The sequence below is a fragment of the Anser anser genome (assembly GCF_964211835.1).
Source record: "Anser anser genome assembly, chromosome: Z".
NCBI lineage: Eukaryota > Metazoa > Chordata > Aves > Anseriformes > Anatidae > Anser > Anser anser.
This window is the reverse complement of record NC_139723.1, coordinates 42,224,821-42,368,999: the sequence shown is the minus strand read 5'-3', so window position 1 is coordinate 42,368,999 and position 144,179 is coordinate 42,224,821. Positions and strand designations below refer to the sequence as shown.

Below are 144,179 nucleotides of genomic sequence, written 5' to 3'. Positions count from 1 at the left end.
CTCCATTACAGACTTGCAAAATAAAATGGCTTGTGATCAGGCAGCTATGCGCACTATTATATTTCATTTTTTTCCCTCCTTTTGCAAGTATAACCTGCACTGGTTAACACTGTACTCTGAAATGCAAGTATTTTGATACACCACTTTTTCACAAGTGTTTAATACCTACAGTTTCTACTGCTTACGTGACAGAGCTTGCAGGTCATCTTTAAGGAACTGACAATGGGAAGTGCCCAGTTTGAAAGCAGTGTAGAGAAGATGCAAAGATAGGCAAATACTTAGTATTAGCAGAAAAGACATGAAGAACAACATTTAAAGTGAGTAGTCAGGTAACACTTTTTACTAGAATTGCTGAGGACTGTACAACAGAAGTTTAGAGAAGGAAAGATGTTTCCTGCCAGTTCTGAGGATTAAATGATAATGGATCAAGCCTCAAAAATTCATGAGACTGCCTTAAATACACATTTTAAATATAAATATAATAACAAAAGTCATGTTTTTTATATTTTTCTTTCTTTCTTTGATGCTTGCTTATGCCTTGCTTTGTCATGCAAACAGTCCTTCAGGCTTGTTCACAGAAGCCAGGCAGGGGGCTGGGGCTGCTCTTGTATTTATTTAACATAGCTGTAGCGCACGCAGGTTGCTGAGGAGCATGGGGAGCCCGTGCGTCTTCTCTGCTGCACAGCCTGGAAGGGCACAGACAAGTGTGCGAGGAGCAGATCAGCTGGATCAGGGGCCGCATCTTTTGGCCACCAATGTGATGCCCAGGAGCTGTGTGTATCCTGCTCTGCCTTTCCATGGCCACGCGTGCACAGGATGGACTCTGTGGCTACTGCAAAGACTGGTTGTGCCAGCAGAAATGAGTGCACTTTGGGATACATGCCCCCCAAATCCTTCAGTTCCCTGTCCCTGGAAGGAGAGTTTCAGTTTTCAGGCTTCAGTTAGGGAGTCTAGACACTAGCCACACATTAAAAAAAAAAAATAATAATAATAATAAAAAAAACCACTTGATTCAGCAGTTCAGGTGCTTAAGACTTTAAGAAAGAAGCTCCAAATATTCTGAACTATGCTTCAGCAACTCTAAAAAACAAAAGCAGCCTTTAAAATACCTGAAAATGCATCAGTGACTCAATCAATTAGATAACAATTATCTATGCAGTCTCTCTGTGATTACACATATATGTATAAAAGATGGAGTGTCTGTTCTTTCCAGTCTTTATGCTTGATCCAACACCTATTAAATCATTGGTAAAACAACAGAATGATTTCCATCAGCCTCAGAGCAGGCTTTGAATAAAGTCTTCGGTAAAGAGGATGGGAAGAGGAGTCACAGCCAGAGAAGCTGGAGAACATGAGGATCTACAGGGCTGTTAGGGAAATTTCTGTGTCTGTTTTTCCTTCCTATTCACCATGCAACTGATGCACAGATGGTGTTCAGCTACAGAAATGAGATTTCAGTCCAGATTTGGGACCATTGAGAATTTGCACTTTCAATTGTCTTTTATTCAGGGGCAGAGTAAGAGTTCAAAGGACTTGGGATTAGCTTGATTTCAAACACTACGTACAAAATAAGGGCTTGTAAAATGCACGTACAGCTGAAGAACTAGATCCTGACTGAAAATTAATATGATCAGGATTTAAAATCTGTCACTGCAGAGTCAGTATATGATTGGAAACAAACAGGAATTTCAGTATCCATTAATTGCTTCTATATGATGAAGGCCCAATGACAGTTTAACTCTAGAAATTCCAGTCTGATTGATTACCAGTGGGCTTTCATGCTTCTTTGTGCCAAAACAGGCGTTAAAGATTCTTCATAAGCAAAAGGATTTTCCTGAATTTACAACTTACTGCACTGCTCCCCGTCACTGACACACTGCATAGGACACAATTTATATTGTGGCCTGTTGATGGTTCTGTGTCTGTGGTGGTTTTACCCAGATAGGCAGTTGAACTCTACCTGAGCCACTCTCTCACACTCCCTCTACAAAGGAAGAGAGGAAGAAAATACGATGGAAAGGGCTCAAGGGCTGAGGTAAGGACAGGGAGATCACTCAAGAACTATTGTCATGGGCAAAACAGACTCAGTGTAGGGAGATTAAGGTAATTTATTGCCTATTGCTAGCAGACTAGAACAGTGAGAAACTAAAAGCAAACTAAAAATACCTTCCCCCCATCCACCCTCTTCTACCTCCTCCCTCCAAACAGGGAATGGGGGCTGCGGTCAGTCCCTGTCGCTTCGTATCCACCGCTCCCTCACGGTCCCTCCCTGCCCCTGCTCCCCGTGGGGTCCCTCCCACGGGATGCCGTCCTTCCCGAACTGAGCCTGCGGGGGCTGCCCATAGGCAGCAGCTCCTCAAGACCTGCTCCCACACGGCTCCGTACCACGGGGTCCATCCATCCCCCAGGAGCAAACTGCTCCAACCTGGATCCCCCACGGGTGGGCGGCAGCTCCCCCCAGACCCCCTGCTCCTGCGTGGGCTCCTCTCCACGGGCTGCAGCTCCGGCCCGGGGCCTGCTCCTGCGGGGGCTCTCCATGGGCCGCAGCCTCCTCCAGGCCACCTCCACCTGCTCCACCGGGGGCTCCTCCACGGGCTGCAGCGTGGAGATCTGCTCCGTGTGGGACCCACGGGCTGCAGGGGGACAGCCTGCTCCACCAGGGGCCTCTCCCTGCACAGGCCGCAGGGGAACTGCTGCTGCCTGCCTGGAGCACCTCCTGCCCTCCTGCTGCGCTGACCTTGGTATCTGCAAGGTTGTTTCTCACACCTCACTCTCCCAGCTGCTGTTGCCCTGCAGTTCTTTCCCCCTTTCTTCAATCAGCCCTCCCAGAGGCCCAACCAGAGTTGCTCACTGGCTCAGCTCTGGCCAGCAGTGGGTCCCTTTTGGAGCCGGCTGGAGCTGGCTCTGGTCTGACATGGGGCAGCTGTGGGGATCTGCTCACAGAGGCCAACCCCACAGCTCCCCTGCTACAAAGCCCTTGCCATGAAAACCCAATACAATGTCATTATCCTTTCATTTGAACCAGCTCTGGCCCCCTCAATAAACTGGTCATACGTGCCTCTCCATTTTCTCCTAAATGTGCACATCTAAATCTAACCAGCACCCAGAGTTGTTACTTCACCTGAGCTACAGCCCATAAACTTGTTTCCAGCTGTCATGTACTCAAGGGACACTTGAAAAAAAAAATAAGAAGAATGGTGAGGAGATTAGTGGGCAACTTGTAGTGGGACCTGGAGGCTGTATCTTGGCCCCTTGCAGAACAGCAGCTTTCCCATATTCTGCATATCTTAGGAAGGTGATAAACTAGAGAAGAAGATAATGCCCTTCAGTACTTTCCACTAAATGAGGAGAGAGATGCTAGAGGGAAAATGCATGACTGATTAAGGGGCACCACATACCAATCCAGTTTGCTTGCAAGCCTGCCAGGTGAGAAAATATGAACTGAATGGTAAACGTACCTGCTTTGAGCTTTGTATTGTTAAAAATTCATGGTCTGAAAGAATGTGCTTCTCCAGTCAGCTCTGTAATTGCAGTACTAGATAATAAACTGTATGTACTCAAGCAATAGTATGCTAGGTGATCTGTTTCTGCCTTGATTCAATCTTTGCCTGTTAATACTGGAGAGAGAATTATTTCTCTTCTCTCTTTAGCAGTCATTTTGAGTCTATCTTTCAAACAATAATAGAAAGACAGGCTTTATTCTAAACTATTATAATTTTTCAGTAATCACTGAAAACAGCATAACTGGTATAGTCTGAGAAGCAAATAACAAAGCGTATTTATTACACTATCCACCCTTTCCTTCATAAAGTCTTGTTAGTTCTGTAAGGTGCTGTTAGCTCATGTTCAACACTACTGTTCACATGCTTCTATTTACACTTGTCCATTTTCTTTGCAAGTGAGTACAGACCTTTCAAGAAATATCTTCCCGAGTTCCTTCCTCTTCCTGAATCAAAACACACATTAGATTCTGAAAATTTGCCCAAGAACAGAGCACAAGTTGCATTAGTCTCTATTTTAGGTAAGACTGCAATAATTTATTTATTTATTTTCAGAAATTGTCTTAGTTCAGGAGCTTGCTAACCATTTTGCCCTTACTTTAAATGTTTTCTTTTTTAATGCAATTATTAGTATTCCTACATTATATGATGAAAATTTCCATGTTTCATATAACTATTAGTGTGTTGGAATGTCCATATTTGAGTCAGCTTCTAGTCAAAATACCAGGCAGATCCACTTCTGCCTGCAGTGTGTCAAAGAAAAAGTTGCTGTAGAATCCACTTACACAACATTTTCTCCATCACAAGATGTTTCTTCCTGGTCTCAGGCATTTAATGACTGGCTTTCTTTCAATAAATGACTCTCTCAGTGGAGCCTGTGAGCATAACTCATGTAGTGAGCATGCCACTGGGGCTTGTATGATGAAAGTCTTGCTTCTTCACTGCACCAAGTGCATTTGAGCTTGCTTCAAAGTCAACAGAAGTAAAGGGTATACAGAGTTTCGGTTCAAAGTATAGAGAGGTTTGTGAGCGTAGATCTGGCCTGTGTTACTATCACTTTGGTCCCCATAAGTGTCAGTATTACAGCACTAGGCTTGGATGTCCACAGAGAGTGAGCATTCTGCATAAGGGCTTTACATAGAGCACTGGCAGAACCAAGAAAAATAGGCAAAGTTATCAGTAACTTCTCTCCTCATTGTGACCCCAGTACTCTGTGCCTTCTAGTTATTCCTTGCAGACCTTCCAGGTAAAACAACCACCATAAAAATTAGGCCTCTTAAGTGACAGGAAAGATCACAGGCTTGGATTCTTTCTTCAGCTTGCCCAACAACAGCCACCATCTGGCTAACCATCACAGTGCAATAAGTAACTCAGATCAAAAAGCTAGCCTTATTTACTGTCTTCTCACATAAATGCAGACTAAGAGGAGCTATATATATACAACAAAAGCTAAAGCCATACAAAGATAATTTAATCTAACATTAGAAAAAAAGAAAAAAAAAATCTGTCAGAAATTCCACTCTCAGGAATGGCTATTATCGTTATGCCTAGTTCAAAGTCCAGGAACACTAATGTATTTCAGCAGCTAATAAAATTACTCTTTGGGATTTTTTAAATTTGCAATCCACTGGGCTTATACATTCCAGGGATAAAAAGGAAAAATACATCAATGCTTTGAAGAAATGCTGTCTAAAATGGAGTCATTCCATCTGAAAACAAATCAACTGTAATATTACAAATACCTAGCTGTGATACAGTAGACATTGAAGTCCTTCACAAAGAGTTCATTGTACAGGTGGGGAAATTGCAACACAGCCTGGGGAAGCAGCTTCTGAAGGCTATTCAGAGCAGAGCTGCTTTCAGAAGTTTGCTCAGCACTACATGCACTTACTAGGTTAGTTTAGGTGAATGACTTTTCTTGCACAAGTGGAGGAAGGAAAGACGAACACAGAGCAACACCTGGGCCTCTAAGCAGGCTTTCTAAGACTGACTGTGCTGGGCCAATGAACGTGTAAGATTAAAATCTGAGTACTGAGCCTGTCACATCCACCAGTGTATAATGCACACACTTATTCTCATTCAGTAAGTCCACTAATAATGAAGTAGAAAAGGGCACTGGTTTTTTACTTTGCAAGGAAAATGTGATTGAACTTTTGAGATACTTTATGACCTTTGGGTGTGAAACTCTTGCTAAAATGGTAAAAGAATTTTGGCATGCTAGAGAGAGAACAGGAAGAGGTACATTGAAACAGAGGAAGGCAGTACACCAAGGTGATCTTTCTGCACTAGATACCTTCTGAAAATCTTGGGGAAATTGGGGTGTGCCTGCCTTCTTCTTACACTTCAGCTTCCTAACTTACGCAGATGACAATTAGTGTGACACTACTTGGGTCAGAGGAAGACAAGTACACCTTCTTGCTCCATTGCTTCTCATTTCTTTTTGTGCATCTAATTTGAGGTTTCCAGTTGCTGTGGCTCAGGGACTTCAGTAACTTCAGTCCCACCTGCGCAGGAGTATGGAAATAGTGAGGAGCCTTCCTTTCAGCTGCAGTCTTCTCAGTAAGATCAGCTCCTTTCTATATTTAATTCCTGCTTGCCCCTGTTAAATACAGGTCTTTCACTCCTACATTTGTCCATGTTGGGACACGATAATATTCGGAGAGATAGGGACTCACCTTACAGAAAATCTGCTTCACCATCACACTTACGATTGCTCCTGCAGCTGTTATTGCCTCTACTTTCTGCTGTACTGAATAACAAATAATATGCACTAGGGAGTGGAAAGGGCCTTTCTACAGCTACATATTTTGGTCTTGCTGTAATGAGATGAACAGGAGAAATGTCTGACTACTGACCACCCCAGGTGCTAGGCAGGAGGGTGGCTGCTGTTGTTTCTCTTGGTGTTGCTACAGCTGTTTTTCCCCAGCAGGGATGCACTGCCAGTATTTTAACTCCATCAGTTCACAAGTCTCACTTCCTCCGCAAAATGCATGTATGTGTATGTACATATATACATATAGTTGCCATAGTTCTTCTTTTCTCCTGCCCAAATCCGATGTTACTTCTCCCATTTCCTTTCCTCTTCTCCCAGCTGAAGCTCATTTTGTTGGTCCCCAACTTAGAAATAGCATTGGTGAGGGACAGGTTTCTGGCTTTCTGGGTGGATATCTTCCCCTCAAGGAAGACTGCATGTTCACAAAGATAAACTGGTCTTACTGCCTGCTTGTTCAGAGAGCTGGGAACCAGACTTCACGCTGTGCCCGTTCTCCAGGTTAGTGTTGGTTCACCTGTGAAAGGGAGAGGAAAGCAGCAAAGAAGATGGTGAAGACTGAGCAGTATAAGTGGCAGTTTTAGGTGTAGTCAATGAAATACTAAGATTCAAATATTAGCATGGAAAGGTAGTGTGTGTGTAGCATGAATGTAGTGTGAACGAATCAAGTGCACACATGCATAGACGTGACTTTGAGAGGAGGAGATATCGCTGAAGTTTCCTTCACACACCAAACAGTTCTTTTTGCTTAACTGCATTATGTTTTGCAATCTTTTGTAGAAAACTTCAAAGTTGATTGTCTACGTGGATCATTGTCAGAGTGAGAATAACAGTGCTTTTGCAATTGTCAAAAGACTAGTTGAAGAAGTGACTTGACTTACTCATGTGCTTTTATTTCTTTGCTTTGTATGAGTAGCAATAAACAAATACGCAGGTACCAGACTGGTGGGAGTTGTAATGTGCTAAGAAATTGAATGTAAAAATCATTTTCAAATTGATAGAAATATCTCCCTCCTTTTAGCTCAGCTCTGCATGATCGCTGGAATTTTGCTTTGACTGCAGACGAAAGTTTGATGAAAAATTCTTCACTTCTCATGTTTGTATCCTGCAAATGTTATGTCTTAAATCCCTCTTTTTTCCACATGACTTCATGTGCTAGCAATTTGACTTAATGAGTAGCTACAATAAATGTACAGTATGGAAATATTGTTATAAGTCTGCTAGAACGTTCCCATGCTCAAACAAAGTGTTGTGTTGAAAGAGATGTAAAATATATAATTACACTGAGGCCTTGAACAAAATCCCGCTTCTAAGTTCATTCTTATCCTTTTTTGGACAATGTGAGTAGGCCTTGATTATCCCTTCTTTTTAAACAGTATTGCTGAGCTTCTAAGCATCTGAGCTTTACTTTCCCTATCATCATCCATGGTTGCATTCAGACTATTAAAATGAATAGATTTCCTTGTGTGTTGTTTATTTTATCTGAACCTTGGCCAGATTCCTTATGCAGTGATGTCATAAAAAAAAATCTCACATATGCCCATTGGTAATTTTATCTGGAAATTTAATTTACTGGAGGCAACAAACAAGCAAAGCCTGGAATTAAATGCAATGAGATTTCCTCTCCACTATATTTACAAATATTAGACAAGTTAAATCTGCCTTCCGCTCTGCTTCAATGCCAGCTTGCTCCCAGTTTGTTTTTCCTTACATACAAGAGCATAAGTCATGGCTGCAAATACAGATTCCACAGATGGGGACTGTGATTTTATTTTATTTTTTCCTTCTTTTGCAACCAAGACTTTTCAAAGATTAAGGAGACAAGTTAGTGCTAACTTAAAAACCGAAGAGCTCCAGGCTGTCCTGTCCCATCCTCCAGACTTTGGAGAAGAGCATGTGCTTGATGTGTTTTGGGGGTACCTGTATACCATTAGCAGGGCTCTCCCTGGGTAATCAATGTGTTGACATGCACATATTTTGCATTTTCCATTGACGTGCTGGTGCTGGCAAGGAGTTCTCACCTGGACACAGGCTCCCTCTGGGAACTGCCTTCTTCCTCCTGCATCCTGGCCTTCCTTCTCATGAAATGTCTGTGTCCTGGTCTGCAAGGAGGAGAAAGAGCTGACAACCAAGGGGAAGGGCTGGCAGGCCGCAGGCCGGCGCCAGCCCGGCTCTCCATAGGGCTGGTGTGCGGTTGTGCTAGGCCCGATCTATGGTAGCTTGCACAGAGAGCACAAGCTCTGCTCTGCTTTCTTCACTCTGTGCCTCTGACGCTGTCACCTGACCAGCTTCTGAGAATATTTTGAAAAATTTATTCAAAACTCTAAGCAGTCTGTAGCCCCAGCGCAATAATAGCACTGTCACACTGTTTTACAAGGCTGTAATTGGGTTCCCTTGCTGGCATAAACCAGGAGAACTTCAGCCTGGTGGTTTCTCCACTTGGTGACTGGCTTACTGCCTTGTAAAACAGCACGACAGGACTGTTACTACTGAAGGAAGGGACAGGCATCAGGAGGTCTGATTGGTTGACACCTCTTTTTCATTTGGCATAATATTTTTCTTCTTGGAAGTAACGTATAAAACAAAATGTTTGCAACTGTAACACCTCATAACTTACTTTTCCCCCCCGCAAAGCAAAATCAATTTTAATATAGTTTGCTTAATTTATAACCAACCTACCAATACCGCTACGTGTGGTTTACACAGCGCCACTAGCAAGGGGGATGCAGGCGCCATGCCGAGGTGGGCAGAGGAGGTGGCCATGACGCCCCACCACGAGCAGCAGCACCTGCGCCAGCCTGAGCCGTGGCTGACGGGAGGCCTGCGGCCCCTTGGCTTCTCCCTGTTGGTCCACACCAGCTGGAAAGGCATGGGACATCTCATAACGCTTACGGTGTTTTCCTAAGTACTCTCGTGGCTCCTTCTGAAAAAGAACAGTTGTGCACTTGCAAGGCTTCTGTGTGGTCGGGAAGTACTTTCTGCCCCAGCTTTCACCATCAGCACTGGTATGGACCCTGAGGTCCAGCCCCCTGCCACTTGTCTTTGGGATCAAACTAGCATGGTCCCAGTCCCAGTGCAGCATGCTGTTTCCCCCTGGGTGATTCCCCTACAGACAGAGGAAGTCCAGGATCCTGCAAGGAGATCTGAGCGTGCAGCAACCCAGGCTGCAACAGCCCCTGAGGCCCAAATGCTGACATTGCTTTGTTTTCCATGACTTCTAAAGGAAAGAAAAGGGATTCTCATCAAATCATCTCACTCATTCAGATGAGCCCCAGGTTATTGTAAACCACTGCAAGAGAGAAAATTGCGCTGTGGAAAAGCTCTTGAAAGAGCTTGTACTGCTGAAAGAGCAATTAGGCGATTCTTCCTCCCTCCCTCATGCCCAAGGCTAAAGAACAAATACCAATTATCTGGCACTTGCCAGGGGCTGAGATGTGTGTGCACACTTACTCATGGTCAGGTGAGGTTTAGCAACTTCTTGCCTGTCTAAGTCTGTGGTAATAGGCACTGGCAACGCATGAACTAGCGGATAACAGGGCATGACCATGGGCTTATCTCCATCTGTCTCACTGCACTTAGATGGCCATCATTACTGACGCCTATTGTCTTAGACAATCAAGCAGCTACAAGCTAAAAATACACTTTGGGTCAACCCAAGAAGAAAAAGATTTTCTTTGAAAACAACAACAACAACAAAAACGACATAACTGTTTTTAGTTCATTGAGGCCCAATGCTATGTACCTCTTGAGGACTGTTTGTCTTCGCTGCCTCTAAAACCAGGTATAGTCTTTTGACATAAAACGCCTCTTCGAAAAAAATAATCTTTCACTTTCAGAGTCTCAGAATGAGTGTTTTTGTGTGTGTGTGAAATTTCTCATTATTCTCTTCGGCTTTGGCACATTTTAACATATTCAGCTTGGAGCAGTGAATTGTCAAACCAAAGCTGAATTATGTGTAAGTAAAAGAAGTCCTCCCCTGAAATAACATCCCCTGGCCTTAGTTATGATCTAACATGGTCCTGGTTGACTTTGCCTCTTAGGGCCATGGTTGTTCATGCTGGATCAGATTCATTATCTGTAGAGGATGTAAGGAATGGCACAGTTACAATTCCAACTTATGCAACTGGTGAAAACAATGAGTTCAGACTACCACTTACCATTCTTTTCTTTCAATTTTTATCCTAAATGAGTTTGATTTGGACCAAATTCTAAAAGCATCTGCCCAGTGTGAGGTTATGGTACAGCAGCTCCAAAGCCTGGGTAGTGGCATCATTTTTCAAGACGTTTTGTGAGGAGATGGCTGGTATTGAGATCCACTGAAGCCATGGAAGTTTCTTATTAAGATTCACCTCATTCTTCCCGCTGAAGCAGGAGATCACACAATCACAGAATCATCTAGGTTGGAAGAGACCTCCAAGATCATTGAGTCCAACCTCTGACCTAACACTAACAAGTCCCCCACTAAACCATATCACTAAGCTGTACATCTAAATGGCTTTTAAAGACTTCCAGGGATGGTGACGGAACCACTTCCCTGGGCAGCCCATTCCAATGCCTAACAACCCTTTCAGTAAAGAAGTTTTTCCTAACATCCAACCTAAACCTCCCCTGGCACAACTTTAGCCCACTCCCCCTCGTCCTGTCACCAGGCACATGGGAGAACAGACCAACCCCCACCTCGCTACAGCCTCCTTTAAGGTACCTGTAGAGTGCGATAAGGTCGCCCCTGAACCTCCTCTTTTCCAGGCTGAACAATCCGAGCTCCCTCAGCCACTCCTTGTAAGACTTGTGTGGGGGTCAAGTGTGGCATACTTCAGCTACACCTGGCTAATATGGAGCCCTGATGGCCACAGTGAGCCATAAAAAAAAAAAAAAAAAAAAAAGAAGTCCTCAGGCTGCACCAGGTTTTGCAAGTTCTGGGTCAGGCAATTCAGCCAATTAGCTTTTTTTTCACCTTTGGTCTTGTACAATTAAAAAACATTGCTAAGCAACATACTGCCAGATGAACATTTGCCCTTCTGACCAGGCAATTGCACCTCTCCTTGCAAACTTGCCATATTTATTCTACGTCCATACTTGCCAGGTGCACTTGCTCTCTGAACTGCTACCAAATGATGGATTTCAGATTCCTTTACTACAGGATGACCTTGAGCTGCCTCGGAGTTGCCTTGAAGCCAAGTTCGGTCCCACATATAAAATCTTGCCACTTGAGTGGGACTCATCTTATTTCTCTTTTCTGCACTCACAGTTCCAGCCTGAATGTCTCAGGAGCACTGTTTCACCGGCGATGGCCATTGCAGCTCTCCTCTGCAGATACCTGCCGCACCCTGGCTCGTGCTCCTTTGCCTGATTTCGCAGTGGCAGGATACGGCCCAGCTGACAGCCTGTGCCTCAGCTGGCCTCTGCTAGTCCTGCTGCAAACCAGCAGAGCAACCTGTGTGAACCACCACGGGTCACAGCCCACTGTGTCCCTGTGAACCCAATTAACAAGCTTACTGCAGAGCAGGCTAATAGCTGACCTGTGAATGAAAGCAGCTGAGAGGCAGGTTAGATCATCCAGTCCACCACAACCTGCAAGGCTGGCAACCTGCAGCTAAGAGAGGTAACCAGAGTTAATTCCAATACACACTTGAGTCAGGTCCCTTTGGGGAGCAGCGTGCTAATGCATTTCAGGCAAACTGAGACAAGTGTATCAGTAAAAGCTATGTGTATGCACTCCGTCCAGAAAATACCCTGGTAGCTCCACAACGCTTATTTAAATTATTTTCAGACTTCACCAGTATGTTTTCCTGTTAAACCTGATTAGCTAAATGTTTCTTCAGTGTGAGTCTGCTCACGTGACTTCTTCACGAGTCCAACCGTGCATCTCCTGGGGGTCCCTGTGGTCCCTGCCGCGGGGGTGCCCATGCCAGCAGCCATGCAGCTGCCACACGGCCGAGCAGCCCAGGGGAGGACAAGGGAGGCAAGTGTGAGGATTCTGGGATATGTTGTCAATGTCAATATTTTTGCAAGAAAAGGGAACTTCTTTACTTAAATTGTGGAACCTGTTTCTCTGAGGGGAAGCATGGAAAAAATGACATAAGCTCGGAGATCCAAATCTAACAAGTTTATTCAAATCCCAGACCACTCTTTTTTTTTTTTTTCTTTCTCTCTCTCTCTTATTTATGTATTTATTTATTTATTTATTTAATTGAAGAAAACATTCTGTACTGAAAGTAAAGAGTCTAGTTCCCACTTAGTAACATTCCCAATGTGCTGCCTGCATTTTGGCTGTTTTTCAGACAGACTCTTCAGAGTGCTGCTGACAGAATTTAAAGCTCACCAGTGGTGCTGGGCTAAGTTAAAAGCCCAAAGCTAACAGCCGTGGGGGCTGTCTGTGTTTGCATGCATAGTTAATCAGACATTGATTAACATCTTCAGAACAACAAATCCCAGTGGACTGAGATTTAATGGATACCTCCTTGGTCCTACAAAGAAAATGCTACATGGTGCAGTCTGAGTGAGCTTGCAGAAAACCAGCTTCTGACTGTGAAGTGGGAACAATTTTTTGTCAGGTCATCAACATTTTAGATAAGTTTATTGTCCCTGTATACACACTTAAAGGTGGGACCTCCTATTTATCAACCAACCTTCCTCCCTCCCTTCTCCTAAAACCCCCAAACATTAGTTTATTCACTACCAAGCTTTTATTATTTATTTATTTATTTATTTATTTATTTATTTATTTATTACTTCAAGTCCTTCAATTAAAACCAAAACTGATCATTTTATTGCCCCAATGTTTCTTCTCTGAGAGACTGCACACCTGGAGGTTTTTACAGGAGTTTAGTTTTGGTCTAATTCCTATGGGCTTTTGTCCCCTTCTCTTAACAAGAATCAGAGTAGCTTACATTCCTGCACCATGCCTTTCCTCCCAAAGGATCCTAAAACCATTTACAAACTATAAAAGCTGCTTTTTCTGTAAACAGAAATCACTTTACCCATCAGTGAAGTGCAGCCACCTGGAGGGGAGGGAGAGTGGAGTGTAACAGCTGTTTAAAAGCACACTGCATTTTTACATTTTAAGCTAGAAAGTGGTAAGTACTGTATCCAGTTGAATGTATGGCTGGAATTTAAGAAGGTAGGATGTAATTTTTCAAACTGTAATTTGACCAAGAGAACATCCCCTATTCTTTCCCCAAGCGTGAAGAGGCATTTAATGTTAGTATGCAGTCAGTACACCAGGTTTATGACTTATCAGAAAGAAAATCAGGCAGGAAATTATCCTAAAGCTATGTAGAACGGAAGTTAAAAACCAAGTGGATAATCAGCTCCCAAACAAAACTTTGTAATATTATTTCATGAAGGATTAAGTGCTGAGGGATCTTGGGGAATCTCAAAAAAATTACAGCCCAGTAGGATATGACTGCAACAATTCTCTTGGTGGTCCTCACAAAAACTCATCTTTTTCAATGTCACAATAATAATAATAACAACAACAATAATAATAACAGCAACAACTAGTGACTATACAAGTAAAATGAAATTCATGTGAACATAGTCAAGTCTGGCTTTGTTTGTTTACAAAGAGATTTCTTTTTGATTACTCAGAATAGATACTAAGCTCTGTTATGGCAAGCTGTGTAGTTGGCAAACTGAAGTACATAAAAGGTACAGTAAAATCAACACAAGTTGGGAGTTATCATATGAATCTTACCATTAGGGAGAATGTGCCAAGGAAAAAATCCACACACACTTTGAAAGACTAAAGCAAGAATAAAGATTTGAAGTGAGCACCTTACTGAAATGGAGTTTCGGAGAAGATGTTAACAGCTACTGAGACTGCACTTGTTATATGGTCCTTATGGCACTACATAGCACAGTAATTACCGCTGATTTAGCACTCCCCATCCAGGGATCTCACAACAGTCCTGAGGGACATCGTGAGAGACAGAAAGGGCTGCTACCCTGACCAAAGCAATAAAAAGGCACCATTCTTTTCCTAATTAATAGTTTCTCTCTTAATAAATAAGTAAAATATTTTTTCAAGTCAGAAGAGTCTGTTAAAGCCCCTATACTGCCTCCAGGTTATCTCTGACTGGGGAATTCCTGAGAGTCGCTCTTGTGGTGAGCGTGGTGCTTGGATGTGTCCTAGAATGAGGCACATCTTTCTTCAAAGACAGGAGGCAAAGGAGTGTGCCCTGCTTTCCTTGTTAATACTTTTTTTTGTGTATTTTCCTAAACCAAAATGGTGCTAAAGCACTATCATCCAGTGAATGACCTAACAAAAGGAAAGCAGAAAGGGAAGAGCTGAAAAAGAACTGAGTGGTTTAAGGTGGAATATAGAAAAAAGGGAGTGACCTAAGCCTTAAACGGCAAAAATTAATTTGTGCTATTCACACTGGTTTTACCCTAGAAGCATCCAGACTCCTGTATTCACATACATCTCACTGCCCCAAAACAAATCTATGTCTTCTCTCCTCTCCTACACACCTCTATACTAATGTGAATTGCCAATGTCAGTGCACTTGAAACTGTGTGCTCATCATTGTTCTAAGTGCTCTTGGTGCACTATAAAGGAGATAACACATGGAAAAAAAAAAAAAAAGGACGGAAGAGACAGAAGTTCACTGAAGGAGAAATCTATAGAAATGGGATAACTTTTCCTGAATTTCTAAATATATCATAGATAACAGAAATTAAAATATGTGTTAAAATAGTAAGCTCCCTGTGCAGCTTATTTTTTTTTTCATTTCTTCTCATCTCTCCAATGAAAATAATCCATTTTCCCTTTACTCTCAGGCCAGTGAAATCCATGCTGAGGTCACAGCAGCACCATCACAGCTGAACACCTATATCCAAACATCACGTAAGGATGTTTTCTGCAGTTTGATGATTCTTCTTCTTAATCTAGATTTTCGTGGCTCAGCTAACATATTCTCTATGTATTTGTACTTTCACTCAAAGAGAAAATAGATTTTTCTACTACAATGACTTCTTCAAAAAAAGGCATGTTAGATGGTCAAGTCAGAGTTAAGGTAGGTTTGTAAACCAGGATGAAGCAGTTGGTACCTCTAATTTATTTTCTTTTATTAACATTAATTGAAGATAACCCTTTTAATTCCATTTGCTACCCACATGCTGTTTCCATGTTAGAAGGTCATTCACAAAGTATAAGTCATAACCGGGTTCACTCCATGGAAAGACAGAGCATGTAATTCTTGCAAGGAGATCAACTGATATTTCATCCCTCAACGATAAGGGTCTATAACAGGATGAAGATAACATCAGAGCCATTGAGGAAAAGAGTAACTGTACCTGAAAAATACATCATGATCAAACCTGTAAAGTATGTCTGCAGGAAACCTTAGAAGGCCTCTATGTTTTTATCAACTCTATCTTTTTTAAGTACTAAAGTGATATAAAAGCAGGGGGAAATGATTATAGAATTTCAGTTCCTTTACAGTATTTCTTTCAAGGCCATGGGTCAAGTAGAAATACAGCAGAAAAATACCTTGGCCAACTTAATTTGAAAAATATAAATGCAACAAAAGCTGTAGAGGAACACTTTATTTTAAAGTGTGAAGTTCCTTATCCAACAAACATTTACACAACCTCTTTACTGATACTGAGAGTATTAACTTCAATGGTACAAAATTTTAAACCCTTTTGAGTGTTTAAAAATGGTTTTTGTCTCTACTACACCTTTGTTCAGCAGTAAGCATATAAATAGAAGCCAGTTATGCCATAATAAGTCTGTCTAAAAGCTGTGCTAACTTCTGTAAGGGACAAAAAAGATTTTGTACCTTGGCCACAGGAATGAAATATGCTCATAAAGGTGTGCTGTAATATGAAGATAATCACATTCTTGTAACGGAGGAATTAAAGTGCTGTAATGAATTTCCATGTTAGCCTGAAAGCTTTTTGAACTCGGTAGAAGAGACTTTACAGCAGTTACTGTCCCTATTAGCAAGGCTGTATAGTGAATATATTTGAAAAAAAATTGGCAGCCATATAACTCTGATTAAGTTACAATATTAGCATAGATAATTCTGGCATAGATAAAGTATGGCAATGGATAGAGTTTGTCAATGTGTATCTAAGTGTTATGGCTTGGGGGTAAAAACAGAGCCAAGGAGAACTGTTTTTCTAGGAAGAGATCTCTGGCATCTGCCATTTATTTATTTTCCTGCTAAATATGAAAGAAAGTTTGTGGGTATGAGAACTGAAAAGACCTTGGCTGTGCTAGAAAGCTTGCTCAAAGAGTAATAATAAAGAGTATTTAATTTATACTTTTTGTAAACAGTATTTATTTTGCAGGTATATAATATCTTCTGTAATAACTTTAATATGTCCATGTGATTGTTCAGTAGGATGTACCTAATGAAAGGGATATTTAACAGGCCTATTTTTATCACTACTTCTACCTAACGATCTACCACATATGCATACCATGTGGAAGACATGGGGCCCAAACAGGCAGACTTGGAGTAGGTTCAAGACAATATTTGAGGCAAAATTGGAGCTTGGAATCAGAGGTAGATTCAAGGCCGGCCTTAAATCACCTTATCTGATTTTGTAGGACTTAATGTCATCATAACAGGCAGAAGACATGAGAGGACTGTTCTTGTAAATTATTAATAATGGAAACCTCACTTTTTAAAGGTAATCCTTGTAAGTCTTCACTGCTTGTCCCCAAAAATTTCAGATGTAAAGCTATCTTCAAGAAATTCTAATTCCATTTCTGACCCATACAGAAAAAGAAACGCTTTCAGATTTCAGATGTGATCAAATACATTTCAGATGTGATCTGAGAAACCACCCAACCCTTCCAACTAATCCACCATGATGGAAATGATCTGCTGTGCTGATCAGGACCTTGTTCTGCAGCAGTGTGAGGTGACTATAGAGCAAGAGGCAAGAACCCTTCATAAATCTCCTGAATCTTCCCATTCTGTAATAAGGATATAATCCCCTATTACTAGGGGATGTCAGTAAGGCCTCCATTACATTTTATGGGAGCTTTTAAGGTATGTTCTCTTTCTGCCATCCCCCTGTATAAATTACATATGAATCCAGATTAACTCCATCCCTAACAGCATGCAAACTTTTTAAAATTAACTGGTTGAGCTGAATGACCTGCAGTGGTCTACAATACCTTTGTTTAAATCTGATCTAAAATCCAGTTTTAGATATTAGGAAGATATATAGGACGATATTCCCAAAATGCAATCTTTTCAGGGGTTGGAACCAGATGATCTTTAAGGTCTCTTCCAACCCAAGCCACTCTATGATTCCATGAATCTCAAAGTCGTCACAGGGCTTCTAAATGTTTTAAGCCCACATCACAGGATCATAGAATCATATTGTCATACTATCATTTACACTGGAAAACACCTTCAAGATCAAGTCCAAACATCCACCTAACACTACAAGTCCACCAGTCTCTAAGTGCCACATCCACATGTCCCTTAAATACCTCCAGGGACAGCAACGCCACCACCTCAATGAGCAGCCTGTTCCAATGCCTAACCACCCTTTCTGTGAAGAGGTTCTTCCTGATACCCAATCTACACCTCCCCTGGTGCAAACTGAGGTCATTTCCCCATATCCTATAAGATGTCACCTGAGAATCATAGAATCACAGAATGGTTTGGGTTGGAAGGGGCCTTAAAGATCAATTCTAATGCCTCTGCCATGGGCAAGGATACCTTTCACTAGTTGGTTGTCCAAAGCCCCAGCCAACTTTGCCTTAAACACTTCCAGGGATGGAGCATCCACATCTTCTCTAGGCAACCAGTTTGAGTGTCTCACTGCCCTCCAATTAAAGAACTTCTTCCTAATATCTTATGAAAAATTATCTCTTTTTAGATTAAAACCATTTGCCCTTCCCTACAATTCTTGATAGAGTCCATCCCCAGCTTTCCTGGAGGCACAATTTAGGTACTGGGAGCCACTATAATGTCTCCCTGGAGCCTTCCCTTCTCCAGGCTGAACAATTCTAATTCCCTCAGCCTCTCTTCATAGGAGAGCTGCTCCAGCCCTCTGATCATCCTTGTTGCCCTCCTCTGGACTTGGACAGGTCCATGCCTTTCTTATGCTGGGAGCCCTAAAGTTGAACACAGTACTCCAGGTGGGTTCTCCTGAGAGCACAGGAGAGGTGGGGAATCACCTCCCTCGACCTGTTGGCCATGCAGCTCTTGATGCAGCCCAGGATGAGGTTGGCTTTCTGGGCTGCAAGCACACATTGCCGGCTCATGTTCAGCTTCTCATCATCCAGCACCCCCATGTCCTTCTCATCAGGGCTGCTCTCAATCCATTCTCCATCCAGCCTGGATTTCTGCTTGGGACTGCCCCAGCCAGGTGCAGGATCTTGCACTTGGTCTTGCTAAACTTCATAAGGTTCACACAGGCCCACCTCTCAAGCCTGACCAGGTCCCTCTTGATGGCATCCCTTCCCTCCAGTGTCATCTGTTATTATGCTATGGATGGAGCATGTTGAGGGAAGTGAACCTTCCTCTCTACTGAGTGCTGGTGAAGCCACACCTGGAGTTCTGTGTACAGTTCTGGGTCACCCAGTGTAAGAGAGACATGGACAAACTGGATAGAGTCTGAGGAAGGACCACAAAAATCCCTAAGGGAATGGAACAACTCTCCTATGAGGACCAGCTGAGAGACTTGGGACTGTTTAGAACAGAGAAGAGAAGGCCTTGGGGTGGAGGGGGGGTTGGGAGGGAAAGTGTCTTGTCGGTGTATATATCTGAAGGGAGAGTACATAGCCAGGCTGTTTTCAGAGGAGCCCAGTGCAGGACAAGAGGCAATAGGCACAAACTGGAAGACAGGAGGTACTGTCAGAACATGAGGAAACACCTCTTTACTCTGCAGGTGACATGTTACCAAGAGAGGTTGTGGGGTCTCCCACCTTGAAGTTATTCGAAAGCTGCCTGGATATGATTCTGGGCAACCTACTCTGGGTGGCTCTGACTGAGCAGGGGGCATTAGACCAAATGACCTCCAGAAGACCCTTCCAACCTAAACCATTCTGTGATCAGAATAGCCAGCAGAACACTGTGAAACAGTGTATCCACCAGAAATAGAAAAAGAAAAAAAAAAAAAAAAAAAAAAGAGGAACTGATGAAAAAGAACTGGAGGAATGATGGAAAAATCCTATTTAGGACTTACTTTATGTCCACAGATGAGTAAGCTTCACGAAATCTAGTAGCCATAAGTTATTTAGTTATCCAAAAATGGTAGACAACTTGCTGAAGATTCTGCACTCCCTGGTACCTTGTTCAAGGGAGATAAAGAGTTACCTAGAGCTGATCCACCAGTGAATTAGTGTATCTGATTTGCACAGAGGCAGAAAGAATAATTGGAGTGTTGAATGCAAATGTTTAGCACTGAGTCTCCTAACTCCTCACTTGTAACCTCATGCAAGGAACAGATCATAAATTGGTCTGTCGATAGACCACAAGTAATTTGTTGATTTTTTTTTTTTCAATTTTCTAACATATGCAACATCTGATTTAACTTTGATACTGTAAATGCAATATTGTTACTGATTTTCCTCTCTCTCTTTACATTAGAGAACAAAGATATTAGTTCCAGGGGAACTCCTTGCTGTTTCTTCTTCTAAAGGACCCAAGTATGTCTTTAGGCATATTTTTCATATTTCATGCTTTATTGGCACTTTGCACCATTTTAAATAGATGTGAACTCACAGAATTCTGCTGGACTCTGAACCAGATTTTATGATGCTTGATGGAAAGGTATCAGGCCAAATTCTCCTATGGACTGTGGTCGTCACCATCCAAATCCAAAGCTCAGAATGGAATATGCAGCCCTAGAAAGATTGATTGAATGCCAGGGAGGTTTACAGGTGGTATTGAATTGGCTTGGAGGCTTTTGTAGGATTCTATTTCCCTGCTGCCTGCAGCAGGAGAAAAAGGGCCAGGTTAAAACTGTCTTTTATCAGTCTGTGTGTAAGGGTTTAATTCCTTGGGGCTGAGAGCTGGAATTGGCATTAAGTTGCTCTGACTAAGTATAGGAAATCAGAACATAACTGAAACAGGAAAGGGATTTGAAGGATGGAAAAAAGGGAAGGGAACAACCACAACCCCAAAACAGTTCCTACTGCATACAATTCAACCCACGCCTATTGTGCTTAGCTCCCTTTTCCCATGGACTTGTTTTTGATCTACAGCGCACGCGACGGTGGTAACTACTAAAACCAAGGAAACATTTGCAAGCTATCAAAGGAGGTGGAGTCACTCGGGCAACTGGAAAGGGAAACTCTGCTATTTCTCAGGATATTTATAGAAGGGTACCCCACTGCCATTTGTGCTTCAGGGAGGTCCTTCCCTTGATTACTGATAGTGTGTACTTTAGCCATGTGTGGTGCAGCAGATTGGGCTCAGCACTGTGAGCCACAGTTCCCCTTTCCCAGAGCTTCCTTTGAACTTTGCAGCCCTACGCAATAAAGTTATGTGTGGTGCGGGGCTGGCCCACCCAGAGAGCAAGATATTTCTTGGAAGCTGTCTTCCACTTCCCTATGGTAAGCTACTGTGAAAAAGCTATGGTAGAGGATCTATGTGTCAACACTGCTTTCCTTCCTCTCCTCGCTCCTGGCTGCCCACTGGAGGCGGACTTGGACTGTGCCAGCCTGCACGCTTTGCTCGGTGTTGTCTCCAATTTTGGACCTTTCATTACTGTCCCACTCTGCGTGGACTGTTTGTAAAGCAGGATGTGCGGTGACAACATCACAGTTGCCCAAAGCCATTGTTTCAGCTTTTATTTTTAATTGCAGTGTTCTCAATAGCTGGCCTTTTCTTCCTTTTCTTTGATTATGAGAGAAACAGGGCTGTGTTCTGTGTGTTTCATTAGTGACAGTGGCTTTTAAATCTCTACCACATTCTCGAAACAACAGTTGGAAAATTGTTGTCAGGTCCTACTCCCCAACAACAGCTGGTGTATTTTCAAGGACTTTTGGTTTAAGATGAGAGAAGGGAAGGGCACACCAGAAGGGGAGAGCAAGCCCGTCAGCTCTCTTATCCAAACACCCTGTCATTCCCATGATTGATGGGGTCCTTGGCCAAACTCTGGAAGGCTTTCAAACACTCTGTTCAGGGGTGGTGTGAGTTTCAGAGGGTCATTCTGGCAGGTGTGACTGTACACAAATTAAGTGCTAGCTCCCCAAATAAGTACTGACTCCAGGAAGATAACAAGTAAAATTTTCACAACTCACTACCTTTGAGCAAAGCAAATTGTCTTAGAGCTTAGAGATATTCAGAAAAGTCTCTGAGAAGTTTGCACTTCGCTAGGCACTGAGCATTAAGTTTAGTCATTTAGTACCTCTGCCAACAAATACATGCTCCACACCCAAGACTGTGAATGTACACTTCTATGCTGTGGCTTAAAAAACAACTGTACATTTGAGGTAAGATTTTAGTGTAGTATGCAGGAAAATATCGTGTTTACTCAGAAGCATCTTCTAGGAGTAGCTTATCAGCAGGAAAAGGCCTACGATATAGCTATCATTCCACTGAGGAAACAAACAAACAAACAAGCAAATGAAGGAAAAAAAAAAAGAAGAAAAAAAAAAAAAAGACTTTAAGAGAGTCCCAAACTTGAAGAGATGCAGCCTTATGTCCACAGTTGGTACAAGACAAACATCTGGTTCAGTACAAAGCTAAATGCAGATGTGACTGAACTTGAGAATTTCAAATACACTATCTAAATGGAAAGGACAAATAACTACTTGCACCTTTTAAATTGTACTCTCAATTTTGATGTCTGTAAATTAGAAAAACATGTTATTTTAGTGTTTTCTTCTACTGTGAACTGTGACTAAAAGTGTGTATCAGGCTATAAATGCAATGCCTGGACACCTGTTTCAGTGTCAAACAAAAGCACTTCCTTCTGCTCCCAGAAACTGAATCACCATCTTTTTTCTTTTAGAAACACTACTTTGCACACACAACACCTTCTACTCAGATTTGCAGAAGTGGGAAAAGTCTCCCTATACCTCTGGGAGACTGAAAAGTGTGAAGTGAGGAAGAGAGAAGGTGTTAGGTTCCTAACAACCAGGGGAAAGTCAGAGCAGATGTAAAGAATCAGTTCCAGTTCATCTCTCTGTTAACGTGTTGCTGTAACTATTAAACGTTTACTCTTCTCATATTAATAACAGTAATTCAGTGGAGAGTTACTTACCCAGCTAGTGGATCTACTTAGAAATATGCTTTTACTGTGTTTTCCCAGGGTTTTCTAGAGAACAATAGACTCATAGGTTTTCTCTGGAATTGGCATAGGCAGATTAAAAGAAGAAACCTCAAGTGCTGTGTGATATTCGTGGGTCTATACATTTGGTGGGGTTCTCAGTTTTGCCAGCAGGCAGATGGGTTGAAATCAAAGACTGTATTTAGTCACTGTATGAGCTTTGTGGCTGCTTCCAGATGAAATACTCTGGGAATTTGCTGTTATACTGGAAAATGCTGGAATTAATTTTGCTTTTACAATTGCACTAACCATGGTCAGTTCTTCATCCCCTGTCACCAAAGGACAAGAGAAATTTTATGCCATGGATGAGTCAGATTTGTCATGCGCAAAAATCTCGCTCTTGGCAGATCTTCATGATCAAGCCCATTTCTTGTTAACGTGGATGCTGCAGTATTGTTTCCTCTATTTCTTTGACTGCCTAGGCTCCCTGTCTATTTAAAAGTCCCAAATAAGTTGTTGCAGGGGATGAAACTCCTGCACGTGTCAAAGACTGGAACATTTTAGTACAGCTGACTCAAATTGGATCATTGTGCATGCGCATCCTTTCTACCCTGGCACATGAATCACTCTCTAAATGAGAACTCTTATTTACCATTATACCACTTTAATGGTATAAAGACAACTAGATGTTTCATTTACAACTGGGTTCTGAATCCTGGACTTGAGGAATTCATTCTGGTTTTAATTTCTTGAATACTCTTGTTTTGAATATAATGTCAGTGATTGAAAGCGTATATGGGGTGGGAAGGGAAAGACAGCAGAAGAGTCACCACATTGCATAGCTTGTGAAAGGCTGGAACAAGACGGCTGCTGTTGAACAATGCACATTAGTAAGGCACAGAGCCTGTGTTGGCAACTTTAGGGAGCTTTAAAGTGATGCGAATATAATATGTCCCCAGTGTGAGGCTGCAATGCTCTGCCAGCCTTGTCCTGCAATGGCAAAGTACTGCCAAAGGGTAAATGCAGAAAAGTTCCCAACGTCTCATTGAACATAGCGGCTATGAAAAGCAGTCATAGAGGATGCTTTATTGTTGCAAATACAGGCACAGTAGGGCTGATGAAGGGAGAGAACTGCTCTCTTCCTCCACTCCTATCCCGAAGAATTTTTAATGTGTGGTCTCTATGGTCCTTTTACAAATGATGGAAAGAAATCAGCCCTCTGTGGGCTGATATCAGACTATTCCAGAATCTACTTTTTAAAAGCACAATTTTTTCTCTAATCCGCACTGTATATTGACTTGATAGCTGCTGCGTATGAAAACACTCAGAAATAACTAGCTCATTAGCAGATGTCTACTTTGTAGACAATATCTGACCGTAGTTAGCCAGATTCCACCCAAAATAACTCTGAACTGCAAGGACAACTTCCAGTGTTGCTTCATATATCCCTTGACCTCACCAGGTCTTTTCATAGGGCGAGTCTTTGATGCCAGCATGGCACATTTTACCTTTGTACTGCTTGGGGTCCTTGGACTATAGCTTGTCCATAGCGTTGCATGAACAGACACTCAAGTAGCAGAAATTGAAAGAAAAAATAGACATAATAGACATAAACGTACGTTTTTGTAAAATACACGCACAAAGGTATATGCACAGATGTGTAGATGAAAAGTCAGACTTTTGTTCTGAGTTTGGAAAAATGGTTGGAAAAGAGTAGACAGCTGATTAATAAGAGGTTGTTTATCCCTTACTAGCCCTTATTGGTATCGTTATGTCAGGGAAGACATCACAGTATTAGTACTGCATTTTTACACACGGGCCTAGAGTGAGACAGGGATTACAAAAAGCAAGAGCAGATTCACACTGAGTGTCATGTATGTAAAACTAATAAAACTAAAGTGCTGTTTCTTGTCACTTTACATACATGACTACCAAATTTCTGCTAAACTAGTTCCTTATGTAGGTCATATTCTTTCCTGAAACAGAATATAGTCTGATCATGAGTTACCATGCCAGAGTTCCTAACGTTGTAATCACTTTTTTATTTGCTGTAAAGCTTTAATTATGCTTTACTCAGTTTGTTTGTTAAAACAAACAGAGAAAAAATAGAAATGTTCAAATTTAATTGATTAGATACAAAAAATCAATTTAGTGGTAGCAGCAGTATGGATATTCTTTTCTTCCTTGTTGGGCAGTTGGCTAATAGATTGCTATGAAGGGCATTCCCAAATATTGGTTTTGACCTATGGCAGGAATCCAAACCAAACTTACATGTGTTTCTAGTAATCGAGTAGTACAGTGATTACTAAAATAAGGGAAATAAGTTACCTAAACTTGTTATGCACTTCTAAACTGTGCTGAAGCATGCAGGAGATGATGGGAAAGCCTCCATTAATTTCTCTTCACACACAGTTTCACTCTCTTCATTTGTGCAGGCTCTTGGTGTACTGGGGTTTTGGGGTTCTGTTGTGTTCTTGTTGGTTTACTTGTTTGTTTTGATTGTATTTATTTGTTTATTGGCAAAAGGGAATGTTATATTAGTGTCTTTATTCAACCTAGTGAAGGTGGAAGGGGAGGTAAAGCAACTAACATTTTCTGAAGAGGAAATTCTACAGAGATTTAACCTTAGAAATAATGAAGTTAGATGGACAGCATTCCCATAGTAGCCCAAAATATCTGAGCCTCAAGGAAAGGTGTGAGGTGCAAAGGGGACACAGAGGAAGGAAAACACACAAGCTGGGGAAATGTGGGGAAATGGGCTGTTTGGAAGGTTGTTACTTTAAAATGATCTCGTTACTATGCTTCAAAGAACAATTCGGTATTACTATTAAAAGAAAGGAATAAGGACAGGCAAAGAGCAAGAAATTAGAGTGAGAGCAGTTTCTTCTTGTCTTATTCCTGTTATCTCTACTTCTGCGAAAATACCTACTTTCTTATATTTAAATATGAACATCTACCTTCAAAAGCAAGTAACAATGACTTTGCTCATATGCCTAGGCAAAGACTTTAATAGATGTTAATGATTTATGTGGCTTTAGTGAAATCTGTTATTGTTTAGATCCCATATAAACAAAAAGCATTGCTATCACCTGTCATAATACCCTATATTGTTGTAGGTTAAGATAAAAGTCCGTTAGAGCGATTGACTGACTCACTGCAAGAATTCAAAGGCTGTTTATCTCGATTAGTTAAAGACCTGTAATTACAGCAGTTTGACCTCAAGGAAGGTAATTACTCCACAAAAGCTCTCTACAGGAAACCAGACATTAGCCTTGGCTAATTAGCTTGACATTCACAAGCTGCCCGTATCAGAATGCAGATGGTTTGGCAACACCAGCATGAAACAGCATCTACAAATGCTGCAGGAGCTCCCTCCAGAAAAGCAACTGCCTGTCAATGGCGGCTAAGAGTGAAATGATTTTCTTGATGGCTTTTATAACTCGCTTTAAGAAATATCCCTTTCCCAGAGACAATTTCCCATGGAGAAAGATAGAAGAAGTGGATGGCAGCCTGGGAGACTGACTCAATTTATTATGGGAAAAAGTAGACAGGGCTGTTCTGTAAGCTTTTCTGTTATTCCTGGTCCTTCTGACAGTGATTAGTCTTCTCATGCCTATTGGCACATTCTTCAATCCTGCCTCTTCGCAGCATCTATAGGGTTTATATTTAGGATGCAGCAGGCTCCCTACATATGGTCCAAATACATCTGAGCAACAATCAAAGAAAAAAATGGCATTTAATTTATGCTAGAAGTTGCATCATTTGCACACAAAATAAAACGGAGTTTTGGTTTGGATTTACAGTTCCAACATCCATAGACATCTAAATAATGATTCAATTAGCCCTGTAGAGTTGTTTTAGCATATACTCAGCATGTAGCTCAAAATAAGCTCTCTGTAGAGTTTACACTTTTTAAGAAAAGAGAATTTAGTGTTTGTTTATTTAGTATACTTTCCAAATGACAACCGAATTTTAACCTATATTTGATCTTTCTTTTTAAACTCAGTTTCACACTGTGCATCTTATATGACGTTATTTGGATGAGCGTCATATAATGAGAGGAAAAAATGTAATTTGGCAGTATGGCAATGCATGGTGGGCCTAGATACTGAAATGCCAAACTACCTTGTATTTCTCTAATAACAACTAAGAAACAAGGGGTTCATCTGTTACAAATTAGTATTTCCATAAATGATCAGCTTGAGAATTTGGTTGGTAGCCCAATAACGCACATCAGCAACCAAAATGCCTTGGCCCTGCTCTGAAGGTATGATCTTGAGAGATAATAGAATTGCTTATTCCTCTGCATTTCTTTGGTGTTCCACCACACTGCTGAGATGTCAGTGGCAAAACATCCCACCAAGAAGGGCTGATGTGACTCAAGCAGTTTGCTATCTTCTTATTAAGTGATAGACTCTGATCTGTCTGGATCAAACAGCAGTTTTGCCCAGGCCTTACTAAGATCCCAAATAAGTGAGGTCTCTTTTGTGCCTCTAACCTACTTCCTAATATCTTTGTGAAGCTAGACCTCATCTTCACACATCTCTGCTCTGAAGGTTGCATTCAAGATGCAAGTGGTCTGGTGAAAACAGAGCAACCAAACTGCTTCATACTGAAACTTGGTAAAATTACTCTCGGAACCTCAGTGGAAAAAGTGCATGAGAAGACCTAAACTTGAACTTGTCCTAAACCAACCATTCTTCTTCGCACATTTACACCTGTGTCACATAAATAAATGGCATTAAGATCAGGTCGTATGTCAAAATTGTGTATTACCAGTGAAAGAGCAGACTTTTGGAAAATTCATCTGTACACTTCTGGTTAAGGTTTGTTACAGCCAAGAATTATTTATCTGCTAATTTAAAAAATGTTCAAATTACTTAAAAAATTTTATATTAAAAATTACAACAATTTCAGAGGACCTTACTAATAAAAATGTATGCATTGAAATCTGAGGCATATTAAGACATTCTTACAGAATGGATAAACTTATAAAATGGTAGAGATCCTGTTGAGAAGCAAAATAATTACTACATATAACTAATAGAGACACACCTTTTCCTTTGTTTGTATTAAAAGCATTTTATTGAATGTCAAAACTTAGTATTTTTATTATTTATGTTATTTATTTATTATTTTATTATCTTATATGCAATTTTTAAAGCGAAATGTTACAGTGTTACATCACTTTATTCTTCCCACCACATATATTTTTAGTGAAGGGAGACATGTTTTACAAATGAAGAAACTATCCAAGAGAAAGATGAGCCAAAAAAAGTGGTGAAATATTAAAGTGTTAGTAAATGAGTGTTCATGCCTGTTGCTGGGCAACGTTCCCTCCTGCTTCCTCTGTCTGTGTATGAACATTACAGTGTTTAGCTTTCCATCAGCTAAACCACTTTTGCTATGACTTCTGCAATTGTCCATAAATTCAATAGAAGAAAGGACTAGATTATCTTGCAACTTTTATGAGATACAGATGAAAAAGGCAACAGGGAAGAAGAAATACCCCCTGTGGAGTTAAATATGTTCTGTAGTCCTTTCTTTTAACTAACTTTTTTCCTCTCTGCAAGATGTGATATGGATGAAGAATGTTGAAATAAATATTAACAAATGTGCTTCTTCTGTGTTTATTTGACATTCACTTATTTTCCAGTCTCGGCACAAGCAAAGTTTTATTTCTTAACTGACAGAATAATATCTACATCAGTTCAGTGTTGTTTGAATATTCTTTAAAAAAAAAAAAAGGACAGAAAATATGTATAAAAGCAAGACTTTTTTGCACTGAAAAATGTCAACTAGCCCCACAGAAGAATGTGCTTAACTAAAGAAGGTTTCCCAACATGTAGGGAATCGTTCAACAGATAAAATGAATTTTCTTCCTTTCACCATTCCCAACACCTGCTTTTTCTCCAGATTTGCATCTCTGTTACACTAAAGAGTCATTAGAAATGTTATGAAATTGTCCATTATATTCACAGGCATTCAGACCATGTTTTGAATTTGACACTTTTGCAGGTCCAGAATCTGCAGAGACACATTTACTTTGCTCATAGAAAGTCTATGGAAATGCAGGAAAGGACCGGGTCCATGGCTTGGGCATCTGCAGTTTTCTGCTGAAATGATTCAGCATCACTCAACATGATTCTGCAGGTGTATCAATCTCAGAGAAAATGCAAGTATTGTAAGATAAGTAAATTTTACCAAAAATAAATAAATCAGAAAATAAAACCAGCCTATGCTCAATCCCTCTAAAAGTCTCCTCCCAAAGATTTCTGGTCTGTTGGCCTGTCAAATATACCTCCTTCCGTGGCCATACACACAGGGTCTACCTGCTGGGGTATACACAAGATAAATACTTAAGTGCTATCACAGGACATTCTGTCAGTGTAGACAGAAAATGGATATATATATATTAAAAAAAAAAAAAAAAAGGAAAAAGAAAAACACTATTTTCCCCTTGTCTGCTCTTAATTCTACGTCTTGCCTTAATTCTGACTTGCTCTTGCCTTAATTATGACTCATGGCAACTCCCCTCAAAGTAAGAAGACCCTAAAACTAAATGCTCCTATAGCTGCTTGATATTTCTGTGGGGAGGCCAAAAGGTAATTGTGGCCTTCATGCACAAAGTGGTGAATTCCACATAGCATGAAGGATTTCAGAAAAGTGAAAGGATAAGAGAAGCTATGGAGTCTCAGGACTACAAGGAAGGACCTTGTGTGAATTCCTGACTTTCTAGGTAGCATTTCCACCTCTCACAGTTCCTTCACTTGCCCCCCAAATCCCATGCTTCCTGACACATCCGACGTCTTACATGACATATCCTTTCAAACACACAGACATCCATCCAGTCTTTCTGCCTGGCACTGAAAATCCACAGAGCAAGACTTGCAGCACGTACCAAAACTGGAAACGGATACACTGGTGAAAGTGCTTTTTCTAATTTCCCAGTTCTTTTCCATGTCACAGAGTTTCACAGAGCTGAGCACTTCCCAAGCTGCCTCCAAAACATTCGTGCCAGTATCAGAGTGAACTGGGGAAAGGATGTGTATCTACCTTCCTGATCCATGTAGCCATGAAGTTAGAGCCTATCTGCTTTCTAGATGACCCAGACCATGCAAAAGGGTAGGAGAAAGCAGCTGCAGTTTTCCAAACCCTTCCAGTCCTTGTTATTGACAGTCTTTGCTGATGAGACTATCAAATATAGTGGTGGAGTGTGAGCAGCTTGGGTGGGTGGGGAGAGAAGACGGATATGCTGTTTTTCCTTCAGGAAAAAAGGCTAAATCACAACAAAGTTCCACTGGAACAAAACTAGTAACCCTGAGCGTGATGCCCCACAAGTCTGATTTTGGAAAGGTATCTTGGTATGCGTACGGGATGAAAAACTCTATCCTGGAAAAGCACAAAAAGTAAATATTTAAAGAAAAAGAAACACAATGAAACAAATGCCTTGTGTTTATATTTCCATGGGCCACTGCCAAGTATCTCTCAGCCTATTACCCATCTAATGTTTAGTGTACCATATGTTTTTTAAACCAGTGGATTAAACTCCTCCATGGTTGTGAAAAACATCAGTGCATTTGTTCTGGACTTCCTCTCCCTGCATTTGTTGTTAATTTACAAGTTTCTCACATCCCTCTGACAATTTCTGTCTGTCTGTTTACATGTTTCAGATTTCTGATGGAATGTATATATTGCTCTTACTGCCACCCAGGATCTGTTGCCCATTATCCCCAGGAACACTGGATGTCTCTCAGCCATATTTTAGTGGACATTTGAAAACACAGACCAGGAGTATCTGTGGTATCTTTTCAGTCGCAAGCTCCTTGATGTCTGCCTTTTAATGCTAGGAGCACTATCTCCCTTCAAAAAGGGGAAGAGCATCAGGTCCCAACTTCTGTTCAAAAGTCAGGAAAAGTCTGAATATGATTTTTTTTTTTGAGTGAAAAAGAAAGAGAAACATGCTCTTAAATGTAACCTAGCTTCTATCACAGCTGTTTTAGTCACATGCTTCATTTTGTGATGTTTGGTGGTCAAGCATCATCTCCAAAGCCAGCTAGGGAGCTGGTTTTGCACATCTCAGCATAGCTGGAGGTAGGCACAACTTCTCAGACTCAGAAGCTCAGTCTTCAAAGAGACAATAACCAGTGCCACCCATGTTTGCTCTTCTCAACTCTCTGATCTGCACAATGGGGAAAGGGTTTCTCTTAACTGCCACTCACATGAGCCAAAAAATTGTATGACAACATTAATACGACGCACACTTTTAAAACTCTTTAATGTTTCTGATATCTCTGCTGAGGTTTAGGGAACTTGGTTGGAACATAAACATTCTCCTATGTGGGTTCTAATTTCTCTAGAAGCAGAAAATGTGAAGCACAAACAGAACTGGAGTAAAGACTGCCAGAACTGCTACCCTCCTTCCGAATGTACAAGCAATTGGTGGTGCATTTATAATGACTTGCAGTAAATATTTTGGAGACTGGGTTTGTTAGTGGAAACCTGATTGGAGGAACAACTATTAACAGTTGACACACTTTGATTTGTAAATGTGACTGTTCTCTGCAGGAATCCCCTCATTAGAGGGGCAGTCACCCTCACTGAAGAAATATGTATATGCCACATGCAACACGCATGTCAGACATCCCATGGTACTGGGCTCTGGGTTCTGGCATGGGAGGGAGCCAGTTGAGAGCGGTCACCTCCACCCCTGAGCAAACAGCCTTGCTCACACATTTCCTGTGCAGTCGTAGGTACAGCACTGGAAGACGGATGTTTGCTCACCTCCTCTCTTGAAAGTGTCTCTACAGCTTGCTTCCATATGGTGTCCCAGCCAGTCCAAGGGATGCCGGGAGCTTGCTTATTCGGGTGGGAGAAATGACGATGCTGTCACTTTAAACCACAAAAGTAATCTTTTTTCAGTGTTTCATCGTGGGCGAGAGCTCATTTCTGACATGAGGGCAAGCAGTGAGCTGTGTCTAAATATTCTGAAAATGCATTCGTTTACTTGAAAGGAAAAGCTCTGACTCAGCTTATGCAATGTGATAAATATTTGGTTGTCGCATTACCTAACCTGGAAAAGTCCAAATTGCTTTCTGGGAACCAAGGCAATGGGAAAAATGTCAAAAATTCATTGTTTTAAGTAGGAAAACAAAATAAAAACCTTCTCACTGAGACTGTGGCTGGGAAGAATATTAACTGGTACTCAGCTATTCATAAGTGCTTAGTACCAAATTCCCGTTGATTTCAATGACGTCTGGTTTCTGTGGGAATTAGACTCTTGAATTTTTTTTTTGAAGAGCTGGCCTATCTTTCTTATAGCCTTAGCCTTTGACAGAATATGAGGCATTGAAAACCATTTTGACATAAGGACTTTGTTTTGGCTTTATTAATGCTGCCTCCAAGCACGGACTGTGAGTGTTCCTGCAACTGTTGGTCAAAATCTAGAGCCAAGACTGACTGAAAAATCTCAAACATACATAACTGCCTAGTTCGCATTGCTTTCCAAAGCAATGACCTGCTCTGTTCACCTGCAACCGTTGCTCTCCATCAGATGGTTGAGAAACATGGAGAAAGCCATCTTGTTCAGACCACATCACTCTCAAAGCCTACCACTGTCTGTTTTAGGCATTCCTACCTCCCCCCACCCCACCTTTTTTTTTTTTTTTTGACTGTTTTCATGCCTTCTGTAAGGAAAAGATATAGCAGCACAGCTCCTTTTTGGGAAGAAAGTCTGAACACAAGACCAACTCTTACTGTGAACTCCAGAGTTGCAGAGGAAGTTCTTGTCAGTTCCTTGATACGAGAGTTACACAGCAGACGCAGTGCGGCTGCACTTAGCAGGGCAGGGTTTCCATCCCACTTTACATCTGTCTTTTAAGTAATCTCCTCTCAGCGTCCAGGAGAGATAGGACACAAATGGGTATAAATCATAAGAAGAGAGATTCATACCTCATTTTAAGAAAGCATTTCTTACAGTAAGTTTGTCTCCGGCATGGATCATCAGGCAAGTCCAGGAATTCCTGGCACTGAAGGGTTTTAAGAAGTGTTTTAGGCAAATATCAGTCAGGAGTAACATAACTCTGAGATATTTGGGCCTTACCAAACCCTGCTGCCAACTTCTGAGCTTTTCAAAAGTAAGCCAAGTAAAAATCTCCTTTACTCTGTACAACTCGGTCGTGAAAGGCTAGAGGTGTGGGGGTGGAAGAGTAATTTCCAGACACCAGACAACACCTCTGTTCGGCCTGGTGCCAGCCTGCAGCATGGTGAGAGCACGGGGGCACCGCTGCAACCTGGGCAGCACCCAGGGAGCCAGCCCTGACGGTGCCCCCCTGCTGTCACTGGTGCACGTAGGTACATTTAAGAAACAAAAAGGCATCTTCCTCACCATGCCTGTAACATGTTCCCTGACCAACCTTCATCTAGACAGCCCCTCACCTCCCTAACGGCCTCCCCCTCCGCTGGGCCTGGGCTTAATCCTACTACCCTCTGGAGAAGGCAGAGAGATGGGTGGACAGCCTGGGGGGCGCCCATCTCAGACCAAAGGCATTTGTTCAAGGGAAGCTTGCAGCAGGAATATTAGACTCTCCCTATCTCCAAGGCTACGTCGTGGGTTCTCCATGCAAGAAAACTGCTGTTGCAGGTGGAGAGCATTTTTGTGGCATGATGGGAAGGGAAAGTGCATTGCATGCTTCCATACTGAAGGACAGGCTATGTCCTGAGAAAGCAAGTGTTGGCACCTTCCTGACAAAACAGCCTCAGAAATATAAAAGTTGTTTCAAAACTACATAGGCAGTGTCTGGTCAAAGAGCTGCCGAAGAAGTGACAGGTGTTTGTTCTCATGGGCCCTCTTCATGTCACAGCTCGTCTGAATATTAAAAGGGATCGTTTGTGTGTGCAGGGGTAAAGAAGGGTCAGGGTCACATTGTTCTTTGCTCTCTTTGTTCTGTTAGAACAAAGCAAGGAGTCAAACTTGAATCCACAGAGTGGAGGGGCAGCCAAACAGCCTGCTTGGGAACCTGTTTGCATTTGTAACTAGCACAGTGTTAATTAAATTGAAATGGATTCACAGACATACTTTCTGTGCTGGTTTGCTTTTCTATAAAACTTTGTTTCAGGGTTAGGAGGAAAAGAGGAGAGACATTCCTTTTGTGTGCCTGTGTGACAATTTAAGCACAGTTACTTAACACTCCAGCCTCCTCTGCATGCATGGTGCAAATCACAAAAAGATCATTAACAGTCCAGAATATTACGATACTTCTTATAGTAGCCTCCTGAGTTGCTTTGCTTTTTCATTCAAAATGGTAAAAGTAAAATAAAGTATTTACACTGTCAGTACAATTTGGGGTTTAGCTAAATGAAAATGATTATTCTGACAAACAGCAGCTCCAAAATTCAGCTGGGATTAAATTACATGTTATCTCATTAGTATTCAACATCACTACTGCAGCCTTCAATTGCAGCTTTGCCCTATTAAGTGTCTGTGTGAACACAGCCTTGAACAGTCTATGTGTTTCTAAACCACTCTATATCAAGTTTGTTCGGTGATATACACAGAGAATAGGCTTTCTGCCTGGTGCCCCACTGCCAGTCTGTGCTTGCCAGGCCAGGGGATCCACGCAGTACATTTGACTTGGATCTGCGAGACACACATTTCCATTCTACAGTCATTCTCCAGAGTAGAGCTGTACCTGAAGAAAAACACTATATTTGCTGAAAAAAAATAGCAAAGGGAAAAGATAAGAGGGAAAAGAAATAAAAGAGAAAAGAAATGCATTGCTCAAGTAGGGAGCAAGAAGACATTTAGATAGGCCATGAGATGGCTAGCACTGCTGTGTTTCTAATAACTTGCGTGGGTTGGCTGTGAGGAAGGCCATATAGACAGTCGTAGGACTTATCCTGCTCTGAATTGTCTGCAGCCAAAACCAAGGCTCCCAGTGAGCAGGCCGGAGTGGCTAGCTCTGGGCCACTGTCCTGCCTGTCACCAGAGTAAGATGCTACCTAGGTCACTCTACAGCTCCCACTGCACCTTGAGCTGGGAGATGCTGCAGGATCTGGCCTCTGGGAAGGGACGGGGTCCTCAGCCTCCTGGTGAGCTATCGAATCAGAGCAAGGAAAGGGATGTTTCCATGCTTGATCAGGAGAGGAAGTCCCCAGTGCCACCAAGACAGGAACTTGGCAGGGGACCAGAAGCCCTCAAGATTTCCACAGTCAGGATGTCACCACTGGGAACAGCAGTATCTCCCTGCTCTGAAGGGGGTGAAGAGCAAGTGAATGAACCACCCGCGGTACCCTGCTATTCCCAGGCTGACTGTCAGCTGAAGTACAGAACAGGAAACAATCAAAAGGAAGGACTGTAGATACCTTGACACCAAATCGATGACTTGCATCTTGCTATGAGAGGGATGTTTATTCCAGTGAATCATAATCAGAGCTGTGGAAGCTTGACTCCAAAAGGCAGCATGATTCCAAAGAGTGCTTTGGACCATACTATTTTATACTCTTTCACTTACTTACTCTCCTTCATTTATTCCAGTAGTGGCTTAACCTACCACTTGTGGACTTTTTTTGTGCCTGAGGAAACCTGAGAGCTGAGATTTACTTTGTGCGTTTTATTAGAGTTCAGTATTGAATGAAACATTTTGTCTGTGTGTGGATCCCTTTTTTGTTTGTTTGCTTGCTTGCTTGCTTGTTTGTTTCAGTCAAAGTGAATGCAATCAAGGAGTAAGTTGTGGGAAAGTAAAGAAGTTAAGTGGAAGGGTAGAATATGTCTTATTCTAAGGCATATTCCTAAAGGCAATGTTTATGTTGTGGATTGTTTGCTTGTTTGTTTTTATTTTTGTAAGAGTTTCAGCTTCAGACTGATAGAGTTCACTTAATGCCAAACACAATTGAACTCAGGTGAAACTCCTGTCTAAGAATCTACCTCTACATTTTGGACCATGGGCCTTTTGGGAACTGGAGATGGATGTGGTATGTTGAGGCATAGTGTCATTTGCATGGGCCTGGGGGTCAGAGACAAAGCTTCCAGTAACCTGCTTGTGCTTGTTCTTCTGAAAAATTCGAGGGGCTGAGCCTTTTGAGCCCGTGGGCTTAGCTTTGTTGGCCTGCTCTATTGGAGAGAGGCGCTGATCACTGTGAGAAATGTCTTTTTCAGTGTATTAATCGTATCGTGAGTCGAGGGAAAGCAATGAACCATCACCGTCACTTGCATTGGCTATTTCATGTTTTATGACATCTTTACTGAATCAAACACTTCTGGAAGCCAGTTTTGCTAGGCACTCAACAAAGTGTTCAGTTTAGCCTTCATCTTCACCTGCATGATATATCTGGTGACAGAATTCATCTATACCTTTTCTCCCACTGTGGTTGAAGTTCATTAATCCACTCTCAAAATAGGTGAATATGTCTGGGGAGGGACGTGATGGAGCAAAACTTTGTGATCCCTGACACCTTTCTGTATTTTTCCCTTAACAAACCCTGTGCAATGAAGGCACAAATTCCTTCAGAGCAGTGTTTCAGCTAGAAACTCTGTTCCCAGGTAGCAGATATACGCAAAGACTGATAGGTGAAGAGGTCATTTGATTTGTTAAATCACTTGCACTTTGTAGGTCCTGTTAGCTTACGCAGGCTCCCAGTACAGGCAGTGGAGACAGGTAGGGAGGAGAAAAGGAGAGAGAGGCAAAATCACAGAGATGGTGAGTTTGAAGAGGAGTTACTGGAAGCTGATTTTTTCTCACTGACTACTTATGGAGTTAAGGGTGGCTAGTCAGCCAATTTAGTTACACTGGTGTCTACATTTGGGTGAAGAGAATACCCATGGATTTGTCAAACAAAAGTACATGAAAAACCATGTGCTGTTCCAGCTGATATAAAAACTTCCTATTAGCTCTGGAGAGAATCTCAGTTGTGTCAGACATTGTTTTTCCTGATGTAGCTTAACATCGACAGAGGGAAATGAGGCAGAGGGGATGCAGTAAAACAGAAAATACACTGTTTTGTACTCTTATTTGTGTACCCTTGACAAAACAGGTGCAGATTCATGATTTTGCATCTCACTTCTGCACAAACACGACCTCTAGTCCAGGAAAGAGGCAGGCTGACAACAGGGCTTCAGAAAATATTCTTCCAGTTTTGCTGAGGTTGACCACTGACTTGGACCATGAAAGGTTCATTTGGTAAGGAAGAAACAAACAAGACAAAACAAAAAACAAAAAACACACACACACACACACACACACACAAAAAAAAGGAAAACCAAAGTGTCCCGTGATGGCTGTTTCTCAGAATCTTCTTCTCGAAAGAGATAGGAAAGATGGTTTCAAAATCACCTCCGCCATGGACTTCCCATCGGAAGACTGAGTGCTGACAGGATGTTGGGGCCCCTAATGACACCATTTGGTCACCGATTATTTGTAGGTTGTGACTTAGTGGGTGGCATTGGAGCTCTCTGTGAACTTTTTCATCTTGTTGTTGCTTTTGGCTGTTTTTTTTTTCTTTCTTTTTTTTTTTTTTTTTTTCCCTCCTGTTTCCCGGAGTGGCCGGGAAAGGGTGGTGGTGGGAGGATGCAGCATTCACAGCTAGCCCGAGACACCGGTCGGTTTATTTACTTAAACAACAAACATCCAGCGTGCCAGGAGTGCAGTGACAGAGGGCAGTTCCTGAATGGGATGAGACAGTGTGTCTTCTAAAGCGCCCACCCACGTTGCCTGAAAGGGTTTAGCAGTGCTGACTCCTTGTGAGGAAATGACAGCTTGTGTGTTCAGAAACGTCACAGGCTACCCAACAATGTGTGTGATGTGAGGATCTCACAAGCTGTTTGCAAATGGCCAGAGGCAAAACTCTGTTTATTTTCCCTTTATTTCCTTCACCCCTCTGTCCCCCGCCCCTCAGCCCCCTTTTGGGGTCTGTCATTCTTCTCACCATCCTGTGTGCAGCTGGCATTAAGCAGCAGAGCTCATTCTTCATCAGATGGAGGGAGAAGGGGGTTATATAAACAAACAGAACAACAAGAACATTTCTAGGAGCAACATCAAACCTGACCTTTTGTTTTATGGCAAAAAGTAACAAAGATGTTCTTGGGAAAACAGCTTAGCTGGGAGGGGAATAAACACGAACCCTTGAACTGTTGTGCCTGCATGGAGCTGACCAAGCAGTGCTTTGCTTTCTTACCAGGGCTCTGAACTCTGCTGGACTATAAAAATGTACATTGCCGTCGTCGTTCTGTGAAGGCTGGTAACCTCAGAACCCAGCTGAAATGAAGCAAAACAAACCTTTTACTATCTGCTGTTTTTTCTAGCAAGCCCTGAGCTGGATTTCTGCTGACAGCTCCTCAGCGTGGCAACGTGTGACACCAGTGCTCTGTGATCTCTGCTGCTCGCCTGCTGCGTTTCCAGATTGAAGCAAAGGTGTTGACTTTGACCTACAAAGCCCTGAATGGCTTCAGACTTTCTCCTTCTGCTAGCTGTGACCTGCAGAGTTGCCCCAGATGCTGTGTTTAAAAGAAGAGAGAGGGGAGAGCGCTTTCTCACCACAGATCCCTAGTGGGTAGCTTCAGTTCCTCTGTGCCCACTCCAAAATATTCCCCTGATCTCCAGGCGTGCTGGGAAAAAAGAAAGCCATTCCCTCTGAGCCCTGTCACGAGCCTGAGGCACGCTTGAAAGAGGACTGGGGAACCAGGGAGTTTAGTCCTGGGTCTTCTAGGCACCAACTCAGCAGCTCTGTTAGAGGGGTTTTTAACCACTCGGGCATTGGCAATGCAGTACGAAATGCAATTCAGTTTCAGGTGCCTCAGAAACAGGGAAGGGAATGAAATTAATTTCATCTAAGATTAGGTGCATTAAATTTAGACATCAATATTTATTTTCTAACTCATGAGTACTTATCATTTAGTACTGCTGCAATTGGACATGGATTGAGATGAACTACCAGATGGGGCTTCATCAGCAGTCATGCAGAGGAATTTTTGTGACCTATCTAGACATCTTGTCATGGGATGAGAGGAGCCATGCCCTAGAGCTTCCTTCTTCTTTTTGCTATTTACAGAAAGTGTCAGTGAAAATTGATATGCATTTGAAATGGAATTATCTACATAAACATGAAGAGAGAAATCTCAGGAAGTAGGTCACATCAAAATGATTTATTTATTTTTTTTACTATTCTCTTTTAGATAAAATACCTTTCTGTTGTCCTTATTCTTTATTAAAAGGTTAGTGATTTCTTGCCAACACTGTGATCTTTTCGTCCTCAACTGTTGAGATCAATAGGAATGGTTAGTTCTCTTATGCCAACAAGGCACTTAAATAGCTTTCTGCACCTGAGCTTTACTACCCTAGGTACTGTCTATCTAATCCACTCTTCCCTGCTCAGCCCTGGTGTTTTACAAAACCACACACAGTCATCCCCTTCTCTTCCTTATTCTTGTGAGAAGTCAACAAACTAAGGCTTGTTCTCAAAGCACACATCCTTGGGTGGTTTTGAAATATACGGGAGCAGAAGCAGCACCTGGCTCGCATCCTGTATTGTCAGGGGAGCAGCGAAAACATGTCCTGAGCGTGGCATCAAAGCACAACCGACCAGCCTTCTCTGAGAAGGGCGCTCCTTGCTTCTCTTTCCCACAAAACACTGCCGCAAGCTAGTAAATACTGATTATATATGCAGTGAGCTTCACAGGTTATTCTTGTAATGCTCACTTTCACAGTTTAACAGGCGGGTCCTGGCCTACAGAGAATGATGCATTTGGAGCCAGGAAGGTGCACGTATTTCTTTACGCATGAGGACCACGACTCTAAAAGAAATAAATGGATTCCATTTGATTAAATGGAAAAAATAAGTTCCAGAAGAGGGGACAGCAAGAACTGATTATCTTCACTCTGCCCAGGCCATGAAATCATGTAGAAATATGATTATTGATAAAATAGACCTACCTACTTCAAAGGTATGCTGTCTGCCTGACAGCACTTCACTTCTACTGTTTCACAGTATCAAGCAGAAAGAGATGAATCCATATGGATCCTCTCCAGACTCCGTGAGGGCTCTTTTCACCACAGGCAGCCATGGCATGAAGAAGATACAGTGAGTCTGATACCTCTATGGAACAGTCCAGCAAAAATGCTGAAAGTATACAAATACCAGCACTTACACACACAGCTTAACCACGCATTTACAGAATGATAGTGGGTGAACGAAGTTGATAAAAAAGGCACTCTACAATTTCTTGCATCTGTCTCTAGATTATTACCTTCTGACAGGTGGTGCCTGTATCTGATGTCAGCTGTCTCACCTATTCTCTAGTCTCCAGGCTGGCCATATGCATAACTCGAGCGTCTGCCTGAAAGATGTAACCCTGCATCCAATCCTGCACATAACTTTTAGCCCTATCTCCTAATAACACATTTTGAGCCTGGTGCCACTACTCCAGTCTGTGTTTCTTCAGTCACTGCTTGCTGAGCGTGGATACTGACTGACATAGAGTCAGTGAAAAACCAAGATACTGATACGTGCTCACGGGGCGGGAGGGGGAAGGCAACCTACAGCAACAACCAAGGGGCATTTATAAACATTGCTACCTTGTTTTGTATCCCTGGAAAAGATTTGGCCTGAATATTGCACCATGCAGACAGTCTTAATGGTCAGACGCCTGAACTACAGTAAAGTGCTCCCATGTTTTGTTAATGAATCATAGCACAATCTTTTCATGTTATAATTTTAATCTGAGTATCAGACTATCCCTGGGGAAGGGAGGAGAGACTAGTCCGGATTTTTAAATAGACATTTGTACTGGCCTGTACCCCAGGGAGAATACACTTGTATTACCTGACAAGTAGTGATTGAATCTGAGCAATTAGCTTTTGCACATTTGTTGACAAATTTTGGCTCATTACAAAGTGATTCACAAAGTTCTTTTTTTTTTCTTTTCTTTTACAAGCCTCAAATGAAAAACAAACTTCTAAGTACAGCCACTGGAACACATTTCACTTGTGCCAAGAGTATAAACACTTTACCAATATCTGTCCCAAGGAGGAAAGAGGTGAGAAACCAACACTCAAGCTTTGCACTCCAGTAAGGTATCACCTTCTGCCCACACCGTGATCATATATCCAGGAGTGACAGAGCACTCGAGAAAGTGTTATTTGCAAACAAGCATGTGTCTCCAAAATATCACAGCATGCTTCTTAGTGCAGCTCCAGCCGTGGACTTCTGCAGACAGTGTTTTGACTGCTGTGCTTCTCTGGATTTGTCAGATATCATGCGATCCAAAGTATCCAACCCAGACTACTTGTTGTGGAGGTAGAGTGGAAAATCTGACTAAGAAACAGTAGAGCAGATACAGACGTAGATGATGAACAGCTCTCCTATGTAATAAAAAGACACTTAATGCCTTAATCCTAAACTATTTAGAACAAAATGAAGCTACATCATATTAATACACAAACTGCCACGCAAGCATGAGAGTATGTGATTGTAAAAATGAGCTGTCAGCTCCCATTCTGAAGACTTTAATGTTGTGGAAAGTCTGCTGAAATCTATGTGGAATGCAGATAAATTCCAATTGTCCAAGTAGCTCTAGGACAAACCAAGGGCCGTGATTTCAAATAAATTCAAACGCCACATGATTTTTAGAACTGAAGGACATGTATGATATCTGGGTAATCTGAAATTTGGTTACATTTAATCTGAAACATCTGAGCTGACCACAATGCTGTACTATTGATATCTCTATTATGGATTTACAGTATTATCAAGTGAGTACTTTTTTTTTTTTTTTTTTTTTTTCAGGCTCCTACAGTCTGAGCTCCACCCCAGCTATCTGCCAAACTACAAAACAGCTGTTTTCTGCTAAAAGATCTGCCAAACATACCTTGCCATTCTGTATTGCAAATTTTTGGCAGAGACTGGGCATCATCAGCTTTGCTAAAGTTCTCAGCAATTTCAACGTGTGAAAACTCTCCAAATGGGGAAACAGAGTTTTGGAAGTGATACAGGATTTTTTTCTGGAGAATCATATTGCCTCAGTAACATAGAAAGTCAAAATTAATGGTAATAATGGTCTCTCGTGGCCTTAAAATCCTTCAAATAAATTTAGAAGCAAATGCAGATAAAGAGATGAGATATTTTTAGTAAAGTTATTTTTTGCTAATGTTTACTTTGTAACATGTAAAATGGAATTCACCTTGAACTCATTAGTCTGTTTTGGCCACACAGAGAAAAGCAAAAATCCTTTTCGATGTCCTAAATCAAAATTCAAAAAGCTTGTTTTGTCATTTTGAAGTGACATTCTGTTTAGAAATTTATCTCATTTTATTTTATAAGACAGAAACATTTCTGAATGAAATTTTGCATTTTGGGGTTAAGCATTTTGCAATTTCCCTGTCTGGTTGTGACTGAATGCCCAGCTCATCCTACAGGTGGACTACAGGAAAACGCAGTTTTTTAATGAAATCCTAAATTTGTTTTCAAGAGCAAATCCTGACAGAACACAGCAGTACAGATGTGTACGCAGCAGTTTGCCAGTGAATGTCTGATGGTACTTAGTAAGAGATGAGACAAATGTACAGTACCCTATCCACTGCACACACCCATTTGATGTGAGAAAGCAAGGCTACTGATGAGATTAGACTGCATGAAATGGAAATACATTTAATCTCAAATATATTTCTACTTTACTGATCCTCTTATAGAGGATAACAGGACTGAAAATGTAATCATTTATTATTTATTTGTCTTTTCTGAAGAAAAATCACGGGAGCACACCACTTCTGTAGAAAAGCTTGGCCTACATTTTTTGAATTCAGCATGGTTTCCATTAGGTAAATAAATAATGCTGACATTAGTCATCATATGGGACTGCAAGTCACTTGTCTGCTTCAGGAAGCTCAGATAGTCCTCTTTTAAATTGCTACCCTATGGAGAGACCATTTACAGCCTTCGTAAGTGGCACTCCTGTCTACATCCCAATGAAAAAAAAAAAAAAAGAGAGAGAGATAGGCAATGCCTCCCCCTCACACATGCCATTTAAAAATTGATCTCTTCTGTGTCATGTCTGATAGACACAATAATGGAAGTCAGTGAAAAACATGACAAAGTTGCACACAGATAGACAGACCCACAACAGAGCACGTTGAACAGCTGCTAAACCTATAGAAGTCACACTGCTTCCTGCACTGATTGTGTGAGGGTCTGAGCTTATTGAAGCCAGGGTGATTTGGAACTGCTTAGAGAGGAACTACAGACTGAAGAGCCCTTTTGTATGGAAAACTATTGTTCGGTAAAATTTTATGACTTCACAGCTTTTTAACAGGAGGAATTTTAACAAGGAAAGTTTCCTTCGAAACTTTCTGTATGGAGTGGGTGAGCTGAGTTCCCCATTTCTCCACAGATTAAGCTGTGTTCTATGGAGCTTTCTCAACTTCCACCTACTGGAAAAAAAAAAAAAAAAAAAACTTTTTTTTAGCAGTGCAAATCCCATATAATACTTTTCAGCATAGTTTTTATTAATATTGTAATGCTTTTTAGAGGATCTGCTGGTGGTGACCAGGATATCTTCTCTGCTCAGCAGTTAAAATAGCAGGAATCCCCTCTCTGCTGTCCTGGACATTTGCCAACAAGAAAGGCTTCAAAGTCCTTTTCCCCACAGTGTCACTGCAACTGTGGGGCAGTATGGGCAACTAAATCTTTCACTGCCACATTACATTGCCTGGGGTCTTGTCCTGTGTGGCTTTCAGTGATCCAGAGATAAAGGATCTTTCACCAGATGCAAAAGGTGAGGAGACTTGGGCTACCAAAATGTTATTAAATACACCCTGGGTGCCTCTGTGCTGTCTTGACTCATCCCATTGCTGTAGGATGGAGGCTATGCTCTTCTTTGTAGCAGGCATTCCTTCAGTGGCATGTTCCTGGGGTGCAATCTCATAGTGATAGCAGCGCAACATCATGTGCATAGTAGCAGCCATTCAGCATGTTGAACGCTGAAGTGTTAGCCCTGGAACTCCTGGAAGGAGAAACAGATACCAAAATATGTAGATATCAAAAGCACCCTCATTACATTCCACAGTCATATTAAAACCCACTGTAATCCTCCTTGCCAGGACCTTTCTGCCAGACTACCACTTTATAACCCACGGTCATAAATCTGAAGAACTACGTTTCACCTCACATTAGATTTTAAATGACTTTTCTAAAAAGCTGTACTGTGTCAGGACCTATACCAGATATCATCTGATGAGCAACCAGTGTAAATTTTTAATATACCTTCAAAATATGTATCTAAATGGGTGCCAAAAGACTTTTCTGCTTCTACAAACATAAATATATTGTGACCTACTATGATCAAACGGCACATATTTTTCTTAATGTTGTCCTTCCTCCCCTGACACCAGAGACAGTATTTTCCTAATCATGTGTCCTATACACATCACTCTGATTTTCCCCCTAAAGGCAAAAAAACTTCAAGTCAATTAGCATAAGCCAAGGTCAAAAAGCAGTGGATAGGAGCAGACTGAACAAAGTGAAGACCCTTTTCAATATATCTTAATATCCTAGAGCTTCACGCTTTGTAAATTGCATCATAGTGGGATTTATTCTCCCCATTTTTTCCAGTGTTTGGACTTGATAGGAAAGGCTAATGGTCTCAAAAGAAAAGAAAGCTGCATCTTGAAAGGCAACAATTGCTCCCTATGTGGTAGTGAACTCCCACAACTACAAATTGATGTCAGTGCACCACACAGCCAGTGGGGGGGGATGGGGGTGCAGCAGAAACACACCCCAAGGACAAATGGCATTTATCCATCATTTTGCTAGCGGAGCACCACACAGAAAGTTGTGCCAACTGAGCAGTGAAATGGCAGGTCTACTAGCACTCTATTGGCTTTTTGTTTTGTTTTGTTTTGGTAAATCTTGCACATATTTAGAAAGCACAGTGGAAAAAAAGATATTTAAAAACAACAACAGCTTTTTTCTCTTCCCTCTTGTCTGGAGCCCTGTGTGCTGCCAGCAGAGAGGAAACCCTGGAGGAAACCACCTGCATCTCCCTGTGCCGTGGCCGTGCTCTGTGGAGAGGCTCCTCAGCCCTGCTGCACGGGGAGCAGGGGAAGCTACAGCAGCTTCCCCGTATGCTTGCACCAGACCTGCAGCTGCAGCTCAAGTCGTTCTGAATGCTGGGTTTGATAAGCGCCGCTGTGGTTACTGTGCTCTATGTGTGGTCTTGGAGGGAAGAGGCTCTTCTCTGGGAGACAGCAGCACAAGTGCTGGGCTCTTCTAACAAAACAACTCGGGGCTGCTGTCGTGTCATCTCATTATTGCAAGGGGGGGAGCAGCCTCATTTGGGCCAGTGCTACCTTTATTCTTGCCAGAATTTTACTTTAAGAAACTTTCTCCCCTTATAAAGTCCGTGCCGTGACAGCCTTTAAGAATGGGTATGAGTTTTATGACTTAAAGAGCGCCAGGAATGTGAATGGTGCCACAGAAATAAAAGAGTTATGTGGTCCCGGCTACTTATTGCCAAATCAAAGGGTATGGTTACAGTCAAAGCAACAAAGAGCTGGGTTCCAAAGATCAGCAACCCAACCGGTTCTTTAATATTGCTATCTCTGAGCTCAAGGCATATTTTACAACCATGTATTTTACTCATCGGCCTCTCTTTATTTTCTTATAGCAGAGTAAAATAATTGTCATGCTTCTGAAACCTTACAGGCCAACATTGTACTTCTAAAGGAAATTATTGGAGAAAGGCAAATGGGATATGTAAGAATTGCAGTGCCATTATGGCCAGGTGCATGAGAATATTTATTACTTTATAACAGCTGAAAATAATTTGTGAATATGCAAGATGTGTACATGAATAATTTTGTGTCTGCTTAGCAATAAAAACCAAACAGCATTATAAATGACCTGACAGTCTCAGAGCATTCACTTCATGCATGTGTGTGTGGGGGGGAGACATGACATATGTTTCACACATACTTTATTCCTGTGAATGCTAAAAGGTCTAGTCCCCCAGTAACACATGTGCCTATATGCATGTTCAGAAGTGGAAAAGAGCTTGCATGGCCCTGAGACTGCTTGGGCTTAGCCAGGTGTTACACTTGACCTCCAGGCTGAGGTGCAGCTTTCCCTACATCAACGCAATGTGTGGTGCTGCTGGACCCAGCAGGACAGTCACACAGCTGGGGGAAAGCAACTCCATGCATCCCAGCACCCAGGGAAACTCTGCCTTCCTTCCTCCATGGTCATCAGAGAAAGTACTTTCTGAGAGGGACATAAACTGAATCCCACTACTGCATACACAATCTCTCTCTCTGTGTCTCTCTCCAGCTGTGCCCAGCCAGTTCAGATTGATCCATGCTGGAGCTAGAGGGAACACCTCATCCCCAGCGTGACTGCTCTGTTGCCCTACAGGGCTCAGCTGTACGTCACTCAGAGCCAGGGACAGCTGCACAATTTCTGAGCCCCGGCACCCAAGAGTAGTTCTGTGAGAGAGGAATGCCAGCTGGTGCCAGCTCCAGGTGCAACAAGCAAAGTTGAACATGCCAGGTGAGAGGATGTGCTGCCTCTCTGCACTTCTTCCCTGGGGATTGTACATCCCACAATGGAAATTAAGGTCTCAGAAGGAAGTGGGTGGTGATGAAAGAGCAGAAGGGCAAATCCATGTGCAGGAACAGCTTTGGAGAAGTCAGCCACCTTCACCACAGGCACCACTGGCACCATAGTTTGGACATCCATAGTTTGGATGTCCACAGCAAATGAAGGGTGTAAAAATGCACTGACAGAGAAGTTAACAGAATCACAGAATCATCTAGGTTGGAAGAGACCTCCAAGATCACCTAGTCCAACCTCTGACCTAACACTAACAAGTCCCCCACTAAACCATATCACTAAGCTGTACATCTAAACGGCTTTTAAAGACTTCCAGGGATGGTGACTGAACCACTTCCCTGGGCAGCCCATTCCAATGCCTAACAACCCTTTCAGTAAAGAAGCTCTTCCTAACATGCAATCTAAACCTCCCCTGGCGCAACTTTAGCCCATTCCCTCTCATCCATCAGAAAGAAAGAAAGAAAGAAAGAGAGAGAGAGAGAGAGAGAGAGAAAGAAAGAAAGAGAAAGAAGGAAGGAAGGAAGGAAGGAAGGAAGGAAGGAAGGAAGGAAGGAAGGAAGGAAGGAAGGAAGGAAGGAAGGAAGGAAGGAAGGAAGGAAGGAAGGAAGGGAGAAAGGAAGGAAGGAAGGAAGGGAGGGAGGGAGGGAGGGAGGGAGGAAGGAAGGAAGGAAGGAAGGAAGGAAGGAAGGAAGGAAGGAAGGAAGGAAGGAAGGAAGGAAGGAAGGAAGGAAGGAAGGAAGGAAGGAAGGAAGGAAGGAAGGAAGGAAGGAAGGAAGGGAGAAAGGAAGGAAGGAAGGAAGGAAGGAAGATGTGTCTGACAGTGTATCTTTAGAAACACCAGAAGTAAATTCTGAACTTTTCAACTAATGAACAAGTACCTGTGGAGGTTTTCCACAAGCACATGAATTCATTGTACTAATAGCTGTGTTGACGTAGCTGTGATGGTACAAGGATTAAAGGAGTCAAGGTTTGTCAGGAGAGGCAATATCTTTTATTACATAAAGACATGAAGAAGGGCATATGTGCTTGTAAGATTGCCATTTTTTTGCAAGTATAACCGTCAATCTCATAAAGGGCATTATCTATCCTAGCAAACTTTGCTTCATTTTCATTACACCATGTAGCTTTCTTTCTTTCTGCCAGACTTGCTTGTACTAAAAAAAATGTTGTGTACAACATTTATTTAAAATTGCTTTAATGTTATCCTAAAAGGCAGGGGGGTGGGGTAGTTGCTCCTCTACTATAACATCTTTCACTCCCAACAAACCATCACAACTCATTTATTAGCAATGGATTTGTCTGGACTGAAACCGCTGGAAACAAACTTAAACAATAGATTCAGAGTACAATATGTTGTGCATGTGCTTGCCATATGCTGATGTTGCAAGCACTGCCAGGTCTACACAGAGTTATTCAATATTAAAAGAATATTATTCAACTTTTACTGAAATCCTCTGTGATTTCATCAGCAAGACGGGTTTCTGTAATCCAGATGGGATCAGTGACATGGCTTAATAACGGAGGCAGCTCTGGAAATCAAGGTGATTATCAACATACAAGCCACCCCCTCTCTGCCATTCATTTGGATCTGCCAAACAGAATAGGAAGAGAAACTGGCATCTACTGTGTATCAGCAGCAGAGGCATTTTGTCACTTTATTTATTGATCTATTTATTGATTTATGATGTGGGTGGAGCTTTCAGGGAAGAAAGCTGCCTTCTAAAGCCTGGATCTATAAAATCAGCATGTGAGGATAGTTAGACACTGTTTTGTGAACATTTGTGTCACACACCAAGAGCTTCTGCTGTTTCTTTGTGCAGAATACGTCATTAAACATCCTCCTTTTCAAAACTGTTGCTACTCTGGAAATAAAGCAGAATGTGCTTTGTTTGCTCGTTCTGAGTGACTTACATATTGTATTTGGGTGCAAGTGGTTAAGAGTGATACATATAAAATATCTTCAGAAGTTTTAGTCATTAGAGTCTGGAGAACTTCCTTACTAAAAAAAATATCAAGTGTTAATTAAAACTGAGGGCTGTGGGCTGTGCTACGTTGTCCTGGAAGAAAACAGCCCCAGAAGACTGATTAGAAGAAATGCATTTAGAAGCAAAGTTACTGTAAACTATCAAAATTAGGAGACAGAAACATGAAACTGCCCTAATGTTATCAGAGCTGTACGCCCAAACAGCTCATTTCAGTGTCTCAGATGAACAGATTTATTTCAAAAGGAAAAAGCTCACATCTCAAAGCAGTATTTCTCAAAAGCACAGAACTACAGCAGTTGTCATGCCATGGGAGAACCTGCTGAGTGGGGCAGGCCACACAGCTTCTTGCAGAGAGCAGCAAAGGACCACATAACCACCAGCCCTTTCCCACCATGTGACTGAAGCCTTGTTTGCAACATATGCAAACTGCAGAGAAGGAGAAAGAAGAAATGGGATGGATCTGGGTTTTGGTCACATATGGACACATACTTCAAGCCATGCAACAGGGAGGAGTCTCAGGACACTTAGGAATAAGAATGACCAGGACTGAGCTTCTACAGCAACTCCACAGGCTTGCTCTGTGCCACGCTTGCATGTCTGTGTACAAGCCTGATTTTGAAAAATGAGAGATTTTGATTGCCTTTAAAACACAGGGGCCAGAAATAAATGATCTTACCTGTTGTTTCTTCAGTTACCCCTGTACATAAATTCCATCCTCATGTCCTTGGGCATTTCGTATTTACCTCACAAGTGAGTTTCAATCTTCATGCCTATTGCTTTTGCTTTCTTAGCTCCTTGTTCTAGCACTTCAACTGCGACAAATTCCCCATATTTTTGTCTGCAGCCCTCTTCCTTATGTTGTCACACTACAGGTTATGTCCAGAGCTCACATCTTCCAAGCAGCTCTCCAAGCCTCTTTTTCACTCAGGTCCACTTCTTCTCCCTCTTCTAAGTCTCTCCTTCCTCTCCCCAGCCATCTCTTCTCTCTCACCTCATCCACTCTACTGGATGTTTCCCTATTATGCAGGCCTTTCGTCGGTGGAAGGCTCTGACCAAGGTGACAGGTGACCAAGACATGTGGTCCCCGAAAAACGGGAGAGAAGAGAGAAACTAGATAAAGACAGAATTTTGATCAAAGTTGTGAAGCATTGGACTCATGATTGGAAAAATGATTTTGTGTATGTTTAAAGGGGCTTTAATTTTTCCATATGGTGGTCCCACCCAAAGACCAAAAACAAATTAAGGAGTTCATGAAGCCATTTCCCAGAATGATCTACCCCGGTGCCTGAGATCAAGGGAACACTGGAGATGAAGTGAACATATCACTAGCTGCAGCAAACCTTCCCTGCCTGTAGTCCACTGGAATGAACTCCTTCAGATGGATAAGCTGGCCTGTATGCTTTACAACAAAATAATAGGAAATCCCAACTTACATGTATACAGTAGATACTATGCCATCAGGTGACTTAAATTGGCTCAAGTTGCAAGTGTTGCTTGTCTTGTAACCATCGCATCAACTCAGAACCCCTTTTACGTTTTCATAAAGTCAGCCCTAGATTTTTCAATTTAGGGTGATTCAGGACACAGTGTGCTCAAAAATTGTGGAAAAGAGGTGTGTGTGTGACTGCCTGGCTATGCTGCTGAGGATAGCATGAAGCTTTGCAACTCTGCCTTTGCCTCCAGGCCAGTTGCAGTTGCACAGGGAACTCTCTTTTGCTGTTAATGTTGAAAATCATTCCTTTCTCAGCCTACTTCTCCCAACTTTTCTTTATCGCATGTGCAGTCAGGAGTCCCAGGTGCTCTCTGCCTGTGCACGAGGGAGGATGCCATTCTGGCAGCATTTGAGAGGTTTCCTTTCTGTTTCAAGTGAAATGTTCAGTATGATTTTACGTCACCAGTGCTGCTGAGCCAATACATGTAGGCTGAAGAGTGAGAAGTGGAGTGGATTAGAAAGGAGGTGCAGGTGAAAAAACAGACTAGAATAAAAAGGCAGCGTTAATACTCAGTGGCACTTTCACACTAAGTGTTACTGGTCAAGGAAAGATAAAACCAAAGCTGAACAAACCAGAAAATGAGTGACAGATTAAAGCAGCCTTACATGTTGTAGATGTTAAACGAATACAACAGCAAATCTGTATCTGTACCAAAATGGGCAATATAACAATCTTTGATCAGCAAGAACATATACCACATTTTCATGTTTTTCAAAGGCAAACAGGTATTTTACTTACTTAATGTCACTTATACCATTATTTGCTCTCCCAGAGCAAGATCTAGAAGTATTTCGGTTTGTGTGAAGCACAGTGAAAGATAAGAGCCTGTAAAACAGTCAGATGATCTGACTCCTAGCCATATGTTAGCCTGTGGATAGGAACAGAACAACATAGGGGATTTAGACCGAAGTCTGCAGGCAGAGCAGACATAAACCAGAACCAGGTGTGCTCCTACAGGCTCTTCTCCTGTAGCATTGAACCTTCTTCAATGCTGTGTTGACTTCAGTGGGTTTTTGGTGTGAGCATGCCCGGTTGGCTCTTTTGGAAGTTATTAATGGGGATGGCACGCTGTTAAGAGATGTATGAAAGGCAAGATTTTGTGCTGGATTGCCAGACTTTGCAGCTCAGCGTGGAGCTGAAATGTGCTGGGGTCTGCGTACAGCTGGGTTCAGAGCAAAGATTGCAAGCTCTGATGTCTTTACTTGGATTTCGCTGAGCTCTTGCTCAAGAAAAACACCCTTGAAACCAGCATTTGCTTTGGCTCCGACTTTTCTTTTTCCTTCAAAAAATAGAAGAAAGAAAGAAAGAAAGAAAGAAAGAAAGAAAGAAAGAAAGAAAGAAAGAAAGAAAGAAAGAAAGAAAGAAAGAAAGAAAGAAAGAAAGAAAGAAAGAAAGAAAGAAAGAAAGAAAGAAAGAAAAGAAAGAAAGAAGAAGGCGGCATATACTCGTGGTCAGAGAAATCAAATGAATAACTGAAACTTACCACGATGTTAGAAGCAGCAAAATAGAGATAAAATGTCTGTCGTGGTTTTACTTTGAGGTCATAGTGCCCCCCTGCGGCAATGTGTGCTCAGATATCTGCGTGACTCCCCACAATTTTTAAGCTAGTTTATTTAGACAGTGGTGCACATACAGGCTAAAGACCTAACTTGTTCTCCTAAATCCGACTTTTTTCTGCTTTCTTTCTTTTCGCTGTTAAGTCCTGTTTTCTGTGTGCTCCCGGACAGCTTCGTTTTCCGTAGATGTTGAACGACACGTGGGTGGTACTTTCCATGCACAAGCTGGTTATGTTGCTCCTCGCGTTTCAGTTATGTGCTCTTGCAGCACCCCTTAGCGGCGAGGCCGCTTGATTTACTGCTTCCAGTTCCCACCACCGGGACATGCTTCTTGTTTTCCAGGACACTAGAAGGAAGGATGTGCCTCGTCACAACGACACAACGACTGGGCAGCGCTCGGCCTGCCCTGTCCCCACAGGGCACGTGCCCACCCAGCTCTGTCCCCAGGATGAGGCCAACCAGTGGATCAGTGGTCCTGGCCCACGCTGGTACTTAAGATCTGAAGTTTTGTTCTCTTAGCTTCTCTCTCAGCAACAACAGTTCGATATTTGGTAAGAGGTATCAGTTGGTCTGATTAATACAATCAGCCACTTGCAATAAATTTGTGCTATCTCAAGCATCCTATCAGCATCAAGTAGCTAAGTAAACTGGTTTACCCCACTATACCCTTGCTTGAAATACAACATCCAGACTCACCAAATGATGTCTCTCTCTCTTTTTTTCTTTTTTTTTTCCTCTCTCTCTCTCTTTTTTTTTTCCTGCAAAGAGTTGTTCTGTCTCACTAGGGATTGAGGCAAAGCCCACTGAGGTCATTGGAAATCTTTGTCTTGACTTGCTTTCCATGCTGATAGCTCACTACTTGTGTAGGATCTATCACAGTAGCGTGCCTGCTACTAGGGCACTCTACTAAAAGTTGGATTAGCCTGAGAAGGTTCAGGCAGTTATAATAATACTATATGCCGCATCTTTTTTATTATTATTTTTTGTTTTTCTTTAAGCAGTTACTTTGGGCTGTACATTCTTTATGGCAAGAATTAGGGACCTGGGAGTCCAGTTGGACAGCAGGCTGACCAAGAATCAGCAATGTGCCCTTGTGGTCAAGGAGGCCAGCGGTGTCCTGGGGTGCGTTCGGAAGAGTGTTGCCAGCAGGTCAAGGGAGATGATCCTGCCCCTCTACTCAGCCCTGGTGAGGCCACACCTGGAGTACTGTGTCCAGTTCTGGGCTTCCCAGTACAAGAGGGACATGGAGCTACTGGAGTGACTCCAGAGGAGGGCGACTAAGATGATTAGAGGACTGAAGCAGCTGTCATACAAGGACAGGCTGAGAGAACTGGGCCTGTTTAGCCTGGAAAAGAGAAGAGTGAGGGGAGACCTCATCAATGTATATAAACATCTGAGGGGAGGGTGTCAAGAGGACGGAGCCAGTCTCTTTTCAGTTATACCTGGCCAGAGGACAAGAGGCAACGGGCACAAACTGAAGCACAGGAGGTTCCGGCTGAATATGAGGGGGCGCTTCTTCACTGTGAGGGTGACAGAGCACTGGAACAGGTCACCCAGAAAAGCTGTGGAGTCTCCTTCTCTGGAAATACTCAAAACCCGCCTGGATGCCATCCTGCAAAATGTGTTCTAGGTGATCCTGCTCAGCAGGGGGGTTGGACTAGATGATCTTCAGAGGTCCCTTCCAGCCTCATCTATTCTGTGGTTCTGTGATTCTGTAATTATATTTTGCTGTGCTTGCAGTGCTACCATGCTGTAACTCATTAAATAGTAGTAATATTAACCAGCCCTCCTTGCACTTGTGTTATTTAGTCTTCCATGGAAGTGTCTTCATATCTCAGTATCCCTGATGTGGGGTGAACATCCTTGTCTCCAAGGAGCGACACCTTGCCTTAATGACCACCTCTGACCATAAACTGGGTCTATGTGAGAGCTGCCTCAGTGTAGATCGCTCCAGCTCAGGCATTGGAGTCACCCCCTCTTCCTCTCTCTTTCCCCTCTAAGTACACTTTAGTCTACGTCAAGGCAGCACCGCATTTGATTTCTTCCTTTCCTTTGACAAGTATTTTTGCATGAAAAATGCTTTTTACTTTTTTTTTTTTTTAATCTGTTAGTTGCTTACACTATAAAAGCGTAGGTCACTTGTCTGTTCAAAGATAGTGAGCAGAAGTTTGATGTCCTTTTATTTAACTTTCATGGAACTATTCACTGGAGACACTTTCCCAGCACTAACATACTGTGATCACAATGTAGCAAGAAGAACAACTTCTTCTAGGTCACAAAGTCTGTGTTTGTGCTGAAATAGGCCTGCCTTTATCATCTCAAACAGTAGCAAGCATCATTATTCAGCCTCACAGAATTTTCCCATCCTTAGCATCTTCAAAAGGTTCCCTGGGAGATCCCAACATATTTTTTATACATTCATAGGGTAGTAACAATCCTAATTGCCTCATAACTTCAGGGAGGTAAAGACTACACTAGGTCTACCTCCAGTAGATTTTACACTCTCCCCCTGTGCTAGCAAAGCTATCAGGTTGGGCTTCAGTGTACAAAGCTGTGTTTGACCTTGCTTTCCACTCTGCTCTGCACCGTTCAGCTCTGAAGTTTGCAGAATGGCAGAAGGAAGAGAAGGGGAGAGAGGAATGTAATAGCCTTCCTGGGCCAGCTGCCTTCCCTGTGCTTTTCTTCACTGTGCAAGTAGCCAGTAATGCTAGCCAGATTTTTATTTATTTATTTTTTTTAAATTCAGGTTTCTTTCTTGGCAACCAAAAAGTAAAACACACACACACAAACACACAAATTAAAATTAAAAAAAAAATGGAGGGGCAGAGCAGAGTTGTTTCTTTTTTGGTCCATTTGCTACAGTTTTTCATGACAAATGCCCAGATTCACTTAGATTTGAAACATCAGGAGAAGTTTAGACAGTTTGGGTTTGAAACATGTTTTATATAAACATTTCAGTTACTCTTGTTTTTAATCATTTGTGAAAGGTTAAATTACACCAAGCTCCAAGCAGGAGACTGGTCAGACGTATTTTGTTGTCACTCTTTCTCAACTTACTGAGCAAACTTGCTAGCAATTTGAATGTAAATCACACATACCACACTAAAATGGGGACCTAACTGTGTAAGTGTGGATTTAGGTACCTAGCTTCGATATCCAAGACTGAAAATGGGGTTTAGAAAGCTCTCATTGTCTCATGGCTGTCCCAGGAGATGCAGGGGGATGTCAAGGGGCAGTTTATACCAGATGTCTGCCACACTTCTGCTGCAGTCACAGACAGTGACTGATAGTCTGTCTCACTTTGGAAAACTCTTAGATGTAATATTGAACTCTGCCTTCACCCCCAGAAACCCAAAGGTACCAAGATATATACTATAATGGCTTAAAGAGCATGCATAGTGCCTGCAAGTATGCTCATAACCAAGAAAGATCTTTGGAAATAAATAAAAAATAAAATAAATAAAATAAAATAAAATAAAATAAAATAAAATAAAATAAAATAAAATAAAATAAAATAAAATAAAATAAAATAAAATAAAATAAAATAAAATAAAATAATAAAATAAAATAAATAAAACAAAACAAAACAAAATAAAATATTGGCCTTTTACGCACAGGTTGTGATTCATCTGAGGTTTCTGAAGTGCTGTTACAAGAGAGAGACAAGAGGACACAGTATAATCACCAAGGAGGCCATTTGCAACCTCTCCATTTCTCTGTGTGTTTTAGGAGAACTGACATTTTCTCAAGTGCATACTGCAGTCACTGTCAAGGCCAATCCCATCAGTTGCTCCCTCAGCAAAGCCCTCCTCACTCTGACAACTCCTTCATGCTGTTACCACATACCACTATATCACAAATAAAATTTTCAGGCAAGCTGCCATATCAAATTCTTTCTCATTGTGGGTGGTCCTCGAGAACAGTAGGGCCCTGTCTGTGTTACCGGTCTTGATAACAGACTGTTTACAACATTAGGATTCAATGGTTTAGAGGTTTTTTTTTCCTTTTCTTTTTTTCTTTTTTTTCTCCTGATGTAATTTGCTTGTCTAGACAGATTTGCAGCTCCAATCTTTGTAAAAGTAAGGCTTTGAGTCAGTTACTGATGTAATCCACTGATTGAGTACATCATATTGTTAAAAGCTATCTTGCACTGAGTAGTTCCCATTTTTGTTAATCTAGTAGCCTCGCAGACTGGCTAACTGAATTTTGTTTTGCTGAGAGATTGTCTCCTTTGCCTAAGCATAAGTCTAGTTCACTAACTAAAATCTGTGTGAGTCAAAACAGTACAGTTTGCATGCCATGACTGTAAACTGTTTTAGCTGGGAACCTCTTTACTTAACAGCAGAGATTTTGGAACTAAAAAATAATAATAAAATTTAAAATAAAATATAATAATAATAATAATAATAATAATAATAATAATACAGTCAAAATTTAAACACATAATCCACAACTTCATCCTGGTCTACACACTCAAAGCCCTTAGTGACTGCTGTATCTTGTGATAACTAAAAGTAGCCTGAAGTTCAAAAAGATCTGATTTTCTGCAAACTGCTTCCTTTTCTTGAACCCCAAATTGTTTGGTGTGGATTTCATCTTATTTGGGATACCCACAGAGAAACCCTTTTGCGGAACACTCCTGAAGGGCCTGCCAGGCTGTGCTAAAACTAAGGCAATGCTTTCACTCTGCAGGGCCTGGTGACTGCCTCAGCCCCCCAGACCGAGTGGTGTCTCCATGCCCTCTTTGCAGCCATGGCCAAGGGGCTCACGCCATGAAGGCACCTGGACTGAGGGGGCTGAGACTGATGGCAGCCTGCTCTTCTGACTGTGCCTGTGGCAATGGGGTCTGCAGGCAGTTTTTCGGCATTTTTCCACCCGCAGCCACAGCTTGAGATAAAATCAGGTGTGGGGCAGACACCAGGTGTAGGTGCACCAGGAGGCCTGCCCTGTGGCTGTGATGGCCTCGAGGGCACAGAGCCAGCTAGGTGGCTTCCAGCTGAATGAACCATGAAACACAGAGGTTTCCCATTACCCATACCCTGTGGATTCGAGTCATAACCCCCCATCTGGGGCTGAGGTCCTCCTCGGGATCCTCCTCCTGACTAAATGCTGGGATGTGCTGTTTTGCCTCCCCACACCTCTTCCTGCTCTGTAAAACAGGAGCAACACTGAGCTCTCTTGTAAAGTCCTTGGAGAGCTACTCTGTCAATGTGCAATGCAGCAGCTGGAGGCATTATTATTATGCTTTATCACGAATACAAAACACAGGTGCTGCTTTGGAGGAAGCAGGAAGGCCCGGCTGCAGTTCTTCCCCTGACTCCCCAGGCTGTGAAGAGCTCTGCCTTTTTGCCCCAGTTTCTGTTTCTCCATCAGCCAGGGCCAAGTTTGTCAGCAAGAGCAGCTGACGCATCTTTTGTGGTGTTTGGTCAACACTCAGAGGAGACAGGTGGCCTACAAAATGCAGCAGAAGGCACAACTGCTACTCCCCCAGGCTCAGGCATGGGTGGTTAACGAATGCACTGTGAAGGAAGAAGGCCCGAAGACTGCAAGTCAGCAAGATCCCAGCCTCACGTTACACAAAATAACGAGCCCAAAGGTCAAAACATGGCTTCTCTAATAGAGTGGCCACGCAAGAGCAGCAAGTAACAAGATCCTCCTGTTCCTCAAGAGAAACAAATCTGCGCTGAGCCGATTGCTCAACTTCAGCAACATCCTGCATGACTCACATGGCATGCACAAGCATAAACAAAACTGAGACAAGAAATATGGAAATGTCACTTGTCATGGATTACAAGACTTTTAAGCCTTGGAAACTGAGTCTGTGTTGATTACTAACCTCTGACTGTGCCAATGCTACAATATATTGTGAGTGTCCCTGTATATCAGATAAGCTGTTATTTGTCTCCAGTGGCAAACATAGATCTTTTATCACTGTGTGGAGGGTAAAAGGGTGTTCTTTAACCTGGGATAGGTAACGAAGGTGAAAACACAAGATAAAATGAGGGAGCGTGTAGCTCTATTATGTGCCATCAGGCCAAGCTGCAGGCAGGAGGGTCTTCAGGAATTGTCACTGCTGCCATTAAATTCGTAAAATGACTCCCACTGATGTGAGCAGAGCAGATACAGCCACTTATCTGCAGGAGTCTCTTCACCCCTCTGGGACTACTCACACACATAAAGTAAACATGTAAAGAGCTGCCCATAGGCATGGCCTCGTAAGTATTTGGAGTGGAGAGGCAAGAAGAGAAGAGGTGTGCTGCATTTCATGCTATGTCGGAAAATATACATCCATGGGGACAGAGCACTTATACCAATGGTAAGCACAACCACTGCATTCCAGACTCAGGCCTCTTATTGAATGAACATTTCTCTCAGGGACTTCAGCTTTTGGCCCACATGTAATGTTTATCATATATTATAGTCAACACTTATTTGCCGAACAGCTGCACAAATATCACACTTAGGAGGATACAGTTTAATCACTGGAAAACACAGTCTTTATGAAGTGATGAACAAACCATTCCTATTCCTTCTTTTTCAAATCAGCAATGATGAAATGTCTAGAACAGATGTCCCACTTTCACTTCCTGATGTTTTCTACTTTGGGTGGTACTATTCAGTAGTAATTCTGTTTGAAGAAGTATTTTATACTAAGCCATAAAATACAAGAAGCCATACAGAAATATAGAGGCTATTTAATTAAAAAGGCTATGAGATACAGTGGACATAAAGCACAAAAGGAGTTTAAAAAAAAAAATCTACTATTATAGAAAGAAATTACTTCTTTTTCCAAAGAACAGTCTTGTCATTTTAAGACTAGACACAACCTATGAGAAATAAAGTAAAAAAAAAAATTGAAAAGGCTGCACTAATGTCAATGAATCAATGAAACTCTTGCTCCTGAACCACAGAACTGTTTTTTAAAAAACTTTGTCCTCTGCTTTTATTTCTAATGATGATTAACAATACCAAAAGGAATGTGTCTTTCACTCCTTTCTTAAAAACCAGCAAAACAATCTTGAAATATACACTTCCACACGCAGAAAGTAGAAGCTAAAGCTTCCACTTACAGACCATTAAAACTATTAGGCAAAACATCTTCTTGGAACATGATATTTAGAGATTATATTTATTAAGCTTTATCTCCTGCAGGTATAACTGCAGGTATTTTGTCTCAGGGGAATTATAAATAAAGGTTTCTAACAGGGATGACCTCCCAGGCACACACTGATACCACGACGTTACAGTGCTCCCACATCTTGACACATTTTCTACTGTCCTTCAAGAGTCTGGCTCAAAGACAGGATTTCATTTGCAGCACAGTCAAAAAACTCATTCAAAATCTCATCTCAAGATGATAATGTTGACACTGACATAGTTTTATCAAGATACATATTTATTTCTGTCTTCCCTAAAGTACCGAATTCTAGATTCATGTCATCATGTACAAACTGGAGCTTATCCTCTTAAATATATATAAATGCTTTGTTTTCTTTTATTTTGGGACCATAGAGAAAGCATTTAACATGTTATTTTCAAAGTTTCAAAACAACAACAAAAATATACAGTATATTAAAATTTCACAATTTTAGGGGATAAACAAGTTTTTTTTAATGTTGGGTTTAGGACTGATCTTCAAGTGACCTACTTCTCCCTTCATTCCCAATTTTTATGTGAAAAAAAAAAACCACAAATTTATGAGAAGCTTCACTGAACTCAATGGAAAGACCTGGCAAAGGTCCCCCTCTCATTCACCCCTTTGAAGAAGGTGATTTTTTATGATTGTTTTCAGACCTTGATCAAGTCCGTTTGTACTGCAAGAAAAGTTTACATAATTTTATATATCATTATTTTCATTATCTTAGTTCAAATATTTCAGTGTAATCCTTAGTCATTCTTTGTGAAAATTACAGCAACAATCATAGGAGGCAGGTTCAGAAAGTTAGGACCACATGATATTGTATCACAAGTCTATGTGGTGTTGCCTAGATTTGTTACTAGGCTCAATGCAGCATACAGAAATTTCTGGACCCGGTGGAATACATTTAGTGATTCCTCTCCCTCCTGTATGGCAAAGATTACAAAGACTCATCCTCATATTTGGCCAAACACCAAAATATACTTATTTTTATTAGCAAAGCCTTTGCTATCTAAATGCAGGTTTACAGAAAAAGCTCTTTGGAAAGCAGAAGTAAAATAAACCTTCAAAATGAGAAGATGCATAAAAATTCCTGATTTATTACAAACAGAAATACATCTGAATGAGTAGGTATTTGCAATCAAAAGATTTGCCTTCTGGATCCATCCAGGAATGTAGAATTACTGCGTATCTTTTGCCTATGCTCCTGCCTCTGCAGCCCATATGAGATATTGCAGAGGACAAAGTCATTCATAGCCTCTGGACAGAAGCACGTTTTTATGACTGCAGATTTCCAAAGTTCTAGTGTGTACTTTCTATCCTGAAAGCTTCTCCTTTTCTTTTCTTCCCACCCTCCTGAAAATTTCCTTGGCATTTCAGAAGAAACCAAAGGCACAAAACACTCTCTGAAAACATCAAAACACACTCTGAACAAATTTGGGAATAAAGCAAATTATTGTTTTATTTGTGAACAACAAATAAGCATAAGTATCTGTGGCCTCCAAGCTTATATCAAAATAGTAGCAGCAGCAGCATTTCTTAGAACCTATCTAAAGCCCAGAAATTGCTGGAAAGGGACAGTAATTATTTTGCTTAATAGATTCATTGGATCCAGTCACTGATCACTGGATTGGTGATTTGGGTGGAGTTATGCCTCCAACTGATTTGATTCCTTCCACATTCACGCACACAGCCACAGTAAAATGTATCCTGCCGAAAAAAAAAAAAAAAAAAAGGAAGAAAGAAAATGACGTCAGGGCTTCCTCCACCTTTTCTTCAGATAACTGGTGAACAGATGCAGGACTGCTTCTTGAAGCCTGTCACTGTGGAATACCCATAAAGGAACAAGCCGCAGGACACAGGCCTTTAGAATAATCAAACAAAAACAATAGGAAGACAATGGGTTACAGAAACCTCTTGAAAGAAATTAACCAAGTGTTCAGAAAGGTCATAGAAAACATTAAATGCAAAAAATTTTCCTTTATACTTTTAGTGTGCATGTTTCTCTTTGAGAGAAATGCTCATTCCTGTCAGTTATCAGTAGATCTATTCTCTTCCCTGTACTTTTATTTAATGCTCATCATTAACAGCTGCTGTACATACATATTTATTTTATTAGCTTGGTATCCTAAGGAAATCCAACCTTGAGGATTCCAGAATCAGTCAGAAGAACCTACTGAGTCCAGACAGCCTTGAATCAGTTTTGGGGACCCATTTACAAACTGTCAAATTCAATTACCAGTATTTCATGGGCTAAACATCCAAAAATCTCATCTCCAAAAGTAACATAATCCAGTGATTCACTAACAAACTCTTCTGCCGTCTTTGTAATAAGACCAGGTTTTTGGTGCATGGTCATTGGAGTAGAAACACCATAAGGAGCCACTACCTAAAATATGAAACATAATAGCAGTGTAATGTCATCAAATATTTACATAAGGCCATTCACTTTGAGGAATTTCACTGCATCTGAAAAATTATAACAAATAGTTCCAATGGATTAAGGGACTATATGGAATACATAAAGATTCTGTAATGAAATAAGGAAAAGTATTTATAGCTGCATATAGAGAGAAAGCTTTGACAGGGTCACTCAGCACTTCACCAACAAAGGCTGCAAGACACAAGTTTAGGCATCTCAGATCATTCTTGAAGAATTTGTTAAAATGAAGGTAAGCGTGGCGAGATATAGTACCACCTGTATGATAATTCCCTTTGCCCTGTACTCTGCTTGTAGTGCTTTGGAGAAAGTGCATATAAAAGCCTAGAATAAAATAAAATGAAATAACATTAGCATAGGAAACAACGTACTTTCACATACACCTGCAAATATGTGAATACAGAGTCCTTAACAAAAATGACCAAGAATCATGCAACCAAGCACAGTGAATGTTGAAAAACCTAGAAATTACCTTTTCAAGACACATTTTCTGCTGTGCCACATTAGCAAATAGATTGACTGCCTGCATGAGGGAAGGAGTATGGCATGGGTGCAAGCCAGACATAAAACAGGTAAGTATTAGTGCAGACTGGATTGAAATATTTGTCATATTTATGAAAATGCAAATATCTGAGTCCCATTATATTAGCTCTCTTGCTTGTGGTTGTCATCTCTGGCTAATACCTACCCTCCTACTCCAAGGTTTACAAGGCAGTTTTTCTTGCAATAAAAATGGGAGTGAAATACAACTCATGCCTTCAAGGCATACCTATGAGTATAACCTATAAATATAATTTGCAAAATAATATATTTGAGCAGTTGTTTGTTTGTTTGTCTATTTTGAGCTTCAGCCTTCAGGGTTTATCTTTCTAAATTTTTCTTCACGCTACGAAGATTACACATATACTAACTTATTTTTGTATAAGTTGACTTTCTTGTATAATGATTGATTTTAGAAATATTCTGAAACTTGACAATATTGAATCCCTCCTTTGTAATTACAAGTATAAAAGCTATATTAAGCAGAAAAACTGAGGCTGTTTCCTAGCCATCATTTGAGAGGCCTTGCAATTTAAACACTAATAGTCTCTTGATATTTCATGATACAACAATATGCTGACAAGTAAAATAGCTTCCTTTCAGGGCACTGACAGAATCAGTCCATTTAAAAAGCACTCAGAAATAAAGGTAGCAAATACTCAAATAAGAAAAAAAAAAAAAGTCAAAATAGAACAACCAATGCACCATATCATTTAGAAATAATATTAACTAAACTTTTCTAAAGAACAAAAATTGACTGGCTTGAATGTAGTTCAAGTTTTGAGTAATGAGAAACTTATGTTAAAATGAGAGAGAGGAAATGGAAAACTAGAATTTCTTACCAAGAAAAACTAGCTTTTCTTACCAAGCTGAACTTCAGCTATGTTCAAGCAAATATTGTTAGAATTTTTCATTTGAAACAAACCTGATCTGAGCAGATCATTTTTTGGCGTTTCAGTGAAAATCAGGAACTTTTCACTTTGATAAGGTCTGGGGTTTCAACTCAAAGTAGTATTTCAAAGTGAAATCTAGGAAGTGAGGAAACTCACCAGCCACCTACTAGGATTTTTATTCTTGACTCCATAAGTAAAATCTAACACTGCCATGTATCTACAGTTTCAAGCAAGCTAGCTAAGCCAGTCCAGTAAAAGCCACCACTTCCCTCAGTGAGGACAGACTGTGAGCACTGGTATAACACAATTTAATTAACAGCAAAAATGTTCCTAAGATGAGACATACCTTCAGCTGGATTTCATTTGCATACCTTCACTGACTCTTGGTTCTCAGCTAGTGCTAATTCACATCACTCCCTTTTTTCATTGGAACAACACATTTATGTCAACTGAAAACCCAGCCCTGTATTGCTGATATAAATGTTTTGGGAAACACTTGGAGATTTCTTCATAAAGCAATGTGAAAGACTTACCTTAGAAGCTGAGTACATTGTGTATAATGGACAGGGAAAAGTACCCAGACCAGAGGACAGATTCAGAATAAGACCCTTCTGTCTGAAATTGAATTTAAATAGTTACATACAGCATTAGAGTAAAAATTTGCATAAGTGGAAACTAACATTTTTCCCCCAAAAGGCAGAGCTCTCTTGTAATACTGTAGACTACACTCTCAAAAGACCCAATTTTTATGGTTTTGTTAGGTGCAATTAAGTCTAATGCAGCTAGGAATAATGGCATAAGTGAAACTTAAATGCCTAGTGCAGTCAGAACCATAGGAACATTTTACATGCTATTGTACATCTAACAGAGCAAAAATTGCCATCAGAGGAAAGATTTTATGCTCCTAAGTAATTGGTAGGTCCCCTTTGCTCATTAGCCAGCACATTCTTTTTCCTGTTCCATGCATCTGTTGTTTTAGTTTCCCTATTCACAACTCCCTGTAAAAAATCACTAAAACCAATTTATTCCACAACAACCAGGAAAAACAAAACAAAACAAAACAATTAAACAGTGAGAGCTTTTTTTTGTTGTTGTTGTTGCCAAAACAAAAAGTATGTACTGTCCTCTAAAATGTAGTAGTTAATGTTTTCTAGAAATTTCATTTGAAAACATTAACTTCTGGTTTAAGGATGTGTCTAAAATCACATTGTATTAAAAGGACAAAAGGGATTACAGAGGTGAATTAACCTCTCAGAGGAAATACAGGTATTTCCAGGGCTTTAAAAGTAATATTCCAAGCATGGCTACCTCTTCTGGAAAAATATGACAATATATTCAAATGCAGTTGTTTGCCTAATTAGACTCATCACATGCCATTTTATTTCTGCAACACCTGCATATTTTTGCTGCAAACAGACCAAAATTTTATATTCTCTGTCTCATTCTACAATTGACTGAAAACGTGTAGCACTTCCTATCATTCATTCGCACAGAACAGTAACAGAAGTAAATCTTACTGATTGTCACACCACAAAGTGCAGAAGTTAATAATGAAAAAGCACAGCTAACACTGAATAAAGTGGAGGCAGCAACTAAAACAAATTGAAAGTTCTGGAAAAAAAATTACCTTGGTTCCATTTGTTTCAAAATTATTCGTGTCATCTGTAAGACAAGTATGTTGAGAATTATAACCAATCTCCCTCATTCCAATTACGTTTTTTCATTCGTCTTGTTTTATTCACAGTTTCCTATTTGCTTAAGCCTCAGACATGCATGTGCAGTTCAAATAGCTGAAATGTGGAACATTCAAAGTTTTGGAAAATATTTTTGAAATGTTAATGGACTGTCAATCAGCTGTACTGTCCAAAATTTCAAAGGTTAGTCTCTTAGGCAATGAAAACCTTATGCTTATCTGAAGTTTTTTAACAGTATCTGAATTTCATGAATCTTCAGTATTGAGTCATAACTGTAAGGAAAAAGTAAACTCTATACTGTTTTTGATTTTTTGCTTCTGTCTCTACCTGGATCAGAAATAGCAGAAAATCATGAAAATAAAATCTTCTTTTTTTTTTTTTTTTCTGCTACCAAATGAGCTTTAGGACCATTTTTGATGATAATTATTTAAATATCCATTTCAATTTTAACAACAGATGGAATAATTCTTACAATTTTTGAAGTGCAATTAAATCCGTTTTTAGGTAAGAAATTAGCTGCTGCCTGTTAATTTGAAGAGTATTCTTGATTTCAAGCCGAACTGCCTAGGGAATTCATACTCATACTATCGTCTCTTTATAAACATACGTGATGTATGAATCTTCACAGGATAAGACTGTGACCTAACTTGTCAAGGACTGTAATAAAAAGAAAATGAAAGATACCACTTAGTTCAGTTCTTGAATGATGCAACTTAATTCAGTCCTTGCTGATTCAATTTTTTTTTTTCAGTAGTATCATACACAACAGGACTGTAGAAGCAGGGTTGGTTTTGCAAGCTTCATTTTCAGAAAGGGTGACAAAGTGGGTCACGTTAAATTGGGTGAAGGAGAATTTCCAATTAAATTGGAAAACATGGGAAAAGTTCCTGCCTTTTCTCAGTGCTGAAAATCCCACTGACATCTGTGGGATCCAGGAATATCTGGAGCTCAGGCATCCCACTGCAAGAAGAGATGAGCAGCATCCTACCAGCAATCAAGCCAGGGATGAGGCAGTGGGCGTGGAATTAATAATGATTGGGACCAAGCCATGAGCAACAGTGGTGAGGAGCATGATTTCTTCTTTGTGTTTTGGTGGAAGGTGATTTTTTGTGAAGAAATGAAAAGGGAGTGGTTGTAACACTAAGGAAAGGAATCACCAAGTGCTTGTAACACTAAGGTTGTGGCTGTATAACCAAGCCTTGGGGAAGTGGAAGACATTGATTTTGTGGCATGTATAAGGCTTGAAGTGGTAAGTGGAGGACACTTTGGATCCAGACTGAGAAGGTACAAAACTTTTGGCTGGGTTTGTGAGGCATATATACTCAGTATTCAGATATTGCAGATATTTCTCTTCTTTCAACAAGTAAATGGAATGAAACCTAGGAGTGGAAAGTCCACCAAACTAGTTTATAAAATAATTTGTTTCAACTGATTGATATTACATGATTTATTATCTGAGGTCATTAAGCAGCACTACAAATTTGGGAGGTAAAGTTTACTAGCCAAAGAAAGGGGAACATCTGTTGATAATTTTCATGTCATGTTTAGAAAGATATTTGCTGAGATGAACTACAAAGCTCTTGTTCTGCTCTTGTTCATGTTAACATGCTGCTTGCAAACAGTAGAGCAATAGGAATTTCAAAGCATGAAATATTAACTGTTCTTGTAAGGGAAGTAGCCAACCAAAATTAACTCCAAGAGGTAACAATCCCGAATTGGGAGTCACTCCTGAAGTTTCTCTCCTACATTGATAGAAAAATGTTTTTTTTTTGTCTGTCAAAAATGCATGTACAGTACAGTACAAAAAGTACAGTACTATGAACCTTCCTGCCTTGTAGATGTTGGTTTTGAAACAAATATTCTCTTTACCAAAATTGTCATGTTTTTACAAAATGTTTCAGCCACATTTTAATGATGTGTGTCAACAAAGCAACAGTGTTAAAACATTCCCAGTGAACACTGATCAAAATATTTTGTAGGCAGTAGAATCCAAAAGGGTCCTTAAAATTGTGCTGACATTCCAGCTGAAAACAACCATCTCTGGATAAACTGAATGAAATTAATCAGGAAAGTTAATCGGTCACTCTTTTGTGGGACTAATTTTTTTCTAATGAAATAAGTTACAGACTAGTCACATGTGTGGCACATACCTTTGTAGCAGAAATAATGTTGCAGTTCACAAGGTTCTGCAGGAAACAAGAAAACATAAAGTTCATAGATAACCTCAGTGTGTGTGTGGCTTATCTAGATAAAAAAGCTAGCAATTCCAACTTCCTTGCAAAGCAGGGTTGCCTTGGATTTTCACTGTGTCTATGATGTGAGATGCTCAAAGGCAGGTGAACCCTAAATTATTTATTTATTTATTTATTTATTTATTTATTTATTTATTTATTTATTTATTTATTTATTACTAATCATGACATCCAAATCTGCCTTGCATCTCTTTGATTAAGTGCACTCTGTTTTGCCCAGACAAGTCTTTGGACATGGCAAAACCTGGGATCCTGGTGTCCCAGCAGTGACAGCTCCAGCAAACCAAAGGACACCCATATTACAAAGATGCCAGGCTGAGAATGAATTGCTTCCATTGGCAGAGGTAGCAGCATTTTTATAAGCCATCTACACAGCATAAGCACTGCCATGTAGAGGTATCATCCCATGACCAACAGGCAAACACAAGCTGCAGCAGCAGAAGAGGTGCCATCACATGTGACACTGCAGGAAGAGCCAACTTGGGGATCTCTGGTTTGATGACAAATCGACTGAATGGATCCTGGGGCAGGGGCTAGCAAGAAATACACTTGGAAGCTGTTTATTTTGTGGTTAATTCTGTACGGGTAGACAACAATAAGGCAAAGAATCAAGTCCACAATTCTGTCAAACTATTCTGAGTGTGTAAATTAATCCCTCCCCCCAAAGTAAACCATGTTTAAGCAAGGTTTATTTTTCATTTTCCCACAGATTAAATCAACGGTGTCTCAAAGTAAAAAAGTTTTTATACTATTAACAGGAATGCTCTGGCTGTGACCAGGCTGGCCCCCATGACATTACGTGAGAGCAGTGAGACAGAGAGGCTACTGATCTCTGCTGTGGCCAGACCAGCTCTTCTATTGCTAGGTGTCTGCAGCAATTTAGCAAAACTATACCATTCTTTCTCTTGTGCAAGCTCTTCTGAACATTAAAAACACATCAAGAGATGCTCCATCAGGCCTAGTAGTTTTCCCACCCAACTGAACACTTAAATATCCACTGATTGTAGTAGGGACAGAATCTGTCCCTTGTTAAGAAGAATTATGGTGCATAATTGTTATATTGGAAATAGAAAACCATGGAGTAATCCTACCTCATCTACGTCTGGTGCATTAAGGAAACGGCATGGGAGAGGATTATGAAGCATTCCAACATTGTTAACTAATAGAAGGAAACATAATGATAAGAACCACATCTGGATAAAGTGCGCAGTTCAGCTAGTTAAACAAACGGCTTCTCCACAAGACTCAGTTTTTAAGCTGTAGGTGAACAGAAACACTGCTTCACCAGCATTCATTCAGCAAGCACCAAGTCTCACTCTTAATGAAGTCATCAGTACTGGTTGGTATAGACTACGGGGAACAGAAATACAATCTGCTGTACAGTTTTAGGGGGGTTGTTTGTTTCTTCTGTTGTTGTTTTGCTTGTTTGTTTCACTACTAAAAGGATGATTTTGTTAACCAAAATATATATATATATTTTTTTTTTTTTCTATGTGGATCATACAAATTAACATTAGCCACAGGCTTGTTTCAGATTGAATATGAGAATTGCACACAGCTGTAAAACAACCCATACGGAAAATGAATTCCTTGAGGCCACAGAGGGAAGAGGTCACCCCACAAGCTGGATGTTGCTCATGAAGTGACAGAAAAGGTTTCACAGCAAGAGAAGCCACTATACAGAGAAATGGGAAATGCTTGAAGAATCTTAATTCACTTTTAAAACTTGTTAGAGATAATTAATGCTCAAACGTGTTAGGCAGTTGTGTGCTTGGTTTCAGATGTTGGCCAACAAGTTGTTATGACACACATCATTTGTACAATTCTCTGCTAAATGCACTGCAGCCATAAAATACTCTTTAATTAACAGACCTTAGTGACTCACCCAAAACACCAATTTCCAAGCCTTGCAGACCTTTTTCAATGTTCTCGTATACTGAATTTCTAGTGAAATCAGCTTGTATAACCTTCACCTTTTGACCTGTGGCCTGCTCTGAAATTAAGAAAAAAAATAGAATATCCCTTTGCATTTACCCAGAGAGAGGGAGAACTGTAATTCAGTAATAAGAGAAATAATGAGATATATAATTTAGTAATGTCCACTGTAAAATTAGAAATTTTTTCAACTTTCTGTTTTTTAAAAGAATTGCAACACAAGCAAAACACTCTCACTGGTTACAGTTGTTTTTGGGGAAATATCCTGGGAAATAGGATGAACTTATGCCCTGAAATCAGTGAAAATTCCCTCACAAAATCTAAACAGCATTTAGTCCTTCAGCAAGAGAAAAAAAAAAGGGGGGGGGGGGAGATGGTGGGGAGGAAATAAACAATATAGAACTTCTTCCCCTGGTTGTCATAATATTTATAAAAGAACACTGTCAGCATACATTAGACAAGTGAATGTGGGTGCCAGATCCTTGACATAAGCACAGTTTTGCAGAATTGTTTTAAAGTGTTTTCATACATAAGATGAACATTTTAACAAGCAACACTCATTTTTGTCTTGTAGGAGGAGGGGAAAACAGGACTTGTTGTGATGCCATATTTTCTGCATCTTTTTCTCCCAATTCCTCTCTTGTTTTAACTTTTGCAACTTCATGGACTGAATCTTAGGATTTTGCTGGAGTAAAGACATTTAAGGGAAGTTGGAGCTTAAATTTTGCAAGGTCAATTTACACAGAAGGGAAAGGGAAATGTGTATGATTTTTCCAGTATCAATGCTATGCAGGAGCGGAGCCCAGCTGTACATTACCATTTTTCTCAGCAGTTGATTTATTACTGTCCATATTTTCAATGAAGTTTCATGAGGAAAAGAGGTAGAGGCTCTTATTTACTCATTTTTAAAGTCAAGGTTCTCCTTCAAAGGGGCCCAGTAAGGTCCTTTCTAACTAGTTGTTCACATTGTAAATTCTTGCTGCTAAACCTGCTTTCAAGTTTTATGGGCAACCTGAAATCCAGATGAAGTTCACTGAAAAAAGTGACAAGTGAATCTTGGAAATGTCAATAGATGATCGGGTTGCAGACTCGCTTCAAGCAGCAGGAATTCAGGTGCATGCGGATGGCAGAAAATCTGCTTTGAGTCTTGTTTGGGAAACTGCCCAAACTTGCTTGGAACTTGGTTTTGTCATATAGGCAACAGAGAGCGCTGCTTTGAATAGGAATTGCTCAGTGATTTCTACTCACAAGTCGTGCCTCACCTCTCTGACTCCATCCAGACTTAGGAAAAGGCCTGTTGCTCCTCGGACCACTTTGGGACAGCGAGCCTGGCAGGAAGTCCATTTTGGCTTTGGGTCCAGCAAGCCAGTTTGCAGCCACACTGGGCCTGCATTACAGGATGGATTAGAGGGATGCCATTCCCTCCAGGCTGATCCCTCCTTGCCCCTCAACGTACCGCAAGTCTCAAACACCTCACACTACCAAAGCAACAGAAGCAGTCTGAGGAAACAGCAGACGCTGTGACTCCAGATGTGAAAAGCAGGCTGTGTCTTGTGTGTGATTTTCAAGGACATCTGTCTCCATGACAGGGGCAAGGAGGAAGCAGTGCCCTTTCTCTTGCCTTCTTTCCAAGCTGCAGTTGTGTGCATGAAAAGGATGAAACACCCTTTGAACCTTCAACCTATAAATGGCAAATGACCCCCCTAGTAGTCCAAAACTGGGGGAACGGTGCAGCTACAAAGAATAAGGACATTGTGAGTGTAAATGGAGTGAAGAGAAAGAACAGAGCAACAGCTGGAGCAGACACCTACGGTGACCTGATGATTGAAGAGCTCTATAAACAAAACAAGATGGTCTTCAGAAGTGTAGTGATGTTGTGGCCATCTTTCTTGCGGGCAACAAGAAGGGCAGCCAAAACTACAGCAGCATAAAAATTAGGATCAAACAAACCATTTGGCCTTTCTCTGCATCCCCTTGTCTGCACACAAATGCACTGCTGCAACCAGCACTCTCAGCCAACAAACAAGTACTCCAGATGGCTTTACTCTGTCTCATTTAAGAATAAAACAATATATTAATAAAATAAAATAAAATAAAATAAAATAAAATAAAATAAAATAAAACTATCATGCTTATAAATGAATTATCCAGGGATAGCTCTTCAGAAAATGATAACAAGTCTATATAGGAGAAAGCCAAAAAATATTTTCCAAGTATCTTATGTCTCTCCCTCTCTGTGACAAAGATTTACATTACTCTTTGAAGACTAAAGCCACTCCAACTCTTTTTCAAAGTCCTAAATGTGCTAGAAGAAAAGAATCTAGGTTTTTAAACATCAGAATAGGTTATTCCCTTAACAAAACAAAACAAAAACAAAAAAAGAGAGAGAGAGAGAAAAAGAATTTCAGGAAAATTAAAAACCTGAGCTGTATTGTTTCATCTGACATGTTACAAAATGTATCATTAAAGGTACATCTAACTCCTTCTGACCTCAGACCACTTGGGAATCCTACTTGTCAGATAGGATAACGTGCTGCCTCTTGAAATTTACCAAGAAGAGAATAAATCCGGCAGAAGCATGAAGTTGGTTAGAACATGAAGGCTGCCAGAAACTCTCCCTTTCTGTTTGGAGAGATAGGAAGATCTTCTGGAAACCTGGGGTAGCAAAATGAATGCCTGAGTTACACAAGAACTGATCTTTGTAGCAATAGAAGACACTTTTGAAGTACTATAACAAAATCTGAACGTGAAATAGAAGCATTCAGGCTTCATGTTCAGCAGAAATTTGCAGAGAGAAGAGCAAAATGAGATGTTACTTAAACAACAAAAAGAAACTAAAAAAATATGACGGGAGAAATATTAAAAGTTCTGTAAAATTATAAATTACAAGCTCTGACTACATTTCTGGCTACATTTTGAATGTCTTTTAAAGAAATGTATCTCCTCAGAAATATAATAAACCTCAGTTTCAAAAATAACAGAAAAATAGAGAAGAAACAAAGAGAATGGAGATGAAAATAGAACTGCAATAGGTGATAGAAGATACAAGAGAACATGAACTCAGTGAGCAACAACAAAAAAAAAAAGCCCTGGGAATTACTATTAGTCAGTTGAGCACTCAGAAATATTGGTCAAGGCCCTGAGGTGCTCTGTTATGTAGCAGTAGTAGTGTGTATTGGGAAATCAGCCTTAAGCAGTCGTGTTTTACCCCAAGGGATCAGCAAGACAAAACAGGTATGCTTAACCACCTTTAATGGAGAAGGAAGGATGTGCCAAGGGAGTGTCTTTTTTTTCTTGCTAATAAAAAACCTCAGTGATCTCAGCTTATTACCTGCTTAGCTCTTGGAGCCAGCTCTGGAAGGAGGAGAGGTGGAGGACACAGCGTAGTACTGGCGACAGCTAGACACAGCTAGCACCTTTACCAGACTTAGTGGGAGTGAGACACGTTTGGTTCTTGGCCATTCTGTGGGGTGATTTTTGTATTTGCTGCTTTGTTCTACAGCAATGGATGTGATATCTACAGGGAAAGTCAGATAAACTACTCACTGTATCACTAAATCCAAATTCATGACCTGCATGTTCAGCTAGTCTAAGATGATGTAGCTATACTTTCAGCTGCATTCTGAGGATCAGACACTTTCTTTCCTTAAATACAGATTTGTTTCTTCATACAGACATATATATATGTATACATATATATATATCTTTTTGTGGCTAATATTAGTGTGTTACAGAAGTGCATAGTTGTTGTTATTTGGCATGATTTAACAGCTTAACAAGTACAGGCCCTGGTCTTATCAACCAATTCTAGGGTTATAACTTCTCTATCAGGATCTAGCTCTGTTTGTACAGCTTGCTTAGGAAGTGTAAGAAGACAAAGAAGAAGGAGTATATCCAATAGCATTCCATCATATCTGATCTCCTGATCAATGGCTTTACAACCACAACAGTAAACATATTAAATAAGCAGTATACCTGGTGCAATGGATATCTCCATCTGCCCTCACAAGACTTATTTTGTTATCTTTTATCTCATGTTCTGGAAAAGCCATCCTGTCCAATGGGGTGGAAATCTGGCTTTTGGTTCCAGTGCTTATTTGCAGAAAGGTTTTTCTGCTTGTGGATTTCTGCCTGCTGCAAGCTCCGTTTCTGAGAGGTGCTCTCAGACGTTCCTGCGATCCACAGGGCTGTTTGAAAGCCAGCTACTGAGACCTCTGGAATTACCCTTGTTAACCTCCTTTCGTTTATATTATTCAGTGTCTGAATGGAATTCTACAGTACAATTACGCAAATAATGTCATCAGGTTGAGAAGGGAGTCAAGTCGTCTAGTTACTGTGTCCAACTCATCGGAAAAAGATACACAGTCTAGCTGTTAAGCAAAAGGAAACATGAGCAATGTGCACAGTCCTACGACATATTTACGTAGCCTGTGATAATTTTTGTGTCTCTATCTCTCTGTGCCTTAATCTCCTTGCATGTTAGTTCAGGGTAGAGATAACTGCCTGCAGTAAGACACTGCTTGTTTAAGATGTTTAGATTAAAAAAAAAAAAAAAAAAAAAGTCAGTGAGAGTTACAGAATTTAGAAAACAGTAAAAGCATTCTGTTAAGTTTCTGCTTCATTTTTGGTTTGCATTGTTTATTTACTCACATAAAATCATAGTAAATTTAACTCTTCTTCCTTTCCAATGACTGCTTAGTTTAATTACAGTAAAGCCCAAGCCTGCAAATAGAAATCAGAGGAGCCTTTCCAAAGCTTTAACCTAAGCACACATCCAGAGCTCCCTGCTGATTTTTTTCTCATCCATGCCTTAGATCAGATGCTGTCCACTTGTCATCACCGTATCCTCCTCTTCTTCCTTTTGTTTGTGACATCTACTAGTTGTTACGCACCCATTTCCAGCCTGACACAACAACACATGAGTCACTCTGGGCATGAGCCAAAACCCACTGAAAACAATGGAAAGATCTCACTGAGAGCTGCCACCAATTTCAGCAAACTTTGGGGAAAATTGGTGCCCACTGGCACAGGGTGGGCTGCCACACCGATGCCTTCCAGGACAGGGCAGGTCTTTGGCTGGGTGCTGCTGCAGGGCACAGCACTGCATGGCCTCGGCGGGACGGCGGACAGGGGGAAATCGGACAGAAAAATTAGAAGCCCAATCAATCCCTTGCTTCAGCAGGAGGAGCTCCTGAAGCTTCCCTAGGAGATGCACCGCATGCTCGGCAGGTGAGTGCCCCAAACCTGATGTGCTGCTGCAGCCAGGTGCCCCGCCTGCCTAGAGGCAGGGCTGTAAACCTGGGAGTGACACATGCTTAGCACAGGAGACTGTAAATCAAGGAGCACGGTGGACGGAAGCCATGTATAGAAGAAGAGATTGTGGGAAAAATAACTCTGATTAACACAATCTCTAAAGTTAATGGAGGATATAAAATCACTTGACTCCTACAGAAATCCTAACTGTCAGTCTTAATGTATTTAAACAAGCCATTCCCCAGGGCAAATGGCTTATCCACTCTGAAGGAAAGAAAGGGAACATTAATTCTAAAGATGAACTATTTAACTGCATTATCAAAAGCCAAATGGAACTTGTAAATCTTAAAAGGAAAAAAAAAAAAAAGACAACAGCTACAATGTTTTCATTTCTGCTCCTCCTTCGCTATATTCCAAGAACTAGACTAAAAGCAATCTTTCCTGAGCAAAAACTGTTTCATAGATGATTCAGACTAGTACTAGTACTACATCTAGTACTACTACATCTAGTACTACATCTAGTACTAGTACTACATCTCTTTTGCCTGTTCTTATAGAATTTAAGCTCAGGTGAATAAAGGTTTTAAGCCAGTACAGAACCTACAGTCGTGTGGGTTTTTTTTGTTTTTTATTTTTAACGTGTCCAACCTATTGCACTGTTTGAATTACAGCATGTACATTTAAAGTAGTCCAAGACTAGAAGGGTTGAAACAACAAAGTGATATCAAACAAAGTATCTGTCATATTGCATCAATACCTGGGGCTCAATCTGTAGCAATACTTGGGGCCCACCCGTACTAGATGCTGTACCAGGGAAACAGACCTTCAGGTTCCTGCCAAGCCAGCCTGCTAAACAGGAAAGTAAGTTTGAGATGAACGCTTACCGATTTCAGTGGCTACTCTCTGCAGTTTTTCAAGAGTTCTGCTTATCATAACTACATTTAACCCACGTTTTGCCAGCTGCAAGAGGAGAATATAAAAGTTGTCAGAAAAAAATATTGACAAGACTTTTTTTCAGAAGACATTTTTTTCTAGTTTTACAACAAAAACAATGACAGAATTACTTAATTGTTTTCAGTCACTTATCACCTGCCTAATGGGTAAGCAACGGATACTAAAAACAGGTCAAACATTAATTTGGATTCTAACAGTCTGTGAAAACACCTCCTTTCCTGTATAATCTTGGACCATTATGAGAAAAACACACTGGACAGTAATGAAAACTCAATAACACACCAAAAAATAAACAACCCTATCCAGTTTCAAGTGAGTGAATATTCACAGGGAATGAAGACAACATGACATTTCCCAGAAAAGCATTAGGAAACAAATAAGCTGATGACACCATCTTTGACCCTCACATTTTGTTTTTAATCTTGAGGAAGTACACTGAGCATATTGAACTGAAGGATCAAGAGTTTGCAGGCATTTGAATTTATTCATACAAACTTAATAGAAATAAAATCTCACACAAGACAGATGGATAAATTTTTTTCTTTCATTAGATACAGACTTTAAAAAAAAAAAAAAGTGAAGAAGCCCAACAAGTCCATGCATAAAAATTGAAAATACAGTCACACAAAGGTACATCCACAAAGATACTGGCAAGAGTTGAAGTTTACAGCTGTGAACAGCATATAACACAGCAGTCCATAGTCAGTTTGGTCTTACCATGTACAGAATAAACAGAGAAGGGTATTCTCCCATTTTCCCTAGGCCTCCCACTCCCATCAGCTAAAGAGTGTGAGGCAGCACCTGAGAGAAAAATATGCCCTCAGCTTGTGAAACTAAGGTATTAACAAGCAGCAGTTGAAGAAAGTTGCATGCACAAAGAAACGAAAGATAGAGCTGAAACCAGAAAAAAATAGCCATGGAAGCAAGGAGAAAGAGAGTTAACTCAGTCAGCACAAAGATAAAGCCAACTGCATCTGAAAGTACCATGTTTGCTTAGACCAAGAAATGAACTGGCAAAGCCCACACACTGAAGACCCATTCATTTCTGTCGCTGACTCCCTGCAACGCACTCTCCTTAAACCTATTTGAGGGAAGCAGATTGTCCTACTGAGCTCTTCTGAAACAATGAAAAGAATGTTAAGGAATAAGGACCTTTGTTTAAAAATTCACTACACTGAGAGTACCAGGGGCAGACTGTCTATTAAGTGTATAAGCCACGACCATTTGCATTTTCAGCACAAAGACCACGCACAATCCCGAGCTTTTGGAGACCCTCTCACATAATTGTCCCATGCTCCAAGGAGACACGCAGAGGTTCAGATGCTCTGGAGTTTCGAAAGCTTATTTTAAGGGCTCCATTTGAGGTACTCAGGAAGAGAATGTTAATTGTCTTCGCACTGGCGAATTTCCCTTTGTCCACATGAGCTTTGCTCAAGCTGTTTCCTATCCACTTGAAAGCAACGGAGACATGGTCCCTGCTTCTGTGGTCACTTATTCCTACCTGTCACTTGGGGGTGTTTGAATGGGGATTGTTTTGATTTTTTGAGCATTTAGACTCAAGACCAAATATCAGACATGTCATATACAAAATAAAAGTCTGTCTCACTGGGCTTCTCAATGTCATCTCAGCTATACCTCTCTGTGCTTTGTTTGGTGGAAAAATCCCTCCTTAAAAAATAAATAAAAAATGATCCCTACTGCTAAGATTGTGTTGTATTTTAGCCAAAAGCATATATACTTGTGGCAAACAAAATCACAAACTGCCAGGTGAGAGGACTCGCCTCTGCTTTTGTATACCAGACTAATTGGAAACAAAAGGTTGTGGCAGCCATTTCTCAAGGCAAAAATGGTTGCACACCTGCCTACTCTTTTATTTTTGCCTCCTGACCCACACAGAAAACATGCATTTTTTTCAGAAATCAGTTTCATAGGACATTTTAATGACCATATGTGATTCAAAAGCACCCCCGAGGCAAACAAAATGAATTGTATTAAAAAAAGAAAAAAAAAAGAAAAAAAAAGAAAAAGAAAAAAAAGAAAAAGAAAAAAAAGAGGAATTTCCTGGCCATCCACGGCACAGATTAAATCAGTTTTAACACAGCCGCATTGCAAACGAAAGTAGCTTCGAGCGCAGACGCCCTCAGCGCGAAGCATCTTCCCGGCGCCGCACCAGGCAGACCTGCTGGGTGAGGAAACCCTGACTCCCAGTGGCAAAGGGCCGAAATGCTCCCGGCCCTCTGAGGCTGCCGACATGCGGGAGCAGTACTACAGACTGCAGCCTTAGCCATGTGTGGTAACTCAGCCTTTGGAAGTGGGATCAATGTTAAAGGGAGATCTGGTGGGATCTGCGTTCTGGAATCGCACAAAGACACTGTTAAAAAGCTTAAGCCCACACTAATTCATGTGAAGTCACTCTATTTTCCAGCACGTTTTTGCAGCTACAGTCTGAAGTAAATCTTCCAGCAAATGAAATTTTCAGACAATACAGCTTTGCACAAGGCACGACATGGGTTTTAGATTCAAAGCGTATCTGCAGCTACACTGACAGATTGGTTATACTCTACACGGATCATTAGATGTAATAATTTAAAACCCTTGATAATAATTCTGTGCATGCCGTAGCCACCTACTACAACTTTCTACTAATCTTAAGAGATTTTCTCTCTTCCCCAGGACTGCACTGATATGGCCTCAGTGTTTCACACATTTTCTTCCCTTGCTTGGGATGCAGGCCTGAAGGATCCCTGTGATTCAAATCCTTCAACCCATTTTGGTCCAGCAGGCTGAGACAGGGCAGATGATTCTGCAAGCTTTCCGCTAGCTTTGCACCTGTACAACACAACTGGATCAGCAGTATTTCAAAGAATAAATCCAGGGTCAACTTGAGAAATTAGAATGCGTATGCAACTGGAACAGAAAAACTCAGATCATATTTAGCTTGTATTATACTGCTGGTAATACTGCATAGGATTTCAGGAAAAAGGACAAAGGTTTGAGATTTCAGAAAAGGCTGCATTAATAAATGAACACAAAGGCTTTCTCAAAATCATAGAACCATAGAATGGCCTGGGTTGAAATGGTGTGCTAAAACATTGATTTAGATACATTTAGATTTATAAGAATCTTATTAAATATTAACAATTTAAAAAATAAATAAATAAAAGAAAGAAAGAAAAGATGACCAGATCAGCCACCAAAATCCTTCTTGTGTCCTGCCATCAGGTAAGAAGAGTGCAGAGGTTAAACTGTACATGTCAGAATATGGAATGGTCTTGGCCATACACTCAAGATATTTGAGGTTCTAAGCCAGGAGGAGATCCTAAAGCACTTCTCTTGCCACTACATCAGGAAAATAGAACTAACAAGTTCGTACCAGTATCTGAAGTACTAACAAGTGAGTGGAGATGTCAAGATGTCTCAGACGTGACAGACTGAGACAGAAACCTGCCTTTTGAAATACGTATAGCAAACTGGTTCCAAAAGCCAGCACTTTGACATCACAGCAGTCAGTTTAAGGGATGGAGTCTGTACGTTCACAAGGACCGGTCCTTCAAAATCACCCTGACATGTCAGAAGTACAGTCAGAGCCTTCTCAGAAGCCTGGAATTTCATGCGGGAGAGGATAAGGTCAAGGTGTACTTGCCTGCCAACACAAGATTAGGAACCTAAAGGGACAATAATTTGCTCTGAAAAATCTGTGTCCAGGCATCAACAAAGCAGTACTCTGAGACCTCACAGCTGTCTGGCTCCTCACACAAACCCAGAGAGCTCTTGAGCTTAATGGATTTCACAGAGGCCTGTATCTGTCTGTAAGCCTTAGTAACACGGATACTGACCCAGTAAATACTGTAATCTTCGCCTGAACCTCTATCTCCTGGGCTGTACTCACGAGCCACCAACTCGAGTTTCCACAGGAAACACTGAGCAGAGGAAGCCACATCACACTAGTCTTCCAAAACATGAGAACTGCTCTCCTCAGCCTCCTGTGCCATAGGAGCCTGAGCCCTTACACTAGTTTGTAACTTGTTATCAGACCACGTCTCAAGGAAATCACTTGTTGCTGCAGCACAAACTCAGAGGAAGAGATGCTGTGGCCCTGCGGCCCACAGACAAGATGTGTGTTGCCTCTACATCAGCCCACGATACCAGCGGGACCCGTTCCAGCAGAATATCAGAGAACTTTGTACTCCGACATCAGATCAGCAGACAGCAGCGCTGAGCCAGGAACTCCAAAGGCACACAGACGTTAAAACAGCAGGTTCGGGTTTATTTATCCACAAGCCACACACAAGCGTGTGCTTTGACCTCAGCCAGCGAGATGACGTGCCAAACTATGAGCTCATGTGGTGTGGGCTTGGGATCTGCCCCACAGCGCAGTAGCTGACCACAGCTTCAATCAAAGGGACCACCTGGGGAGGAAGGTACGTCTCAGCAAGGATAAAGATGGCTCTCAGTCATCACACAAAAGCCAAGAATAATGAACAAATGTTCCACAAAATCTTGCCAGTTCCAGCCAAGAGCTGTTTTTTCAAGAAAAGACAGTAGTTATTTTATACTTTCTCATGATTCGCATGCCATGAATGGCCTTTTAAATGGGATTTACTGTTGTATAACCTATATGACACAAAGAAGGCAGAACAAAAGGCAGAAAAAAAAAGAGAATCCGATCTAGACACTCTCAGGTGCCAGCAAACTTCACGTGGTTGAAATATCACCAGGTGCTCCCATACGGGGTTAGTTCAGCAAGCTGCATCTGCAGACCCTTGCCATTTGCTCAGCATTACAGCAACTCAGTCAGTAGATAGAAGGCAGCATTTTCTCTTTGCTTCCACAGGAGAGCATGTGATCTTTATCACAACTATGACAGATATTAAACTACAAATATTAAACTATACATATATATATACACAATACCTGGTATCTTTGTGCTTCCTACATTCAACACCCTTTCAAAAGTACTTATTGTATTGCCACCCCCAGTAATCAAAATCAGGTGATTAAAGTGAATAATGCTTATGAAAGCTGGCTTTAAAAAATCCAGCCTACTAAATCAAAGGCAAAAAGCCAAATTTCCCATGAGAGAAAGTTTTTATATAATTTATCACATCAGCAGGCAGCACATCTAATCTAAGCCCTCACATATTAAAGGCTGCTAATTTTCACCCTGTCATCTCAGCTCTGAAGACAGTAACTTCGTGTTTCTGAATGTTTCAACTTCAAGGCTGCCTTGTCTCCAGTGATGTGTGACTTCAGTGAAGTGAAATGTAGTGGCTGCACAACAGCGCAGAACTGATTGTGGCTTCCTCCTTCCTTCTACAGACTCATGAAGCTAGCAATGCTTAATCAAACCATATATATTTCATTATAATTTCCATAATTTTTAGTTCATTTTCATTTGCATAGTTATCCTTTATTATTTCAAATAAGTCTCTCAGACTGTTCTTTGCAACGGTGAAGGCTAACAAAATACATTTTGTATTTTTAATGCTGGACAACCTCAGTGAAAGACAAAAAGCACATTAGCTGTGAAACTGGGATTAAAAAGGGATAACCGAGGAGACTTCCCACTCCGGACAGACAACACAAAATCTTTTGGATTATTCAGTGTTTCCATTTTATTTCTTTGGACTGACGAGACCAGTGAGGCACGAATGACTTTCCTCTGAAATGCAACACCGGTTTCCTTGCAGAACTTGATTAATGTTATTCTGCAAATACGGAGGGGAAGGATTAGTACCGGGTTTGTCACAGTGGCTTTGAATCCTAGAATTGTGTTAGTAACTCGCGGAGACTGGGAAAGGGGTAGCAATTGCCATTTTGTTAAAATAAAATTAAGTGTATGTAATCTATTTTACCTCAAACGAATATGCTTTTCCAAGCCCATCTCCTGCTCCTGTGACCACTGGAGAAAGTAAAAAGAAGAGGGATTATATTTGTTGCTCTACTGCAGGTTGCTCTTTCCTGAATTTGTTAAACTTACTCATCTGCATTTCTTGAACATTACTACCAAAATGCTTCTAGTAAAGCACAGAATCAATTCCCCACACACACTTGGTTAATCCCTTGTGACTTTTTCATCTTTTTGTTACTCCACTTAGCACTTTTTGTCTTCAAAGCAAATCCCCCCTCAGAGTAACCTATCTAATGCAGTTGCTAGCTTTTATTCTCACGTTCAACGAGGAGACACTCAGCAACAAATCCATTTCCTATGAGATGGTAGAATTGTCTTCCGTACACACATTTCTACAAGTTCTGTTTTGCAGCTTTTTAGCTTGTATGTCTATGGCAGTACAACAGAAGATAAGGAGTAACTAGTGACTGAAGCTGATGCTAGTGGCTGAAGTGATACTTTTCTCACACAAGAATTCTTTCAGCAAGGAAAAGCTTAACAACCATCTATAAAATGCTCTTCTCCCAGAGCTTTCTGAGTCGCAGTTTACCTTTGGATTTAGTGTCACTGAGAAAGTAAACAAGCCTTGGCATTTGTAAAGCATCCTGATCTTTAAATATTACACAAGCAAATAAAAAAGAGGAACTATAGAAACAAAAAGTTTTCACCTTTCTTATCAAGAAAGAAATAAGTAGAGTAGGCAAGCACTAAAGTGATTCTGACGTACACCTGGTAAGTTTTCAAAGCAAAATTAAAAATGGGTCAACGTCTAAAAAAATGTGGATCAAGGACTTCTAAGTTGCAAAAGAATCTGGGAGAGCAAGGTGAATTTGAACAGCTGGGATCACTGCCAACAGAAGAGCAACTACCCTCTTATTTCACAAATAACAGAAATCCCGTGGTGAGGAAGCGGTGGATTTTTGCCTTCCTAGTAGGCCTGCAGGTGAAAAGCAAGCACCCACTGGAAAAGAAGCTTCCACTTTCCAACTTTCACTCTCACAGTTCTCAGGAGCTCATGTGCCACGTGATGCAGCAAATCAGTCGGGTCTAATAAACGTTACTGGGCTGAGAAACCTTAATATTTGTAGGACAGAGCACGCAAGGTCCACCGAAGGAAATGAGAGTCTCTCAGCCTTCAACAGAAACAGGATTTTACAGAGAGTGTTCCACACAGCGCTCCTCACCACACACACACAAGTGAGGTCTATGTCTTACTAGCATTAAGACGAGATCTATGCATTATTTCAGAAGCACTTGGTGTTTAGGCAGGTCTTCAGTAAAGGGGTGGATTTAATTTCTTCTTAATCCACTGTGAAAGTGTTTATTAAACATATACTCAATGCAGTGACATCAAGTCTCTAGCACGGGGGTAAGGAAGGAAGCACAAGAGTACTTTTGGGGTCACTTCATACCAAGAGGCCACCATCGGTGACATCTGTAGCCCAGGAACTCAGAAACTCAGAAACCTTTTCATTCTTACTTCATGCTGATAATTTATCAAGCCTAAGAAAATCATTGATGTTCAGTAGGAAGAAGGTGTTTTTTAAACATTTCTGTTATTTTCATGAGAATATGTAATATCTTTTAAAAAAAGCACTGCCAAGTTGCAGCTTTTGTAGTTTTTAGGCAAAAGTAGATTTGGTTTGTTAATGATACCATTAAGGATAAGTCATCAGTTCTGGAAAAAGAAAAGAAAAAAAGAACAAAAACCAGAAAATAGTCTGGAGCAAAGTCACGAGGAACAAAGACAAGTTGCTTCGAAGAATGGAGACCATGTACTAGGATACACTAGAAGGTACTTGCTTCACACATCAGGAAACTGAGGATGTAGGAAATGCTATCAAAACTAAAGCATTTCCAGTAGAGAAAAAAACATCACAAGTAGGAATGGGGAGAAAATTCACATCTATACACAAGGGGTGCAGGTTGTTACCAGTTTATTTTTCTCTTCTCCCCAAGTAGGCAAAACCTTCAGGCTCATTAATCTGAAGTTACTACAAGGCAACAAAAAAGAAATGAAGCAAGCCTCAGTTAGTGGAAATCATGTTCTGTTCTGAAGGGACAGGGTGAGAATGAAAGAAAAACCTCTCCCAGTTAGTAATGTAACAATTCATCACTCAGCTACAAGAAGAAGGTGAGGAAGTTTGCATTACCTGCCCATTCTCCCAGCGACCGAAAGAAAGCCTGAGGCAAAGCACTCCAGGTATATGGCAAAACGTATTTCATAAATCTGATGCATTTTACCAGAGCGCAGAAACAGATCAGTCCCCCAGTAACCATAAGCAGCTGATGCTGATAGTCTTCCATGGCGAGAGAAGGCAGCGAGCTAGCACGCAAGGGTAACACTCTCCTGGGAAATGCCTCTTCCCAGCACGCTGCTAGTCTCCGGGCACTGGCAGAGAAGGGAGAAGTCTAATCAGGGCACGTGACCTGCTTTCTCCAAGGAATGCCCAGAGTTTAGACTAGAATAATGTCTCTGCATTACACCCAGATTTGTAAACGACCCAAAAAAAAAAAAAAGAAAAAAAATCAAAATGAAACAATGACTTCTGGTGCTCGCTTTAGTAGCAAGGTTTCATTCTTTTTCTGGAGGCTACCCAAGAACAAAAAGAATAAAAATATTTTTATTGTAGTTGCTTAGGAATCGTAGAGACTGAAGATGGGTCTAAACCAAAACCCTGGATAAGAATACTCCAGACCTTGGAGATAACACAACAGCACTACTTCATACAGCGATGAAGAGTTAAGCCCCAGTCCAGAGACTTCCAGGGCAAGTTCACACTGAACTTGTGCTTAGGCCATAAAAATACATTTATCTCCTGATTCAAAGACAAAATAATAAACAGGTAATAAAGACATCTAATTCTTCCTATATAGAAAGAGCAATATCTCATAACCTTCCAAAGAGCTTTCTGGTAAGAGGTTTTCCCCATTTAACAGATGGGGAAATCATGGCACAAACTACTACAGTAAGATTTTAACAAGGGAACAGGACTTCCAGTTTTCTGAACAAAATACGTTTGAACTAGCGCTAAAGCTGAGGACATGGATCAAAACCATCAGGCTAAAAAGCAGTGTCAAGAACAGTACCTTAATGCAAGATGAAATTTTTGGAAAGCTGAAAACACAAAGTGATATTAAAATAAAATTAATTAAATTCACACAAATTGTTTTTTGTTTTGTTTGTTTGTTTTAATGTTAACAGGGAAAATCTCAGGGAAGGCACAGAAACATTTACTCTTCTTTGCAGTGGCAGTTTGAAATATTATTCATACTTCAAAGACCAACTTAAACTGGAGAAGAGAAACACTGATGGTTATACATACACTTAGGATAAGGCAAAATAAAAATTGTGTATATACTTCAACGATATTCTTTCACATTTAATATGAGACATCTTTAAAATTCAACCAGAATCTCTGACACTCAGAAATCTTCAACTGAAGAGCAGCAATGTATGTCAAATGTCACACTACTGGCACCTTTGGTCAGAAAACCAAAGTACACAGATGAATTAAAGAGAAGAGATGATGCCTGAATCACAAGGAATGTAACATTAACTGTAACAAAATGATATAAAAAACATTCTATCTTAACAACAATCCAGTTTCCTGATATTTAAGCTCCCTTAAAAATTCATACTGTTTTCTATACCTTAACACCTCATTTTACTCCACAGGTAAGGCCAGTCTTAAAAACAGTCTGAATACTAAATTTCTCCTAAATATTTACATACAATCACAAATTCCCCAAAGAGTCATTCACTACTCAAGGAAAACTTTAAATCTGAACAAGCTGTGCTATGTCTTTTCATATGCAACTATGGTGCTGAATATCTCCTTCAAATAAATTTTTAAAAATCAAAACAAAACACCTTTTTTGACTACAGAATCACAAAGTCCACAGCTATAGGTCTTCTCTTTTGCACTTCCAGCTCTGCCAACACTCCCTTGCAATTTTCTTTTCCAGAGACTGGTTACAAGTCTGAAATACATGTTGTGCTGGGCCTAATACTTGTAAATCAGGCTGAGATCCAAGAAGAAAAAAAAAAAAAAAAAAAAAAGTCCGTTTGAATTCAAGGAATTGTTCATCCAGCCCAGTCTACTTTTTTTTTTTTTGTTGTTCCCCGAGGTATTGCTTTTATCTTTTCACAGGAATCACTGCAAGGACATTACACTTTGTATGGCTAGAAAGCTTCTTCTGACAGCCACTGTAATTTCTCTCTCTTCATTTCATTCCACTACAGTTAGTCTGCTGCTAAGCAATCCTATAAAACCAAGAGTGAACAGGTTAATGTACAGTCCAACGTTCCTTTCAAACCCAGTTACTGCTTAATTTAAACTTGCTTTCAGAAGTTTTTTATTCTTCTTCTTGTGTTACCATACCTAAGTTCCTTGTAGACACACGTTGTCACCTGTAGAACTTAAATTTTAGAAGTATGGGAGTGACTTCTGAAAATCAAGCTTTGTAGCTAGCAGCACGTGACCATAAGGCACTTTTTTAAGGGAATGTGACTTTCAGAAGTCACTCCATTATTTCTTAAAACTAGGCCACATACTAGTACTTAAATATGTGTTCTGTAGACTAAAGTTTTCTGTAACCATTTTTCCATTGTTCCAAAAGAAAGAAACTGAAGCTTCACACAGCAAAGAAGTCATAGTTTTATGACTGTTGTAATATTACATTAAGCTAACGTGAAGTCTGTAGAAAAGTAAGAGCAGGATTACCTACAGATGTATCATACGATAAATCAGTTTTAAATTACTGCTTTATTAACTGAGAGAAATAATTGCTTAGCTGGAGGTTCTGAATAGCCATTTCAGTAATTGGCTAAATTCTAACATGAAAAATTGTGTCTGGTTGAATCCATATTCCCAGAGTTTCAACCAGTACATTTACTGGAACAATATTATCTCTGCAGGTACAGAAGAGAAATAGTGACTGAAGCTGAATTGATCTGTGAAAGGATGCAATCACTTGCACGCTCTTCTACATAATACCTAATTTTGACGGTTCCTCATCTTTTTAACCATTCTGAGTAATTATAAAGACTGAGAGCCAGTTCTGTATTTTAGGTAAGCCCAAGCTTGAAGGAATTCAAAATCATGATACCGATAACGAATGAAATAAAATCATTTCCACTACAGTACGGAATGAACTAATGAAAATTCTTCAACTATAGTACAGAAGTTGATCTTATAGAAAGCAAATATTTATGCTCTACATGTGTACTTGAAAACATTACATTTGTCCATTCACATAGAAATGAAAAACTAATTGAAACTACACTCTGTATCTGTTTGTTTATAAATGTACAGCAAAATATTAATCAATTAAATGCACACAGATGTTCCCTTGTGGAAACTGCACCTTATTTAGTAGGTGCCATTATGTATTCATTAGTATTACAATCAAAATACTGAAAGCTTTTTACGTACATAGGAAATCCTTTAAAACAAAAGATCTCTCTTAAATATATTTAGTAACCCATCCCTTGCCCAGCTCCTCAACAGGTAGACAATGTAAGTCACATCTCACAGAAAGGTTTGGGTTGGAAGGGTCCTTTAAAGATCATCCCATTCCACGGGCAGGGACATCTTTCACTAGATCAGACTGCCCAAATCCCCGGTCATTCTCATAGCCTGCTGTGAGAAACTGTATAGACCAGACTTCTGTTTCCACTTTGACTGTGTAATAAACACTTCTAATATCAGCAGTCACTCTTCCTCTTACCATTCGAATCCATGCAGGCAGTCGGCAGCGGAGGCAGTCCCTGAAGCTTCTGGTTTGTTAGATTTAATCCAGTCTGGTCATTCAAGTGTAACACATCACATAATGCCTTTCAGGTTTTGCTGTATTTTAATTCAAACTGGGATACAAGTCATGACATCATTCTGGTTCTATGTCAAGGTCTTCCAAAAACTTCTTTTAATTTGACTATTTAAAAAAAAAATCTTGGCTCACGCTTGTATGGAATTGAAAACTTCAACAAGATTAATTGCTCTGCTGTCCTCCAGTGCTGCAATGTTTCTAAGGTGTTTTCAAAGGCTAAACACTACAACCTCAGAAATGCAAGTAAACACTACCTGCTGTATTTTCAGAGAAGGAAGTAAGGATATAGAGCAGTGCTTTTATTGTGCCAAATAACAGAAACCATCAGAGTTCAGACTTTTTTTTAACCACTGTACTCGCCTTGCCCAGTGTAGCAAATCCTTGGGTTTTCCATGATTACCTGCTCTGAATTTTGAGCATAAATTAGTACCAAAAAACTTTCACTGCATATGTAAGGTGCAAAATGACACTGATCCTTTCTTCTCGTTGAAACACAACAGTTAGACTTCCATATATCAATCAGTTTTCCCTCTTGTAATTTGTAACATCACTTCTGTGCAGCATTAAATAGTAATTATAGACAAAACATTGGAGAAGATGACTGTGATATAAAAAGATGACTGTACCTAAACAAAAATAGAGTTACCTTTGTTATCTCTCAAAATTACCTGCTTGGTACTGGCTCAGACAAAAAAAAAATATTTTTAAATATTAGAAGAGCATCTCTCAGTTTCCTTCTTTCCTCAATGCTGCAGCAAAGTTACGACAATTCACTTGTAACAACAGTGACAACTGCAGCAGAATGCCGTGATGTTACTGAGAATGAGGAAAAGATTGAGAGAGAATGTCTACACAGTGCATACCAAACACACTAGGCCATATCCTGAGTTCTTCAGTCAACGCTTGTACACAGAACAATCTTGGGGCACATCTCTTCTTTGACCCATACTTTCTACAGTCACTTATACAAGAGCAAATGCATAAGTGAAATCATTCCGAGCAACAAGCATCTTTTGTCTCTTCATTGATTTCAAAGATTACATATGGCACAAGGAAATGGTGAATCAAACCTTGTGATCCTTGCAGGGAGTTCTTCCTCAAAGAGGAGGCAGAAACTGAGGCAGAACTAACAGATTTTTCTGGGTACAAAGAGCACCAAAGTCCAAGTGGATTAAAAAATTCACAACTTGAGATTTGCTCATGTATGGCATTTTTTCCTATAAATTATCTCTTTCTTTTTTTTTTTTTTTAAAAAAAAAAGAAGCTAAAAATTAAACTTGTCCATGCGTAAAAAATATGGTGTGGAAAAATATTTCTGAACCAATGAGATGTGTGCAGATCTGTGGTAACTGAGGTAGATTTTTTTTCCTCATTCTGAATATGTTCCAGCATATACTTGTTTAAGTTCTCAATCTCTTTCAAAGCAGGTATTTTGACTAACACTTTGACTCGAGAAGTGCATTCTCTTCATCCCCAGATTGCGTAGACTTGCCGTTTTCTCTTAAAGTTAAAAACGAGTATCTCAGTCCTCCTGCCATACTAAAGAAAAGAGAATGAACACAGATGTCAGAGATTCTTGATAAAGTATGCACACATGGTCACTTTATAGGTATTTACTCGTCCTTCCAAAGGATTAAGGAATGCCAGCTACCATAAATTAGGAGTGCCTGAGAACTATGTAAGCCATGTCAGAAACTAGCCCTGAGTCTATGAAGATCAGTTATCATCTGCTTCAACACGTTCATAGAAGCAGGTGCAAGAGTTCATCAAAATACAAACCATCACAACTCTGAATCGTAACTCATGTTCAATGAACACAACTCATTCAGTCAGTGTTCTTGTTTCCCACACCACTTTTTTTTTTTTCTCCCTAGGAAGCCTCACAGCACAGAACTGATCAGGTCCAAAACTACCCATAAAAAAGGATAGTTTAAAAAAAAAAAAAAAGTAAAGCTGTAGGCATGTTTCTATAGTTAAGATCCTACCATGATAAGATTCAGTATCTGAAAACAAATATGAAAAAACATAACTAATTGTAATGAATTTCACATTCTGAGGCAGTGCTTCCTCAGGCCGGTTGTTTCCAAACTGCATCACCCAAGTGGGCCAAACCAAACAAAACATAAAACCGTATCTCACTGAGAAATCTTCAGCTTTAATAATGGCTATTCGAGTTCTACTCACCAAATATTTAGGCCTATAAAGTTCAACACAGAGAATATGTAATCTCCACCAATTAACATTCCGATGTAAGCGATGGATATATTCTGAAAAGAAAACAAAAGCTATGAATTTATTGAAATCAATTGACATCTCCAAGAACATAAATTAATTTACTTTTCTACGGAAATAGCTACGCTCTGTTGCTGGCCACTCTAAAATTAGTGCTTAAATTAGTTTCCTGGGATGTTATCATTATGGATAATTTAACAGAAAATAAAACCAGTGTATCTTCTAAATGTGAGGCAAGGCACTGAGAGTGACTTTCTGAAGAGACAAACAGAATACGAAAATTAGTTATCTGACATTAGGCAAAATGGAGTTAAGGCTACTTTCTGAAAATTTACTTCCTTTTAATCTTTGGAAGGCTCATTTCAAATCCCACTTCTTACTAGCAGGTTTCAGGTTCTCAAGCATAAAAAAGTATGCTTTAAAGTTATAATAAAAGCTTTTTATTATTGCTTTAAAAGGGTTACCTCCTTACTTTGCCAACTAAAAGCTCATTGAAAGCACTTGGCTCAAAGTCAAGTCAGGCACAGTTTAAAGAGTCCACTACCAGCCTCATCAAGTTTTGGGAATCTGAAATTGCCCTCTACAGAACGAAAGAAAGCTGTAGAACTGTGTGATCATTTTACCAGTGCTTTGCTGGTTTCAGATGTTTTAGCAGCTAATCTGAACAATGACATCATTTCTACTGATTTCTACCAGGGACTACTGAATCATGAAGTGCTTCTCAACTTTAAAGCAAACCAAGGCATTTCAAAGAGTAATTATAGTTCGGAAAATAGACATAGCATTGCTCTACCTTAGTGGTTCAAAGCTGATATGTAAAATTTGAAAGAAAGCCTTCAGGACCTGAAGGAAAAACTACTAGATTATTCTTACCAGCTTTCCAAAAGCAAAATAACAAATGAACAGACAAACAACTGTAGAAAGAAAACTACCATCTTCTTTTTGCGGATTTTGCTATGCTGGAGGTAGTGTTTTCATTAGTCACCCACTCAAGGGACAACCCTGATGACTGTTATTCCTATGCCTAAACTAGTTTGGATATTGATAGTTATTTGGCCCACAACCACACAAACTTCATCTTTTACTAAAACTCTCCTGGGTTAAGCTTTCTGCTCCTTTCCAAACTGGCCTACAAAATGGTGCTTGCGCAGTCTTCCCAGATCAGACACTCTGGTCTCATCAACACGAAGGAAGTTGCACTGGATTCAACTTAATCTGGGTTAGAGAAAATAGACTATGAGGACACCAAGTTCAGTTTTTAAGACAAGCTTGTTTTAATATTAATCAAATTGACCAGAAGTTATATAAACCAAAATGAAATAGTCTGTTCAGCTAGAATACAAGTTCCCACACAGAGGATGAAGCAGTTAACATAATGCTTAACAGTTAACATAAGTTAACATAATAAACTCCTTACTATAGTTGTTACTATGGCTTAGCCATTATTTTTCATCTGTGAGCACCCCATGATCAGAAGCTATTAAAATAAGTTCAACCCCAAATGAACGTGGATTAGTCTGTATCAGTTTGCAATGGGTTTGCTTAGGCTACCCTGACAAACTCACAGCAACTTGAAAAAGAACAGCAGCAGGTGACAGTACCTGATTAAATGTGATTAAATGCACATCTTTTAACTAAAACTGGTTCACGTTTCTCTTACAGGAAAAATAAAAATAAATCAATACTCACTTTGCTTTCCAGAGTATATCTACACATTCTTTCAATAGAAGAAAACAAGGTGACTTTCTAGTGTGGATTTCCAAAATGTAAAAATGCAGCTATGGCACAAGCAGTGTCTCAGTGTTAGCCCTCGTTTTGAGTTTCCAGCTCAAAGCATAATCAGGACCAGTGTTGATGCAATGCTCTATTTCAGCATTCTCTTCTAATCCATTACTCACCTTGATGGCACCAACTACTGTTGTCGTAAGTGCAGAATTGTAATGACTGCATAGGACAGTAGAATACATCAAAAGAAACCTAAAGAAAATAAAAGAAAAAATGTTTTAAGTTCCTCTCAGGGAGCTCAGAATTTTAGCAATTCTTAGAAATGTTCAACAATTTTCAAGGATTAGTATTCTGCTGGGATCTTCATGCCAACTTGTTCTATCTCCCCCAAAAGATTTGTGGATCTGTACTTTAAGTCAATTATGTGCATAAACAAATTACTCAAAATACAAGCTGAAAAAATGAAGTCTTTCTATAAGCTGCTTGAGCTCTTGCACAATCATTTCTGTTCTTTGTGCTTCTTAAATGTCAATATGTAAAAGTATTTTGACCCTTTGGATGGTGCTATGTGAAAGAGCAGAATAGGACCCAACTCACTTTTCTATTCTTCCTTTAATTCTGCAATTCCAAGAGGAAAAAAGCATTGTTTCATTACTTCTGAGTGCCCCATACTCTTCCAGGTACTTTAAAGAACAAATGTACTGAAACAGTTCCTATACTAAACTGTTTACATTCTATTAACTGCATAGATTTAGTCAGATAATCACAATAGATGGCTAGGAGAGGGATACTGAGTACAGAAATTAAAAACCTAAATGTCATCTTGTTGACCACAGTACTTGTGAGGGCAACAACACAGGTAGTACTGAAACAGTTATTTACACTATTAGAAATCTTTTAAAAGCAAGAGAGAAACCTGGGGGAGAAATGCATTTTCTCTGAATTTTAACATAACTTATTCATAAGTTTTACAATGTAGATTTGCAATTTGAAACACTGTCATTAAAACGTCTTACTTGATTGCCCTTTGGACTTACCCCAACAAGCAGGAAAGAAGAAATTGAAAGACAAATAAAAAATTTGTCCAGTGCTGGAAATGTGTTGCCTATTTAAACAAAGAAAAGAGAGAGAGAGAGAGATTTGTGTGCTGTATAACCAACTGTTAATACATATATAATGTAATTAATATGAAAAAGTAAAAATCACAAAATAGATTTATAATATAATTACAAAAGGTTTATGTAACTTTTGAAACAGTTTGATACATTTAACTTCAGAAACAACTGATTAACATGACAAGAAGGCATTTCACACAAAATAGATATAAATCACATCATTTTTCAGGGAATGACCATTTTTCCAGTGAAAGCAGACTTATAAGAACACAAAGACAAAATCACGAGTGTTCAGGGCACAACAACTTGCAACGAAAGGACGCTGGAATGATTTATGAGACCCACAAGCTCTGTAGCAATTTTCAGGGGCAAATCTCAAGGAATTCCAAAAGGGAATACAAATCTTCAGACTCTTTTTACAGGTAAGAAAAAAGTGACTCAGCAAATCTGTGAGGATGCCAGAAAAAGAACACAAATCTCCTGGTCTGCTACATTACTTGCCAGGACATACTGCCTACAGCATTACTGTCCTATAATTACCTATGGAGAGTTATGCTATAGTCTGATGAGACTGTAGCATGCAGGTTACTAAACCAGACTGAGACTAAACAAGAATCTCTTCTGAATATCATAACGAGAGAAAAACTGGAAATCATCTGGTGTTCGTATTTGCAGCCTCTTTTCAGAGAACATGGCAAACCACATGGTACAGCTGGATTCTCAACCACTTGCTCCAGCTGTGAGTCCCCTGTCATATATTACTTTTAAATGGTGACTCTATAAGAGCTATCATGCAGCTTCAGCTTCACCTTAGAGTGAATAATTGCATTTTCTCATCTGTAAAGGGTAAGTCCAAGTCACATAGTTCCAAATACTAACCACTAACATGGAGGAAGGATTACCTCTCAATAAATAAATAAATAAATAAATAAACAAATATAAATTCACAACCTTAAAAAAAATTAAATACAATTAAATACTGTTATCAATTTGATATATGGAATATCCCTGCTTACCTGCTGAAAGTCTCCAGTAGAAAAGCTAATAATAACTGTTGGAACCACCATAAAACAAGCATTATAGAAAAGGACACCATATTTTCCCAACTCCTGTGAAAAATGAAACATGGTGTTTGAAAATACAAGACAACTGAGAGCAAAAAAACTAAACACTGCTCTGCCAATTCTTCTTACACTATTGTAAATGAGCAGCTAGAAGGTAATGTACTACAATTTAAAAGACAAGTTTGTGATCATTGGTTTTGGTGTTTAGGACTAAGATGAGCTTCCATTTCAGTCCATTTGAATGCTCAGAAAAATACTACTGTTCTGCTAGACCTTGAAAAGTTTCTGTACAGCAGTAGCTAGACATAAACTTCCCAAGGCATCAGTCCAGAGATGCTTCGTATTAGACTGCATTCAGCTAGTGCATATTCACCCCAAAGGCACAGGGCAAGGTGGCTCCCTGGGGCTAGTGTAACAGGAAAATTAAGCCTGATTCCTAGACGTAGTACCTGCAGTCACTGGTAACTGCTGTAACCTCAAGCAGCTTGAGGGGTGCCATACATTCTGTAGGTTAATTTGCTTGACAGAAAGGCAGAGGAGGATCAGGGGAATGAAAAAACAGCTTTCCCTTCCTCCAGATTCAGTCATACTACTCAGCAAAACTCTTCAGCTTAGTTGTTGCTTTAAAATTATACCCTGTATTTTGCAGAAACCTGTGAGCCCATTAAGTGCTGCTCTCAAAGAAAAATGCAGGGTCTGGATTCAGTGCAACTTCTGAGATTATTAAAAGACACATATTTCCACTGTGCAGAATGACCCATAAAAGTCAATGACAAAACCTCTATTCAACATCTCCAAGACTGCTGTTTTCACGGCATCGAACTTAAAGAGTAGTCTGCTCGGCATTTATATAGCATATAATGTATCAAGGTATCACTTAATTCTTTGGCATACTGGTGTTGAGTTTAGACTTGCTTTTGGATAGCCTACAAAAATATCAGTTGTGATGGTTGTTGACTTAAACTGGACAAGGCTCTGTTCCTCCCCACAGGTTTATTTTACGTAAATGTCACTTAAAAGTGTGTTTCTAGTCAAATAATTAAATCCTTAGATATAAATTAAGCTTACAGGTACATCGTTTGCTTTAGTCTTGGATTTTTTTAAAACAAAAGCAACATTATAAAGTCACCACAAAGTTTGCCTAAAAGACCTGAGAGAAAATAAAACATGCTGCTTATTTAGGCCTGTTCTCAGACACTCATTATGAGTTTTTTCCCAGGCTGTTCTGTATTAATGATGCATATATTCACCTATCAAGTGAAATATGAAAGCAATAGAACTATTTACTAGAGCATACAGAATGTTCATAAAGTCATATACTAAGTAACTATATTGTCAAAATGTTAAATTCAACCTAATCACCCCTCAGTTACCTTTGGATCCATTTTCTGCTTTGTATAAACTCCATTTGCTGCTGTGAAGATATCATTTAGTAATACAAAGGTGTAGCCCTCTAGATTAAAAGACAGATCAGACCTGGAAAAGATATACTATATTGTAAATAAACAAATATTATACCGTGTAATACTACCTTGCTTAACTAGAGAACTACCATAAATGAGGAAATGTAAATCTTGAGAAATCATTCAAGTAACAGGCTTTGCTTTAAATCTCCTTTGCATGTCAAGGTACTTTCTATTTCTCCAGTCACAGGACAATCACAAATGAGTCATCAGAGAGTTCCCAGAACTCAGTATGGAAGTAGCAGGAAAGGTTCAGTTTTCATTTTGTGAAAAATTCCATCTGTCTCAAACATGACAACCTGATCAATTATTTCTGAGCGTATTTATCTACTTCTTTTAACGCAAAAATGTAGCTATGGAATAAAATCTATTTGTTTTTTACAGTCAGACCAGACATATTGTCATCCTTTCTGTTTTGACTAGCTACCTCATGGATATAGTGTAATTTATTTAATAGGACATGGCTCTATCCAAGTCACACCATACGGAAATTATTTACCTTTGTACACAGTAAAGCCAAAAATAAAAATAAAAAAAACCACATTACATTTCCATTTTAGTAAAGGAATTTTTGAACAAAAAGAAAACAAGGGAGACTAACAGATAAGTACTTTGTGCACATATCTCATATTTGAACTTGCTCAATGTGATAAAAAAGTAGACATCGTCTAACTCAAAACAAAATCTGACAACCAAAAGAACATTCTTTCTACCCAGAACAAACATATTTTTCTGAAACTATTAAAATACAATACTATGAAAGGAAGGCAGTGTTTCTTACACAGTTTAACCTGCTATGTTTATGATCCTGCAAACACAGAAAAGCTAGGGGTGGAAAAAGAAGCACCCAAATACTTCCAGCTGGAGTTCAATTTTTCCCTTTGTACTCCTGCACCTCCCAGTGATGTCAGTAGAGAGATTATCCAAGTCAACTTCATTCGGAGTACATGGATCGACCTAGGGTCATCTGGCACTTAACAAGGAAGAAACTCCTCCTGTTGCCCCTCCTCTTATAACATGACTTATGTTATGAAACAAAATGAAAACATATTTCACAAATGAAAACCTTACCCAGCTGCTATGAAAGCCCCAAGAACGATGGCAAATACACTGATGATAATGCTCAGCGGGTACCGTTTTCTGTAGACAAAATTAGGCAGTTCACGTTTTCATTAGTTGAAGAGGAGATTAAATGTCTCTCTGACTGAAATGTTCCAAAGCAATTAGTAATCACAAAATATTTAACAGGAGGGCACAGTCCGGAAAACCTTACAGAAGCAATGTGGTCGACTATGAGAAGTTATGGCCCAAACTGTCAGATTTTGGCATTGAGAACAGAGATCGTAAAAACATCATGAGTACTCTGCTACTAGATAATTTTTATAGTAAAGATTAAAGGTTTAAAGTATCAGTACTAGAGTAAATTGCAACCTATCCTGTACTGGTGTTCATATGGGACTTTTTTCAGTGTCTTCAAGTCATTTAAAAAAGATCACTATATATTTCTTGTGCAATTTGTCATCTCACCTTTCATAGGGAAAATGCTGTAGAGCAGACTATCTGGATTATTTCTGAAATCAAACAAGATTTTCATCTGGAGTGGAAAGCACAGAAGCTTATGATATTCTTCAGTATGCCTACATCAGTGCTGACACAGAGTAGGGCAAAGCATACCATAACACTATCTCACTTCTTATAGGTACATTCCTTTATTTATAAATGTCTCAAATATTTTTGTAAGACACATGCTGCAATGCGTCTTACAGACCTTCCCATGCCTCTTAGGCCAGCCCCCAGCCCTGAGCAGGCCTCTGAGAAAAGATTCATCCAAAAAAAAAAAAAAAAAGCATAATGCTCCTGGAGAAATCCTGCAACCGAACTGACTCACATTTTCCTCACTTGCTTGAGAGAATCCTCAGGCCAACAGAAGATAGAAACTTCTGCTTTTCCTGTGAGAATGTGTAATTAGAAAAGAATCTAGGTGTTCCCCCAAATATGACTCAAATTGATTTTGATCAGCAAAAGGAGATACTTCAACCAAAAGGAGATGACTATCTAACTGGGGGCTTTTTGAAAAGCTTTTCCCCAACCATCACTCTCATGTTGCTTGGATACTGCTTCAGCAAGCTCTTTTTCCCCTTCTGACTTAGTTTCACCCAAACACAAGCCTTCTGGGTAAAACTTTAGAGGTAAGAAAAAGTATTATAGATCTATATTGCTATTCTTCCAAGTCAGTACACTTGAAACTAGCGATTCCAAGCTGCAATAGCAGAAAGTTCTTAATTTCTCATTTAAGATAACTTGTAATTATAATTAAAGAGTTTGCTGACCTAACAGCACATATTTTGCTTCACTAAACTGGCATGTTTTAAGATTTGACTCATCAAGCTACTCTGCATAAGCGAAGTACCATACTATCATCACTGTTTTGAGACATAAGGATCTGTCCTCACTAAAAAAAGCATCTGAATCACGGATCACTTACTTGATTCTTGTGCAACAGTCAAGAGAATGAGTTGTGAAAAGTGCACGCTTCTTCTCTTGTATTCACTACAGTGTATCTATGTCTTCAGATAAAAGCAACATAAAAACACTTTCTTTGTTTCTCTCTGTCTGACAGTAAAAATCACTCATTCCGTATCCTGATGAGATGCCACAAGTAATCTATTTGATAGATCTCAAATAAAGGTATCTTAAAATGAAAAAAAATAAAATAAAATCACCCAAGTATGATGATTTCCAGCAGTAATGTAAGTGGAATGGTAAACTTCCTGAGCACTGTAAACATCGGCAAACTGTCAAAATAAATAAATAAATAAATAATAAATGAATATAAATAAATAATAAATTAATAAAAATCCAAGCACAGCTTCAAATTAATAGCATTTTTATGTTCTAATTCTTATCTGGTTTTAGGAAGCAGAGGATGAAACAACTACCCCAGCAATAAGCAAGCAAATTCCCAACCACTTACTATGCATAAAAATGTCAGTCTGACATTAGAGGCAGATTAGATAACCAAATCATTGAAAATAACAAGGTTTGCCAGTTTGTAAAACAGTTTGCAACTGGCTACCTTCTAAAAAGTCCCTCCACACCAGTGAAATGGAACATAAGGGCTATTTTCTACTTAACGTAGTCCCTGTGAAATAAATCTTTCTACAGAAATCACAGGCAGGGTAAGTAACAATCATTTCTATTGTAAACATAAAAGACAAGAAATAAAGCTGTCTCTGAAAACACGTAACAAATATAAAACACAAAGCAAACAGGCTTGGTAAACAAGCTGTACTTTCAAAAAAAGTAAAATAAATCCCTAAGAAAACGGAGTGTACAAGAATCATGAAAGGTGGATCCTATCAAGCAAACTATCAAACAAATTGCTACTTCGGAACAACATACTGTTGGTCTACGTGAAGTGATACAGTTGGAAACCTTTCTGACTAATTTGAGAAAACATTTACATATGACACTTCAGAAACCTGAGAGCATGGCCATCTGGAAAAATTAATCCTCTGTTTAAGATAACCACTAGCAACTGCATTAATAAACACTACAAATCCTAACACTGATTTTGGACGCTTTGAAAAAGACATTTGGAAATTATGCATAGGATCACCTGCAGGTTGCAGGTTTTTAAAATTTAAAATTACAGTTAGGGGAAGAACAACCCACAAACCTAACTTCCACAAAACTGAAACTACTTCCGTATTCACACTGGCTTAAACACTCCTAGGAACAGTGCTGCTGAAGGCATTGTTTGCCTGAACAGACACTTCAGAGGAACAATTTCAGAGTGTGCACAACAGTGTTGCAGGATCAGGTGCCCAATGTTGCTACTGGAAGAAAATGAATTCTTTAGAGAAAAAGCAACGTATTCTCTCTCCCAGCATCTCAAAGTTATGATGTGCTTAAAACCTAAAAAATTCTCAGTTTTGGTTTAGCTTACTGTCAAATCCTCAGTAGCCTGTAATAACATACAAAAAACAGCTGCAATGGCATTGCAGTGATCTCAGATACTGCAAGAGCCATTATGATTCTGCACTCCTCTTCCATAGAAAATTTTGTCATTCAATCTCCTACAGCAGTTCCTCTATATAATTTGTACTTCTATAGCACTAGCATGGAAGCACCTCTCATGGATCAGGGGGCCTACAGCAAAGCTAGGGATGGACTCTTTCAGGGAGGGTAGTGATAGGACAAGGAGTAATGGCTTTAAACTAAAAGAGGGTAGATTTAGATTACAGATTTGGAAGAAATTCTTCACTCAGAGGGTGGCAAGGCACTGGCACAGGTTGCCCAGAGAAGCTGTGGATGCCCCATCCCTGGAGGTGCTCAAGGCCAGGCTGGATGGGGCTTTGGGCAGCATGGTCTGGTGGGAGGTGTCCCTGCCCATGGCAGGGGGTTGGAACTGGGTGATCTTTAAGGTTCCTTCCAACCCAAACCACAGCCAGCTCTTTGTGCTTAGCAGGGGAACACCACCACTTCCACTCCACAGTATTTTTTCCATCTCGTGGTATGTCCTAAACAACCTGCAACAACATCATGATACAAATCTTCCCCACATCCCTCTTCCTTCAAAAAAGTCTTAGAGCTTTCAAGCCCTGTCAATAGATCACCCACGAAAAATGACACTGGAGTATGAGGGGAAAGGACCCTGAAAATATATAAAGCACTCTCATTGTCACAGAGGAGTATTGTGATTTATTTTTTCTAAGCGTCCCTTAAAAGAAGCATACAACTTGTAAACAGGTCAGATGCTTGGGTAAGTTACTATAGTACTATAAGACACTACAGTAGTATCTGGTATTTAGACAGACAGACATCATTTGCATTAAAGTCCCTACGCAACACTTTTCTTCAGTGCTTTTTACCCCCACAAAATAAAGGGTAAAAGCCAGTGTATTATACCTTCTATTTACTATACCTGAGTTTGCTGGTACTTGATAATCCACTTATGTGGTTTCCAACATAAATCAGAGGCAGAGGAAACAACTGTGATAAAATTAAAAGCACAACTCAGATTATTATGTTTTGAAGCACTGTTGAGAAACTTTAATTGATAAAATTTGAGAACTGTAATATTAGATGTGGTTTAGCAAGTTTTAGCAATAAAGAAGGTAGTTTTGTTTTAAGGGGAAAAAATGTAACTGCTGCAAACCGGTCTACAGCTCTTCTTCATGTGACCATTCGAGACCACAGCTTCACTGATTTCACTGGAACGGTAGCAATTTATCTCTAACGAGACTCAGACTCCATTTAGAGTCACTTTTAATCAATTTTATTTTAATTACTGTCACTCTCAGATTAATACCTAATGTTTGGATTTTACATATAGAAGTAATATTAATAGCAGTAACAAAATAAGCAAGAGAGCAAGTGGAATAAAAAAAAAAAAGAAAAAAAAAGGAAGCTATAAATATTTCATGTTTCTCTAGGTACCCCACATAAATTAGTATCTCTGGAAGATACATTATTTTAGATCTACCTAATGAATTACGCTATGTGAGACACTAGAAATGAAAGATAAATATTTAGGTGTAAATCAAGCTTTACCATTTCTGGCTTCTAGCATAATGAGACTGACTCTCACAGAAATATATGGGCCATAACTCAATACAGAGAAACAATAATAGAATTTCAGAGCCTTAAGAAAACGTACAAAAAGTCACGGATCTCTACGCAATAGTCAGCTGCTGTTCAAAGCTGTCATTTTCCCACTGCAGAAAAATTGCAGAAGATTAAAAGCAGCCAAAGTAATCAGTGGGGACAAAGGTAGTGTGCACATCTAATCCTGTTTGCTATCAGTCAAGTGGAGCTGAAATGCCAGAAGGACAAAACTCATCCCCTGTCCGTACGTGTGCAACAGCTGGTGTTGGTACGCCTATACACGCGTGCTGAGAGACACCGTGTTTGTCACAGGGTACGTCTTCTCAAAGCTGTGCATGCTAGAAAAACATACAAGAGTGGGCTGCATTTTACCTATGTTACAAATTCTGCCCTTCTTTACCTCAAAGAGGAGTAATGTACAGTTGAAGTTAGCTATAGTTATCTAAAGTTGAGAGTTCAAAGTTAAAGGAGTATCAGTAACATAATAAATATTGCCCCGTCAACATGAACTCGCAAAAATTTTGTTATATACTACCTCTTCAGCAGGCTTTTATGTAGAAATCTGTCTCTATATAGGATGAAAACAGAGCTGACGTTACGTTTTCTTTCCTCTGAAGTCATCAGTTGTGAAGGAAAAATTGCAATCAACTTCATATCATCAAAGATCAGTGAAATATTTACTTTAAAAAGTTTTTCAAGAACTCCAAAGTTTTCTTGCAAAAGTAAGCACTTTGCTACTTTAAAACTCTAGCTGAAAGCGTTGAGACCATTCGGGAGTCAAAAGCAACAACAATCTTAGTGTAAGTGAAAGCAAAAGCTGTTAAAGGCTAACAGGTCAGTCAAACGATGTTTTAAAAAGTAAAGAAATCAAGACAGGTTCAGCTCACTCACTGTGACTTGTCATATCCAGCACTAAAAGCAACGTGCAAGTCCTGGATGCTGCAGTGTTTACCACTCCTAGCATATTCAGGAAAGTCTTCCAAAGGATAGATATTATTAGGACAAAATAAAAAGGATGCTGTACTTTTTTAGTGCCCTTGTACTGACATGAATGTAAAGGTTACGGCAGGGAAGGAGAGTAGTGGGATTGATAGAGGATGCAGAGGAAAGAAATTTCTCAAGGTCTCAAAAAGTTTTTGACAAGTGGAATTCAGAACTACTCACTGGGAAACCTTCTTCATTCATATTAAGAAAAAAAAAAAAGGATCGTCCATCTTATAATCAACAGCACAGATATTCCTACAAGATTTCTAAGTGCAGAAACCCCAATGATTTCAACATGCATTAAGAACACACAGCATTGTAGTAAACTGCACCCTGCTAGTAAAACAAGATGCTGCAATGGAGATGCTGGCTTGAAAAGCTAGAATAGCTGAGCTCTGCAGCAGGCCTGGGAACTAATTCTCTCTCTGAGCAAATACTGACCAATATTCTGCAACAATTTCATTTCTGTAGTCATTTCAGATCCTAGCTCCCAATTTGAGATAATATAAGATACTCCTTCATATTCTCTCTATCCTGCCTCTTTGGACCATACACACTTAAGGACTGACTCATGCAGCTAGCACCTACCTACATTGTTTTTGATGAGCATTATTTTGACACCTTCTGTTAAGCTGAAATCTTACATTTGGAGAGAACTGCTGTTTGGGTTTTTGGTCTCTGACATATTCTTTTTCTATTGCTATATTACATGCCCCATTCAAATTTCCAAGCAGCACTTCTCTCTTCGTGTTGTATACTAGATCAAAATTTGCTCTTATAGACACAGATCTCCCACTGATCCTGCAGGGAGCTGTACACATCCAGCAAAGTACGTCAGGAATCTGGGAAAGTTCATCCAGCTGTATGAAGGTACCTCATTCTTTCCCATGTATTGCATAACCAAATTACAGTACATTTCTCTGCAGACAGAAGGCAAGAATATTGCAATGACATGGAAATCATCTAATCCAATATTGAATGAAACAAAGACACAGATAATCACATTTGATTAAAAAAATGCAAAATTGTTTTCTGTTCTCCTTTCGTGTCTTGTCTCATTAAGAAAACAGTTTTCAAGTCCTTCAGAAAGACAGCCATTACAGAAGGTAACATTTTCTTACTACTATCACACCCTAGGTAATGCTTACCTTCACAGGTATACTTTTGTCAAAGTCAGGAAAGTGAATAATCTTATTTAATTTTGATATATACAAGATAAGTATAGTAGCTGCCATCTAAATAAAAAGAAAGAAAAAAAAAGTAATGTAAGAACAAAACCATAATGTATGATGAAAGAACTGCTTTAAAGACAAAATCTATGCATTTGACATAACCATGGAATCATTCAGGTTGGAAAAGACTCCAAGATCACCTAGTCCAACCTTTAACCTAGCTCTGCCAAGTCCACCAGTTAACCATGTCCCTAAGCACCACATCTAAACGTTTCTTGAAGACCTCTAAGGACGGTGACTCAACCACTTCCCTGGGCAGCCTGTTCCAATACCTCACAACCCTTTCACTGAAAAAACTTCTCCCAGTAACCAACCTAACCCCCCCCCCGGCACAACTTAAGGCCATTTCCTCTTGTCTTATCACTTGGTGCTTGGGAGAAGAGGCTGATCCTCACCTCGCTATAGCTCCTTTAAGGTAACTGTAGAGCAATAGGCAGATGTTATGTATTATGTACTTCTTTCAACAGCACAGCATGTAGTGAATAAACTGGAGTAACTTTTTACTCTCATTGATTTTGCTTGTTATTTATTTAAAGTACAATATATATAAGCTAAGTTTTATGGCTCAAAAAAAAAAAGTTGTACCTTGTGAAAAAAAATGTGCATATTAAGGAGCCAAGAAAATTAAGGAGATGATCCCAGCATAATCATGCTATTTTCACACAGAGTGTTGTTTAGTCTGAGGAACCACTCCTACAGCTTTTTTGGAAGGGAGGCGTGGGGGGCATGCATTGATCAGTCTATTGGCAAAGTGAACAATAAGTAATAAAGGTATGGTGAGAATGAAGGAGAGTATTTGAGCATTCACAAGACTAATGCTGGCCACAGGGAGGAAAAAAATGTTAAATTATATCTTAAATACAAAAATAAAATAATTGTCTATCTACAAGGACGGGGTGGAGTCATGTTCTAGTGACTGAAGTATTGTATCATGTTACATGCTCTTTTCAAAGCATTTAGGGAAATCTTGGCAGAACTGGTAAATAACACAAAGGAATGCCATTGAGTCTTAGGTTCTGCAAAGAAGAAAGGCCATACCATTGCCCTTAATATGAAGTATTTCTATTCTTTGGCTTCCACGGAAACATGAGCTTTCCAAAGACATACAGTTGTTTGAGCAGTCTGAATGTATCGAACGGCCTTTTTTTCCCCCTCTCATATAGCAAACTTTACAAGACCTTTTAATCTCTTCAGCACTATGCAGCAGAGATTTCAGACCTGTTTTTCCCTCTTCCTCACTAATTCTTAGCTTGTAACCTTGGCAGAAAATAAATCCTCTCTTTTAAATGTATCTGCCTAAACGATGTTTGAGATAAAGCTCCATCTTTCCGAGCCATCCCTTTGCAGGGTCACACACTCCCTTTTTATGGACCATGTACACGAATACTTGTACTCTGGTTTTACTACGATGCTTAACTACAACAGCAAGTATTTCTGCTGAGGCGCTGCAAATTGCCCACGAGCTGATAAGGCAGCTAAGAACCAAAAGTGTATGGTAGTCCTACCAGAAAACTGATGGAGAACGTGGAAGAAATTTATAAGGAAATACTGTTTGTCTACAGATAGAGGGAGGCAGTGTCTCTACACATATTCCACAAATACTTCAGGACTCTAAAAGCATCTAAGCCGTTGGTAGCAATCTTGACAGTTTGGGAGGCCGTATCTCTTAACTGCTGAGTTCTGTGAGAGAAAATAAATGTAATTTCCAGTTCTTTATGTGACTCTTCCTAGCCAATATTTTTGACTTGGACTGAAATTTCCTCCAACTCACTAAAACAAAGTACTCTTGCAGGGCATCTAACAAAAGAAGCAGTGCAGTATAACAGAGATTTCCCCCCTAAGATGTATCTCTATGTTAACAACAGTTTAACTTACAAAATAGTAAGTATATACAGAATGTTTTACTTGTGAACATACCTGTCCAATTCCAAGAAACATTGGTGATGGGAAGCTGAAAAGCACAAACAGACATTTAATACTGAGGAAAGCAAAAACAAACAAAAATACACCACCAACAAAACCAAACCCAACAACAACAACAGTAAAAGAGGTGTTTAAATTTAGTACATGTGGATGACCGACCAGTCCTTCAGAAGAGCTCAGGACCTGCAACACTTACTGGAGTCCTAATATTGTATTTGTGCAGCAAAATACAAGCCACATAAAAATGATACCAAATATGCAGTGCTGATCAGTTCTAAAGAGCTAATTACTTTTGGTGTATTTTGAGTGAAGATTACATACTTGGAGAACTCTAACAAAGCATAAGTTTTTGAGTGGCCTCACATACACTGTGCAGTAAGCTAAACCTCTTGCACTTGCCCTAACCTGGAAGCTTATCTCCACAGTCCAAACACACTAACAATATGTACTTGTAAAAAAAAAAAATCTTATGCAAATATTGTAGAAACACCTATTGTCTGCTAAAATGGCTAAATTCCTACCGTACCCTTTCAGCTGGCTCCTGCTCAAAGCACAGATGCTTGACCATTAAGAAAGCAGAAACTTTAGGACACCCCAAGAATTTGAGAGTCTCCATTTTTCCCCCTAAATCTACATCGAAAAAAAAAAATGCAGTAGCAACAGCTAATTTTTTGTATGCATAATGAAATTCGAGCAAATAAATTATTTAGTATGGTTGTCTGCTTTATGTTATAACCAGCGATGTGTTTGGAGCCTCCCTGACCAGAATCCTCAGGTGCCAAGGAGCTCCCCAAACCTAACAAACAGTTGCTTCCTCCAAAGAGCCATGCAGCATTTTGCTGGACTGCATTGTCAGGGATGGTCACGCACAAATCTGCATCTAGGGAATCTGAAATAAAATCAGTTTCATCCTCTGTGCACACCTGTACAAACAAATGCCCAATAAGGGGTGTACCTTCTCAATAAGCTCTGTAATTTTCCATTATCACAAATTCCTTGAGATTGCAGTGATTTAACACAGAGGCTACCACGAGCTGCTTGGTGTGCTGTATCTCTCCAGTGAGCACCACTGGGACAGGAACACGGCATTAACAAAAGAAAGAAACACTCTGAAGCACAGCAGGAAGGCCTTAGGGACACTGGAGTCATAACACAAATAAAGGACAAGAACGGCCAGCAGTGAAAGAGGTTCCAGGAAGCAGGTATTAGCAGACCAAAAAAAAAAAAAAAAAAAAAAAAAAGGAGCAGAAGAAACAGGACTTTATAATCATGTGACATCTAAACTGTATTTTAGTTTGTACTTATAGCTGCAACACATAGATGTGAAGACTTCGTTCACATGTACTACACAGATTTCTCCAAATCTTTTTGGTCTTGTAGAGCCCTAGAAGTTCCCAGCCATGCTGTAAGCTCGTTGTACAAAATTCAGGTTTAGTGATGGCCATGCTGTCTTTGATTATCTTTTGTGGACGTGCCAGAGGTACACCAGGGATTTACAGGGAGCTGCAGACTGTAGGACGGAAACCACTAGGAAACAAAACCGTAAGTTGCCTCACAGATCATTTTTTGGGAGACACAATATACAGCTCCTACATGTTAGAAAGTAACAGCTAGATTTATTTTTTTTTTCCTTTTTCTGCGTGTTCAGTTTTGTGTCTGTTCTTGGCCCACCGTGAGCTAAAAGACAGCAAAAACGAAGCAAACTAAGCGAAGAATATTAACGGTGAACAGCTCGCTGCTGCAGGTCTGTAAGGTAAGGGACTGCCTCCCCACCACGTCAAAGGTGTTTTTACAATTCGGGGATCTTCTCGGGCTCAGCAGCTTTTACCTTCGGCTACCTTATAAAAGCGAGGTGCTTCCAGGAAGGCAGCGTGACTGCCAGCACCGGCAGCAGGATCACAGCTGGCAGCCGCCAGCCGAGGAGCCGCTCGGCCGCGTACCCGACCGCCGCCGCCAGAGCCGCGGGGCCCCGACCTCCACTGCTGGGGAGTGCCGAGCCGCGGGGCGCTCACCTGTACGCGCTGAGCAGGGCCTTGTTGACCAGCACGATGAGGAAGGAGCACGTCCCGTAGAAGAGGGCAGACAGCAGCCTGGGCACCGCCGAGACCGCGGGGGAGGCGGCGGGGGCCCCCTCCGCGGCCTGCCCGCTGCTCATGGCGGGCGGGCGGCGGGCACGGCCCCGCCCCGGGCAGCAGCTCGGGGCAGCCGGCACGGCACGGCCCAGCACGGCCCGGCCCGCGGGGAAGGGCCGCCCGACCGCCCGGACGAGCGGCGGCGGCCGCAGGGCGTCCCCTGGCGGAGCGAGCTGAGGCGGCGCCGGGTACGCGGAGCCCTCCCCGGAGCCGCCGCCAGCCCGGAGCTGTAAGCGGCGGCTCTGCGCTTCGCAGCAAGGCACCGCCTGTCAAAGCCTGGCACCGGTCTGCTTTATTTTTAACCCATCTCCTCAGAAAAGGGTTCCACGGGAGCACAGGTGTGTTCCAGTTGCCCATAAGCAACCAAAATGTTGAGAAATGGGGGGGGCGGGAGGGGGAGGGAAACACGACAGAACAACAAGAGGGACACGGGTCCTCTGTGTTCTGTGACCGGTCAGGCAGATGGGATTATAAGAACAAGGAAGAATGGAAACATTAAGAATTACTATAAACAGCGCACACACACACACAGAATTTTAAAATTAAACCAACTCTTTATTTAAAGCATCTATTGAACTGACGGCACATTCACTCTTCTGCTGTTAAGTCATGCCAAACAACAATTTAATCTTCAAGATTCTTGTGTGTAATCACTTCTTTATAATACAAAAAGCAGTCTTTCACACCTTAGTTTTTTAACTTGGTATCTTACCCGAAACTTCTCACTACACAAAACAGCTTGAACTGTCTGAATCTTCTCTACAGGGAAGTACAGTTCAGCATGCTTGTCATAGTGAAAAATATTCTGCAAGTTGTCCAAAACCTTACAGCTGATTGAAGAAAATAAAATCAACCCGTGAAGTTATATGACTTCAAGTCTGCAACCAGCTGGTGATTACAACAGTGCTGGAGATCTTGAGCCCTGTGAAATACTACTCAAACAATTACAAGTTACAACTCAGTAATACAACAGACTTATACTTAGGGCTCATTTTGAGATCAGAGTCTTTGCATGTAGTCACCTGAACAGTAAAAACCAATTTGTCACATTCTAGACCTATACCCTGAATTACCAATTTTACATAGGCTAAGGAGCCCAGAATGACTCCAAAGTGTTTCATACTTTTAAGCCCAAAAAGACTTAAAACAAATGAGCCTGATGCCAGCTGAAAACAGAAGTTAAACCGTATAACTGGTACAAAATTAATTACATTCCACAAACGCAATCTTGTTTGTTTTGTTGGTGGTGGTTTTTGTTTAAATATTCAATGTCTCCTTAGTCAAGTGCATCATCGACATATGATGTTAAACAATGATTAATGATTAATACAATTTTCTACCACAACAGGTTATCAACCATCAAAGAACATAATCCAACACTTGCAGTTTCTGGTGGAAAAGTAGACTTACTATTCTGGAACAGCTATAGGCATCTAGTCAGTCTGTATCAAGTGATTGATAAAATGCTATTTTCCTCTTGCTTAAACAAGAGGGAAAGTGGCTTCCCTTCTCATCTGAATTTCCTGACCTTCAATGAGAAGGAAGAGTTAAAAGCAAGCAGGTCAGTAAATGTATTATTAATATCCCCTAAAGCAGTATCCCCTCAACTGCAAAAAAAAAGTTCAATTTGAAGACAACGCCTTGTTAGCATATTACAAATCTCTGATTGCCTTCCAAACAAAATGCAGAAACAGATTACCATAAGACAATGGTATTCAAAAGTATGCAACATTCATGAAGTAACAAAACATCCCACTAAACATTTTATATCAGCATCTGATATTACTAAGCAGCGTTCTGTAACTTCATTTATTTGGGATGTACATGAAATCACACTGTTAACACACTTGTAACTATCTTTGGAAGCCTATTTTCTAGTTGTATAGTGAATATTTTTCTGCAGTGTTTAATTGATAGCTGTGCTAAAGTTAGTGAACACAAAATTGGCATGTTATCCGTAAGTAAAGCGATAAGGTGGCTTTATGCACAGAAAATACGGAGGCTTCTATTTGCTAATAACCAGGTAAAAGCAAGACTTTAAAACTTAGTGTTTGCTAATAGGAGATCTAGAATAGTTTACTACAAATCCTTACCACCCTGTAAATACCCCCTTATTAATAAAAACAAGTGCCAAATTGTTACAGGGCCCAAAAATATCTGAAAAAATATCACCAATTGTTTACCTTTGTCTAGACTTTGCAAGACTAATCATTTTCAGATAAAAACAACAATGTGCAAAAGTTCCTAACATTATATGCTAGGAATAACAAGTGCTACCAATAAATTCTGTTAAGATGAAACCAGAAAACGTAAAATAGCAAAGTCATCCTCATACCTGGAGCAGTCACAGTGAAGATCCTGAACTATCCTGTAATTCACCTGCATGAAGCAGCTTCTTCCCCTCTACAAGTTGAAATAACTAAGCTTTGCCTTCTACACCTCAGTGATACTAGGTAAAATATACACTGACATTTAGAAAAACGTGGTTTCATTGGTGCTTACAGTATCTTCAGACCTACCACTTTATATAAATTTGCTTAAATAGTTCAGATAAATACTTTTCTTTTTGTCAGCCTTCTTTGGCCACGTGTACCATTCTGCTAGTCACAAACACTGTGTTCAGAAAGTGCTCCCTGTGAAAACTGCTTCAAATAAATGAGTTAACCTTGCAAAATCTAGCTTCCCACATGTACTTTGTTAACCCTGCATTACGCAGCCCCATATTTACAAAATACTTAGAAACTTTACATCTAACATTTACCTTACAAAAAGTGCAATTCTCTCACCCCATGTTATGGGGTAACAACATTCTTCATAAATTCTACAGAATAGCAGCCTATGATAAGCAAATAAGGTGCTTAGCTTATGCCCAGGATCTAACTGGTTAAGTACCACCAGGAAGTATTTTGTATAGGCAAACTTCTTTCCCATCTACTGCCGGAGTGGTGCCACAGCTAGGTTTGCAAGCTCAATGAGAGCCAATGCACCATGCATACGTTCACGCTGTTCCTGGAGGCGGCGGCGAGCAGCTGAGTGAGCACTGTTTTTCTCTTCGTCATCCTCTTCGTCAGACTGAAGATACTCCATCGGGTCCTGCTGTTCCTGATCGGTTTTCTGAATTGCTTTACTTTTCAAAGCAGGAGCACGCTGTTCTCTAGTCTCCCAGTATCTACAAAATCAAGTGTGATGAACGTTTTTGAAATACATTCAACTCATGTGCCAACCCAGGCAAAGCTGGCAAAAAGACTCAAGAGCTTTTTTTTTTTTTTTTTAACTTGGCACATGACTGAGCACTGCACTTTGTTTTATCTTTCAGCCCTTATATGGTAGTATTTAAGCTGTCAGAAACCCACATTTGAAACGCGAAAAGGGAAGTGCCCAAGCAAACATCTGTGACAGATGCCCCATGGTATCCCCAACAGGCTACCTGTGTGTACACAATTCATGTCCCTCATATAAACGCAAATTCAGCTGGAAGGCTGCAGTACTAGGAAGTTATTAGCAAGTGTTATTCAAGCAAAAATAAACATTTAAGCAGAGAAAATAAAATGAAATTAAAAAAAAAAACAGAAAACACAATTCTCATGAGGAACTTTGTCTCAACTTAGAGTCAATAGTTCTTAAAGGAAAGGAAAGGCTGGACCAAGTAATGCTAGAGGCACATCTGATTCTGGTTTGTTTTCTTTTGTTTTTTTCCTCCTAGGAATAAAGTGCTTTCTCAGGCCACTTTTACGACTATGTAGACAAAGATCACACCATAAGGGAACTTACTTTGCTAGCCACTCAGCCACAGCTTTATTGTCAGCTGTCTGTTTTTCACTCAGTCTGTCAGTGAGTTCTTCCCTCTTCAGACGGGCATACGGATGTTTGGGGCAGTGACGGTTTGCATGCGTGAATCTGCTCAGACAGCCTTAAAAACACAAAATGCCAAAGAAAGACATGTTAAGGAAAGCAGTCTACCGCCGAGCAAGCATAACATCTGTAGGAGGAAGAGGCTGCGAAATCCAGCCTTCCTCACTACAGAAGAGCATAGATACAGGTGAAAACAACTAGTTGCAAGGTTTGTAACACACCCAATCATTTTATACATCAGTATCAACTGACAACATCACTGGTAACATCGTATAGTAACATATGCAGACCTTCCATACACACTTGGATGATTATGCAGATTGTCTGGCTACTCTCCGCTCTAGAAGCTCTTCCAAAGTTAAGAGCCAAAGCTTGCTGATGTGCACACATTTACGGTACTAGGCTGCCGCTAATTCTGAAAGCCGCGGGTCATTCTCTGGCTCACCATTCTCTGAGCAGACGAAAGGCTTCTCCCCTGTGTGGAGGCGCTGGTGAGTTTTGAGCTGCCCACTCTGAACAAAGGCTTTCCCGCAGTCTGGGTAGTCACACAAATAAGGCCTTTCACCTTAAAAATAATAACAGAAAAGATTTGTGAAAGCTATGTATAAAAGAAGAGTCATAGTATCCAGTGGTCATCTTTGGCTTGAGATTTGCACAAGCAAGCTCTTCATTTACCCAGTCAGGCACTTCTGTCTACTCAGAAAGCCTTAGTGTACCAGACAGCCAAGATCCACTTTTACCACACAGAGATATCCAATGCTACTGGCTAACACGTTTTTTTCCCTCCATAGAAATGATGAAGTTACAGTTTTTCCACATATTTTTTGATTTAAGACTCTTGCAGAGTACTACACAAGCTTTGTCCCATGAAACTATGCACCTGCAGAGCAGGAAACATATGAAGTGAAATAAATAAAGTAACGTAATTCAGGTTGTAGCCTTATATATATTATCATTAACATAGATTGAACTGGGGTAAAATAACCGAGGTCAACAATATAGCAACGTACGAAGTTGCAGAAGTATCTCACTATAGTTTCAGTAGACTATTTGAAAAAAGTTGGATAAGTGAAGGTAGCAAGAGAAGCTTATGCCAGCCAAAAAAGCTTTCTTCAACCAGCTATCAAAAATGACTTCTCCGTGTGAACTTCACCAAGAACTCAGATGACAAATATTTCCTCTGTCTCAAGAGAACTGCAGGTGTGCCAGGCCACCACTGCTCAGAAAGGACGACAAAATGAGGTTAACCATGACTTACTAAGTCAGAAGAGTAACACCAGGCTAAGCCCTGCACAACCAAGCAATCCGTATTTAACATGGAAGTTCGACACCTAACGTAAGCAAGTGAAGTGAAAACATCTTTTGACCAAAGAGCACGAGGAAACTCATGCTTAGTGTTAGTAACGAGATTTGCCTTATGCACTTGAGTCAGAAGAAGAGACTGTGGGAGCCAAAGTTTTTCACTTTGTTGTGTTGGTATTGTGAACCATGACAATTCACACCTTGCAAAAAAAAAAACAAAGAACAAAAAACCACTCCTGCAGCTTGAAGGAAAATGTATTTGATTGGAATGAAAAACAGCGTTTCCCTTTAACTTCTAGTTCATGTGGGTATTGAGCGAGTTGATGCTGGATCTCAATTTCACTGTAAGTTACTTCTAGAGCTGCTTTGCGTGTGCAGATCGGTAAATCAGCGTGACAACCTCCACGGCGGAAAGCAGACTCCAAGCAAGCAGCCGGTAGGACGGACAGGCGGACCAGTGACTTCAAGCATCTCAACTTTTTGCTCAGCACTTCAGCCACACAGCATTAGGCCGTACACGCCGCGGGAGGTTTCTACAAGCTACTTTCTCTTCCGATGGCTACGCTTTAAGTGCTGCTTGAGAAACGCGCAGGCAGGGAGGCAGCAGGGGAGGCACAGCACCGCAAGGTGAGGGAGGGACGGGACGGGACGCCCCTCTTACTGCCACCCCCGCTTACCGGTGTGCGTCCGCTTGTGCGCCTGCAGCGACTTCTCCCTGGGGAACACCCTGTTGCAGACGTTGCAGCGGATCCTGCTGGACGAGAGCTCCCCTTCGCTGATGAGGTCCCGCACCGTGTCCGCCCGCGGCCGGCCGCGCCTTATCCCGTCCTGCGTTCGGGCAGACGGAGACGGCGCTGAGGAGAGCCGCCCCCCCCCCTCCCCCCGCCCACACCCCCACGCCCGTCCCGGGGCCGCGGCGGGCGGTCGCCAGGCGGCAGCAGCGCGGCCGTTACCCGCCGCCGCGACCGTTGGGGGCGCGCCCCCCCCCGGCCCCGGGCCCGGCCCTGCCCCCCCCCCCCCTCCGCCCGGGCGCGCGCGCGGAAGTGACCTCACTTTAAATCTCCGCGCGGAGGCGGGCGCGGCGCCGGGCCCCCCTTTAACTCCCCTCGCTCCCTCCCTTCCCCCTCCTCCCCCCCCCCCTCACCTTGAGGTGCCGGTGCCCGCCGCCGCCGCTGTCCGTGCTGCCGGCCTCCTCCTCGTCCCGGGCGGCGTCCGCGGCCGCCCCGCCGCGGGGCTGCTGCGCGGGCTCGGAGGCGGCGGAGGAGGCGGAGGCGGCGGCGGCGGCGGTGCCGGGGCTGGGGCTGAGGGTGACGTTGTGCGCGTTCTCGCCCCAGCGCCACGGGTACACCATGAAGTCGCTGAAGCCGGGGCTGGTGGGCACGGGCGGGGCGGGCGCCGGCTCCTCGCCGCCGCCCCGCCGCGGGGACGGCTTGATGGGGGTGGTCCTGATGACGGACACCAGCACGCGCTGCGGGGAGTCCTGGCAGAAGATCACCGGCGGGGCCGCCGCCGCAGGAGGAGGAGGAGGAGGACGCTCCGCCATCGGGGCGGAGGGGAGCCGCGGGGGGAGCCGCGCTGATGGGGCGCTGGGGTGGCGCGGCCGCCTGCTGTCGCCGCCCGGGCCCGCCTCAGCCGCTCATCGCCGGCTGCCGGAGGGGGTCTCGGTGCCTGCCCCACGCGCGCGACCCTGTCCCCGAGCGGAGCACGCGAGGTCAGCAGCAGCAGCAGGGGCGGTGGCCGGCGGCCATAGCGCCCCGCGCGCACCTCTGCGAAGCGGCCCCGGTCCCGGCGACGCCGCCCGCCCTCCGCGCCCGCAGCCCGGCCCGCACCCCGGGTTTTCCCGCGTTACATTTCGCGCCTGGGCGTGACCAATCACCGAACGCACCCGCGACGTCACGGAGCGGCAGCTCCCCGCGGCCAATCGCCTGGCGAGCGCCCCGCGAGGCCCCGCCTCCCCCCCCGAGGGCGGGGCCCGGGCGGGAGGCGGCCGCCGTCCCGCCGCCCCATTGGGCGGGCGCGGCTCCCACGGGCGGAATTCGAAACGCGGTGGGCTCGCGGGCTGCCGCGCACGCCCCGCCCCCCGCGCCGCGCTCGCCCGCTGATTGGCCGCGCCGGCCGGCGCACGCTGTTGTTATTGCGCCGCCCCCGCACCAATGGCGGCGCGGCGCGGCGCGCGCTGCGTTTAAAGGGGCCGCCGCTGGCGGGAGCGGGGAAGAGGCGCACGCGTGGCGCGGAGCGGAGCGGAGCGGGGGGGCGGCCGTTATGGCGGTTGTGAGGCCCGGGGTCGCGTTAAGCGAGTTAGCGCTTCCCGTTAAAGCCAGCATTAAAAGCCAGTGTGGGTCATCAGCCTGTGCGGTTAAGTTAACGCGCTAGTTCCGCCTCGCTATCTCACCATCGCAGTTGTGCTAATTGGAGGTTGTGAAATAAGCAATTTGTACAACAGTCATTATTAGCTAATTTTTGGGATTAATGTCAGGCGCCCCTTCATTATGACTTACAGTTCACAGCTACCTTCTCTAAACTAACGAAAAAGGATCCCTAACTTTTGTTTAGACACAATCGTCTTCATACTAACGATGCTCCAGCTTCTCAAACTTGCTGCTGCGCGCCAAAGTCCTGCCCACGTACTCACCCGGTCTGAGGAGAAAACGCAACACCCTGTAACCATCGTTTCCAAGATGAGTGAACGGGTTTGCACGTGTTTGGATCTGTGCCACTTGAAACTTCAGCCCTAAGAATCACCTGGAGGAGAAAGTTCCTGTGAGAGGACAATGTATGCTTGGGGGGAAAAGAAACGACTGATGTATTAAAATAACTGCATCCTGGAAACAAATGGTGTTTAGCTCTTCTAATTTTCCAAAACTGTGTAACTGATGCTGCAAGTGTTATAGGTAGTGTTATAAATGAAGATACAACTCAGCCTGAATTTAGTAATATTTACAGAAGGCAAGCAAACAGTGCCGGGTGCGTGGGGAGTCCACGCTGCACCGGCACGCACAACCGTCGAACTTTCTGAACATGTAGAACATTGCTTTTACATATTCATAAGAAACCCGAGTACGCCTATACGTATGTGTGACCTGTCGCCGCTTCCTATTGTAATTATCTCGTCCACACCGCAGGGGCGGCTTCGACCGGCTCCCTCTTCTTCTGCGCATGCTCTGCCCCCCCCACGGTTCCCGGCAGCAACAAAATGTGATCGACACCAGCCCATGCGGGGCCGCCTTTTCCCGCGTTGCAAACAACCTCGCCCGGCAACAGCAACCGCCCAGCAACTCCCATGCCTTAACGGAGGGAGAACAAGCAACCCGAGACGGCAAGGCGTCTCCGGAATCACCCTTCTTTGTTCCCTCTCTACTCTTCACATTCCTGGTGGCCTCATCGTTAAGAGTCTGGTGTTATCACCAACCATGGGGCTTGTCGACCCCCATGGCCACGCTCCCACATCTCCCCCTTCTTTATTAACATCAACCATCTTCTTGACGTGAGTTATTACTCCATATATCACCGTAGCTACTGAGAAACTCCAGTGATGGGTGGAATTAATGTTACGGTTCCGTACATGAAATTGTAGATATTGTGAATTGGTATAATGCAGTAAGATAGAAGCAAGCAACTAAGTATCTCCATAATTATCCTGTGCTAGCTCAAGGTACCTGTGACATTTTGAAACGATTCCCAAGGGCCTAGCTGCAGATCAACTTCTTTACATGGATTTTGTTAATTTATCTAGTATGAAATAATATATCTTTGTTATGCAAATTAGGAGGCAGTGCAAAAGAAGAAGTGAGCTGATGCCACTTCTGATATCTTAGCTGGTCTGAAAATTAAGAGTTTTGTGCAGTAACGACAACGACCAAGAGGAGAGAAGTGACTCCTTTGTCCAGATCCTGCTACTGGAACAGGAAATGCGTGCACAGCGTGCATGGCGTAAAGGACTTGCTGCTTTTCACTACACGCAACCATGCACATAAAACTAATGGTTAAGGTCACATTGTGTAAAGACAGTCCTAAAAAAATCATCTGAGCTACAGTATCTTAATTGAACGATACTAAATGTGTTTGTTCCTCACAATATTTTGATGACATTCTATCAACTTAATGTATAAGAGCACTGATATTTTAGTGGTTTAGTTAGTGTAGAAACAAGAGTGCTCTCTCTCAGAGGTAAATTACCAGAATAACGAACCATTGCATGATCTACCGTCAGATCAGATCCTGTTTAACGTTACAGCAAAGAATACCTTTTATTACAACGTAACACAGAAGCGCAGTGAAAAGATAGGGAACAAGCATTCAAAAGAAAACAATAAAAAGTAGCTGTGTTCTATCCATCTAGCTGGACTCAGGAAGAGCATCACAATTCAGGAGTGTGAGGATGCGAAACCCTCTCAGAAATAAATATTAAACATCTGTCTCCCCTAGGATGGTAAATGCTGTGCTTCTTAGTGAAACGGAGTACATACACGTGGTAAGTGCAAGAGGAAATGCTTGAAGCACCCCTCAAACATTTCTAGTGATACCCCAAAGGTCTGACCCGAAAACTTGGAGGCAGCGATGGTCTTCAGGCAGATAAGAGCGAATACTGCACAAATACCATAATGCAAGTGACGTTATTGCCCGTTGTCATCAGGACCCACACCGCAGCGTACCAATAGCTGCCATACCTCTTATCTACCCGCTCACGACTACGTTTTCCCAACTCTGCTTTGTATCAAACCAAATACGCTTTTACGACGGTACAGTTTCTTACGTTAACTCCGGAGGCTTTTTGGCACGCCCGTGCCCCGCCGGGCTGCGCCCGGAGCCGCCCCCACTCGGGGCGCTGAGGCGGGCAACTGCCGCCCACCCTGCGGCCTCACGGGGCTCCCGCGCGCCGCTGCGTCCCCATTGGCCGCCGCCCCGCGGCAGGGGGCGGGGCCTCGCTGGAGGCGGGGCCTCGATTGGCCTGCTCGCTCCTGCCATTGCCCAGCCGCGGTCGCGCGTGCCGGCGGCGGGCGGGGCGGGCCGCGCCGATAGGCGGAGTCCGCGCGCCGCCGGCGGCCCCGACGCGCGATTGGCTGGCGAGGCCGGGAAGGGAGGGCGTGGCCACGCCCGGCTCCGCCCCCTCCCCCCCTCCCTCCCCGCGGAGCGGCGGCGGCGGCGGCGGCGCAGCGCGGGTGTGCGTCGCGTCGCGCCGCGATGCAGGAGAGCTTCGGCTGCGCCGTGGCCAACCGCTTCTGCCAGCTGCTGGACGACGAGTCCGACCCCTTCGACATCCTCCGCGAGGCCGAGCGCCGCCGGCAGCAGCGCAAGCAGCGCGACGAGGCGGCGGCGGCGGCGGCCAGGAGGGGCGGCGGCCGGGCGGGCGCCGGCAGGAGGGAGTCCCAGAAGGAGCGCAAGCAGCACGGCGGCACCACCACCGCCGCCGCCGCCGCCTCCACCGCGCCGCAGCCCGGTACGGGGCGGGGGGAGCCGCACTCGGTGTGAATCCTGCGCCGGGAGGGCGGCGGGCACGGGAGACGCGTCCCGGGGGGGTGCTCGAGGCCAGGCTGGATGGGGCTGTGGGCAGCCTGCGCTGCGGGAGGGGTCCGTGCCCGTGGCGGGGGGGGGGGCTGGAATTAAATGCTCTGTAATGCCCCTTCCAGCCCAAACCGCTCCAATTCCTTCAGCGTCAGTACCTTAGGGAAAAAAAAATAAATTAAAAAAAAAAAAAAGCGTGGTTCTTGCATCGGGGTTAGCATTCCGTCAGGTTCCCCCGCCGCTACCCCTTCTACTGGTTAGGGTTAGCCTGACACCGCCCCGGCCGCAGTTCCTTGACCTTGTGGAGCTGAGAACCTCCCGATGCCGAAGCTGTCCTAATTAACGAGCGCCTTTGGAGGGGGTGATCTCGGAAGCTGTCATTTTAGACAGTCGTGCAGAACTTGTCTTTTGGGATTCTTCCGAGATGAGACCATCATGCGACTGTCAGGGATCCCTGCCTGGAAGACCAATGCTCACGTTAGTACCAGGCTTACTTCATTTTAAGGGCGCTTTGCGGTGGTTATCAACAGGAGGCAAAGGACCCTGTTCAGCGAACAGCAAAATCAAGTTTCGATGGAAAAGTTCTCTCGCAAGTGCTGGTAGGTGACGGTAGTCTGCCAGGACCATGAAGTACGTGAAGAGCATCCTGCTTCTCTGTAAGGTACCTTAAACAGGTTCTGGACGTACTTCTGTGGCAGTGCACAGTGACCTGCTGGGCTGCCTGAGTATCTTCTGCTACCTTGATGCTGGGAAACCCGCTTTCCCCATGTAGAGACATCAGGCGTGTGCCTTGTTCTACTTCCCTGCTAATTTAAATGGGGAAAAGACTGCTGGCCTATAGCAGGCTTTAGGAAAGTTGAATAGCTTAAGAGTTATTCCCTCGGAAAAAAAAAAAAACACAAAACACATCACTTTCTCCTTTAAAGCAAGTGGCTATCCTGGATTTTGTATGCTTTTGTGTCTTGGGCTTGTTGTGAGCAGGGACTGCGAATGTATAGCGCTCAGCATACAAAACGAGGCAGGGAGGTGAGACTTGGGCCTGCCCGTGCGCTTCTGCCACAGGCATCAGCTTTTTATCTGGGCCGTACAAATACATGCACATCTGGTATACAGAATTCAGCCAGAAAACTTCTGGGCACTGTAAAAGATTCTGGGGACTATTGGCTTAATGGGTGAGAATGAGTAACTGCTGGGGAAGCTGCTCTTACCAGCTGAATTTTGCATAAAGCCTGTAACGATGGCTGCATTTCCAGAAGAATACACCCTTGTTTGGCAAATAAGCAATCACACACAATATTGATTAAAATGACTGAGTTATGGAACTAATGACTAAACTTGTATTATTTCTCTTAAAATTGATGTAAAAATAATTGTTTCCAGTCTCTCTTAACGACTTTTTTTAAGCTGTCAGATTTGGGGAACAACTCCCTCTAATTTCATTTCACTGATTAGGAATTAAATACCGTAAAGGAGCATCTAGACCCATCTGAACAGCTGAATCAGGTTCTGATATTATGACCAAAGTGACAAAATTAAGTCTTCACTGTACAAGTTTTATCAATTTGTTGGAGTGTATTGCTCGTTTGGGTTACAAAAAGCGTTGTTAAGCTTCACAACTTGTTTTATTGTTGTATTATTTCTTGAAAATTTTAAATCTGAAAATAGTCTTTATCTTAAGAAAGACTTGAAACAAGCCTCAGCCTTCTGTATGACCTTAAACCTGCAATAAGTAGAAAGCTTTAGAGACTGTTTTTGGTGTTAGGTTTTGATGTTGGAGTGGAAGGTTTACTCAGTATTGTTGCAAATCAGCATTTCTGTTTTGCTTAGTTCTTGGCTACCTTTTGCAGAGGAGTTGTAACTTAGTTTCTGGAGATGTTTTCAATTTGAAACAACCTCATGTAAGAGGTCTTTGCTTGATAATTCAGTGCTTTGATCTTTAGAATCCGAACTGTTTGTTATGAGTTGACACAATTACAAGACTATTATTATTTTGTTTTGTTTTGCTACAGAGAAAGAAAACTACTACTTCATAGCCTATCAAAACTTACATTTTTGGCCATAGTGATGTGGTTGTGGCTTTTTTAACTAACCTTATTTTTTTTATTGTTATTCTTTAACTGACTGCTGAGGCTTTGGGTAAGGGCTCTTTGTAGGTATTACAGCTCCTGCAGTTGCGCCACTTAATGTTAGCTCAGTTCATTCTTAGCACAGTGGCCAAACTGCATTTGCCAGCTCTTTATTCAAAAGGCCTTGTTGCAGAGCTTGCATTCTTCAGCAGTCCAGGCAAATTAAATCTGTTGATCATGCAGTAATAAGCTCTGTTCAATTGAAATTTCTAAACCTTTGTTGCTGATACCTCCAGAAGGTTTTCTTCTTTCCTATGCGTTTGATGACCCGTGTAACTTTTAGATGTAGCTCCTGAATACTTAGCGTTTGTCTGAATTTTTAGCTACTTATTTAAGCTAATACGTCATGGAATGTTTCTGGGGAATTTTATCTTATGCTGGCTGTAGTTCACATATTTTTAAATAATTAATTCCAGTATCATTCTTTCAGATACATAGTCATAAGGGCTGTCCAGAGGGTAGCTGTGGTAGGCAATTCTGTAGTTGGGTACTGGCACGCAAGAAAAGAAAGTATCACCGAATAGAGTCTTAGCTCAGCTTATTTTTCTTTGCTGCGTTGCATGCAATGGCTGAAACCTGTTTTTGTGTTTTGAGAGTGTTATTCTGCAAATCATGTAGTTAGTCCTGCTTTAGTTCACAAAAGCAAATGCTTGAAGGTTTGGAATTAAAGTCACATGGACACGCATGTATGCAAAGGAGAGAAATTTGGTTGTTCATGCATTCCTAATTCAGCTTGTACCCGGAAATATATGAAAATAAGTCCCTGAGAGTGGGAGCTATCTTTTAGTATTTCCAATAACGCAACTTTGTTTTAAAGGAAGACCAGCTGTCCGTTTGTATGAGGTGCTGTTTTACTGGGACGGTAATGAAGTAGTGTCTTTACATGGAGCCGTAATTAATTGCAGAGATTCTTGTATTATAGCATAACTTCTCCACTCACCCTCCTTCCAGGCCAACCAGAGCAGTATTCTTCTTGTTGTTTTTGTTTTTTTTTCACTTCATCTTTTCTGAACTGCCACTAAGTTGTGTCTTGTGGCTCGGACTTTTTCTTCAAAAATGGGTTGTTAGTCTGAAAGCTGAGGGAAGAAGTGTCTCTTAGGGGAAAAAAAAAGTGGAAAGGACAATTTAAATTTATGACTAGTAACTGCTGTTGTTAGCTTTGTTCTAACATCTTAAAAGGCAGTCAAAACTCGCCCGAAAGAGAATTTTTTTGAATAAAGTTTTTCTTTATTTTGTGTGTATGTAGGTGGGTGGCAAGCCTGTGCTGGAAGAACTGTGGGAGGGATAAATAGCTCAAGTTTGCTGATACAAGGTTATTTAGCCCATTAAATTAAAATGGTAGAGTTGCAGAGCAATGGCAATACGTACTCTAAATGAACTATAAGTCCACTTACATTAAGCATAGAGCAGTATGTAAGGGAGAACACGGGTTAGAAGTGGCGGGCAGCATTGCTGGCTGTACTGCATCATGAATGATTTCTCTAATTCAAACCATTGTAGCTTAGGAAAGAGCAGAGGGTCATTAGGTCTGATACTATTAAAACAGCAGGCTTATTTCCGGCTGCAGTCTGAAAGAAACAGTGTCAGGAATTACTGAGATACCAGTAGCAGGAAAATCAGAAAAATAATTGTCGTGCCCTTGAAAGAATCTCACTTCCCCACTTATTAAAGCGTCTGCTCTTTTCTTCACCTCGGGGGTAGGAAAACTAGAAAAAGCAGGAGCGACAATCATGGCCAAATTTACGGAATAACTTATGTATTGGGAAGACCAAAATTAAGATTTTTGCTCTGAGCAGAGGTACCTAAGCGTACGGTGTATGTGGAACTGAAGGTGAGAGATGGAGAAGGCAAAAATGTTCGTTGTTTGTTACTTATGCTTGCTGTCCTTGATTCATTCAGAAAACTTCTGAGCGTAGGCTGTCAAACAGAAAGCGTTTTGTCGTTGCTTTTTCCATCAATTACGTGCTGTAAGATGCATAAATCTTTCATGTAGCTACAGCGGCTGCTCTAATGTTCATCCTACCTGAATGAAAACAGCACTCGCTTTCCCTCTGTTCTGTGCCAGTGCGTGCTGCTGGGGCCAAGGATAAGTGATTCCTGCCTGGGACCTCGTCCCGGGCCGCGCTTGCGGAAACGGAGGGTGGATGCCGCCTTTTCAGCGGGTTTAGGCACCGTCTGTTTTAGTGGGATGAGTTGGTCTTAGCCTTATGAGAACCCGTAAAATGCTGCGATGCAGTGTTTTGGGCTGGATTTTAGGCCTGAATGCCAGGCTTAGGCGGTCTGAGCATCAGCAGCCTCCATCCCTCTGCCCGGGAGCCGCGTGGCAGCTGCCGCCCTCGGCTGCCCGGCTTCTCGAAGCGGCAGGGCCAGGAGAGGATTTCTGCCGTCGCCTGCAGTGACTGGACGTGGTTGCAAGCTGGGAAATTCAAGGTGTGTGTCTAAATGGAAAACGAGGTCTGCCTCCCAAAAGCTTACCCTTTTTCCCTTAAAAAATAGAATAAGAATGTTCTGCAGCCGCAGCAGGCCGGTGAAGAGCCTGCCGCTTCATAAACTAGAGAACTCTCTTCCCAAGCAAAAGTTTTGCCTGTCTAGGGACAGGTGTTATGAATGGGAAACCTTTGTGTGGGAGCTAGACACAACGCTGCAAAGGCAGCTAGATTTTGCCAAGTTGTTTTAAATCCTTCCATTAATAACACCAATGTACAGTGGCAGGGAGTGAGACGCTGCAGTTCCTAAAAACATAATTTCTGCTTTCCCAGTTCAGAGTTCTGCGAAACGTGTTTATTAAGAACACTTTCTCGGAAGTCTTCCTACGTAAATGCTGCTGCATAAGCAAAACTAATACTCATAGTAGTGCATCATGGTGACAAAGTGAAAGATACTTTAGTATGTTAACTCTGTATTATTTGGCCTAATCTGCAGCTCATAAAGCCCACTGTTGTTTGGTGTGTTTTTTACTTTAGCCATGTCTATGTCTCATATCTGGTAGTTTACTATTTACAGACGTCTTTACCTCTAATAATAGTTTGGGTGTATTTTCTGAAAAATGCTGGTTTAGAAACAGTTTAATCAGTACTTTTTTTCTTCTGTTCTATCAATTTAGAAAGTAAAGTGACAGGCAACTGAGGTGACAGACTGGGCAGGTGCAGCAGCCTTCCAGGGAAGTAATGATGAGGTGAGGAGTGGTGGGTGTCTACTTCAGTTTAATACAAATTTAAGTGTAAGAAACAAGAAAATCGTCTTAAATGAGGCTAAACTTATTAACTAGAAAAGAGCAATCTTCAGTTTTTCAGCACAGTGCTTGTAAGACCTCAAGTAAATGATCCATAAAACCCTATTGCGGTTTTGAAGGGAACTTACATACTAGTATATGTATACGCTAACAAGCTGGCAACATTTGAGTGTACCAGGAGAAGTAATTAATGAGCATTCAAAGCATGGCCAGTTTGTTGTAAGTGAAAGCTATTATGGCAACACTACACAGGATTGCCTTTGTTTTACTCTTCCTTCCCCCGAACCCAGTCCCCCAGAGGGTTGGTGGTCCTTTGGATCCTTAAATAAAAATGAGTCTGCATTGTGACAGATACGTAGCGGGGGAGAAAATCAGATGGTTTATGTTATCACTGCTGTCAGACTCTGGTTTGGTTTGCCCTTATATGCTGAGCTGAAATTTGTGCTGGTATTTGGACGGATTCACAAGCCACATGTTTCTGCTCTGAGGACGACACTGTTTATTAGAGAGGTGTGTTCGCTGCAGCCGTGCAGTTTTAATCCATTGCTGCACATCTGTCAAACTAGTTAAAGTATTTTTATTGAGGTTATGAGTGTCACAAGTAATTTTTGTAGTATTTAAAATCCATCTGCAGTAATTATAGCCATTTATTAGACTCAAAGTGAATTAACTGTACGCTGAAGTGAAGAGCTGTCTGCTTTGTCTAGCATAGTCAGTGCTGGTGACTTGTAATGCACTGTAATACACTTGCTTATCTGGCAAGACTCGTTTTGAAGCACTTTTTAGTACTTTTAAGTGGTACTGGGTAACCGAATCACATCTCTCTAAAATCGCTTTTACATCCTTGTTTTGCTATTGCTTTACTCATTTTAAGGAGTTCTCTAAATATGTATGTAAATTGGAAGTTAGTACTAAATGTTTGGGGATGTGGTCTCTGTATTCTTGCTGAGTTGTTCTATATGGAGCGATTATCCTTCTGATAGCTAGTGGGAGGCTCAAAAAGGGATAAATGTGCACTCGTGTATTGCAGTTGCCCGTTCAGATTCGATCAAAATAAAAATGATCACAAATGAGTCTTTTTTTTTTTTTCCACACCAAGATTCCAATTTAGAGTTAACACTTACATAATTGGTGGTATAGTTGGGATATGCACAGAGCAGACACCCTTCCAAACAGTAAATGCCATTCTGTATTCTTTATATCTTCAACTTTATCCTTTTCAAATTAGGATGCTGTAATAAAAAGCACTCAGACTAATTTCAAAACGGTCCTTCGTCCACAGGTTGTCTTCATTTTTGCGATGCAAATATGCTTGTTGCTATAAGGACTGAGGAAATCCAACTCTTGAGAAAAGAGAACATATTATGTCAAGTGGTTTGTAGTTTAGAGAAAACCAAAGCTAGGGTTGCTTGTGCAGCTCCAATTAAACTTTCTTCAGTGTACAGATGCAACTGTCCTTAATGCCTAACAAAAAGCTTTATCAGTCGCCATTCTACCTTTTTCTCTGAGTGGATAGTTCTTTGAAGTTTTCTTTTTAAAGATGATGTTTTAGACTTCATGCCTGACAGACAAGCTTTGATCAGAGATCTTTTTATATGGGCATTTCTATGGAACTATGAATTCATTTGTATATTAATATATTGACATAGAATAAGTTTTCTTCTTATGTGCTAATGACTGAGGCACAGTAGCCAGGGCTGTAACTTGTCCGTGAGAACCTGACTTCAGTAACTTGTTCAGCATTGCACAGTTTAAGTATAGGGGTCTAGGAGACAAAAGGCTTGCTTTTGGAGAACTTTGTCCTAAATAGAGCAGAGAATTTGGGAAAACAGGGAAGGAAGCACATATTGAACTCTAGTCTTAAGCTAGGTGCATTTGGGTTGAATGCATAACCTCAGCTTATTGCTTTTTATAGCACACAGTTCCTCTGCACTTGCCTTGCCCTACCTGCTGCTCTTCAACCTCAATAATGTCAAACAAAAACTGAGAAAGCTTAAATGCATTTTGTCTTGTAGTATATTGGAATTCTAGAATTAGTTGGAGCCTTTGTATTTACTGCTTGTGTTTCTGCTATTTAAACGAAGTGTCTTGTAATGTTGGTGAATTGTTCTTTCCTCCACAGAGCAGCAATATAAGGAGGTGACCCTTATTTTGTTGGATACCATAATTGTGAGCTTAAAACAGAGGTGCAGACTCTAAATTGAGCTTATCTATAGGGAAATGTGTTGTCTGATGGTAAACAGCTAACACCTGTCTCAAATGATCCTCTTTTTCCCGTCTTCGTCTCTTCCACAACAGTCTTGCAATCTTTCACCTTTTCATCTCTTCCACAACAGTCTTGTCTTCTGGTGAAATTTCTCTGTCTTGTTCTGTAGTACACCACTAAGCTCTTTGAGGAAACATAAGAGAAAGTTTTGTTCTCAGTTTCTATAACTTAATGTGAGCAAGATGAGATTTCTCTACCCTGTTGTGTGTTGTGTTGTTGTTTTTTTTTTGTTTTGTTTTTTGTTTTTTTAAATGGCTGAGCAGTGTCAACAAGAGTAGCATTTTTGCATGAGACAGATTCATCAATATGGAGGGGAAAGTAAATGTCTTTAAAGAAAGTGTCTGACAACATTAAGTGCTTTTAATATTTTGGGGGACTTGGGAGTGGAGATGGTAAAGCAGAAGACTATTGTGTAGTCAATTCGCTTCAGACAGTGGTTGGTAAATACAATTTGATCATTATTACACTGTCAGTAATGATGTGAGTGTTTCTGTATAGGCCAGAAGCGAGCCCCTAAACGAGAAGAGCAAGGATGGAATGACAACAGGAGAGCAGAGAAACAAGACAAAACTGAATGGAGACCTTCTTTCAGGGAATACCATTCCTATGAAACAGAAAGGCAAACTGAATTCACAGTTGAAAGGTATGTATCATTAAGGGAGATGTAAAGTGCCTTGTAGAAGATCTGCACAGGGATGGAAAAGGAGGGGAAAGAATTAACCTTCTTAAACAGATGTGATAGCCAGGGGTGACTTAAAGGCATAATTGCATTATTAGTGTGTCCATTTGGTGTTACGTATATACTAGTTCATGTCTGTCAGAGCTGTCATTTCAGCTTCCTTGCAGATTGATTTGGAGCTGTGTTGTTAAGTGGTAAAATACAAGGCAAAACTAAAACACGTTAAGATCCGAAAACTTTGCCTTTAGCCTGTAATGTAAATAGCCAATTTCTGAACTTGCATACTGAGTTTTATAGAGCATCTGGTGCAGATTCAAAGTAGAATGAATTTTACAGTTCAAACTGAAACTGTACCTTTGTTACAGTGCTACTTGGACAGTGAACACATGTCAAACTTGTTTTCTTTATAGGTACTAGAATAATTTTACCTAAACTCCTAACACTTGAGAGTGTAACTCTTCTTACTTTCCATCACAGTAGTTGGTATTAAAAAAATTCAGAGAACTTGTTAGCAGTTACATGTAACTATGAATTCAGATAGTGGAGTTACGGCCCAATAAAGTCACTGAAGACATGGCAGTTCTATAGTGTTTTATTAAACTTCTCTAATATTTCCACTGTTAGATGATAAACACTTGAACTTTCTATTCCTGTTGTCAGCAATAATTCCTGCTGTGTTCAGTTAAATGACAAAACTAATACAACTGTGCTGGGTAAAGAGGTAGTCTTCAGAAATTGTACAGTAGCTGTCTTATACAGATGTCTCCTACAGCTGCGCAAGTGCAGTCATACAGATGTTTTTCTCCTTGTTAATGGTTCCATAAAAACAAAAATCTGTCTGGAAATCTTCTCTTTAGACCAGTTGAAAGAGTAGACTGTGAAAGACCAAGAGGTCGTGGAAGAGGAAGAGGTGGAATGCGAGGCAGAGGAAGAGGTGGTGGAATAAACAGAAGTTTTGATGGCTTTGACCAAAGAGGAAAACGGGAATTTGAAAGACAAAGTGGCAATGATAAAACGTAAGTGTTCAGTGTGCTTGTTGTTAGTGTACAAGTGAACAAGAGAGTTGACACTGAAGTAGAATCTCTTGCATATTCTGTTCCTGCATTCTATACCCAAGCTGCTTGCCAATAAGTCAGTACTAGTTTCAGTTTGAGCCTGTAATGTAAAAAAGCTCTTAAAGAACACTGTTTCTCTCTCTAGCGGAATGAGAGCAGATGACAAAAAGGGTGGAAGTGGAGCTCGCAACTGGGGAACAGTTAGAGATGATATGAGGTACAATATTTTCTTGTGCCACCATAGACCATCATTTTCTGGTGCCCACCATAGATCATCATTTTCAGTTCATTGAAGTTTGGGTATTTTGAGGTTTAAGTCATGCTTTCTATTAATTGTTGTAATAAGCATAGTTTTATAGCATTCTGGACTCATCTTGTTTATCCTGAAGAGTTTAATTTGTAGCAAAGCCACGGCGATGTCTCTTGAATAAGAAGCCTGCCAAAATCTTTTAGAATGGGGCAATGTTGTCTTTTCTGAAATAAGTTATGACTTTTTCTTATATTCAAGTAAGTGGGATTCTGGTACTTATTTACATTGCTACAAAACAACCACTAACAAGTGGAACTTGTCAGTGGGCTTGAAGTTTGGTCCTTCTTTCTCAAGTTTGATGTCTTAATAGCAAAGCTGCAGTACAATTCAGTGTGGCTCCAGAGACGTTTAGCTGACTGTAGCACTGAAATACATCTTAAAGCAGATAAGAATCAGTGACAAAATGTGATGTTTTATTAATGGTCAATTAGATGAAAAAAGTTGGGAACTTCAATTCTGTATTTCTTTCCTTGGTTTATGTCTAGATAACACAAAGCTTGCTGGAAAAGTCTACTTTTGTCCATTCTATGCACTTAGCAGTATGCTACTCTTTCCAGTAGCCTTTATTCTCGTATGCTTATAGAAGTTTTTAGTTGAAGGCTGCTGAAAGACAGAAAAGGCAGAACTTTGAGCTTAGAGCAAACATCTGTTGCCACATGCGCATTCATTCACAAAGCTGTTTTAAAAATAGTTTTGTATTTATAACTCCAATCGTGATGGTGTTTGTTAATGTACACCAGGTTTCTTGAGGGTATCTGTCTAAGAGGTTGAAAAAAAATCCCTTTGGGTCCACGTTTTGGGGCTTGATATTCTGAGTTCTAAGAGACTGTACTGACTTCTATCTTTTCTATAATGCTGCATACTAAAAGTAAAAGATTCATTAGGTACTCCAGCTTTTCAAAACATGTAATTGACTATTTAAACATAGTTTTGAGCTAATAGCACAAAACTAGCTGATTAATAAAAAAAAAAAAAGGCACAAAACTAGTTTCTAAATATGTCAGTGAAGATTGAGTGAACTCTATAAAGTTTAAGGAAGTTAAGATCCCTTTTGTTTATTCTCCCTATCTATTCTTTTTTTTTTTTTTTTAAGTTCAGTAGCATCACAATTTGTGATACAGATGTGAGATAACATTGCTTTCTTGTGATGTGGTGCATGTGGTAGAGTTCACATTAAATTGGTGTTGTCTAAAACAATTCTAAAAGCATCTCTATGCTTTAATTGTTCTTAATGAAGCATTGAAACTACAAAGTTTTAATTTAAAAAATGTATGCATATCAATGGAATGAAAATAAGCATGCTTCTCTTATTTGACAGTGTACTAATGTGGCTAATGTGTTACAGAAACTGTGGACTTCAAAGATGATGTGTGAATTTTACTGTTTTAATTGAAAATAAGAAATGGAATAAGAAATTGAAAATAAGAAATGCAAGCATAAGCATCAGAGATGTACTATAATCAAGTACTGGTGTTCATGACTGAGTTATTTTGTCTTCATGCATGCTTTTCACTTTTTTTGTTTGTAAGTACATAGAAATTAGGTTTTCCCATTCCTTCTCATTTTGTTAGTTCACATAGTCGCTTAGTAGATCAACTTTTTTCATATGATCCCAGAGTTTTTCTTCTGTTTTGTCCCTTCCCAAGGAATTTTGCCTGGAAAATGTGATGCTTTGAGTTCGTTCCCAATGTGCCCCATGAAGACCTTGTGTTTCTTTGTTTACCGTTTTAGTGAGATGGAACAGACTGCTCCTGTGGAAGAGACTGCAGAAACAGCTCAGCAGCAAGGGACTTCTGAAGGAGAACCTCTAAACAAGTATAGTCTGGCTAAAATATTTTTTTTCTAAATGCAAAGAAAATAATTGACTGTTACTGATATTCTTGACTTTCATTGGGAGGCACACTGGAAATCTGAACTGTGAAGTTTTTCTATTATTTTTAAAGAATTGCAGTAGCAAAGCTTTTTCTCTATTTGTGGCTCAAGAAAATGCGTCCTTAAGTCTGACTAAAGCTTGATTTATATAGCTGCAATTTTGAGTGACCAGTGATGCTTACATTGCTAACATTTGGAGATTATTTAAGGAGGGGCTGCCTATTGTCTGTTACGCTTTTAACTTGGGTAATTGGTGAAAACTACCCTGTTTTATTGAAGTACTCTGCAAGAAAAGGGTATTCAAGGTAGTTATGCAATTAAACAAACACAACTGAAGTACACTAAGATAAAATTCTCTAAGTCAGTTATTCATCGATCACTAATACCATGCAAATGCCATCTATTCATGAAGGGCCTCTCTAGAACCTGAAAGGCTAACTGGAAATGGTCTTGCAGTGAGCCTTAAAAGCTGGGGAACTGAGAGGGAAATCTGCCTCTGGTCTTCTGGCTTTCGTTCTGATCAGTGTCCAGAGGAGAATTCACTGCAGGTCAAATAAACACTTTGGTTTAAGAAAAACTAATTAGACAATCTTGTTCAACTAAGAGTTCAAAGAATAAGCAAATATCACGTTGTGAATATCTCCTAAATACTGGAAGGTGATGAAATGTCAGTGCTCTCTTCTGTTGCTATGAAGCCTTTTTTTGCCTAATGATGTAGCTTACTTTCTTATCTTAATTGTAAAGCTGAGTAGACTACAAAACCTGTTTTTTTATGTTCAGTTTGTATAATACTGGAAGAAACTAAGTCGATAGAACTTTGATTCCTTTAATTTAAAACTAGCTTTTATTATACATCTGAATTTGTCTGAAACTGAATGATGATGATTGGATGTCCAGAAAGATTTTTCTATGTGAACTTAAATCAGATGGGTAGTTGAATTAAATAAATACAATGCATGTTTGAAAAAATTAGTTAGCTAAGTATGAGAACAGTTATTAAGCACTCTTTATCAGTTACTGGTATCTTTACTTGTACCAATTTCTACTTCATGGTAGCTGGAAACATGCCCAGCAAATCAAGCTCTTCTTAGATGTGTCCTAACATCAGCTCCTTGTAGAACATAAGGCAAGAAGTATACATATTGACAAAGGCTTCTGACAAAATCTGCCAGTTACCTTCTCATGTTTTTAAAAGTTTAATTTAGGAATAGTCCACTGAATTCCGTAAGATGCAAGTAATCTAAAAGTACAGAAGTCTGCATCATGTAGTCTTTTCAGTGCAGTAAACACTATCCTGAAGACTCTCAAATCTGTATGCAAAATATGAATTACATATAGCTCATTGCAGTTATCTTTGGGTGCATTTTCGTGACTCCACATCTTTCAAGATAAGAGGAAATGCTGTGTGAATGGTAGCGATGTAATTAGGGATGGATGGATGGATGGGATACTGCTAAACGAGGCAGAAGTATTTTTGTTTTTCAATTATTTAAAAGCAAAAGCTGTTGGGAGATGGTTTTCAGGCATGATATGCTTCAAAATGCATTTTAAGGCCTTGTCTGCTTAGGTTGTCCCTGCTCTCCAGAGTTGCTGTCTTCTGGTGGGTAACATAAACCAGCGAAAGATTCTGACGAGGCTACCTTCTGCTTTCTCTACAGCCTCAATATTGTGGGGCTAGGCACGTATGTTTGTTCAAGCTACAGCTAGGGTTTTTCTCATTTTGACTTTAAATGCAGCAACTCCGAGGAATCAATTTCTTTTCTACTGCTTAACTGCAGTTGTGTGCTTGTGTTGAGACAGCTGAAATATTTGGTTTTGTGTTTTCTCTCATTCTTTCCTAAAGTGACTGTTAGCATTTTAAAAAGTAGTAGTGGTCCCGTCAATTGGGAGTAATTTGTCTGTATGGAGATACTATATAGCTTTCCGGTGTGTTACTGTCTAACTTCAGCGCATCTCTGGAAAGACTTCTGCAGAGTTCTGTAACCTACAAGGTCTTTGCCTTCAGGACTGTGTCCATATTGCTTTTCTTAAGCTTCCATTTGCAAAGTATACAGGACAACGATTTCTTTAATACTCATAAATTAAGTTCCTACTTCCCATATCCTTGACATATTTCACTGACTCTTCAACAACATCAGTGTCTGTTGTTTATAGTGTCCTAAATTGCATGCTAGTTATTTTTCTTCTGCAACTAAGAAGTACAAAATATTTAAGTTGTACAGCTGTATAAGCTGTCCTCACAGCTGCTTTCTGTTGAAGTCATCTTCAGAGATCAAACAACTGAACCAACTTCTGTTGATTGATAACTTGAATAAACTTTTTTTCTTTTTATTTAGTACAACACATAGTCTAATTAATTCCTATCAAAGGTATTTGTGGAGTTGGTAATTATTCTGTGGTGTTTTATTCTATTTCTTGACAAAGGACCTCTTTCCTTTTTAGTAGATATATGTACCCATCTGGTCATTTAATATGAATCTTTCCAAATTTGTCATCAAGTTTGCTGACCTATTCACTTCTCTTGTTTCTTAGTAAGGGCATAAAGCTAGGCTTATACCAGTCCAAATCTTTGAGTATTTGGTTGTGTTTTTCGTTTACAGTTAACTTGTATGGTTGTAGATTGGTCTTGTGTAATTTTAAATTTTGTTATATCTGGTAGTAATGCCCCTGTAAATGATGTTTAATGGGAAAGATTTGTGCTATTGATTTCTTGATAAAAGCCAAATAAAAATTTGCTTTGTGCAGCTGAAAAAATGAACCAAAAAAGCTCAGTATTTTTAAGGACATAAAAATAATTAGCCGAAGAGATGAACTGAAATCCATTCTTTTCAATCCTTGTTTCTTCTGCATATTATTGTGTTCATTTAGAACAGTTCCTGCAATAAAGGTATGCACAGTAAACAAAGTATAGGCAGAGGATTATAGTAATTCATTGAAAACACCGAAGCAGTAAGAACCATAACTAAAACCTCCTGGTCTGGTGTTTTGATATATACATGCACTGGGAATTCAGTTTGTTCACGTCCAGAGGCCGTACTTAGGTAGTTGGCAGTGCTTGCCAGCATGATCATTGGCATGTCAAGGAGCTTATCCACTGGATTAATGAAAATACACAGTGATCACTTATGAAAAATAAGTAAGGTAAGAAGGTGGCAAGTAGTGCATAGAGTGCACGTCCATGCAGTCTGAGTGACCAAAATAATCTGCTTCAGTTGAGTCTCTCTGCAAAAAGTTATATGCATGTTCCTTTTGCTCTGCCTCAGTAATAGCGAGGTTACTTCCCCTTGGGAGTGTCAGCATCCTAAACCAAATTTGTAGCACTAGTAACCTGGAAGTAAAGATCAAACCATGGTTTAAAAGTTGAGAAACCAAAACTTTGTGATGTAGATCCTCCACTATATCTTTGGAACAAGCAAGAGGTTGTTTTTGATAGAAGTGTATTTGTCAAAGTTATGCTTGTGATTGACTTTTGGGGAGTTTAGGTTGCTGCGTAGTGAAGTGTCCTTCTCCTGTATTATGGTCACAGGACTCTAAGTCTGAAAGGGGTCTTGCTGACATAAAGCATGGCTGACAGTACCTGTACCACTTCTTACACCTGTCTAGTTGATTTTGATGTCCTCTAACAATGGATTTCAGTGTCTCTGGTAGTCTTTCTAATGCTTTGGAAGCAGAAAGTACTAGTTAGGGGTTTTGTTTTTTTCTCCCAATTGTCTTGCCTTAATCATTGTCAGTATGCACATTTTTGTTCCTTTTTAGCATTATATATTCAATTCTTCCTCAGCTCTTCTTAAAGACTTTCCTGTATATCGTGTATTTTTGACTTCATATCTGTCTTGCTGTTCCCTTCTGGACTCTACAATTTCCCACAGGGAAGACCTTTGTCAGTTGAGACCTTGTTCTAGTTCTATTCTACCAGCAGTGACATCTGCTCCAAACAAAAAGGTTGATATATGTCTTTGTCCTATCCACAGCAGCATAATACTACGTAGTGTTGATAATAATTGTTGATAATAGATATTGTTGATTTAAGGTTCAGTTTGACTAGGTTACTTGCAGTAGGCCTGCATGGGTTGGGTAGGAGATGTTCCCTATTTCAGAGCTTCTGTTTTGCCAGGGTTTCTCTCTGTGTTTGGACAGCTGACATTTTTGCCTGAGAGTATTTTTACTTGTCCTTTGGAGATCCTGGTGGTGGTGGTTTTTATTTTCAGGTCACTTACTCTCTCTTTGTAGGATCTTGTAACACTTGGTCAGCCCTTCAGTATTCTCGAATGGATTCGTTATCTGCCATTTTCTTTCCTAACTTTTTGCTGCAGCAAGTGTGTATTACTTCTCACACTACAGATAGCAGCACAAAGCTGGCCTTAAAGCTGGCATGCTTTTCTGTTGCAGATAGGAAGATAGATAGCTACTCCTCAAGTACTTGCTGCAGCTGTTTTTATCTTTCTACAGGTTTCATCAAGGACTGAAAGGTGCCTCTCTTACTTGGTGAAAAGGGGAGAGAAGGACAAATGGCTTCCTAAAGTTCAGATATGCATTTTACCAATTCTGTCTTGACATAGCATCTTGGGATGAAATTAAATATTTTAATAGAAGCCCTTTAATTAGCTTTCTTTCTCTTTTCTTCTTCCTTGGGTGCTTGCAAGTAGTCTTGCTTTTCTAATACTTATTCCCAGAATTGAAGTTTCAGAAAATTGACCAAAAAATATCTGGTTTCTTACTGTTAAGGACAGAAAATTTAAACATCCAGGGTGTCATCGGTTCTTCATGCAGTGTTCTTGCATGTGAAAAAATATTTGTTGGCCTCTTTTCCCAGAAGTAGCTGCATCTTTCACCAGTATCCTTTTCATTTAAAATGTAAATGTATTAATTTTTTTTCTTATTGATTCTTCTAATTATAGTGTCAGATCATTTTAATCAGTATAGAATTACAAACTGCTTACCAGTCTTTTTACCTTTAACTTCGTGTTTATGTAGCTGGAATTTTATAAATAACAGAGAATGAAGGCATGTAGACATATAGTACAGGACTTCTGTATTTTTATTTACTGTCTTAATGAAGTGCATTTTAAACTATCCTTCCTAGAACCAAAATTAAGACTGTCTTACTGTGCAGTTCAGTGTTTCATATGCTTCTACCTGTCATATGCAGGGTTCTTCAGTAAAATAGAATATAAAGTTGACTGGCAAGTAATGAAATGGCATGCTGCAAGATCGTGTAGGGAGAGGGAACAAACCTGTTCTATCTGCTAATTCTAAATGTACAGAAAACTCTCAAGTGTGTGTTCTTGTGAGGTGCTTGTACAACTTCAGAGGTGAAATGCACAGTTCACCAACTTTCACTTGATTCTGCATCTTCCACGATAAAGCAAATTTCCAGCTTGCATCTAATCAACTGTATATTTATATTAGAAAAATCTACTCTTGATAATCAGCATTTGATAGAAGACAACTTGGAACTGTGATCCAATGAAGACACACAAATCTGTATCTCTCCCACAAGAAGGAGCCTAATTAAAAGGTTTTCTGGAAAAATAAGTGTTAGGGAATATACTTAACTAACTTCATGTTAGGGAAAAACTTAACCAACTTCAACTGCTATTGTAATGTGTAATAGTTCTGGGTGGGAGGAGGAAGAAGCAGTGGAAGAAGCACTTTTTCAAGTATCTGGGAGTCAACAGTGCAGATTTTCCTATAGCTCACGGTGTTTGGTTATTGTAACAATTGGGGTGAAGTGAGTTGCTCTCCCTGCATCTGACTCTGTTAAGGAGGGAATAGCTCTCTGCTAAGATCCGTAAAAGGTACACCTGGAGTGTAATGTAATAGCAGCTGGTTCTGGGCAGGAAAATTTTGGCCAGCATTAGGAAAATGGCAGAGAAGTAGTCAAGCAGTGATGTGTGGAGAAGGATTTTTAGTCTTACGTATCTTGTCTTCTGAACACAGATACACTGCGCTGGACTTCCGTCTTTACAGTTCAAAAATATGCAAAGCATACTCCTTATGTTGTGACATACTCCGTTTGTTTTTCTTGAATGTATCAGCATTATTGCATTTTGTGTGACAAATTCAGACTGGACTAGGATTAATCTGTCAGTTTTGGGCAGGTGATACATAATGACTCCTTGTGAGCTACTACCTCTGACAAAAGAAATCAAACAAGCATCAGAAGCGTTGTCAAAATTTCACAAAGAAAATGCTAATAATTACTTAAAAGATCCCATGTTGTCATTAGGTCTTTTTAGATGGCTGAAAGCTGCACTGAAACACAAATCCATCTCATTGTCATCTTGCAATATAAGTCAATAAAACTGTGCAACTGGGGTTTTGTGAACTGCTTAGTATATATATATTTTTTTTAACTGTGGCTATATTTGCTAAGAATAGATCCACTGATGAAACAGTAGAATTGAGAATATGCCAGATCAAAAGACAGCCTGGTTTTGTTTAGAATTTGAAGTGCTTGAATTTACGATAAGGATGGATAAATCCCAGAACCTACTATAGTAGGTTAGAAATAGCATTTATTCATAAGACTTAATTTCAAGCAGACAAAGAGGTGTATTTTCTAATTTATATTGATATAAAACTTGTACCTCAAGCTACTGGGGGTTGTAAGTGAAATTGAGGATAGTAATTTGGGGAGAAACATTCCAGATGTTTTGTTTACTATCCTTACTTTAGAGATTAGTGTTCTTGTTCATCCTGGCATGTTGCAAGCTAATGGTTTTTACTTTACAACTATAAACCTTTAGAGTTGCTGAAGGGGAGCCAATGGAAGAAGTAGTTCAAGAAATGACGTTAGATGAGTGGAAAAATCTTCAGCAACAGAATCGACCAAAGCCTGAATTCAACATCCGGAAGCCAGAATCCACTGTTCCTTCCAAAGCAGTGGTGATTCACAAGTCAAAATATAGCGATGATGTAAGCATGCATTGCCTGAGGAATTCTGTAAACTCTGCTTTATGCTCAGGGTTAGGAAACTGTCTTTATTCTTTCTACTAGTTGTAGTATAACCTGAACACAAATCAGTATCCAACTTTGTTACTATAATCACATACGTGCCTCAGAGCTTGCTTTACACTTACTGTCTATTCGTTTTTCTTCTCTCAGATCATCACCCACATTTTGTATGTAAATATGTAATATATCAAGTAGCTCTACCTTAGAGCTTACTTAGTCTTAGCAACATAAAACCTGTGTCCTTGTTGCTGCCACCTACGTAGATCTCTGGTAGTGCTACTAGAGAAACTTGGTTTACTAAACATGTCTTATCCTAATTTTGAATTATAATTAGCATAATTACCAGTATATATTTGCACGTATATATTGCATTCTGGTTTTAGCATCTCTTAGTCTGGATGCTAAGTCTCCTATTTTCATCTGTGCTGGATCGTAGCTTTCACTGTGCACTTGGAATATATGATTTTTATTTTTTTTCCAGTTTTAGGGTCCTGCTTCTTAGAAGCTTCTTAGAAGTAACTCTGGAGAGCTTGTTTCACAGTAATGTGCTTTTCCCCCTGCTTTTCTGAAATTTTTATTCCACGATATTATTGGGATTCATATTTCAGGGACGACTTCTAGTTTATTTGTATGATAGGCAAGCAGGGAGGCTCAGAGATTCCTGCTTACTTAGATTTCAGGTTTGGGGGATCACAGAAGTATGTGCATATACTTGTAGCCTAGCATGATGAAATTCTTATCCTTGAATAATGTCTGTATGCATGTATTGATACACATTTATCCTTTGCCTAGTTATAATACTAACATCAAAACTTACAGCTTTTTGATAAGTCTTAACTACTTTAGGTCACCAAGCACGTACACAGACAGACACTAATACAGAAGTTGGCTGCATCCTTTTTTAGCATGGCTTTTGGTGGTCATAGATGCCATTGCCCTGTCCTTCTCCAGGGTGTGGGAATGTGCTGGAGAGAATAACTATTACAAGCTCTGAAGAGTATGACAGTGTATGAAGAGGGCATGCAAGTTGCTGTTCTTTTTGCTCCCAAACTTTCTTGGCTGGCATTATCAAGGGACCTTATTAAAATGAATATAGAAGAGGTACAGAAACTACATGACAAGAACCAGTCAAAACCCTCTATTAGACATTGAATAGAATAAGTGATCCATCACAGTATGGGATGAGTTTACAGGTATGTTAACTGCAACACACAGTAAAATTACAATGGGAAGCAATCTTAAATCCACTAGCTACAAGGAATACACAGAGTTTAAACAGTAATCTCATAGCTACTAACAGCTCATTTGGTAGGCAAATGCTGTAGTTTCTTATGATCTTTTCATTACCTGAAGGTAATTGTAGGAGTAAGTAGCTTAGGCCTGACTCTCTGGTTCCTTGGGAAAACCTAGTAGATCATATTTCTGAAAACTTCTTTGGTGTTGTGGAGCTGGTACATAAGATTTGTTTTGCAAGGACTCTGTGAGCCAGCAAAGAACTATTCCTGGCATCTGGGAAGCGGCAGTTGTCTCACTTCTGTTCAAACCCTCTGCAAGTTAAGGCCTGTCTTCTATTCTGGACATCTTGATTTATCTGCTGCTTAGTTTGTAATACAAGTGTGTGTGTGTATGTGTATCAGGGAGAGAAGAAGGCTGTGTATGGAAATTACAGGCCTTAACAGGATGTTCTTTTTAGTTGCAAAAGGAAGACTTTGAAGATGATTCTCATGTCTTTCGAAGAGCGGTGAATGACATAACATCTCAGCTGGATATTAACTTTGGGAGTCTTCCTCGCCCTGGCCGTGGATCAAGAGGAGCACGAGGTGGTCGTGGTAGACGAGTCGAAGAGATGGGACCTCGACCAGAAGTAACGGTAAAGTTTTTTGTGTGTTTTTGTTTTGTGTTCTTGGGATTTTTTTGGTAGTGGCTGTCCTCCCCCTACATTTCTGGGGGGGATTACTGATTTTCATAGTGACAGACTTGTTTCTATTGCCTACCTCACAGTATGTTGGCCTGTGTTGTTATTTTCAGTACCTGACCCATATCAAGTTGCTTAAAATTAAATACCAGTTCAGGCTCAGGAACTCCAACACATAAATTTCCAAAGGCTGGATTACTAGTTGCTGTAATGTTATCTAGAAGACAGGACGCAATGAAGGTTTGTTTCTGCAGTGAGTTTTGGTATAAACTGGGAAGTAATTAAAATGACTGAAGGTTTATATCCCTTTTAAGAGATTTCAGTACTGTACGTTAATAGTATTTTGATTACTCAGCATGAGATCAATACATCTGGGATCCTACAGATGGAGACGAGGAGTGGTGGAAGTATTTATTATAACCATTAAAAAAACGTCTACTGCCTTTTTCCTCTTTAAAACAAACAAACAAAACAATGTATTTGACCACCTAAAAATTACACCTTTATTCTTCATAATCCCCAAAGGTCTGTTTAGTTCTGCTTATCGTTAATAAAATAATTAAGGTTGGGAACTTACAGAATGATATAGAAATTATTTGATGTTTGCTTCATAAAAATGAAAAAGTCTCTTTATATCAGAGCATAGAGTTTAAAACTACAATCAGATGTGTAGTAGCCTGAGAATGTAAAAAAACAACAACAACAACAAAAAACCACAAAACCACGATGCTGCTTCTGAAAAAATGTTACGGATGAGATTGTTTTACTTTTTTTTCCATCCCATCAAAATACTTCAGAACCCTTGACCTTCTGGTCCTACTAAGGCAGCAAATCAGCATTCTAAAGAGGTTCATGGTGTAGCTTACAATAGTCATAATTTCTGATATAAGATTGTCATTTATATCCATCTCTATTACATAAAGTACTTAATTTGAATAAAAGAATGAGTATTTTTCAGGGTAAAACACATGTTTATATATTGCTGCCATATGTTTTGCAATGGATTCATTTTTATAAAGCTTCCTTTTTCACTTTATAGGTGCAAATTGTTGCTCCAAATCCTGACGATCCTGAGGATTTTCCTGCTTTAGCTTGAAGGAGCTATCGTGAATGGTATTATCAACATAGCTTCGGTGTAGCCTGTGAAGAGGCCAGTTCTATGCTGGTGTGGAAAAGAAGTCTGAGTGTACAGGAAAAACTGTTTTGTTTTGTTTTTGTTTTTTTTTTGGTGTGAAATGATTGCACCCCTCTGTTAATGGAAATGGGTTCTGGAGATAATGGCAGACCAGGATTCTGTCATAGGGTCCCGTGTCAGCCTCCATGTGTGAAAACTATGTGAAAGCTTGCAGTACTGTACTACAAGCCTACTACTACTCTACTGTACTTCAAATGAAGTACAAGGGTATAGTGCTTGAAAATGTGTATATAGAGATAATATCATGTTCTTCATGACAGCTTGATCAAATGTAAACTTTTGAACATGGTTTGCAATTGGGACTCTATTTCACTGTAGACATTTTAAAGCTGCTTGCTATGTTTCTTTGAGTGAAGTGTATTTTACACAGTTAAAAGTTGCAGTTATTGAGAGATTGGCAAATAAAGGAAAGCACTCATTGGTTTGGGTTTGAGCTATTTTCACAAGTCGTAGTAAGAGACTGAAACCTTTTCTGTTTGGCTGTCATCTGGGAGGAAAAAAAAAACAACCAAACAAAAAACAACAACAACAACAAAAAAACAAATCCTAAACAGCAGATCTGATGCAGCTAAAACAGTGAACACCTCTAAACAGAAGGGATCTTAAGACAGCACAGGTGCTTTTGATAGCTGACTTTAACAAGTCTTGCCTCAGTAAGAAATGACAATTTGCAACTACTTTCAAGATTCTGAAGGTTAAATAAAATAGTAAGACAGAACCAAACTGTTAAGGAAGTTTTTCACTTTTAGCAGGTGAAACTGCAAGCTAAAATCCTAGAATCATAGAATATCCCAAGCTGGAGAGACCCACAAAGATCGAGACCAACTCGTGGCTCCACACAGGACTACCCACAGACCATGTGTCTGAGAGCGTTGTCCAAACACTGCTTGATCTCCAGCAGGTTCGGTGCTGTGACCACTGCCCTGGGGAGCCTGTCCCAGTGCCCGACCACCCTTGCACTGAAGAACCTTTTCCTAACACCCAGCCTGACCCTCCCTTGACACAGCAATATTTCTTGCCTTAATAAAAAAATTGTGTGGCATTGAGGATGAGATAGGATGGTCCTTTCCTTGCTGTTTTAACATATTTCGTAACTTGAGCTAAATACCCTAACTTGTTTCCTGTCAAAGGGAATGCTCAGAGCTGTTCTCAGGAATCTGAGAGAAACAAACAAATAGTGAAAGAACTGATGAGGGAAAGAAATGAGAGGATAACCATGTTGGATGTTTTGGAAGCAACTGCCACCCTCAGAAGAATGTCCAAATGCCTGTTGAACTTGAACTCATTCTCTCAGTTTACTGGAAAAGCAGGATGGTTATAGACCTTTCTTCCTGTTTTCTGCCTCACTTTGTTTTGCATCACTTCCAAACAATCTCCTTTGAGAGCAGATAGTAGATGAGACTTGAATTAGCAATCTGTTCTGCCTTGGAGTGAGCTCTTAGGGCACTCAGAAACTTAAAATATCTCATCTCCATGGCAAGGCTTCATGCACTTAGATATAATCATTCTAGAAAGACCACTGACATTCTTCTGTATGGCTCCAAACAGATGGTCTGCAAAGCAGTACTGCCCAAAAGATTCTTACATTGTTAAATTACATTATATGACAATTTGCTATAAAGTGAGATTTTAAATTCCACAATGAACTGTTTTTAATGACATGGAGATAATCTGACAACCTGTAGTAGAAAGAATGTGCAAAGGCAAACAAGCATGTTGGTATTAGCGGAACCATGCTGCTGCTTTTAGAGTTACAGAACTGAATGGATGAAATAACATAAACGACCTTGTAGAAAAAAGCCACTATGTGAAAATGACTGCAATTTACCACTTAACTGTGGCTGCTCTTCTAATAGGTGCTTGAATGTTTCTGCCAAAAATGGCAATTTCACAATTGTGAAACATTAATGATTCTGCATATGAGGCTTTTGGATTTCTTTTTTTTTTGCTTGTTCTTCCCCTCCTTACCCCTTTTCCTTGTCCCTTTTCCCATGGGACAGAGAAAAACTAATCTTTTGTATTTATTTGCTTGCAGGAGTAAATGTACATATATGTGGAGAGCTTTTTCTTGTTGCTGCTCCTTTTACTGACACTTTATTTTTGCTAAGGGAAGTAGTGAAATACTTAAAGGTAACTCCTTTTTCTACTAAAAACGTGGAACCTCGTTACACAACTGTGTTGAATGTAGTGTCATACACTTGATTCAGTTTTGACTTTCCAGACATTCTCTGGAAAGGGCAGAAGGATCACTTTATTTTTTCAGGTTGATTCCCACTGCTACAAAGTCACTGCTTGTTCCTTTTAACTGTTACGTTTTTTAAAATGGAATGACAAATAGTTTCATTGTCAAAGGACAGCTAATTGTTCGAGAAACTGTCAAAGTATATCTATGTAATAAGTGTTTGGTCAGCAGGCTGTTTAAAAACTCCTGTTAAAAAAAAAAAAAAAAAGCAGGGCTGGCTTTAAGACTTGCTAATTGATATGAAAAAAAAATATGTTCCTATAAAGTTTTGGGTTTGAGGTTTAGTGTAGTTGTTTACTGCTTGTTAAACCAAGAGTGTCTTAGAGTAACTAAGTGTGATAATTTTCTTTTTCAGACTATCAAACTTGAACATGTCCTGAGTTTCTTTAGTTTACAGTATCTAAGTATAGAGAAGTTATTAGTTTAAGTGGTAACAGCGATCTGATTATTTTTCCTAGCTGTGAAAAGAGAACATATTAAATCTCAGTCATCTGTCTTATTTAAGGTACGAAAATAGCTGTATCTGTTAAGCACGTCTGCTACTAACAATTACTCCTGGTTTAGGTTTACTCCTTCACGTAAAGCAAGTGGCAGTGGGAGGTAAATAAACAAACCAACACTAGTAGAACATGGCATGCATCTTATCAAGAGATGAAATTATGTTGCAGATCTTACATTAATTACTCTTTAATGCACTATAACAGGCACTTCGGTGTTAGGATTACTCTAGTGGCCTAGGGAAAACTCCTTGTGAGCTTTGTGTTTAATTAATGTAAGCGTGTTGGGTTTACACAGCAAGGGTTTGGTAGCAGGGGAGCTGCAGGGGTGTCCTCCCTGAGCAGAGCCCAGAAGCTGCCCCGTGTCAGATCAGAGCCAGCTCCAAAGGGTGCATGGAGGGGAGGTGTGTTTGGTTTGCTTTTGGTTTATCACTGCTCTGCTCTGCTAGTGATAGGTGGTAAATTATATTAATCTCCCTATGCTGAGTCTGTTTTGTCTGTGATGGTGATTGACGAGTGATCTCCCTGTCCTTACCCCAACCCTGAGCCCCTTTCTATTTTATCGTCTCCCCTTCTTCCTTTGAGGAGGGGGAATGAGAGCAGCTATGGTGGAGTTCAGCTGCCCATCGAAGTGAAGACACCACAGTCCTTCCTGGCACCAAACTGTGGACTTGAGGAGTTTAAGATAAGGGCAATAATTGGGAGAGATAGCAGGCAAAATATGGACTGAACGTTGTTAAAGAATGTGATAATTGTGGAGAGTGTGGTGTTGTAATGTGGGACAGGGATGAAGGTGGATCATGTATAAATTGTCCACCTTTGTCAGCATTGTGATGATGATGGGTTGATTTTTGGCGTGGGAAATTTTCTGTTATGTAGATGGAGTTTGTGAAGCTTGCATGATGAATGCGATGAATGTATATTTTAATTATATTCTTAAATATGCTTTTCAAAGAGGTGAGGGGTGGAACTCCCCTAAGCAGTGAACTCTAAGTTTGCAAAAAAGGAATTAATCTCTTTCTACAGATCTCATTTATAGCTGATAGTGTCGATATTATGCAGCCCACCTGATGCATACATAGTACCATGGTATAGGATTGGTAAACGTATATATTCTTGTGAGAGTATCTTTAAAAGCAAGAGGAGGATTATCTGTGCTTAACATAATAATATAAAAAGACTAAGAAGTAAAAGACCCCGGTAGAAAAGTTTAGTTGATAAATAGGAATATATGCGATTGACCCCATGGGTGATAATCTTTCAGCTGCTTTGGTTACACTTATTCACACGAATCTAGCACTAGGCGGCTGGCACAGCTTCTGGGCTCAAAGACCAAAACTTACAGCCCTGGTACACCTTTGTCTTTCAGGTATTACATCATGCTTATGCCATTCTGTCTTTTCCCCCTTCAGAGCTGTCACAGGCACATGTGCACATAAACATCAATACACAAAGTGTATATTCATATTCACACATAAATGCAGCGTTGAAAATAATGTAATACTGACTCATTATCACTGGACCAACAACTGAATGTGAAACGTGGTTATCTGCAGAAATACTCTCAGTCACTGAGTAACAGCTGTGGAATTTGAGCTCCTCTCTTTCAGTAACCTATGTTGGGGAAGTATTGAGCAATTTGTGCTTTGCTGGGGTGGGACCTTCAGTCTTTCAACTGTAAGAAATAACAACTGCTACTCTTTGGCTCTGTTACTTAGAATTTAATGTGAACTACATTAAATCTCCAGGTTTTACTTGTCTGCAAACAAATGCCTTTTTGCGGATGTGATGCAAGAAATGTTGCAGATGGCTGAACCTTCAGAGCGGCTTTAGATCCTGCCTCACACTTAACGGCAGTGTTGTGTTTGAGACAACCTAGCACTTAATGATTTGACTACAGTTTTTGCTCTCCTGAGTAGCCAGTGTCAATAAAAAGTTTCAGCATTCCTCTGTCTGTTTTATTTAACAGCTGGTTAACAGGCCGCTATGAGCTGCTGTCACCTTCCAGCAAAGACAGGTCCTCAGTCTAGAGTTGTGCAGTAGTAACTGCTTGAATGAAAGACAGCATGTTCTACATAATGTAATGAATTAGCAGGACGGCTTTGCTGAAAAGTAAAAATAGCAGCAAAAAGGTGTTGATTTACTTTTTCCTCTTCTGACAAAAGAAAAAGGAAGTTGACATAATATAGTCCAGGAATTGTATGCTTGTTGGTTGAGGTGCCATTTGGTTGTATTCTTCATGTTTGTAAATCAGATGTTTTTCCTGGCTCTAGTAAAGGCTGCATACCTTGAAAATGAGAGAATGTAAAACTCAGGAGCCTTTTTTGTTCACGCTTCTAGTCAAAGGCTGGAAAGTGTCTGATCAATGGGAGGAGGGGAAGGAAATCCTGAAGTATGGGAGCAGGAGGGGAGCCAGCGTTAAATGGTTCACTTAAAAAATAAAGTGCATATTGGTGTGAAAGGGGAAGAGGTGGACAAAAAAGCACCTGGAAACATGGCAGCAGGACAAATGTTGCCTGTTATAAGTACTGAGTAAAGGTTCAGCCCCAGAAGCACGATATTTTGGGAAGAATAGGGACTAGAATAATACAGTCTTATTATGGCAGAACTCAAACCCGAAAAGAAACTCAGATGTGTTTAGTTGGAAACTTTTTGAGGGAGGGGTAATGAGGAAGCTGAGCCCTTCCACAGTGAAAAAAACTGAGGAAATGACCTACCATCATCTTAAGGAGGATGGCATGAAAGCACTGATGGTGGTAAAGGTAAATCCATGATGCTGTGACTTGGTCTGCTTCAACGCTCGCTTAAGTGGCTATATTCCTGCTATTAGCAGCAATCATTTTGGTTTTCTTACTTTAATAATAGCTGCTGCTATGGGTAGTCTTCTGTCTTCTCCCTCACTCCTGCAGGAGCAAGCAGTTTAGGACTTACCTCTGTCCTGTTCATGGCGTGACTGGTGTGCAGCACCCGGGGTAGTTCGACAGGCTGGGGGGCAGCAGTGGTAGTGACGCAGCAGCGCTGAGCGTCTGTCGGCATGCAGCAGGGCCAGGTCACACCTGGCTGAGGGACAAAAAGCAACTGCTGCTGGGCTGTCTGGGTGGTACGGTTTTTGGCAGATTTCTTAGTAGCCTTGTAGATTGGGAAGGAGTTTGAAGGGAAGGACACTGACTGGGAGAGCAGTTGTTTGAAGGACAGAATGTCTGGATCCACACCCTCACCGTTCTCCATGCAAAAAAAAAAAAAAAAAAAAGGCAAAAAAAAAAGTGCCAAATATCTTCATCAATGGACTCAGCTATTTAAGGTTAAAGCGTGCAGTGTCTTTGTAAGCCCAGCCTTGAATATTTCAAAAGATACCACACCAGCTTTGCTGCAGTATGTTTGTATTTTATCTCCTGCATGGGCTGCAGAGAACCTGTAATGTGAAGGAGTCTAAAGAGAGCCAAATTGAAGTTAAGTATGTTTCTGAAATACTGTAGATTATTCTTGCAGTGTACAACACTGTCCCTAGTTTTGGCCTGGGCCACTGTGCAGTTGTTCTCTGTAGCCGTTATCAGTCCTCTTCCCAGCCCTGCCCAGTGCCAGTACTGTGTAAACCTCTAATGAGAGGGCTAAACTCTCTTGGGACAACACCACAGATGTTATCCCAGGAAAACCCCTTTGTTCACTCTTCAGCAAGCAACTAGTTTGTCAGGAAAACGTGGTTTACACATGCATGTAGGTTTAGAAAGGACCACCTTACACCAGAAGAACATAAAGATTTTCCAAGCAACACGTGGAACATCACCA

At 40.7% G+C, this 144,179-nt stretch overlaps 5 protein-coding genes across 6 annotated transcripts; 2 read left to right on the top strand and 3 right to left on the bottom strand.

Moving 5' to 3' along the window:
* Nucleotides 1-60,440: 60,440 nt before the first annotated feature.
* HSD17B3 (hydroxysteroid 17-beta dehydrogenase 3) lies at nt 60,441-82,361 on the bottom strand. Its single transcript, XM_083817960.1, has 8 exons — nt 80,045-82,361; nt 74,120-74,195; nt 67,933-68,040; nt 67,139-67,206; nt 65,946-65,981; nt 63,729-63,763; nt 62,635-62,716; nt 60,441-60,992 (listed from the first exon to the last, which is right to left on the bottom strand). The coding sequence occupies exons 2-8, from the start codon at nt 74,166-74,168 to the stop codon at nt 60,867-60,869; spliced, it is 504 nt and encodes a 167-aa protein (XP_083674086.1). The 5' UTR covers nt 74,169-74,195; nt 80,045-82,361; the 3' UTR covers nt 60,441-60,866.
* An 888-nt stretch (nt 82,362-83,249) lies between these two features.
* Nucleotides 83,250-105,544, bottom strand: SLC35D2 (solute carrier family 35 member D2). The gene is given in 14 exon segments (XM_083817953.1): nt 83,250-84,346; nt 85,813-87,361; nt 87,363-87,450; nt 88,096-88,178; nt 90,042-90,120; nt 90,906-90,973; nt 92,000-92,092; nt 93,421-93,523; nt 94,582-94,650; nt 96,234-96,305; nt 98,438-98,505; nt 101,253-101,339; nt 103,254-103,287; nt 105,272-105,544. Coding segments are annotated over 13 exon segments (1,029 nt in total). The 5' UTR covers nt 105,415-105,544; the 3' UTR covers nt 83,250-84,346; nt 85,813-87,319.
* A 381-nt stretch (nt 105,545-105,925) lies between these two features.
* ZNF367 (zinc finger protein 367) lies at nt 105,926-112,362 on the bottom strand. Its single transcript, XM_083817952.1, has 5 exons — nt 111,690-112,362; nt 111,223-111,373; nt 109,689-109,808; nt 109,163-109,301; nt 105,926-108,560 (listed from the first exon to the last, which is right to left on the bottom strand). The coding sequence occupies exons 1-5, from the start codon at nt 112,086-112,088 to the stop codon at nt 108,323-108,325; spliced, it is 1,047 nt and encodes a 348-aa protein (XP_083674078.1). The 5' UTR covers nt 112,089-112,362; the 3' UTR covers nt 105,926-108,322.
* On the top strand, nt 112,124-121,312 carry LOC310889830 (uncharacterized protein; the record flags this gene model as incomplete). The annotated part of the gene is made up of 2 exons (XM_083817954.1): nt 112,124-114,029; nt 121,277-121,312. The coding sequence occupies one exon, from the start codon at nt 112,124-112,126 to the stop codon at nt 112,916-112,918; it is 795 nt and encodes a 264-aa protein (XP_083674080.1). The 3' UTR covers nt 112,919-114,029; nt 121,277-121,312.
* On the top strand, nt 115,659-142,339 carry HABP4 (hyaluronan binding protein 4). Of its 2 annotated transcripts, XM_083817950.1 has the most exons (8): nt 115,659-115,982; nt 124,170-124,314; nt 125,208-125,366; nt 125,551-125,622; nt 127,447-127,530; nt 134,337-134,505; nt 136,238-136,414; nt 137,499-142,339. In XM_083817950.1, exons 1-8 carry the CDS (start codon nt 115,727-115,729, stop codon nt 137,553-137,555), a joined length of 1,119 nt encoding a protein of 372 aa, XP_083674076.1. In that variant the 5' UTR covers nt 115,659-115,726; the 3' UTR covers nt 137,556-142,339. The 2 variants fall into 2 exon arrangements, with proteins under 2 accessions (XP_083674076.1, XP_083674077.1); XM_083817951.1 differs by lacking the exon at nt 125,551-125,622 and having other exon boundaries at nt 115,660-115,982.
* The last annotated feature ends 1,840 nt before the right edge of the window (nt 142,340-144,179 follow it).

Bases quoted from the DNA above. Each gene is read 5' to 3' on its own strand.
- ZNF367 (XM_083817952.1), bottom strand. From the start codon at position 112,088: ATGGCGGAGCGTCCTCCTCCTCCTCCTCCTGCGGCGGCGGCCCCGCCG. The intron at 111,374-111,689 runs GTGAGGGGGGGG...GCCCGAACGCAG, and splicing joins GCGGGCACCGGCACCTCAAG to GACGGGATAAGGCGCGGCCG. The intron at 108,561-109,162 runs GTAAGTTCCCTT...TTGATTTTGTAG, and splicing joins GTGGCTGAGTGGCTAGCAAA to ATACTGGGAGACTAGAGAAC.
- HABP4 (XM_083817950.1), top strand. From the start codon at position 115,727: ATGCAGGAGAGCTTCGGCTGCGCCGTGGCCAACCGCTTCTGCCAGCTG. The intron at 124,315-125,207 runs GTATGTATCATT...TCTTCTCTTTAG, and splicing joins ACTGAATTCACAGTTGAAAG to ACCAGTTGAAAGAGTAGACT. The intron at 134,506-136,237 runs GTAAGCATGCAT...TGTTCTTTTTAG, and splicing joins AGTCAAAATATAGCGATGAT to TTGCAAAAGGAAGACTTTGA.
- HSD17B3 (XM_083817960.1), bottom strand. From the start codon at position 74,168: ATGATAAGCAGAACTCTTGAAAAACTGCAGAGAGTAGCCACTGAAATC. The intron at 63,764-65,945 runs GTATGTGCCACA...CTTGTCTTACAG, and splicing joins ACATTATTTCTGCTACAAAG to ATGACACGAATAATTTTGAA. The intron at 62,717-63,728 runs GTAATTTTTTTT...ATTCAATTTCAG, and splicing joins TTGAAACAAATGGAACCAAG to ACAGAAGGGTCTTATTCTGA.